The sequence below is a fragment of the Copadichromis virginalis genome, linkage group LG3 (assembly GCF_057382275.1).
Source record: "Copadichromis virginalis isolate Kocher_CV1m ecotype Utaka linkage group LG3, C_Virginalis_male_GT1.1, whole genome shotgun sequence".
Classification (NCBI taxonomy): domain Eukaryota; kingdom Metazoa; phylum Chordata; class Actinopteri; order Cichliformes; family Cichlidae; genus Copadichromis; species Copadichromis virginalis.
In genome coordinates, this window is record NC_140620.1 from 12,507,848 (window position 1) to 12,625,163 (window position 117,316).

Sequence of the window (117,316 nt, forward strand, 5' to 3'; positions counted from 1 at the left end):
TCTTGAGTCTGTATGTAAAACATGAAAAACTCCATAGCAGTGATACTTGTTCTTAGGTGCACTTATTCTTTGCTATGGCACGTTACTGCTCCAATAAAACAAGAAAATCTCATATTAAAGGACATTTTTTGGCCATCCTGTGTTCTCATTTGCTGTATTCTCTTAATATATTAGAGCTATTTTCGGGGACAATAATACTTATGTTTTCAATGAGGTTGTGATCTTAAAGTCAGTCTCATGATTTTAGAGTAATGTGCAACAATTGTAATGTCATTTAAGTTGTTCTTGTGTGTGACTGCACACTGCCGTGAGAGGACCTCTTAGTAAGCTGCACAGCAGAAGTTTCAGTTCAGGTTTATCTATACATTACCAAATTACAACAATAGGCACCTGGAAGTGAGACTGTTAGTCTCACAAATGGTGCAAACTGCAGAGAAAAGCATCAGTGTGGGAGTCAAAAAAGGGGCAGCTTGACCAGTGAGGAACAACATATAATTGTTTGTAGTGATGTGTCGGTCGCAAACGAAATGGCTTTTAGAGCCGGCTCTTTGAAGTGAACGACACGAGCCGGCTCCTTATTGCGAGCCGTTGGGTTTTCTTTTTTCCTTTCTCTCACCCTCTCTTGCACTTTTTTCCCGCTTCACTCCGCATGCGAGCCTTGTGCTTTACGCTGGGCAGAGGGGGGAGGGGCGGTAGTTACACTCGCAGTAGCACAGGAACAGAGCGGGAGGGAGAGAGAAAGAGCCAGGGACAACAACGTCACATTAGAAAGGTATAGTAATCATCCACAACTATTTTCAGTTGCAGATGATAAAGGATTCAGAAAGTTTATTCATGCAGGCCCATATGACAGAGAATGTGCATGTTCTTTTTGTTTTCATATTTTAATTTATATTTAATTGTGTTGTGGTTTGCAGTGTTTTGTGTTGTTTCACTTAAAATTTCCTTAAAAGAAAAAAGCTGAAAATTTAAATAGTTAAAAGTTGAAATGTGACTAGTTGGTTTTAGTATTATATGATTTATTTATTACATTTTATGTGGAGTGAATAAATAAAAGTATATTTATGGTGGCCCCTAGAGACAAAGCACATACAAACTTCAAAACACGTACAAAACACAACAGAAGTGCTCCAGGATGCTAGGGGCAGTGTTGAGCTTTTGTTACTTAGTGGCTACACAAGCCAGGAAGTACCAACGACCGGATTTGGTGTGTGGTAGTAACAGGTAAATGAACTTTTTTTTTTTTAATTATTTGAATGTATATGAGTGTTTGTGTATAAATACACAAACAATACACACATGCTTTCAATTGAGTAATTTAAGTGATCTAGGTAGCTCTGTTAAGAAAGTTCAGTTAACGCCGGTTCGGAGCCGAAAGTGCCGGCTCTCTAAAAACAGCCGGAAATCCCATCACTAATTGTTTGAAACAACCAAAAAAACATTAAAACATTATTTATTTACTTATTTTTTAGCTCCAGTGCCGAACAAACATGTGAAAACATCTGTGTTGAAAAACAGTAAAGAAGCAAACCAGCCTGGAAATCTTAGATATTTTCTTTATAAGCAAAAGCAGTAAATTCATTTCCAAGCCTTTTAGAGTTTAAGATTTTTATTATCAAATGTACAGATTACTGCCGAGAGATAAAAAGCTCTTCTGGATACGTGTGAATGTTAAAAACTGTTTCCAGAGACAGATATTTAATATGCATTTTTTCTTTGAATCTGCCCACACACTGGTTCACTTCATTCATGCTAAAGCTAAATGCTAGCAACACTGACACCTGTGTGTTTGTGCTGAGTTCAGCCTCATGTTGATATCTGAGCACAGAAGAAGTCCTGCGGTTCATGAGGACGGGGATCCATGATACTGGTTTCACTAATCGGACTCTCAAAACAAAAGCAAATCTCGTCATTTTATAAAATGCTGTACGTTGCCTTACATCACTGGTGTTGATGTAGTGATGTCCAGCTGCTCCCTGCTGCTCTCGCTCTCCTCATTTGCTTGTTGGATGTTGGTCCTCCTGGACGCCTTTCTCACCTGAGCTCGAAAAGTCTTACAGAGGAAAAAGTAAACAACAGGGTCCAGACAGACGTTGAAAACTGACACCATGGCGGCCGCCTCCTGCAGGTAGTACAAAACTCGACCCACAGAGCAGCTGTTCGAAAGAAACACAAAGGGAAGACGAACCAGGTGATACGGGACAAAGCAAACGCAGAAGATGCTGACCAGCACCAACATGTTCCTGCGAGACTTCACCAGCTTCTCAGAGCCAGAGGAGGCCAGCTGCCTCTGCTGTGCCTGCAACACCTTGCGGGAGATGCTGTAGTAGAAGAAGACCAGGGATATGAAGACCAAGAGGACAATGATTGCAGAGAAGGTGTGGAGGATTTTGTACAGCAGGCTGACTGATGAACTAAAGGAATCAACACAGTAATTAGAGGTCAAAGGTTCCTTGGAGCTGATAAAAAAGCTGATAAAAGTGATTGTTGGAGCCAGGAGAATAACCCAGGTGATGACAGAGATGATTCTCGCAGTTCGTACTGTTCGTACAGTTCCTGAAGGATGTACGATTTTCCGATACCTGCAGACAGAAGAGGAAGGAGGCAGAATACAACTTCACTAATCACAACAGTGCCAAAACTGCAAAAGTAAATACTGAGCCAGAAAAAGGTACATTCATGCTTTTGTCAGGAGCACAGGGTGTGTACTTAACCACTTAATCTAGTTTTTACGTTAAAGGTTTCTTTTTCTTTCTTTTTTTCCCTTTTTTTCTCTCTTTTTTTTTTCTTTGTCTCTTCTCTTCTTTCTTTTTCTCTTTGCCCTCATCTTCACCAAAGGAAAAGCAGGGGTCAGTTTAAAGCCCTGGTAGCTTTCAACCTCTGGACCTCCACAGCGATTAAATAGGAAGCCATTACTTCAAACAAATTATAAGCTTCATAAGCCAAGAAAAGGTTAAATTAGAGGCCCCTCTAATTTAACGTTAAAGGTTTCTTACCTATTGGCAGCGATGTACGCCATAAATATGATGCTGGCGTACATGTTGAGGAAAAAAGCAGAAGCTCCAACTGTGCAGTGAAGCAGCTGAACCATGGCAGAGCTGCTGATGTAGTGGGCGATGCGCAGTGGCAGAGAGAGGCAGAGCATGAAGTCAGCAGCTGTCAGGTTCTTCAGGTAGACCATCAAGCTGCTGGATGCCTGCTGCCGAGCCCGACAACAGTAAAACTTCATGATGAAGCCATTGAGGGGTAAACCCACCTGTAGAGACACAGAGAGGACGAGAGAAGAGGACGTTTGTAGATGCACAGAGAACCTTGAACCAGTTCCTTAAAAAAAACCACAATCTGATTATTTGAAACTTACCAGAAACACCAGACTGTAGACCAGCATAAAGAAGGGGTTGGCTGATGTGTCGACATTACCACAGTTCTCGTCCAAAGACAGTGTTTCATTTTTGGGGTGAACCATGTTTCTGGTGCTGGAAAAAAAAACACTTTAAAAAAACAGTCTTTTAAACTGAATTTATAGGTTCATTTTTTTAAATGATTCACTCTTAATTTGTTGTGTTAAATTAATGTTGGAACAATTTTAGATATTGTGCTACAGGTTACAGTCTGCAGTTGTGGAAGGAAGCATACAATAGCTTTAAACCAGACTGTTCTGTTCTATTAAAATGCGAGATTTCACACCTTTAAATGTTCATTTCAGATATGATCAATTGCAAGTTTCTGTTTTTAGAGTTTAGCAAGATGCTTCTGCTTTTTGAGCATAGCTCATACACACACGTTAAGTTCATTGAAAGGTCGTATGTCTATGTATGGTATGGCTGGAAACGCACAGACACACATGCACCTACACACATTCTGTACATTAGTACCTTAGTTGTGGAAGGAAGCATTCATTAGTAAAGATAAGTCAACACTCTCATGAATCTTATGACAATCCATTAAGCACAAGCTGAAGCAGTGAGCTGTAGGCAGAACCTGGACTCATCGCTGAACATAACGTTTCTCTATATGTTCACGTTCCAGTGCACATGGTACTGACACCAGGCCTGACGGTGAAGGGCAGTCATGGCAGGCCTCCTGGACTCCAATGAGCTTGGATATCAAGTTAAAGGAATTTACTCGAATTGCCTGCAAGTTTATATATTTCAATGTTTTGTTTTGCTGTTTTAATTCCTTTAAAGAATGAAATGTGCAATATAAGTAAAATTGACTTTGACATTGAAATTATCACGATGACTGTGTGGCAGGCAGAGCTAGGCCCCAATAGCAGGACTTGGAAACAAAGGGAGTGAACTAAAAGAGGCAGCTTTAATTACTCTAATACTGAACGCTAAAGCACAAACATACAAAGCTAAAAAAAAATAGAAACTAGAAACACTTAACTTAAATACAGGCAGGATAATGAGAGGGTGGGAAACGAGAGGGTACACACTGGGACCAGAGAGAAACTAATTACTTGGAACAGATGAACTTTGAGGTTGCATGCTCAGTTAACTAAAAGTATTTTTTATCATGATGCTGGATTGACATCTCTTGAACGCTGAACTCAGCTGTGTTATTAATCATTGATTGTTTTTGCTCCACATGTCAGGAACTATTAAAAATGATAATTGTCATTTTTTTAAATCAGCAGAAGCACAAAAGATGTGAGTCTGAGAATCCAGCTGGACCTGTATTTAACGTATCCCTCTGCAGTTTTTTGTGATGATGAAAAGTTACTTCTGTTGTTATGTCTTCCAGGTTAAATTGTAAACCATATCCAAGATGGCGCCGCGTATGGATGCCCTGGTGCTTCAGTGCATTACTTCTGTCTTGTTTTTGTGCATAACTTCTGTGTCTGGGCACTCCTCTGGATATTCTTACACCAGAGAAGAGCTTCTTAACTACAGGACTACAACACCTGGGGATTTACTTCCAATATTTGTCGCATCTGCGGCAGATTTACTGCAGACTCTGATCAGGAAAGTGAGACGCCGAAAGAGAGGTAAGCGAGCCGGCGCACTCGTGCGTCTGAGGAAACGCGGACTGTGAACTGCTCTTCCTGGGATCTTCCTTTCCAATGTACGCTCACTCAGGAATAAGATAGACGAACTGGCCCTGATGAGAAGCATGAACAGAGACTTTGCCTCCTCCTGTGTCTTATGTTTTACGGAGTCGTGGCTCTGTGAGGACATCCCGGACTGCGCGCTCAAGCTGGAGGGCTTTCATCTGCTACGCGCGGACCGGCAAGCCTCTCTCTCTGGTAAGACCAAAGGTGGAGGTGTCTGCTTCTACATTAATAGTGGCTGGTGCACAGACGTAACAATGATTGCTCAGCACTGCTCTTCCTCTCTGGAATACCTTTTTATTCACTGCAAACCGTTTTATTCTCCGCGGGAGTTTGCTTCATTCATCCTGGCCGCTGTTTACATCCCGCCAGATGCGGATGCGCAGGCAGCTCAGTGCGCACTCGCGGAGCAGATACTGCACATGGAGCGGACATTCCTGGACTCCCTCATTATTGCTCTTGGGGACTTTAACAAAGCCAATCTGAGCCATGAGCTTCCCAAATACAAGCAGTATATTAAATGCCCGACCAGAGAGGAGAGGACATTAGACCACTGTTACAGCACGATCAGCGGGGCCTATCGTGCGGTGCCCCGCGCTTCACTCGGACTTTCTGACCACGTCATGATCCACCTGATCCCCGTGTACAGACAGAGGCTGAAGCTCTCCAAACCTGTCGTGAGGACCAAAAAACTGTGGAGCAACGAGGCTGTGGAGGAGCTTCGCACGTGTTTGGAGACCACAGACTGGGACACATTAAAGGCTGCTTCTAACAGCTTGGACGAGTTTACGGACACTGTCATCTCATATATCCACTTCTGTGAGGACAGCATTGTGCCATTACGCACCAGGGTGAGTTATAACAATGACAAACCCTGGTTTACTCCTAAACTCAAAAAGCTGTGGCTGGAAAAGAGAAAGGCGTTCAGAAGCGGAGACAGGGACTGCTACAGAGAGGCCAAGTACAGGTTCACTAAAGAAGTGGACATTGCTAAACATCAGCACTCTGAGAAGATGCAGCAGCAGATCTCAGAGAATGACTCGGCCTCTGTGTGGAAAGGTTTTAGGAATATCACAAACTACAAGCCTAAAACCCCCCACTCCACTGATGACTTGCTCTTAGCCAACACCCTAAACGACTTTTACTGCCGTTTTGACGAGCCATCAGGCAGCCTTCACACCTCCAACGGCCCCAACAATAGAGGCACTTTGGACACTAATTCCCCCACCTCTCCCCCCTCCATAGAGCCATCACCACCTTCAAACTGTTCACCTACAACACCCCCCTCCTCACCCCACACAAAAGAGGATTTCACACCACCTCCTCCCACCACAACTCTTCATATTCATGAAGCAGATGTGAGGAAGCAGTTTAAGAGTCTGAATGCTCGAAAAGCTCCTGGCCCAGACGGTGTGTCTCCTGCCACCCTCAGACACTGTGCAAACGAGCTGGCCCCAGTATTTTCTGGCATTTTCAACTCCTCACTGCAGGCATGTCATGTGCCTACCTGCTTCAAGTCCTCTACCATAATCCCTGTCCCCAAGAAACCTAGGATCACTGGACTAAATGACTACAGACCCGTGGCTCTGACATCTGTGGTCATGAAGTCATTTGAGCGCCTAGTTCTCTCCCATCTCAAGACCCTCACGGCCCCCCTCCTGGACCCCCTGCAGTTTGCATACAGAGCCAACAGGTCTGTAGATGACGCCATCAACATGGCCCTACACTTCATCCTGCAGCATCTGGACTCCCCAGGGACCTACGCCAGGATCCTGTTTGTGGACTTCAGCTCTGCCTTCAACACCATCCTTCCAGACCATCTCCGAGGCAAGCTTTCCCAGATGAATGTGCCTGATCCCATCTGCCGGTGGATCACTGACTTCCTGACGGACAGGAAGCAGCACGTGAGGCTGGGAAAGAATGTCTCGGACTCCCGGACCATCAGCACCGGCTCCCCTCAGGGCTGTGTTCTTTCTCCTCTGCTCTTCTCCCTGTACACCAACTGCTGCACCTCCACCCACCAGTCTGTCAAGCTAATCAAGTTTGCAGATGACACTACCGTTATTGGACTCATCTCGGACGGGGATGAGTCTGCCTACAGGAGGGAGGTTGAACGTCTGGTGTCCTGGTGCAGCCACAACAACCTGGTGCTGAATGCCCAGAAGACAGTGGAGATTATTGTGGACTTCAGGACGCACACAGCTCCACTCCCCCCCATCATCCTGACTGACACCCCCATCACCTCTGTGGACTCATTCCGCTTCCTGGGTACCACCATCACCCAGGACCTGAAGTGGGAGCCCACCATCACCTCCGTCATTAAGAAAGCCCAGCAGAGGATGTACTTCCTGAGGCAGCTGAAGAAATTCAACCTGCCAACACGGACGATGATGCAATTCTACACTGCAATCATCGAGTCCATCCTCACCTCCTCCATCACTGTGTGGTACGCTGGAGCCACTATCAGGGACAAACAGAGACTGCAGCGTGTTGTGCGCTCTGCTGAGAAGGTGATTGGCTGCAGACTCCCATCTCTGCAGGACCTGTACACCTCCAGGACACTGGGGCGTGCAGCTCGGATCTCAGCTGACCCTTCTCACCCTGGACACAGTCTGTTTGACCTGCTCCCCTCAGGCAGGAGGCTCCGGTCCATTCGCACCAGAACCTCTCGCCATAAGAACAGTTTCTTCCCCTCTGCTGTTGGACACATGAACAATAACCATATGACTGTTCCCACCACTAACACATGACCCTACGCTGTGTTCACTGCATCATTCCATGTTTGGCTCTGATCACCACCTGCACTCATGTATATATCATGTACATATCTATCTATCTATCTATCTATCTATCTATCTATCTATCTATCTATCTATCTATCTATCTATCTATCTATCTATCTATCTATCTATCTATCTATCTATCTATCTATCTATCTATCTATCTACTTAGCACTTTTAATTCTTATTAGCACTTTTAATTCTTATTCTTATTTTTATTTTCATGTCTATTTAAGTGTAATTTATAACAGTATGTTTGCACTGAAGCACCGCAGCAATTTCCTAATGTTGTAAACCCACTCAACATTTGGCAATAAAACCCTTTCTGATTCTGATTCTGATTCTGATAAAAGACACAGCGCAGCTCTAACCTCAACCCTGTTGTCTTTCCTGTTTATGACCACTGAAACTGCTGCACAGAAAACTCAGACACGTAACTTCCTGATTAGTTGTTAAAAGTTAGTTAGAATTTAAATTTTTGTAAGTCATAAAGCCTTGGTGGTTTAATGGCATCACTGTAAATCAGAAAACACACAATGATCGATCGTCTCTTGTAACCTGACTTGCTGATAACTTGTGTTAAACAGGTTTTATATTGTGCTGAAAAAGTATTTGACCCCTTCCTGATTTTTTTCTAAATATAATGATGTGTTAGTCACAGTATGTTCTAAACAACATTATCATGTTTGAGCGTAAGGTTGTTTGTCCATGCATCTGGCACCAGGACACCACGAACCTTAGTCAATAAGAGACTTGTAATCGTATGTCCAGATTAGCTTCCAAAACACTAACCCAATTACTTTTGTTCCTTAAATCAGGACTGGTTTAAAATGATCTTATTTAGTTTTTCTGTCAGTATTAAATGTGAGAATCAGACACCATCAGGACTCACCTCTGGTTCTGCTGCGAGGAGGAAAAGTTGCTTCAGCCGTTCTCAGTGTGATGGTACCACTGTAACTAAGGAAATGCACAGTGACATCACTGCTGCCCTGCACACTGGCCTATTTCCTCTTTGTCTTCACTGTTAAACTGACACGACACGTGTCCAAAAGAGTCGAGTCATTCTCTGATCAGCTGCTGCTACACTTCTTATTTTAGCACTGACTCACTTTATTGACACTGATTGATTTTTTACTAATGTCCTTCACCTCTTCATCACTACAGCTAACATGAGACAGCACCTGAAGCCAATTTAGATTGCATCTGAAACAAGTGTCATGGATCCCAAGACTTTCTGAACAACTCAAATATTTCCTCAGCTCAAAGGTCAATCGATTGATGGTGCTGGCCAATGGATGCAATGAGGCTGATGTAAATCTGGGTTCAGTTTTTAAAGAAACTCCAGTGTACAATGTGGATCAATAAGGATCAAACCACTGACCTTTTGATTGGTAGATGACACACTCTGCTTCGTGAGCCACAGCTGCCTTGAATGCTGATCCAAAAACTATGAACGCACTGGAGAAAACCATTTCCCATCATTAACCAACGACCATTTCCCCTCCTCATCCAAATCCATTAATTCAGAAAAAAAAACATTTATAGATATCAGTGTCTAAAATATGCATCAACTGATTTTTATATTTAAAATGTATAAAACAGGAATCTTGTTAGGTTTTTTTTCATGAGAGAAGACTAATTTCCTCCAATTAAACGTTTTCACGAATCATTATCAAATTGTTACAATTTAAAATTACTGTTACACAGCACCAGGGACCTTCTGTATTGTAACTGTATTGCGGGTCACAGAAACAGAATGTTAGCATGATTGGTGGAATCAGTTGAAGGTGTCTTAGGTCTGATACATGCTCACGTTTCTTCTTCTGCAGCTTTCTGGGCATCTTCTTATATAGAGATTTAACCTTCTGCTAGCAACGCTCCCATTACCATGGCAACCACCTCTTGCCCTCCAGTCAGGCCTGTAGAGTTAAAGAAGTGGACAAAGTGCATATCATAACAGCAGATTCATGATTGAGGCCACATTCCTGTGAGGGAGTTGTGAGAAAGTGTTGTGTCTGCTTGTATCAGAGTGGGCACAACTGCTCTACAATATACTGTGTGCAGTAAAGAATAAAATACAAATACTGTATGTGATGCAAATTATGAGATATTAGCCTTACAGATAAAAATTAATTCCAACAGTCTCCAGCTCCAGTCCTTGAGAGCTACTGTCCTGTATAGGGATGGGTATCGTTTAGGTTTTATCCGATACCGGTGCCAAATCGGTACTTTTGAAACGGTGCCGGTGCTCAAACGGTGCTCAAACCGGTGCTTAAAGAATGGAGAACACAAAATTGGTTCAAAAACCTCTCATATTCAGCTGATTTTTTGTAAAAAGATAACAATGTTAGCCTTTTCTGCAGCTATGGGGCATATATGGCATCACTCTTAGCTGGAAGCAGTGCTTAAACAATGGAAAAAAAACAAACTTTGTCCAAAAACCTCTCATGTTTAGCTGTTTCCCTCTTTTTCTTTGGTCATTTTAGCCTTTTTGGCCAGGGTGAAGGGAGTATCTGCCATCAAACAAGAAGACAGCCGCATGTAGCTACAGTGTTGGGAAGGTTACTTTTGAAATGTATTCCATTACAGAATACAGAATACATGCCCTAAAATGTATTCTGTAACGTATTCCGTTACGTTACTCAATGAGAGTAATGTATTCTGAATACTTTGGATTACTTAATATATTATCATGCATTTTACAACTACGTGAATGTACTATTGCTGTGTGATTTATTACTATTACTGAAGGTCCGCGGCTCCGAACCGTATTAAAGGGACCTCTGACTAATACGGGTTCCTTGTTGGGCTTGTAGCCGAAAAATGGCTTTACTTTGTTGTCTGGGTCAACTCTGCTTGCGAGAGACAGAGAGAAGCGTTGAAAGGTTGCTCCAACAGAACTTATTGTTTCGGAGGAAAACACAAACACAGCGTAAAGTCGAGTCTTAATAGATGACTTACAACTGGGCTCATCAGGCTCTCTTCTTGGCTGCAGTGGTTATTATTATATTTACATGCTTCCAGCTCCCGTTTTTGCTCGATGACAACTCGTACTTTTCGACTCTCCTTTTTCTTCCACCTTGCGCTCACAGACACATAACGAGTATGGCAGTCCATTCTCCCTGCAGCACGGACTACACTGCCCATGAGGCTACATTCTTTAGGGCTATGCCTGTAGCATTCTGCCTATTAGCTTAGCACAACAACAAAAAGGCCTCTCACCCAGGAAACACGCAGAGCGTCCCCCTGTAACCATGGCAACCGCAACGCTGCCGCCTGGAACTACAGAATGTAGCTGTCAAACAAAATCGAAACAGTCCTGACCTGCGACAATATGAAACAGGAAAGTACCGCCGTGTAATCCATTTATTTCAACAAAGTAACTGTATTCTAAATACCACCTTTTTAAACGGTAACTGTAACGGAATACAGTTACTCATATTTTGTATTTTAAATACGTAACGGCGGTACATGTATTCCGTTACTCCCCAACACTGTGTAGCTATGATGATGTTTGCTAGTTCACCTTACGTGCATTAATGTAATAACGTGGTTAGCCTACTCAACGTAAATTACACACGAACAACATTAAGCTACTCACGCAGAGAAGAACGGCTGCTGCTGCCATCAAATATGGCGCATTTCTCGGTGTTTCATCGGATTCGAGGTGTTACCTCCTTTGACAGTATCACAGTATCAGCTTAAAGCACTTGTTGCAGGCTGCTGAGTTTGCATATTTTGCTGTGAAGTACAGCCAGACTTTCGACCGCTTCGCCTTGGGCATTTTTAATCTGTAGCTCTGCATAAAAGAACGTACGTACCCGGACCCGCCTACTATCCTCGGAAACGTAAAATGATTGGCTAGAAGTGTATCACAGCTCAGGAAAAAAAAGCACCGAAATAAAGCACCGAAATGTGCGCTGCTTTTCGGTCTGGTTACTACCGTTTATGTCAGAACCGGTGCCATCATGGCACCAGACACCGGTACCCATCCCTAGTCCTGTATGGGCTCAAAATGTGGTCATAAATATTTTGTACTTGTAAATCAGGATTTGTATGTGTAAAAAAAATTTGTGTGTGTGTAAAAAAGATTTGTATGTGTAAAAAAAATTTGTGTGTGCGTAAAAAAGATTTGTATGTGTAAAAAAATTTGTGCGTGCGTAAAAAGATTTGTGTGTGTACTTAGCCAAAACAAACCCCTGCAAGTTAGAAGTACAAATTTTGACCCTATTTTTCTTCCTTTCATCTGATTGGTCAATGTCATGTCAATCACAAATGTAACAATCCAATCAGAGAACAGATGGGTTTGGCTGTCGGAGGGGCGCTTTTTTTGAACTTGAACTTTTTTTTACACACACACAAATTTTTTTAACACATACAAATCCTGATTTACAAGTACAAAACCGATTTACAAGTACAAAATATTTATGTCCACATTTTGAGCCCATACTGTCCTGCAGCTTTTAGATGCATCCCTACTCCAACACAGCTGAATCAGAATCAGAATCAGAATCAGAATGGGGTTTATTGCCAAATGTTGAGCAGGTTTACAACATTAGGAAATTGCTGCGGTGCTTCAGTGCAAACATAGTGTCATAAATAGCACTTAAATAGACATGGAAAAAAAATAAAATAAAATAAAAGTAGGGATAAGAATTAAAAGTGCTACGTGGAAAGATATGTGCATGAGATATACATGAGATATATACATGAGAATAAGAATTAAGAGTGCTACGTTGAAAGATATATACATGAGTGCAGGTGGTGATCAGTGCCAAACATGGAATGATGCAGTGACACAGCGTAGGGTCATGTGTTAGTGGCGGGTACAGTCATATGGTTATTGTTCATGTCTCAGCAGAGCGCACAACACGCTGCAGTCTCTGTTTGTCCCTGATAGTGGCTCCAGCGTACCACACGGTGATGGAGGAGGTGAGGATGGACTCGATGATTGCAGTGTAGAACTGCATCATCGTCCGTGTTGGCAGGTTGAATTACACTGGGGCCAGCTCGGTTCAATATCGATACATTCAATCAGATGGTTGAATTACCTCTTCAGTGTGCCATCAAATGTGGAACCAAGCCTTTCATTTGATTCAGGTGTGTTGGAACAAGAATGCATCTAAAAGCTGCAGGACATACTCTTAAATGTATATAATTTGTTATTCAACCAAGAAACCCTTGTGTGAAATAGTTTTTAACTTTATTAATGAGAATTTAATTAATGAAGTTATCTTTGTCCTCTTTACTTTTTTCGGGCTTTTGCGGTGCTCATTTTATCCAGTTGTCAGGAACTATAGCCTCCCCCACATAGCAAAATTGGTATGGCCCGGACCTGGCCTACACAATGTGCTTACACGTGGCCCACATACCGCAAAGAATGACGGCCCTTTGGTGGCCCAGATCTGGTTTGCCAGACCTGGCCCACATCAGGATGACATACCACTTACGATGCCAGAAATCAGCCAGCAGTTTGACACCAGCTCTGATACCGGGCCAGACCTGTCTGCTATGTGGGCTTCTGACACTAAACAGTGTACACTATATTACTATGTTTGTGCCAGGGAACCCGATCTACAACAATTTTGGTCACAGTGTGGTTATAAGGTTGGGGAAACCACCTGAGACTGAAGAAGTCACTTGAATAAATGATGATGTTTCTTCAGCTGAAAACAGCACGTCGAGATGAACAGAATCAACTTTTTTTGCAATCCTTTAACTTGTTGAAGGTGCCATCAATCCGGTACCTTCACTAGAGAATATCATAGGGAGCAGATCCCAGATTTTGTCTGAGTTAACTCTGTCACCTACCCCTTTAATCACTTCACTGGCCCTCACCTTCACCCTCACAAGTCAAACAACTGAAAACCACTGAGCTAAAAGGTGACAGGAGCTCAGATGAATGAAGAATCAGAATCAAAAATACTTTATTAATCCCAAATGAAATTATGGGTTAAAGTACCACATTACATGTATCGATATTGAACCGTTCGATACAATGCTTTCGGTTCGGTACGCATATGAACCGAACAATACAAATTTTTTTATTTATTTTATCAACTTTTCTTCTGACGATGCTGTCTGTGTTGAGCGCTCAGTGGATCTGCATTCGACTACTCCGCCTAGGCTGCACTGTTGAGTGCAGAGCCACTGAGCGCAACGCAAGCTAGCAAGACAGCTCGTTGTAACATGGCAAATTGAACCTCCCCCACCCTCATTCAGATCTGGCGTTTGGAACTATTTTGGTTTTCATGTGAAGCATGACCCTGAAGGTAAGTGCGTCATGGACAAAAGTAAAACAGTATGTCGGATGTGCCACGCAGTGCTCAATTGGTGGGAACTAGTGCGTTAGCGCAGTTAGCTTGTTAACGTGTTGACGCCGTCCAGCCCCACGCACGGGCCGATCCGCGGTAACTCGTTAACTAAGATTGGCTGTGTTATGGCGTTAATGTCATTTTAACTAGATTAACACTGACAGCACTAGTGGGAACACAACGAATATGACTGCACATTTACGCCGACATCATCCTAGTGCAAAGACAAGTGGAAGCAGACAAAAACAACAAGCACGCAGGCTACAAACTTTACCCGAGTCATTTAGACAGCCGTTAGCACATGATTCTCCTTATGGGGACCTGATGTCACAGTCCTGGGTCTCCTGATCCAGCGTTTTTAGTTCTTTGTGATGTTTGTATTATTGTACTTGTGTGAGTTATTCTATGGTTTCTAGTTTCGATCCCTTGCCCTTCATGTTTCTCTGTGTCCCCTCTGTTCTGTGTAGTCTGTGTCTGCATGTTTGAGTTCGCTTCTGTGTCTCTCGGTTCTTAGAGTCCTCTGCCTTATGGTTTATGTCTCTGTGTTTCTTAGTTGCTGTCTCCACTGTGTCGAGTTCGCGTCTCTGTGTGAAACTTCCTGTTTTACTTTGATGGTCCGTGTCTTATGTGAATGCGTCCTGCTTTGCTTGTCTCGTCAGTCCTGATTTCTCCCAGCTGTGCCCTCCTTCTTTGTCTCATTCCCCTTGTTACTTCCCAGTGTATTTAAACCCTGTGTTTCTCTGAGTCAGTGTCGCGTCGTCTCTCGTGCTGTGTGGATCTCCCTGTGTCTCCTTGTGAGTTTTAGTTTGTTGTTCCCAGTTTAGATTAGTTTAGTTTGTATGTCTTTTCCTTGCCAGCAAATAAAACTGTGTTTTGAGTTCACCCCCCCCCCCGAGTCTGTGAGTCCTGCATTTTGGGTCCAACTCCTGCCTGCCGCACAGCGATTCATGACAGTACGACGCGACCACAATATGGACCCAGCAGACTTACCCGGGGAGAGCGATCTGATACGCTAGCACAGCCATTAACTCCACCACAAGCTCCATTTTCACCTCTACCATCGCTTCAGTTATCAGTTCGGTCTGCCACTCAGTCACCCTTAGCTCCATCTTCCACACTACCACCTGTTTCTCTTCCGCCACAACCATCACTACACTCAGCCATTCAGGCTGCTACTCAGCGAGTCATTCAACCTATAGCCCTGCCATTAAGACACTGAGCCATTAGCCATCCGACCCGCAGCCAATTCAGCTGCTCCTCCACCCATTACACCTCCACCACAACCGTCACTGCAGTCTCCTGCATCTCAGCTTTCCCCAGTGCAGTCTCCAGTGTCCCCAGTGCAGTCTCCATTGTCCCCAGTGCAGCCTCCCTTAGCACAGTCATCCACTCAATCACCAGCTCCACTTTCCCCCCAACTATCACTACTACCTCTAGCTCAGTCTCCTGTGCACTCACCTCTAGCTCAGTCTCCTGTGCACTCACCTCTGGTTCAGTCTCCTGTGAAGTCATCAACTCCACCGCCTACTCCACTCTCACCACCACCGTTACAACAGACATCAGTTCAGTCCCCTGTGCCAGTGCAGACGCCCTCAGTTCAGTCTTCCGTGCAGTTATCTACTTCACCACCATTAGTAGCTCAGGTCCCCGTGTCTCCACAGTACCCCCCCTCAAGGGCTGGCTCCAGACAGCCCAGCAGAACCACAAAAATGGACCAAAACCAAAACAGAAAACTACCCGACCAGGGCGGGCGGAGGGGGCCCAGGACGGAGGGACAGAGTCCAAAAAAGGCCCAGATGGCCAAGTTCAGGGGGCCGACAGCGCAGGAAGCCAAAACAGTTCAGTTCCGGAGGCCGACCATGCGAATGGCAGCGGCAGTGGGGCAGGTCCGGAGGCCGGCCACGCAGTAGGCAGTGGCATGGAAACAGTTCCGGAGGGCGACCGTGCGGATGGCAACGGCGGCGCGGAAACTGTTCCGGGGGCCGACCATGCGGACGGCAATGGCGGCGCGAATGCAGGTCCGGGGGCCGACTGTGCGGACGGCAACGGCGGCGCGAATGCAGGTCTGGAGGCCAGCCACGCGAAAGGCAGTGGCGGCGTGTAGTCCACGCAGAAGGCGGGGGTGGCAACAGAAGTCCGGAGGGCGGCCACGGTGGTGATGATGCCCAACAAGCGGCCTGACAAATGTTTGATGATGTTGAGGCGGTAGTTTGGGAGCTGAAGGTGGCGTGATCCCTGCGGCACCAGGCGAGGCGGCGGCTGGACCAGACGAGGCAGAAGCCGAGGCGGAGGCTGGACCAGACGAGGCAGAAGCCGAGGCGGAGGCTGGGCCAAACGAAACTGGTGACGCTGAAGAGGAGGCCACTGCAGGCGATGCTGGAGCTGATGCGGGGGCTGGACCAGACGAGGATGAAGACACGGAGGCCGGACCAGGCGAGGCAGACGAGGATGAAGCTGAAGCAGAGGCTGGGCCAGGCGAGGATGAAGCTGCGGAGGCCGGACCAGGCGAGGCAGATGAGGATGAAGCTGAAGCAGAGGCTGGGCCAGGCGAGGATGAAGCTGCAGAGGCTGGACCAGGCGAGGATGAAGCTGCGGAGGCTGGACCAGGCCACGTTGATGAGGATGCCGAAGAGGATGCTGAAGCCGGACCAGGTGACGCTGATGAGGATGCCGAAGAGGATGCTGAAGCCGGACCCGGCGACGGCGTGGGTGGAGCTGAAGCCGGACCAGGTGACGGCGTGGGGGGACCTGAAGCTGGACGAGGCGACGGCATGGGTGGAGCTGAAGCTGGACCAGGCGACGGCGTGGGTGGAGCTGAAGTTGGACCAGGCGAAGATGATGAAGCTGCGGGGGCTGGACCAGGCGAAGATGATGAGGATGCGGCTGGCGACTGGACGGGCTCCTCGGGCCCTCCAGCTGCTGAACAGGAGGCTGAACTGAGGGTGACTGACATAATGGTTGTGATGACAATGGTGGTGGAGTGGGAGACTGAGCTTCTGGCCGGGCGGCTAACTGAGCTTCTGGCCGGGCGGCTAACTGAGCTTCTGGCCGGGCGGCTAACTGAGCTTCTGGCTGGGCGACTAACTGAGCTTCTGGCCAGGCGGCTAACTGGGCTTCTGGCCGGGCAGCTAACTGAGCTTCTGGCCGGGCGGCTAACTGACCTTCTGGCCGGGCGGCTAACTGAGCTTCCAGTAGATAGTGTTCCTTATTTTCAGCTTTCAGATTAAAAGCCCTGGGTAGTATAACACAGGACTCGGGAGAGGCAGAATGAAAGCAGTCCTTTAAATCCTCAGAGCAGGTGTTAACGGACCTTGGAGTATCTGACAAAGAATTAACCATTTCTGAATTACTCTTTTCACATTTGAATAACCCAGAGTTAACTGGCATTGAATTACTAGACTCAGGAATAACTGACAGAGTGTTCATGAATGCACGCTCAGATGGAGCAGAAAAAACACTGCGTTCCTGACTCACAGAATCTGCCGGTAACTGACGGCCGCGTGGACGTCGCTTTCGCCTGGGAGAAGGGGCAAGAGTGGCAGGGGAAGCTGGGGTGGGTATTCTAATATCCCCTCGGCTTGCTGCCGGTACGTTGGGGTTTTTCCCGGTGGATGAGAGGGTTTGTTCCCTGCGCCTTAGGGTCGGGGAACGGGTCCTGACTGTCATCTGCGCTTATGTGCCGAGTGGCAGTTTGGAGTACCTAGCCTTCTTAGAGTTCCGGGGGGGGGGGGGGGGGAACTCAATGCTCACGTGGGTAACGACAGTGAGACCTGGAGGGGCGTGATTCGGAGGAACGGCCTCCCTGATCTGAACCCGAGCGGTGCTTTGTTATTGGACTTCTGTGCTAATCACAGTTTGGCCATAACGAACACCCTGTTCGAACATAAGAGTGTCCATAAGTGCACGTGGCACCAGGACGCTCTAGGCCGTAGGTCAATGATCGATTTTGTAATCGTATCACCAGACCTGCGACCGTATGTTCTGGACACTCGGGTAAAGAGAGGGGCTGAGCTGTCAACTGATCACCACCTGGTGGTGAGTTGGATCAGGTGGCGGGGGAGGACGCTGGACGGACCCGGTGCACCTAAACACGTAGTGAGGGTGTGCTGGAAATGTCTAGCAGAGGCCCCAGTTCGCGAGATCTTCAACGCACACCTCCGGCAGAGCTTCAACAGCATTCCGAGGGAGACTGGGGACATTGAGTCCGAATGGACAATGTTCAGCGGCTCCATTGCCGAAGCTGCTGCATTGAGCTGCGGCCGCAAGGTGGTTGGTGCCTGCCAAGGTGATAATCCCCAAACCAAACGGTGGACACCAGAGGTGAAGGGAGCCACCAGGCTGAAGAAGGAGTCCTATTGGGCTTGGTTAGCCTGTGGGACTCCGGAGGCAGCCGACAGGTATTAACAGGCCAAGCGGAATGTGGCTCGGGCAGTGGCTGAAGCAAAAACTCGGGTGTGGGAGGAGTTCTGAGAGGCCATGGAAAAAGACTTTCGGACTGCCTCGAAGAGATTCTGGCAAACCGTCAGGCGTCTCAGGAAGGGAAAGCGGTGCTCTACCTGCACTGTGTATAGTGCTGGCGGAGCGCTGCTGACGTCGACTGAGAAAATTGTCAAGTGGTGGAAGGAATACTTCGAGGACCTCCTTAATCCCACTGACATGTCTTCCGAGGAGGAAGCAGAGTCTGGGGATGAGGGGAATGACCCGCCAATTTCCGGGGGCGAGGTCACTGAGGCAGTTAAACAACTCCTTGGTGGCAGAGCCCCTGGTGTTGATGAGGTCCGCCCCGAGTTCCTGAAGGCTCTGGACGTTGTATGGCTGTCCTGGTTGACACGCCTCTGCAATGTTGCGTGGAGATCAGGGGCAGTAACTGTGGACTGGCAGACCGGGGTGGTGGTCCCCATCTTTAAGAAAGGGGACCGGAGGGTGTGTTCCAACTACAGGGGGATCACACTCCTCAGCCTCCCTGGGAAAGTCTATGCCAGGGTGCTGGAAAGGAGAGTTCGTCCGCTAGTCGAACCTCGGATACAGGAGGAACAATGCGGTTTTCGTCCTGGTCGCGGAACACTGGACCAGCTCTTAATCCTCTCGAGAATACTTGAGGGTGCATGGGAGTTTGCCCAACCAGTCTACATGTGTTTTGTGGACTTGGAGAAGGCATTCGACCGTGTCCCTCGGGGTATCCTGTGGGAGGTGTTGCGGGAGTATGGGGTGTCTGGCCCATTGCTACGGGCCATTAAATCCCTATACAACCGTTGTAAGAGCTTGGTTCGCAAAGTCGGACTCGTTCCCGGTGGGTGATGGGCTCCGCCAGGGCTGCCCTTTGTCTCCGGTTCTGTTCATAATTTTTATGGACAGGATTTCTGACCCAGGACACGCTGGAGAGATTATGTCTCTCGGCTGGCCTGGGAACGCCTTGGTGTTCCCCCAGATAAGCTGGAGGAGGTGGCTGGGGAGAGGGAGGTCTGGGCCTCTTTGCTTAGGCTGCTGCCCCCGCGACCCGGCCTCGGATAAAGCGGATGAAGATGGATGGATGGATTTTCTTCTGCACTTTACACACTGTTAAAATAAATACAGCTTCCATTAACAGTTACTATTAGTGGTAAAGATCTTATCACCAATGAAGTTTGTTTTGTATGATCTGTTTCCTCAAAGTCACTACACAGTCTCTAATCACTACACACTTTCACTGTGTGCTGTAACATACGAATTAAGGCATGTTGCATAACTTGTTGTTTCTTTTCAGTTGTATCTCTCGGTGCTGTCCACTGATTTTATTGAGCTAACTAAACAGCAAATGGCTGTCATTTCTATTGTCAAAACAAATATTTAACCTACACATCTGAGTCTAAAATAGAAGGTTGGAAAGAAGATACAGCAGTCCCCTTTAAGTCTTCGTCATCACCTGATTGCTATTTCAGTACTTCCCCCTCAGTATTTATGTAGAAAGATGAGCTGTGGCTAGAAACCACAAAGTAGAAACTGCAAAACACTCACTGAAGATAAGATACTGCACTGAAAAAAAGGGACTGGCCATCTCTTGGATTTATGTAAGCATCTTGCATGTATTTAACACAATTGCCTCATGTTTTAAAGTTAAATGTAACTATATAGTGTAAAAACTACATGATATGCAGAAAGGGTGTATTAAATTGTTCATATCATGTTCAGGTGAAGTAAGTTAATAAGATAGCAACGTTAAATCTCGTGAAACCACGCGTGATTTCATCTCGCGGGCTTTGGATCGTGGTTTAAAAAAGGCATCCATCTCAGTCAAGTCGAGCAGCCAACTCTACGTTTTTGGTATGTCTTGATTTTTTGAATTAATTTTTACCATATTTCAGCCAAATGTAGTTAAACGTCTAGAGTGTCGCCATGTAACATGCTAAAAAAGAGCCGTTAGCTTATTTGCTGTTTTATCTGTTGTCAAAGAATTGGCGCTTTTTCATTTGAATTTGTCTTTGGCACAAGAGCCGTAATATCACATTAAACCTAATTACGAGGCACTCATAACATAATTTGGTTTTCTGTGTGAATAGATTTGACAACTGACTCTTCAGTTACATTGTGTATTTACTGCACCGTGGTGTTAGTGAGATTTTGGACATTGAACAGCTTTAGCTAATATCATCAGCGGCATTATGCTAGCTTACATCCCTACCCCTCCTGCCCTCACCTGCTGTCCTTTTCTTTTTGTTTTTGTTTTTTTTGCTGCACATTGAGAGACCACATCTATTCTGCATTTCACCAGGATGTTGATGGATTGTGGGTTCAAGGTGTTATGGTAAGAAAGTATATTCTATTTTCGTTTCTGTAACTTAATTATAATAGGTTTTTTATAATTATTAGGTGCATGCATACTCACCCTATTAATACAACTGAGAAATCCAAAATCTGCCATAGGTTTAACTTATACCTGTATGTATTGCCAGAAAGGTGATTACTGGACTCGCATTAATGCACACTTGAACTGAAATGAGGTTGTAACTTGTGGGTTGTTGGGTTGCAAATCAGAAACAAACATCTTTGGATTTTTTTAATCCCATAAGATCTGGAAACACAGTTTTTATTCAACAAAACATTACTGATTAACCAAGCACAGTGCCTGCTGTTATTTCAAAATAATTTTATGTCATTTCAGATGAAATGCAGCATTCCAGTGCATCCCAACCATGCATACAGTCAAGGTTTCTGACGGAGCTGAGTTTTTCTCTGACAGTCTGCTGAAAGTGTTTGCAAAGTGATCGGGGGAACAGGGCACAAAGCTAATGGATGTAGCTGCCATTATGACAGTAAGAACTTTAAAATTCTTTAACTACAAAGTGTATATGTATTGCATTAGGTCAGTAAAAGATTTTTATGCTACATCCATTGAAACCGTCAACTATTACCTGTGAGTACTGATTCCACTAAAAGGATGCCATAATTTTCGTCATGCATTTACTGGCCCACTGAGAAAAATTTATCTTTTTAAAAAAATAAATGTTCTGGAAACGATATATCCATAAAGTTGATGTCAAACAGGAACTTTTGATATTGCTTTGTAGATGCTGGTGTTGCATGTTGACTGGTTTAAAAAGTCAAGAGTTTTTGTCTGGGATCATTTTCTTCTGTGCTACTGAAAAGTTCACAAATCTCTGTTTTCTTTGTTATAATACTTTAGGATGACATTAATGCTCGGAGTCCCTCATCAAAGTGCTCCGCATCTGTGTGAAAGACAATTGCAACATCTTGGTGCAGGAGTTCATGGTGAGTGTTTTATGAGTAGATTGTGGCTTTGCAACATTTAAAAATGCATTTAGTTATCCACTTGATCCTCATTGGACTGGTTAGGACCAGTAGTCCGCTTTAATAATTTGAAGTTCACATGAGGCCTGGTAGTGAACTCGGCCGCCGGCCCTTGAGGCCCCACCCCCACCCCTGTATTAGGGGTCACATCAGTGTGAAAAAACTTTAAATTTGTCATTCTAGTGAACAAAGAAAAATCCCCCCCATATTTACATTAGCTTTTGTTTGAAAAAAAAAAAAAAAAAGACCAACTGACCAACAGCTAACCAAATTGTGGGGCTGAAAGTCTAAATTCTAACATCTTCTGAGTGACATAACCTGGATTTCTGATGGGCCAGTGTCTTTCTAACAAAAACTAATGTAAAGCATTTGAAATTATTATGTTTTTCACCCTCTCTTAGAAACTCTGTTAGACCATGAATGGCAGCATGGCAGGCCACTCTTTGGCTATAGCTATTTACTATGTTGCTTGCATTGGTTTAAATTACTCTAACATTAGAACTGGTAGATTCAAAAGAGATGAGTTTAAAAAGGAATCTTAAAGAAATGTTTTGTGTTTAACCAGGACTTGACTGAGGCCACTGCACAGATTGAGAAAACCACAATGAACATCTGTCTCCAGAGGATGCGCCAGGCAATGACTTTTCTGATGTTGTTCTTCAAGATCTGGATAACGTGACCTTTGCAGTAGCCATGCTGTTTGGACCTTTTTTATTCCTTCAACATGAGTTACCCATCACAACTCTGCTACACTTTTGAGGTGATTCAAAGGGTGGTAATGGAGTTGGATGCAACTCAGCTCTCAAGAAAAGCTCACAACTAAGACAAAACTGCTCCTGCAACGAAGCTCACTGTTATGCATGTGAGGTGACCAGCTCTAGGTGAGAGGACATTTAAATCTCACACTTGTTCTGCTGCATTTTTGAAGCTCAATTCCAGGAACGGATCGCAGGGTTCATTTTTATATACTCTGCAACTGCCATGAGGACAAGCCGTTTTTTTTGTTGTTTGTTTTTCCTTTTGCTCTGTACAAGTTCTGTTTGTCTGTTTGGCAGCATTTTTAAATTTGTCTTTGTATTTTTTCTTTCTTTTACTAGTGAAGAGATGTAGCGTGAACAGTTATACAGTCTAAATATCCCATATGGGTCGTGTGAAATGGTATTTTCAATTTCATTCAGTTGAAGTAAAGAACGTTGAATATTTCTAAGTGTGCTGTTTTGAACCAAGATGTCACAGTATGATCAGTGCTGTAATTTTTGACAGTCACTGTATCAATGTTATTTTTGCGTCTCTTGAATAAAGGTTTTGACCTGCAAGTGCTAATTTCTTTAGTTATTGGGGTAAAATGGGAGGTGTTAATAGGAAGGTGTTTGCCAATTCAGTAACCTAATTTAATGTTAATGGAAACTAACACTACCTCAAATTGTTTAGTTATAATTGTTGTTTAACTGAATCTTGACGTCAGAGGCCTTAAATAGAATGTTTTGATTTGTTCTTTCCCAACATTTTTCAAAAGAAACAGTCTAATTTCTTTACTGTGATTGATTCCAGAGAACACGGAAGAACTGACATTATTTAACTGTTGATTTATATAGATTCAGTGGAGGAGTAATGTCAGTTTAATTCTTTACCTACTGTCAATGCAGTGAAATTAGACATTTTGTTTTGAAAGGTTACTGGTGGATGCCAGCAACCATCTTGGAAGAGAACAATACAATCTGTTATAAGGCCTCCATTTGAAAATTGTGTATTTGATACTAGAATATAATAGCAAAATGTAATTTGAAGATAACATGTAGTATTTAAGTGACCAAGTAGTATTGGGTAAAAGTTATTGAATCGTGTTGGGATAACGTGAGAAAATTGTGAAGGATTAAAATATTCCAAGAGCTCAAATTACTTCATCAAAACATGTTTAAGTCACATTTTATCAACACAAATTGCACAGGTTTATTGAACATGAATAAATTGTGTTAATTTAACTCAATTGTTTAAGTTGCTGCCGAAGCAAAACATCTGTGTGCAACAAATGTCCACCATTGAATTAAGTAAATCCAACAACATATTTTTTTCAGTGTGTTATCACTTTGAGACACAAATAGAGACGCTCACTTATTTTCTCTTTGAGCCTCTTTTTGACGGAGGTGTTTATTTTATTTCATGAAACAGGCAGGCAGGAGGAAAGACCTAAATGCACAACTCAAAACACGTGGATGAACTGAAGGAGGCTGTTTTATTGCACAGATTACACAAAAAGCAGTTACAAAACTGAACCAAAATCTAGAAACTGGAAACTAATAACAAAACACTGGGAAACTACGGATGGCGATTTTAGGGAGCACAACAGAAGAAATCGACACAGCATGAGTCTGTGAAGGTTCTCAGTCATCCAGGTCATCGTAGATCAAGGAGCTTGGAAAGAAAAGTGTCTGGACTTCTTTAAGTTGCTTTAAGACGTTTCACCTCTCATCCGAGAAGCTTCTTCAGTTCTAAGTGTCAAATGGTGGCGAGTCCCAGATTAACACCCTGTGGGAGTTTCCCCCCAAAGAGCTCAACTCTTTCTGTACACCATTATATTTGTGCCACAAAACCAGCCAATCACAGAATTGAATGCGAAAAAATCTGATTGGCTGTTTTGGTCTCCAATCAGCTCGAAATGACGAAATGGAATATCCCAGAATGCATTTCGTCCAAAACCCAAACAAGGCAGTGGCGGAGTTTGAAATATTACTCTTTCTGGGTCACAAAATAAACTTTTAAGATGTTTTCATGCGAAAATGGTGCTGTGTAAACTTCAATTATCTGCTCGATTTATCAAGACATCACATATTATGAACAATGCTGGGCATCCTCTGCACACGGCCATAAACAACCAGAAGAGTCTGTTCAGTGAAAGGTTGCTTCTCCCTAAGACAAGAACTAACAGACTTAAAAACTCCTTTGTCCCACACGCCATCAAACTGTTTAACTCCTCTCTGGAGGGGAGAGGGAGGGGAAACAGGTGGATAAAGGAGGGGGGAACAACTAAGCTGTAGTGCCTCTTCACTTCACTGTGCAATACTTTTGTTAATGGTCAATGGTGCAATAGACCTCAATACCTGAAATGTGCAATTCACTATTTTTATTCCTATTTATCCTATTGATCCCCTTCGTATATTTTATTTATATTTGTCTCTGTATTTATATGTGTGTGTGTGTGTGTGTGTGTGTGTGTGTGTGTGTGTGTGTGTGTGTGTGTGTGTGTGTGTGTGTATAATATTCTGTAACTCTGTAACTTCTGTCGGTGCTGTGCTTTTGGAAACCGAATTTCCCAGAGGAACCCACCCGAGGGATTAATAAAGTTTTATCTTATCTTATCTCTTACCTTATCTCTTATCTTATCTTATCTTACATTTGCAAAAGTGCTCTAATGTTTTTGGAGATGCCTGGAACTTTTTACTCTGTGTTTCTCACTTCATAAAGGAATTATTCTTAAAATTAACCATCTAACACAGCAACAATGAGCAGATGAAAAAGACAAAAAATCCCAAATCAATTCACAGGTTGGACTTAGAACCTCTTAGAGATAATCTTCTAAACTGCTCATCTCACAGAAGACAAATCAGGACCCTCACTGGATGTCAAATCTTCATACTAGGGCTATCCAGTCAAGTTGATCTTTAATCATATGATGTTCACCGCCATCTTATCTATCCTCCTTAATGTCCAGCTGCTACTCACTCTCCTCATTTGCTTGTTGGATGTTGGTCCCCCTGAATGCCATTCTCACCTGAGCATGAAAAGTCTTACAGAGGAAAAAGTAAACAAGAGGATCCAGACAGACATTGAAAGTTGCAACCATGGTGGTCACCTCCTGCAGGTAGTACAACACTGGACCTACAGAGCAGCTGCTCCACAGAAAAACTGAGGGTAGTCGAACCAGGTAAAACGGGACAAAACAAACACAGAAGATGCTGACCAGCACCAACATGTTCCTGCGAGACTTCAAGAGCTTCTCGGAGCCAGAGGAGGCCAGCTGCCTCTGCTGTGCCTGCAACACCCTGCGGGAGGTGCTGTAGTAGAAGAAGACCAAGGATATGAAGACCACGAGGAAAGTAACGACACACAAAGCCTGAATGATTTTGAAGGACACAGTGACCAGTGGACTAAAGATGAGAACACAGCGGCTGATACTAGAAGGCAGAGATTTATGAGTGATGAAAAACAGGATAATGAAAATAATTCCTGTAGTCACAAGAAAAGTCCAGGTGATCATCGAGATGATGCGGGCAGTCCGTACTGTCTGCAGGACACGAGTTCGTGAAGGATGAACAATCTTCAGATACCTGAGAAAGAAGAGGAAGGAGGGGAGTAGACAACTTCACTGATCAGTCACAGTGCTGTCACACCTTCAGAAATCATTCATGCTTTCATCAGGAGTGCATGGTTTGCAGTCAACAACACCATCATGAACTGCAGTCTGAAATCAGTAAAAGTTTCTTACCTGTTGGCAGCGATGTACCCCATGAATATGATGCTGGCACACATGTTGAGGTAGAAGGCAGAGGCTCCAAAGCTGCAGTAGAGCTGCCAAATTATTATAGATCCGCTATTATAGTGGCCGATGCGCAGTGGCAGAGAGAGACAGAGCAGAAAGTCGGCAGCTGTCAGGTTTTTCAGGAAGACCTTCAAGCTGCTCGATGCCTGCTGCTGAGCTTGACAACAGTAGAACTTTATGACGAAGCCATTGAGAGGTAGACCCACCTGAACATGACACAGAGATGATGGAAAGAAGACTTTGGTACATGCACCTTCAGACTCAACATGAACAGTTTATGAAAACTTCAACCAGTGTATAACAGAGCACAGTCTGAAGATTTGACACTTACCACAAACAGCAGACTGTAGACCACCATAAAGAAAGTGCTGGCAGATGTGTCGACAGCATCACAGGTCTGGTTGGAAGGTGAAGTCTCATATTTTGGGTCAACCATGCTTCCAGATCTGAAAAATAAACCTACTTCAGAGATCTACCTCTTTGCAACAAACTGTTTATAAATGCTAGTTTAATCTTTGAAAGGATCAACCTTCATGGTCCCTTAGTTCGAGATAAATCAAAGTCAAACCAATTTTAAACATTGTGTTGAGATCAACTACATGTGTCTTTGAGACAGTAATTTTGACCCCCAGTAAGAAACCTTGGAGTCACTCATGATCAGTGTTGGGCAAGTTACTTTTAAAAAGTAATTCATTATAACTGAGTTACAAGATTCTAAAAGTAATTACTTGGAAAGTAACTGGCCCTGGGTGAGGGACCAGACAAAGAGCGATTCATAAGACCCTTATGAAAAGGACACCGAGGGAACAGTTTACCCTGCCCGGGATAGGGTTACCGGGGCCTCGCCCTGGAGCCAGGCCCGGGGAGGGTGCCCGAGGGCGAGCGTCTGGTGGCCGGGCCTTAGTCCATGGGATCCGGCCGGGCACAGCCCGAAGAGGAGACATGGGCCCATCCTCCCGCAGGCCCACCACCCGCAGGAGGCGCCATAGGGGTCGGGTGCATTGTGTGCCGGGTGGCGGCCAGGAGCGGAGGCCCTGGCGGACTGACCCCCGGCTGCCAAGACTGACCGAAAGAACGAGATCGCGGATACAAGCGGCAGAAATGAGCTTCCTCCGAAGGGTGGCTGGCCTCTCCCTCAGAGATAGGGTGAGAAGTTCGGCCATCCGGGAGGGGCTCAGAGTAGAGCAGCTGCTGCTCCACATCGAAAGGAGCCAGCTGAGGTGGTTCGGGCATCTGACAAGGATGCCCCCTGGGCGCCTCCTGGGTGAGGTGTTCCAGGCATGTCCCACTGGGAGGAGGCCCTGGGGCAGACCCAGGACACGCTGGAGAGATTATATATCTCGGCTGGCCTGGGAACGCCTTGGTGTTCCCCCGGATAAGCTGGAGGAGGTGGCTGGGGAGAGGGAGGTCTGGGCCTCTTTGCTTAGGCTGCTGCCCCCGCGACCCGGCCCCGGACAAAGCGGATGAAGATGGATGGATGGATGGATGGATGGAAAGTAACTATTGCATTACTTTAAAAAAAATGTTTAACCCTCTCGGGCCCAGGGTATAATTGGCCATTTTTTAACTACTTTTGATTTTCCCTCCATATTTCACCTTTAAAAACTATTTACTTTGCCTTGTTTGGTATCATTCATTTCAGCACAACCTCACGTGTCTGAATTTACAGTTATGTTTTCATTTTGACATACTGTATTAACACAATTGATCTAAAATCAGACAAAAAACAAAAAACAAAAAAAGTTACAATTTTACTGTAACAACCACAAACATGTTTAATAAATCATATTTCAAAACTTTAAATGCAAAAATAAATTGTCGATTTTAAAATCCTATGCACAAGTTTTGCAAACAACAAAGTTATTTGCATCCATTTACCTTTTACCCCTTTTTAAATAACCATTTCAAACTATTTTAGGAGAACGTAAAGGAGAACATCACAGCCTGATACCTGCAGGTCTGACAGCAGCAGGTGTATCACTCCTGTTTCTACCTGGAGACAGCAGTTGCCTCATTGTTCTGACACACAACACAAAACTACCCACAACACTACACACTAACTAAACAAGACCAAATACGCTAAATGTCACAAATCTCTCATATCTCAAAACTCGCTCTTTCTCTCTCTCACTCTCTTTCTCCATCACTCCTAAAATGTCCCCCTTTTCCTAAACAACCAAATGTCATGTTGCCATATCATTTTTTGATTGGTCTAAGTGGTGCATTTTTCCACCTACATGTTCCTTCTTTTTTCCTTCAGGCTTAGAGGGATGTTCCCTCTAAGCCTGAAGGAAAACAGAAGGAACACACACATGTAAAGGAAGCACTCAAAACGTGCGGCTATCCTAAATGGGCGTTCTTAAAGTCAGCAAAGAGGCACAGAAAAGAAGACCAGACAACAGCGAGGGAGGATAAGAAGGACAGACGCAACAACATTGTCATCCCCTATGTAGCCGGTGTATCAGAGAAACTCAGGAGAGTTTTCTCCAAGCATGACATCCCGGTGCATTTCAGACCCAGCAACACGCTCAGACAGAAACTGGTTCACCCGAAAGACAAAACGCCAAAACACAGACTTAACAATGTGGTGTATGCTGTACAGTGCAGCGAGGAATGCCCAGACCTCTACATTGGAGAGACCAAACAGCCACTTCACAAGCGCATGGCACAACACAGAAGAGCCACCTCCACAGGACAAGACTCAGCAGTCCATCTGCATCTTAAGGATAAAGGACACTCTTTCGAGGATGCCAATGTTCACATTTTGGACAGAGAGCCCACTCACATCCTGGGCCATCTGACCTCAGGAATTTACATGATAAGGTGGGGCCAGGTTTCACAATGAACTCACCCGAAACTCTGGCTGATTGGGACCCACACCCAGTTTCACACCTTGGCTCAGGCGATTAGAGGATCATCAGGATCATTGTAAGAATTTATTTAATATTACTTTCTAGTATCAGTTGATGTTTGCTGGAGCCACAGCTGTAAAAGCTGCTGGTCATGATATCGGTTTGGTTATCTGGTGAGAAGGAAACATGAAGATGAAACCAGGAGACGTCCTTACTGAATCATCAGAGCTGAACAGGTGATGGAGAAACAGGTTTACCTTTTAGGTGACATGAATGAGTTGAAGGGAAGTTATGAACTGTTTCTGAGAGACAAATAACACCAGGATCCTTTTCTAAGTAGCTGACAGCTGGTAACTGTGCAGGGGCGTGTCTAGCAAAGTTTAGCCAAGGGGGGAAGGTGGGGCATTAACAGGGAGAGGGGGGCACAAAGAAATACTTTCTTATTCTCATTTAAAATATCTCGCTTTTATTAAATAATTATCTGAATATTACAACCAAAGGTTTTATCTGACAAAAAATGTATAGAAAACATACATATAACAACAAGACTGTACATCACTGTCACAACAGCATCTGTTTTCATTCAAAGGCTCTATGGCTGTAATACCTGGTGGGCCGGTCCGATTGCCCGGGCCGATTTTGTGTCCCAGTCCAGCCCTGGGCACAACACGCAGTGAATTAATCTGAGAGGGTGCATTAAAAAGTAAATGGCCGCGCCAGCGGTGCACATTGCAAATTAGCTCGCATAGACACATTAGTTGTGCCGCTTCTTAATGACAGTATCTTAGTTAACAACCCCAACTACCAGATTCAACTTATAATTGGCTAAAAATAACTTAGCCTACTGGTAAGAGGGACGTTATTAGCTTTCCACATTCCGACACTTCAAAAGCTTCAGGAGCTTTCCGCTCAGCACAGCATCAGCACCATGGAGATACACGGATACATCCGTAGACTCGAGACACAATGTATTTTTGGGACTTTCAGGTGTATGGACCAATGTTTTATTTTCTGATCAAACCAGAGATCTTTAGTAAGCAGCTGGATTTGTCTCACATTAACTGGCTGAGTTAATACCAGTTAATGTAACGTCGAAGCAGCTGGAATCCACAGCTGTGTGTGTTCATGGAGCTGCATTTTCACCTGCTGGACATCACTACCTGACAAGTTTAACTGTCTTCAGAACATTGCAGAGGCCTTATTGACAGGATTTGGCTCTAAATATCTGTGTGAGCAGATTTTCTCTCACATGAGTGTCCTCAGGTAGCCGTCTGAATGCTGGACACTCGGAGACCTGTGTCTCTGAGTGGGAGACCAGAGATCATATTAGCATGTGTGTCTCTGTATTAACAGACATGCCATATTGGCCTAGTTTATTTTTCTTATCATTGTTGTGAGGAGACCATAAATAGCATTTGCATTTTCTGTTGTACAATCCATTTGCACTTATGGAGTTCTTGTTATGGATAAAAAGTGTCTTTTTTTTTGTTTCAAAATAGCTGATAACTATTCGCTGATAGCTGCCAACATCTGCGAACAAATATAATTCTATGAAGTGGTTCTATATAGTGTGTAACTGTTAACATAGAGCGTTATTAAATTTAATAATAATAATAATAATGGATTCCATTTATATAGCGCTTTTCAAGGCACTCAAAGCGCTTTACAAATACACTATTCATTCACTCGCACATTCACACACTGGTGGAGGCAAGCTGCAGTTGTAGCCACAGACTGACAGAAGTGAGGCTGCCATATCGCGCCATCGGCCCCTCTGGCCAGCACCAGCAGGCGGTAGGGTAAAGTGTCTTGCCTAAGAACACAACGACCAGGACAAAGAAAATTTATTGCTAATGCAGTCATATGGCACATTGACTTCTGAGGAAATTTTAAATGGCACTCGTCATCAGAAAGGTTGCCTACCCCTGATGAATACATGAGACTGGATTTGAACCCAGAACCTTCTTTTTGTGCAGTGTTAACCCCTGCATGCGGTCCTCCTTCACTATATTCTACATTGCAAACAATCTTTAACTTTTTATTTCTCCATATTTTTCTGAATTAATAATTTGGACTTCTACATCTTGTCTCCTCTCACAGTTGCTCTGAATAAAATGATTTGATTGCTGAGTGACATCATGCGGGATGTGTTACAACACACACAGTCAGTTTGCGTGTTTTTCTGTAAATCTGAGAAACCAGCTGGACTCACCTGTATTTGAAGTATCTCTCTGTACTTTTCTGAGAGCATGAAAAGTGTCTTCAGTCGTTATGTCTTTGTGGTTTTATGGTATCAATTTAAATCAGAAAACACACTGTGACTGCAGCGCTACTATGAACTCTGATGCATTTCCTGTTTGCTATCACTGACATTGGCGCACAGAAAAGTCACACATAGCTTGCTGATTAGTTCCGATAAACAGGTTGTATGCTTTGAAAAGCTATGTAGACAGCAATTTTGAATAACCTACTGAGTGTTTTGTTGAGTTCAATTAAATTAATTTCACAACAAAAGTTGTCTAATGATGTTTTCTATGTAATGCACCGTACAGTCTTGCTGCTGAATATAATGCTTAGAAAAAGGTATTTGACGCCTTCCTGATAATATTTTCTGAATATAATGATGTGCTAATCACAGTATATTTTCTAATATATCATCATGTTTGAGCACAAGGTTTTTCATCAGTTCACCTGATGCCAGGACACCATGGGCCTCAGCCAGTAAGACATCTGTCAGCATGTATTCAGATTAACTTAATGCTCACTCACAGAATCCACCTTAATATTTTGTCCTTTCAGTCAAGACTGGTTAAAAGTGGTTTTATTCAGTGTCTGTTGTATCACGAGAATTACAAAAGATTTGAGGATGAAAAATGAACAAGACTCACCTCTGATTTTGTAGCTTTTTGTGAGAAGGAAAAGTTGCTTTAGTCGTTCTCGTGGTGTGATGGTATCACTGTAGATCAGGAAATAAACAATGACCACACTGTTGCTCTCCCCATTGACGTATTTCCTGTTTCTCGTCAATGTTAAACTGTCACAAGTTATTTCCGAGATAGATATGTGTTTGCTACACTTATTCTTTGAACTTTGACTCAGTTACTTTACTAGGTTTCAGGTTTTCATTTGAAAATAAAATAAAAATAATAAAAAATAAATAGAAAAAATAGTAAGAGCAAAATATTAATAAGATGTAGTAAAAGAAAAAAGAGATTTGCAGGCAGCCTTGGGGGGTGGGGGGGTTTGAACAGCCGGTTCCGCTGTCTTAATTCTCCGATAAGCCTGGGCCAAGCCAGCTCAGATCAGCAAGAACCCTGTTATCATGGTTCCGAATAGGTAGATATCTTCAGCGTCCTCGATCGACAGTCCCGCAAGGCACACGATCCTCTGTTTCTGCCACCCGTCCATCGTGTATCCGGCAGGGAAAGTCCCTCCAGGGCACTTGGGCTCTCCCAAGCCCAGACTTCTCATTGAGAAAAGGGTGTCAATAGCATTCAGAGACCAGTTGATCAAATCCATAATTCTCTTTAGGTTTTAAAAACAGACTGTGAGAGTGTATTCCAGGGAATATGTCTGTGAAGGTTCTCAGTCATCCAGGTCATCGTTGTCAAAGGAGCTTGCAAAGAAAAGCGTCTGGACTTCTTTAAGTTACTTGAAGACGTTTCACCTCTCATCCGAGAAGCTTCTTCAGTTCTAAGGTCAAATGGTGGAGATATCTGTAATGGTGGATATCATTACAGGGAAGTTTTTAGGAGTGACACCCGCAACGGAAAGCGGGCGAGAGAAAGACAGAGAGAGAGAGCGAGTTTTCATATGTGAGACATTAGTGACGTTTAGCGTGTTTGGAGGCTGTAGTTAGTATGTTGTGTAGTTATTGTTGTGTGTTGTGTGTCAGTTAGACGGCTGAATTTCACATTTGCTCTGAAAAAGCCGTCAAAGGCAGATTCCAGTGTAAACGCTGTTCCCACATGGAAAACTGGACTGATGCACCTCCTGTTGTCAGACCTGCAGGGTTTAGGCCTGTGCTGTTCTCCTCTGTCTTATACTGAACACAAACTACATTTTTTGGACTGGCACAGATAATTTGTGTGCCTTCTTATTTGATGCAGCACACCTGATTGTTCTGGAAATAGATTTAAATGGTTACATAAAAAACGCCCGAGGCCTTGGCTGCATTTTTAGGTAAATAGTACCATATAACTTTGTTGTTTGCAAAACTTGTGCATAATTTTTAGAAATGTACAATTTCTATTTGCATTTCAAGTTATGAAAATGATTCGTTAAACATGTTTGTGGGTTTTACAGTAAAAAATATAACTTTTTCTACTCGGATATTCAATTTTTTGTCTGAATTTAGATCACCTGTGCAAATATAGTAAACCAAAATGAAAAAATAACTCTCATTTCAGATATTTGAGGTTGTGCTGAAAATAATGATACCAAACAAGGCAAGAAAAAGATATTTTAAAAGTGAAATATAGACGTAAAATAAAAAGTAGTCAAAAACGGCCAATTATACCCTGGACCCCAGAGGGTTAAGCCAAAAAAAAAATGAAGCACACACTTATTTTTACATTACATAACACACCTTTTACATATTTGTGGAAAAACTCTAAAGTAGGAAAATGGGTTATAAATGTTTTTTTTGTTTTATTTATTTATAAGCAAAAGGAATTCGGTCATTGTCTTTTGTTTAATTTTCATTATGAACTGTACAAATTACTGCTGAACAGGATAAAAGTTCCTCTTTACATTGAAATTGGGGGAAGGGAGGGAAATGGAAACAGATGGGGAACACAAGCAGTAGACTAGACAGAGGGAAGCAAAACTGAACCCGCTGAGCACAGGGTGCAAAATAAAACAGGAAACACACTGAGCCGCAGACTAAGACACACAGCTTGACACTGGGTTCGTTGAAGAAACAGACATGGATTCACATGACATAGAGGGGAGAAGAGGAATGAAACACAAGGAGGGGAAGCATGGTAACAAAAGAGGGAGACAGAAAGACAGGACACGACTAAGAGCTGAAGGGCAAAGAAGACACACAGATAGAGAGGGAGCGAAGGACACATAGATGAAGACAAAGGCACAAAGGTAACCTAATAAACAAAAGCACATAAACTAGAAATTCGCAAACATACTCAGCAACGTAAAATGCAATACTAAATTGTATCTAAATCTAAAAATATTAAATCATTAAATCATCAATCAATCAGTGTTTATTTATAAAGCACTTTTCATACAAAAAATGTAGCACAAAGTGCTTTACATAGTTAAAAGCAGCCCACCCCACCCTCCAACTCACTCCCCACACTCTCATTAACATAAATGATGTGAATACACACATATCCCCCACCCCCCCACACACATACACACACGCACACACTTAAAGAGTAAAAATTGGGCTGGGTTCGCATGAGCCAAGTGAGGAAACACTATAACAGGGAGCCGTCTGCACCGGGAGCCAGTCACAGACTGGGCACACAGCAGGAGGGAGGCCAAGGAGCCCCCCAGCCAGGCTGAGAGGACCCCCAGAGACCCAGCAGCCATGTTCGATCACAGCCCCGGTGCAGAGAGCGCCCTCCGAGGAAACACTGGAGATATGACACAATAGGATATATACAGGGTAAAATGATAAAATAAATAAGAACAGGATACAATATACATATAAATATAAATAGAGTAAGAAGATTAAAAAATGAATAAGAATAAAATCAATAAATATTAGGTAAAGCCTAAATTAATAATAGAATAACAGGATAGAATAAATAAGCATAAAATAAATAAACGTTAGCTGAAAGCTAAATTAAAAAGGTGGGTCTTGAGCCTGTTCTTAAAAACATGTACGTTCTCTGCGGCCCTGAGCTCCTCCGGCAGGCTGTTCCACAGACGAGGACCATACCACTGAAAAGCTGCCTCTCGGTGAGTATGTGTCCTGACTTTAGGGACAATCAAAAGGCCAGTACCAGAGGACCTCAGGGTCCGCGAGGGTTCGTATGGTAAAAGCAGATCTGAGAGATAAGAAGGCCCAAGACCATTAAGACATTTAAAAACCAATAAAAGAACTTTAAAATCGATCCTGAAACACACGGGGAGCCAGTGCAGCGATTCTAAAACCGGTGTAATGTGGGCCCGCCCTCTGGTCTTCGTCAGCACACGAGCTGCTGAGTTTTGCAAAAGTTGTAAAGTTGAAATATTCTTCTTAGGAAGACCAGAGAGCAGGGCATTACAGTAATCAATGTGACTGGTAATAAAAGCATGCATCAGCATCTCTGTGTTGGCCCGAGAGAGAATTGGGCGGACTCTGGCTATATTTTTTAGATGATAAAATCCAATTTTGGTTACATGTTTTTAACATGTGGGATAAAACCAAGCTCAGAGTCAAAAATAACACACAGGTTTTTCACTTGTAGCGAAGGACATAGTGAAAATGCCTCTAATTTAGACAAGAGTTTCTCTCTCTGAGCCTCGGGACCGACGATTAAAACTTCAGTCTTGTCCTGGTTAAGCTGTAAAAAGTTTTCTGCCATCCAAGATCGTATATCTAAAATACAGTTAAAAAGGGCATCCATTGGTCATGTGAGCCAAATCATGTGAGCCAAAGAGCCAGAACCATATGAACAACATTTGAATTTGACCACAGAATGGTTCAGTTCATACTAAATCAGCCTTTGAGCTCATTCCTGAAAACTAGAAACATAAACACTGATGCGTCTCTGTGGAAATGTTTCTGTGTTGATTCTAGCTCTGTTTTGATTTCTGACTTGTGGTTTGTGAGGATAAAGGTCCATGACACTGGTTTTATCAACTTGTAAAACAAAATTGAAATATAAAATGTACATTTTCACAACTAACTGGTTGAAGTCACTGGTTCTCATGTAATGATGTCCAGCTTGTCCCTCCTGCTCTCATTCTCCTCGTTTCTAGTCGGATATTTGGCTCTCCAGGATGCCTTTCTCACCTTGTCCCAAAAAGTCTTACTGAGGAAAAAGTAAACAAGAGGGTCGAGGCAGATGTTGAAAACTGACACCATGGTGGTCACCTCCTTCAGGTAGAACAATACTGGACCTACTGAGTCATCGCTCCACAGAAACGTAAAGGGAAGACGAACCAGGTAAAATGGGACAAAGCAAACACAGAAGATGCTGACCAGCACCAACATGTTTCTGCGAGACTTCACCAGCTTCTGAGAGCCAGAGGAGGCCAGCTGCTTCTGCTGTGCCTCCAGCACTCTGCGGGAGATGCTGTAGTAGAAGAAGACCATGGATATGAAGACTAAGAGGAAGATGAAGGCAGAGAAGGTGTTGATTATTCTGAACAACAGGCTGACTGATGGACTAAACAGGTGAACGCAGCGGCTAGGATTAAAGGTCAGAGGTTCCTGGGAACTGAAAAAAATTATGATATATACAATTGTTGGAGCCAGGAGAAAAACCCAGGTGATGACAGAGATGATTCGTGCAGTCTGCAGTGTCTGCAGCATGTGAGTTCCTGAAGGATGGATGATCCTTAGATACCTGGAGAGAGACGAGAAATAGGCAGAATACAACTTCACTAAAGGTGCCTAATCTGAAGAAGTCAGTTAAGTCAAAAGGATACATTCATGCTTTTGTCAGGAGCACAGGGTAGTGGTTAACCACTTAATCTAGTTTTTACATTATCGGTAACTACAGCCTTAAATAATAAAGGTTCCTTACCTGTTGGCAGCGATGTACCCCATGAATAATATACTGGCACACATGTTGATGAAGAAGGCAGAAGCTCCAAAGCTGCAGTAAAGCCTACGAATGATGGGAGAGCTGCTGGCATAGTAGGTAATGCGGAGTGGCAGACAGAGGCAGAGCAGGAAGTCAGCAGCTGTCAGGTTCTTCAAGTAGACCATCAAGCTGTTGGATACCTCAGGCCAATCTCGACAAAGATAGACCTTCAATGTAAAGCCATTGAGGAGTAAACCCACCTGAAAATAAACAGAGTGGAAGGAAAAGAAAAGGATTGGTGCATACACCGGCACATAAACCAATTTCTAACAGAGCACAATTGGATAATTTGAAACTTACGAGGAACACCAGACTGTAGACCACCATAAAGTAAGGGTTCATGGATGTATCGTCAACGTCATAGGTCTGGTTCAAAGATGAAGTCAAATTTTTTTGGACAACCATGGTTCTTGTGCTGAAAAATAAATCCACTTTACTCAGTTAAACTGTGTAAAAATCCTAGGTTCATCTTTGAAATGATTCACCTCCACGGTCTCTTGGTTTGTTGTGTTAAACCAATGTTGGACCAATTTTAAATATTGTGCTACATGTTATGTACACTCTGTAGTTGTAGAAGGAAGCATTCATGAGTGAAGATGAGTCAACCGTCTCATGAATCTTATAACAATCCATTAAGCACAATGGATTGTTTTTATAAAGCTGAAGTGGTGAACTGTAGGCAGAATCTGCACTCATCGCCAAAATTGTGTTGTTGTTAGCCAAGAAACTTTTGCTTACCCCAATTAGCAGATTTTTATCTCAAAACAAGACAATTTTGTCAGATGTAAGAATATCTGGCTTATTTCAAGTAGAGCTTATTTGCAGTGTAACAATTTAGCAGGTGGTCACAGACCGTTTCTCTCTGTGTTTCCCTCCTGACTGATCTCTGGTTTGTTTGTATTTGGTTTCCTTATCATTTTTTGCTTGAAACAGTAAATGTCGACTATACAGGTGCTTTTTTTTCTCTTGAGAGATGAAACCAGCAAAATTAGTGTTCTCAAACATTTTCAGCATATTTAAGTGTGAGGTAGTTTGTCAGTGCACTTGGCACCAGGAAATGCTGAGCCTTAGTCAAAAGAAGATTTGTATTCATATATTCAGATTACCTTCCTGAACACTAGCAGAAGCCTTACCTACTTTTTTCCTTTAGTCAGGACTGGTTTAAAATGGCTTTTATGTTCTATCAGAAGTATGAAAGATGTGAGAATGAGAAATATCAGGACTCACTCTGGTTCTGCAGCTTTCTGAGAGGAGGAAAAGTTGCTTCAGCTGTTCTGAGTGTGACGGTACGATGTAGATCAGGAAATACACAGTCGGATCACACTGCCCTGCCCACTACCATATTCCCTCTTTGTCTTTGCTGTTAATCGGGCGACCGTGGCTCAGGGGGTTGGGAAGCGCATCAGTATCCGGAAGGTTGCCGGTTCGATCCCTGGGCTCTCTGTCCTGGTCGTTGTATCCTTAGGCAAGACACTTCACCTCCCGCCTACTGGTGTTGGCCAGAGGGGCCGATGGCGCGATATGGCAGCCTCGCCTCTGTCAGTCTGCCCCAGGGCAGCTGTTACTACAACTGTAGCTTGCCTCCACCAGTGTGTGAATGAATAGTGGCACTACAAGCTCCCTTGACACCACCTGCAGCTGTACCTCTGGGCCTGTGGGGTCTGACTGTTCTCACTGTGGAGCAGCATTAAGAAAGGATTTCCTCAGCAGGTTTCAGCAGCTCTGATTTCTCACAGTATGCGTAAGTTTTAACCAGACCTGTGTTGAGAAATGACAGCGTCACTCACCAGTTCAGTGGAAAAAGCCAAAGGAAGTAGCTGGTGTGGTGCAACATAGAAACATGCAAAAACCTGCGAGACATAAAACTGTTTTTAAAGGACGAGCTGACACACAGAAAATCACAGGCTTCAGCAAAGCTCTGATTCTAGAGTCTAATACTTAAAATAAACCTTTGAATTGTTCAGCTGCTTTCTAATGTAGAATGTAAACATGGACTTATTTAAACAGTTTACTGTCCTCTTTTTGTCTCTTTCTCTTTCTAACTTGTGTCTCAGTCCTTTGCTGTGAGCTTACAGAGCTGACAGCCCCTGTTATGTGATTTCCTTCTGATGTTTTTGTTCTGTTTGTGAGACTAACAAATAAAAGGCATCTTCTTTTCTCCACTTGTCCATTGAGTGTCTCAGCTTCACATTTGAGCATTTGGCACCAGGACACCCTAACCCTTTGTCAATTACAACTTTATGATAGTATCATTAGATCTGCATCTTGGATACAGGCAGAAGACAGCTGTGGTTCTGATGCAGATGTGTGGAGGGAATATTTCAGTGCTAAAAGTCATCTTTTAAGCTGTTGATCTTTAGGCCCAAAGAATCCCTGATGCAGGAAGTTGATTTTGGCTCTCTGATTGAAAAGTCCTAATCTCTGATCTTGTGAGTCTTACCCAGTAGATCATGTAGGGTTCAGCTGGAGCTGATGTGGGTGAGGGGACTCGCCCACTACTATCTCAGTATGGTCCAGGTAACCTGCTAAGCCTGCAGGTCGAATCCTATCAGTCCCACCTGATGACGGAAGTGCGCTCCTATTGATTCTGTTATTTCTGGGATGATTTTAATAGCCTGGACAGCAGACTCCAAGGAAAAAAAATTGTAATCAAATTTAAAGAATAACACTCAGACTTTTTTCTTTACAATTTGGAAAAAAGGTTAAAAGGCCAAAGTCCACAATTTAGAATTTAATTGCAGGAAATTTTAATTTTCCAAAGCAAAATCAAAATCAAATAATAAAAATCACAAAACAATAAGAAAATCACTTAAACCATACTTATCTAATTTTACTACTCTGAGTTAATGCTGATCTTGTTCTTATCTGTAGTGAGGAGAGGCTGGAGGAGGGATGAGCAGTGTCAGATCTGAAGGTGCTCTTATTCTTATTGTTCTGTGTAGATGATAATCACCCAACAAGAAAGCAGCTGGGCATCCAGTGGAAGTATGCTGTAGATCAAAATCCTTCTGAATTAGCCATCAAACACCTTAAAACTCAGGAGATGATTTTGGAATTTTTGGCTTATCAATTCACAGGTTGACTGCTGTTAGCGTCTCTGCTGGAACTTTTAACTGTGAACCTCTTAGATCCAGTATTCAGAATTGGTCATCTTGCAGAAGATAAAAGGGAAGACCCCATCTTCTCCTCACTTTTATACTGACCCCACCCCCACATTCATTTAGGTTGTTGACATTTAATCATCCAAAGCCAGCCGCCCGCCTCTCTCTCTCTCTATCTTTCCAAGATGGCGGCGCGTGAACAACGCGAGGCTCAGTGTCTCTCCAGAATCTGCTATTTAGCGGTTTTTTATCTACTTTTAACCGGATTATTCGTCCAGAATTGCTGTGCGTTGCTGACCTACAGCAGACAAGAGCTTCTGGACATCTGGACTCACAACTCCAACAGTTTTATCGCCGATCTCCGACTCATCCCAGAGATCTCCAGAACACCGGAGGCTGCCCACTCTCCCCGGCTGGGCGGAAGTGCACGCAGACGGCGCCGAGATCGTAAACAAAGGCGAGGTAGGCGCGGAGGGCTACGGGCTAAGCTAAAGCTAACACCACACCGGCTGCCTTTACCCAGTATTTTTCTCGCCAATGTCCGTTCTCTGGCAAACAAAATGGATGAGATACGGCTCTCCATCACTAACAACAGACGGATTATGGACTCAAATGTCATGTTTTTCACCGAAACATGGCTGAACAACAGCTGCCCGGACAATGCTATCGAGTTAGCAGGACGCCACACACACCGAGCCGACAGGCTAGCAGATGACTCCGGCAAGACCAGAGGTGGAGGTTTGTGCATTTATATTAACAATGCTTGGTGCATGAACTCCACTACTACTGAGAGTCACTGCTCACCTAATGCGGAGTTTTTAATGGTCAAATGCAGACCTTATTATCTCCCCAGAGAATTCACTTCGATCATACTCACTGCCGTGTATATACCCCCCGACGCTAATACTAGGTTGGCCATGAAAGAACTTTCTGCAGCCATTAACAAACACCAGAATAAACACCCCGAGGCTGCTTTTATTGTTGCTGGCAACTTCAACCACACCAACTTAAAGACAGTCCTCCCCAGATTCCACCAACATGTCTCCTGCCACACCAGAGGAGACAAGACTTTAGACCATGTGTATTCCAACCTGGCTGGAGCCTACAAAGCCACATCCCTCCCCCACATTGGACAATCGGACCATCTCTCCCTGTTCCTCACACCTCGGTATTCACCACTCATCCAACATGTGAAACCTGCTGTGAGGACAATTAAAGTGTGGCCAGAGGGGACAGACGCAGTGCTCCAGGACAGATTTAAAAACACAGACTGGAATATGTTCACCCACACAGACCTGGACCAGTACGCCTCATCTGTACTGGATTACATCTCCAAAACCACAGACAGTGTCACCACCCAGAAACGGATCACCATGTACCCCAACCAGAAGCCTTGGATGAACCGGGATGTTCGTCTCCTCCTGAAGGCCCGCAACACTGCCTTTAGGTCAGGAGATGCACACGCCTACAGTACAGCCAGGGCTAATCTAAAGAAGGGCATCAAAAAAGCCAAACACCATTACAAAAAGAAGGTAGAAGAACACTTCTCCAACTCCAACCCCCGACGCATGTGGCAAGGACTCCAGACCATCACAGACTACAGGACCACCAAACCCTCCCCCGCATCCTCTGATGTCTCCTTCCTCAACGAGCTCAACAACTTTTATGCTCGTTTTGAGCGAGGGAACCCCACAACCACAACCAAAGCAGACATGACGCCAGACCACCAACCTATGACTCTCTCCCCCACCGATGTAGGAGCGGTGCTGAGCAGGATCAATGTCCACAAGGCTGCAGGCCCTGATGGCATCCCCGGGCGTGTTCTCAGAGCGTGTTCTGGGGAGCTTGCAGGAGTGCTCACAGACATATTCAATCTGTCCTTGGCCCACGCTGTGGTACCGGCCTGCTTCAAATCCACCTCCATCGTCCCGATACCCAAAAACTCCAACCCATCTTGCCTCAATGATTACCGCCCAGTAGCACTCACCCCCATCATCACTAAGTGCTTAGAGCGACTGGTCCTAGCACACTTCAAATCCTGTCTCCCCCCCCACCCTGGACCCCCAGCAATTCGCATACCGCCGGAACAGGAGCACAGAGGATGCAGTCTCCATCGCAATGCACTCTGTCCTCTCACACCTGGACAACAACAACACCTACGCCAGAATGCTGTTTATAGACTTCAGTTCAGCATTCAATACAATCCACCCCTCACAACTCATCAGGAAACTGACAGACCTGGGTATCAGTTCCCTCATCTGCAAATGGTTACTGGACTTCCTGACCAACCGCCCCCAACATGTCCGGCTGGATAACCGCTGCTCATCTACCATCACAATGAACACCGGTGTACCACAAGGCTGTGTGATGAGCCCTTTCCTCTACTCCCTCTTCACCCACGACTGCAGACCTGCTGATGGTTCCAACACCATCATTAAGTTTGCAGATGACACCACGGTGATTGGCCTCATCAGTGACAACGATGAGGCCGCCTACAGGGAGGAGGTGGATTGTCTGGCTGAGTGGTGCGACAGAAACAACCTGCTGCTTAACACCGAGAAGACCAAGGAGCTCATCGTGGACTACAGGAGGAATGCTGACCCACATCCACCCATCCACATTAAGGGGACGGCTGTGGAGCGTGTGAGCAGCTTCAAGTTCCTGGGAGTCCACATCTCCGAGGATCTCACCTGGACGACCAACTGCTCCAAGCTGGTCAAGAAGGCTCACCAGCGCCTCTTCTTCTTGAGGACTCTGAGGAAGAACCACCTGTCCTCAGACATCCTGGTGAACTTCTATCGCTGCACCATCGAGAGCATCCTGACCAACTGTATAACAGTCTGGTACGGGAACTGCTCTGCCTCGGACCGGAAGGCGTTGCAGAGGGTCGTGAAAACTGCCCAGCGCATCGCCGGAGCACCACTTCCTGCCATAAAAGACATCTACAGGAAGCGGTGTCTGAAAAGGGCTGGGAAAATCATCAAAGACCCCAGTCACCCATCACATGGACTCTTCACCCTCCTGCCCTCTGGGAGGCGCCACAGGAGCCTCCGGACTAAGACCACCAGGTACCGGAACAGCTTCTTCCCCACAGCTGTCAGACTCCTGAACTCTGCCTCCTGACATCTGACCCACGTTAAACTCATGGACTGAACATACACACACCCACAATGGACAACTGTACCCTCAAACACAATAATAACATGGACTGAACCACCACTCACAACCACTAGCACTTTATATAGCCTCTGTAGAAACTATCTACACCCTCACTTATCTTAACTGCACTACTGTATAGCTCTGTGTAAATAATCATTCTGTACATTCGATAATCTTTAATCCTACAACTGTTTACAACTTGCATAGTTCCCATTTCTGTATAGCTGTATATCCCAGATTCTGTAAAGTTATTTATTTCATATTCTGTATAGTTTTTCATATTTATATCCTGTTCATATCCTGTACATAGCTTGTACTCACTACAGCCTGTACATACTTATAGTTATAGAATATTCACAACATACTTCATACCGTGTACATTATAACATACCATAATAGACCCATTTCTGTAATATACTCACATATCTATATTATTGCTAATATATATTGTAATATATCTATATCACTAAAGCACTTCTGGATGGATGCAAACTGCATTTCGTTGCCCTGTACCTGTGCATGTGCAATGACAATAAAGTTGAATTCTATTCTATTCTATCCTATCATCATATATAAACATTGAATCACACATGGAGAGATAGATAGATATATCGATATAGATATATCTATATCGATCTATATCTATATCGATCTATATATATAATTCATGTTACAATCAGTTTATGTGATTCTACTTCAATTAGATTTGGGGAGAGGGGTTCACATGAAGATTCATTTTAACATTAATCCCTTATCAATTCAATTACAGAGATAGAAATGCTTGGAACACCTGCATATTTCTGGAGCTAAAAAAATAAGTCTGGATTGATATTTCCTCTTAAATCAGCACTGTCAGTGACTGATTGTAACATCCTGAAGCAACAATTATTCTTTCATTAAACTTTATTAAAACACATCTGGCTCACTGCAGATTTCCTGTCGAGGTCATTACATTTTGATGATCTTGATTTCATGTTGGTTGAAGCTGTACAGCTCAAGAAAACAGCTAAGAGTTTAACAGAAGGAAGATTTAAAACAGAAAGCAGTGAAATATTAACCTGTATGTGTCACCACCACCATTGAACATCATCCTCATCTTTTAGTGCAGCTTCTTCAGTTATGCTGAAGAAGCATTTACCCAGAAAACAACACGAACCCTGAGGACGCGTTCCCAGTGGTTACCACCTCATCAGCTGTTATTTGGTTCATTGTAGCTCAAGCTACACACACACACACACACACACACACACACACACACACGGAATCTACCTGTAGTCACGTGTCTCGGTTACTCTTCTCTTAAATGTTCCTCTCCAACAGAAGCTGTAATGTCTCCAGTCAAAGTCTTGTCAGAGTGTGGAAACCTGCTCTGCTCACCCTCAGTCGGTTTCTTTCAGTGTTTATTAAAACGCTCAGAACATCATCTTACATAAATGTGTCCATTCCTCTGACCTGTGACTGCGGCTGCTGAGCAGATATTGGAATGATGCTCATAACGTTATTGGTTATTGCTCCATGCTGATATTTCTGCATTTAGTCAGCAGCAACATGAATACTGACTCAGCAACATAAACATCAGCACACTGACCAAAGTGTTGTTCTCTTTGCAGCCTTAAAGATAAAAGTCAAGAGGAAACTGAAATAAAAAAGTCATTATTTCTCCATCAGTTATGATACATGAAGCTTCAGTGAAAGCTTGAGTAACAACTCTGATAGACGTCACCTTCATCTCTCCAGACTCCGCCCTGTTCTCTCAGGAGTACCTGATAGTTTTGTTTCTGCCACCTGCATGAGCCAGTATGGTCGTGTCCAAATTCATGGGCTGCATCCTCCTGAGGACCCGGCCTTCGCGGTCTACGTGGGCCGGGTCCTCAGAAGGTCGGGTAGGCCGGAAGTAAACGGCCGTGAAATTGGACAGTCTAGCCTTCTGATTAGCGTCACCGCTGTCTCGGTGGAGTTTAATAAACTCAGCCGTCTGCTCCTTGCTGTCTAAAATATAACAGGACACTGGCATAAATTCTCAACCGTCTCTCACTTCTGTTTAATCAGTTTTTTGTTTGACGTTTATTCAGCTGTGCGAAAATCCCGGAGGAACCCACCCGGGGGATTAATAAAGTTTTATTTTATCTAATCTAATCTAATAACTTTAATCTCAGCCAAACCGATTTACTCACGAACAAATAAAACACTGAAAAAAGCCCAACAATAACATTTTTAGGTTGTCTAAGTTACTTATATATTACGTTTAACCGGAGTAGCGAAAGTCCGCGGTGATCTGAAAATGATGTGCAGGGAGTTGGGCCGTTCTCGGCGGCTTCAGTGACCCTCGAGCTCCCGACTAGCTATCGAGCTGGTGGGTAGCAGATGCTCCGAAAACGTCGAAGCACTTTTGCAAATATGCGTTATCTTGATAAACCGAGCAGATATTTAATGTTTACACAGCTACTTTCTCGCCTGAAAATGTTAAAAGTTTATTTTGTGACCCAGAAAGAATAATCAGAGTAATAATAAAACTTAGTAGCGGCCGCCATTGTTGGAAACTGGAGTTTGGCTGGGCCGCGCTATGAATTCTGGGATATGGTGGACCACACAGGACACACCCGACCCATCCTTCAAATTCGGGGAAAAGGAGGATGCATTTGTCGGCTGCATTCGGAGGAGTCTACGAATTTGGACAGCCTTCGGCGCGTCGCTGTGACGGAATCGGTCTATCAGAATCAGAATCAGAATACTTTATTGATCCCTGGGGGAAATTACTACAAATGCGGCCTCAGGAGGATGCAGCCCATGAATTTGGACACGACCTATGACTGTGGAACACTGCATAAAAGAAACAGGAAGGATTCAAAAAGAAAACCTTTATTTAGAGAGGATATCTTAATCCAGGTGCAAATACAAAGCATAAAAGCTCACCTTTAAAGACTCTGTATAGACCTAAATTAAACAAATCAGAAGAGGGAACATGAAGAAAAGAACACAAGAAAATAATCAGCAATAAAAGACTTAAAAGTAAATCCCTAAACAACAAAATAAAATCAAAAACGGTTAAAGCAGCAAAAACGATTAGAACAATAAGCTTCAACTAAGAAAAGGAGTAAAATGAAATCAGTTAAGATCAACATCAGTCCACTAAACAGGCCCCACAAGTGTTTCAGTCATTTCTTTATCAAGCTGACAAAACTTAGTTTGAAATCAGAAGCATTAAAAAGGAATTTTAATCATTTGTCAAATAAAAAACTCCATACCCTTCATCCGTTTTCCTGCTTGGGCTGGACTGAGGTCAGTTTTGTCATCAGACGGTGAGTCTGAAGGTCGTGCCCACAAGTCAGTTCTTATTGCCCCTGCTACAGAAGCAAAAGCTGAAACCTCTACACAGGCTGTTGATTCCCAGCCTCAGCTTTCTTTTGCATTGCTCTCTTGACCAGTTTATCTCTCCACCTGTGACCAAGGTTGTGATTGTACAGAAGGCTTCGATCAGGGAACACGTCCCCACAGCGACTGCACGGGTACCCGGTGTGAGAGAGTTGATGCTCCTTCAGGCTGTTTTGCCAAACAAACGTTTCCCCGCATGTTTCGCACCAGAACGGTCTCTCTCCAGTGTGCACACGCCTGTGGAGGTTTAGACTGGACCGCTGAGTGAAGGTTTTGTTGCACTTGTCGCACCAGTATGGCTTCTCTCCAGTGTGCCTACGGCGATGGGTCTTTAGGGCCCCCAGGTATGCAAAGGTTTTGTCACACAGGTCACAGCTATATGGTTTCTCTCCAGTGTGCAAACGTTGATGGCCCCTGAGGGAGCCGGACTCTGTAAACCGTTTGCCACATTCGTCACAAACATAGGGTTTCTCTCCAGTGTGGACACGGAGATGCTTTTTCAGGGTATCTGAAAGTGCAAAGACTGCGCCGCACTCTTCACAGCTGTAGGGTTTCTCTCCTGTGTGGATGCGCTGGTGGACTTGTAGAGTGATTAAAGTGTTGAAAGCTGCTCCACACTCATCACAGCTGTGTGGTCTCTCTCCGGTGTGAATTCTCTGGTGAAGCTTTAAATTGTGTTTTGACTTAAAGGTCTTGTTGCAGTCCTGGCACTGGTGCACACCACATCCAGTCTTCTTCTGTTTCTGAATAAACAGCAGACAGAAAGAGAGAGCAGTGATGCTGGAGTCAATGAAGGAACAAAAAAAGTAAAACAAAAGCACTCAGAGAGATCTATACTAAAACTGTGATGTTTTATGGTGTTTTTATTAAACATGCTGAGGTCAGCAGTGTTAACATGGAAATTCTTTGTGTAATATCTTAATCTTTGTGTGTCAGTGTGAAGTCCTACTTCTGTTTCGAAAAATAATGTTTTAAATACCCCAAACAAAAAAAGTGCCTGTAGTGTTTTCAACAAGGATGTCGGTGACCCCAAGTTAAACCACAAATGAAGACCCTGGAGTTTAGTTGCAGCTTATTTAATTGTCTCCATGAACATTTGGTGAAAACTGAAATGACAGAAAATAAACTCCATCTCAACAGGTAGAATCGTGTTTACATCAATAAAGAGCATTAATCTCACTAAAACATTCATGTTAGCAAAATATGCAATAATATCCAAAGCTATCTGTATAAACTGTCATATAAGGTAACTTACACTTCACAAATTTGCGTGTCATCCTTGCGCAGGGGCCATGCTAATCTTCTCTGTATCGTATCCAATATAGCGTACGCACTTGCTGAAGCAAGCACTGTTGTTTCGCTTGTTTCGGCAAGCGCGTACACTAAATTGGATACGATACAGAGAATATTAGCATGGCCCCTGCGTAAGGTAACTTACAGCGTTCCAGCCTGATAATTCAGAGTAGATGGCATCTGATTACATCTCCATATTGCCTTTAGCATGTGAAGTAGTGATGCGCGAATCATGAACGAATCGTTCAATACTCGAGAATCACTTTACTGACTCCTGAATCATGATTCACAAGCCCAACTGACTCACTGACTCATCCCTGTTGCTGTTAGCAGCAATGTATCTAGCTTATAATTAAAATTGTGGAGAAAAACACAACATCCAGTATCTTAACAAAAAAATTTCTGCTCTGAACTGGAAGAAAAAACCCTGAAGCTCACATCAAGACAATAGCTCCTCGGTTCACAGTAGCATCGCTCTGTTAACATAGAACAGCACATTTGAGCTACTCACCCCCTCCCCCCTGTGTTGAATCGTAGAGCAAACGAATCACTCACTCACCCCCTCCCTCATTCTTCTTCTTGGTTGGCAACCAATGTTAAGGCGCATTACCGCCCCCTGGCTCACAGCTCAGTGGACATTTAAATGAGAAAATATATATTTGACATATTTAAGGAAAATACTAATAAAATAAAAATAAACAAAATAAATGTTTATTAAGCAATTTTGATAGGAAATTGCTTAATTTTAGAAATGTTTTTGCTCTTTTTTGCTCGATAAAATAGTTGTTTTCTTTTAGAATCATTCATCTTAGCAGTAGGATTTACATGCAAAGAGAAACAAATTAAGTTTGAGTGAAAATGTACATTTTTTGCACTCTCTGGTCAACTGACTCAGTGACTCAAAAAACGCGATTCACTTTGGTGAGTGACTCATTAAAACTCGATTCAGTAAAAAGAATCAAATTTACCATCACTAGCATGGAGCCTGTTTCTCAGCAAAAACTGAGTGCTTGACCAAAATCGGAAGTGTGCCGTCAGAAAAGGAAATACATTTTAGCGATATTTTCCTTTTATCTAAAACGTATGTAAAGAATGAATTATTCATTTTAACAACACATTAATTTTTTTATGAAAAATCCTTTCATAATTATTACCATAGTTATAATTTCATAATAATTATATTATTAAACTTAACTTATTTATTCAGAAAACTGTATTAAGGGCAACAGTACCTATTATGAATATTATAATATTAAACATACAAAGTTGGCAGGTGATCCTTTATCCTAATCAGTGTGACGCTGACTTTACATGCTAAAATGGTGTGTGTGTATATATATGTATATATATATATATATATATATATATATATATATATATATATATATATATATAATTTTTTTTATCTTTACACATATGACTGGGGCAGAATTCTTTGAAATCTTTGGCTTCAAAAAGCTGCAGTGTCTAACTTTATGGGTCACTGTGTGTCAATGATAAATTGTATTTAGTAGTCAGTATAATCTTTTAGTGATACAAGTTTGCATATGGTAGAATACTGCATGTAGTTATTTGTATTAGGAAATATTCAACCATGTATACTTAGAGGCATATAATCAATTGTGTAGTGATAGGATGTGTGATCTTTAGCAGGCTACAAAGGCTTGGTGTGGAATGCACACCTACATCCTGGGAGTATGGGAAGAGGTCGTACCTTGTCTTATTGTTTTACAGTAGGATTAACGTAGCTATATCTGTTTTAGTCTAAGTGCTTTTTGTTTTGATGAACTGCTGGACTTCGAGACCAACACACACACACACACACACACACACACACACACACACACACACACAGTTTCTCAGTCTGGAGGCTGCCCTTGCTAGCAAGAAGTTCTGTGTGTTTCTCTTCTCTGAGTCTTTACTGAAGAAGTGTTTTAGAATATATTTCTTAACACTGTGACATCGTAATGTGTTGTAATGGAAAACTAAAAGGTGTGTAGCACAGCTCTCTCCATGCCCTTTCATATCATGTATTACTCGATATGGTTGTTTGAAATTATATTTCAAGGTTAACTTTGACCTTGCTCACTAACAGTGAAGGCCAAGGTCAAATGCTTAGCTAACCTTGGTACTTGTGTCCTTTAAGGTCTAGTATATTGCTGTGACATTTGACTATCATTCATAAAAATTTGTACATGATATAAAGCTTTTTTTTTCTATTTCCTGGCTGTAAACAACAGTGAACACTGAGCTGAAATGAGATGAACGTCCTGGTCCTGTTGTCAATTATTATTTTACTAATGAACGTCAATACATTAACTTTGTTTTCTCTCATATATCCATTTGTCACATGTTCTATCACAAAGTAGGAAATCTGTTGAAGTCAAGCCTGCTTTGGTTCTGTACACAAACACTGTTACCTTGTCCTCACAGCTACTGGCAGAGAGCGAGTACCAGAAATGGAAAACAATCTAAGCTCCCCGTGAGCCGGGGCCTCCGTGGATTCCCTCTCACGGTTCATAAAGAGCTTAATGTGTACAGAATAAAGCCGTAGCTGATGTTTACAAAAGTAATTTTTACAGAAAGCTGGGCTGCAGCCGAGTGGATTCCAGTGCTTCAGAGCACCACACAAAGGCCAAAGGTGGAGGCATCTGCTTTCTTCTTCACTCAGTGTTTACACATCTCTGCATTTAATCATTACTAGACACTCCCCCGGTGAGTATTAGCTCTTTTCCATTAGTACCCACTCGGTTTGGGTTGGCACGGCTTGCCATGGTTTTCAGTGTTTTCCATTAGGTGGCAATCTGAAAATATCACATCAACAGATTAACCAATCGATGTCGTCCAGTCATTGGTGTCACCTGATGATTCATGAGAGCGCCTCCTTCAATGATGGAAATGACTACACACAAAAACAACAATGTGTTCCCAGAGTCTTGTGGTCAGAGATATTTTGCACAAAATTATTTACAAAAATCTTTTGGTTTGAAAAGTTACAAAACTCATTTCAGAACTACGCAACATATTTATGACGACTGGACTGAAGACCTCGGTGTTCCTCTGTCTGAGGACCAATATCAAAACTGTTTGTCCAATATTCAGAAAGGCTCAATAAATGCCAGATATAAACTAATCTAGTTTAAAGTCATTCACAGATTACATTTTTCTAAACTTAACCGGATCTATAATTCTGTATCCCTCTCATGTGACACATGTAATATCGGTGAAGGTTCCCTTGCACATCTATTTTGGCATTGCCCTGTCTTGAAAGCTTTTTGGAGTCAGCTTTTTACGTGGTTTTCAAACCAATTTAGGAAAAAAGTACCACTTGATGGTACACTGGCTATACTTGGATCCTTTGCATCAATCAAATCTTTTTCCTTTTCACAACAGATAATTACAATGGGTATGCTGGCTGCAAAGAAACTTATTCTTTTACAGTGGCGGTCTTCTTTGGCCCCGTGTTTAAAAGGTGGCTTAATAAGATGGTGTCTGTGGCCAGGGAACAGATAAGATTTGATAGAAAAGGGAAACTGGCAAGTACGATTTGGCAGCCATTTCTAGAATTCCTAAAAACTAACTAATCATAATTCATGCCTCACACTCCACGTGAATTTTCTTATTTTATTTTATTTTACTTTTTATTTAGTTAACATTGTTATAATTTTCTCTTCTTATCGCTCCTTTTTCTTTTTTTCATGCTAATAAGTTCACAAATGTCAAATGTAGTAATTGTCCTCAACTGAATCTGTATAAGCATGCTGTGTTTAACTTAAAAGCAAATAATAATAATATTTATGACTCCAATTTGAGCCCATACTCTGTTATCTGCACACCTGCTGAGCCCTGCACGATGACCCCGCGGGGCTTATCTGGATCATTAACATCATTATCACTGTCATTACTTTCCCTCGTGTTTAAGGCTGCATCACCTCGACACAAGCTACCGTAAAGAAAGCACAGAACAAATCTAATAACTCCCACGGCAGCCAGGGTGCGTGTCTGCGATGCCTGTTGCAAGTTAGCTGTTCAGAGTCAACTGTACACGGTGTTTCTGCCGTGTATTCTTCCACCCACACCGAGAAGGGTCAGATATAAACCCCCGCGTCCTGCTTACTGACCTGGGCTCCTGAGGAGGTGGCGGAGGCTCCAGCAGTCTGCTGCTCTGGCTCCTGGCTCTCCTGCATCATTCAGGTCCTACAGTGTGAATCCAGCAGCGGCGCACTCGGTCTATGGCAGGAAAGCACACCGGACAGCTGATATCTCCAGCGCGTTCTCGCGAACTCACCAAAAAGCGCGTGCCGGAGAATTAAGAGCCGCCCTCCAATTCCCGTTAATGTGATAAAGACGCAGATCCCGCGGTGTTTGCTAACCGACACAAAGGCATTTTCATGACAGGAGCGCTGTACTCAAGGTTTTTAAGGTTTCACAGACTCGAGGTTCAGAATTAGAGTTTAAAGAAACAACTTCAAATAAAACTTTTAAAGTGAGAAGTTTCTTTATTTAAATAATAAAAAAAAAATCCGAGCAAAGCTCAAAATCTGTGTACATGTCCAGAAAAGACAAAGAATCACTACAGTAAGAGCACATCTGCTCTCAGAGATAATGAGATCATAAAATCAGGTAACAGTTAAAAGGCAAAAATACAAACTTTATTCTAATTTAATCAGAAGGAAAACCAGTGCAGAAAATTATCAGACAAGATTAGATTCTTCAGACTCATGTGCAGCTCTTTGTTCTCATGCAGATTATTAGTGTAGCTAATCATAAAGGTATAATTCTACCCCCCCCTTAGCTCACTAGTGCAAGATGTATGATTAAAATATATTTAAATACATCTAAAGAATAATACACTTCTTATGTGGACTGGAGAAGTAAATGCTCCAGAAAAAAGCATCAGTGTGGGAGTCACAAAAGGGTGCAGCTTGATCAACGTGGACATATTATTGTTTGAAAGAACCAAAAAAAACATTAAAACATTAAATTGGATTTTAGCTTCAGTGCAGAACAAACCTGTGAAAGCATCTGTGGAAAAACAGTAAAGAAGCAGAACAAACTGGAAATCTTAGATATTTTCTTTATAAGCATAAGCAGTTTTACATTTTACAAGCTTGGATTTTCATAATGAAATATACAGATTACTGCTGAAAGATAAAAAGCACATCTGGATATGTGTAAATGTTAAAACTGTTTCCAGAGACAGATATTTAATGATGTGCTTTGTTTGTATGAATCTGACCACACACTCGTTCACTTTGTTCATGCTAAAGCTGAATGCTAGCAACATAAACACTGACACTATGTGTTTGTGCTGAGTTCAGCCTCATGTTGATATCTGAGCACAGAAGAAGTCCTGTGGTTCATGAGGACGGGGATCCATGATACTGGTTTCACTAATCGGACTCTCAAATGCTGTATGTTGCCTTACATCACTGGTGTTGATGTAGTGATGTCCAGCTGCTCCCTGCTGCTCTCGCTCTCCTCATTTGCTTGTTGGATGTTGGTCCTCCTGGACGCCTTTCTCACCTGAGCTCGAAAAGTCTTACAGAGGTAAAAGTAAACAACAGGGTCCAGACAGACGTTGAAAACTGACACCATGGCGGCCGCCTCCTGCAGGTAGTACAAAACTCGACCCACAGAGCAGCTGTTCGAAAGAAACACAAAGGGAAGACGAACCAGGTGATACGGGACAAAGCAAACGCAGAAGATGCTGACCAGCACCAACATGTTCCTGCGAGACTTCACCAGCTTCTCAGAACCAGAGGAGGCCAGCTGCCTCTGCTGTGACTGCAACACCTTGCGGGAGATGCTGTAGTAGAAGAAGACCATGGATATGAAGACCAAGAGGACAATGATTGCAGAGAAGGTGTGGAGGATTTTGTACAGCAGGCTGACTGATGAACTAAAGGAATCAACACAGTAATTAGAGGTCAAAGGTTCCTTGGAGCTGATAAAAAAGCTGATAAAAGTGATTGTTGGAGCCAGGAGAATAACCCAGGTGATGACAGAGATGATTCTCGCAGTTCGTACTGTTCGTACAGTTCCTGAAGGATGTACGATTTTCCGATACCTGCAGACAGAAGAGGAAGGAGGCAGAATACAACTTCACTAATCACAACAGTGCCAAAACTGCAAAAGTAAATACTGAGCCAGAAAAAGGTACATTCATGCTTTTGTGAGGAGCACAGGGTGTACAGTCTGAAATCAGTAAAGATTCTTACCTATTGGCAGCGATGTACGCCATAAATATGATGCTGGCGTACATGTTGAGGAAAAAAGCAGAAGCTCCAACTGTGCAGTGGAGCAGCTGAACCATGGCAGAGCTGCTGATGGCATAGTGGGCGATGCGCAGTGACAGAGAGAGGCAGAGCAGGAAGTCAGCAGCTGTCAGGTTCTTCAGGTAGACCATCAAGCTGCTGGATGCCTGCTGCCGAGCCCGACAACAGTAAAACTTCATGATGAAGCCATTGAGGGGTAAACCCACCTGTAGAGACACAGAGAGGACGAGAGAACAGGACGTTTGTAGATGCACAGAGAACCTTAAACCAGTTCCTTAAAAAACCCACAATCTGATTATTTGAAACTTACCAGAAACACCAGACTGTAGACCAGCATAAAGAAAGGGTTGGCTGATGTGTCGACATTACCACAGTTCTGGTCCGAAGCCGATATCTCGTTTTTTGAGTAAATCATGTTTCTGGACATGAAATAAAAACACTTAATAAAACACTCTTTTAAACTGTATATAAATGCTAGGTTTCTCTTTGAAACAATATTTATTCATAGCATTTTAGTTATCTGTTAAATCAGTGTCAGACAAACTTTAAATATTATGCTACATCTCTCTTTGAGACAGTGGTTTTGAAATATGACCTCTTCTGGTGAAGGTTTAGACAGTTAATTAAATTTAGTTTCTATGTGATGCACCCATATGTTCTTGTAGTGTTGAAAGTAAAATTGAGACACTTAAATGCAAATACAGAAATCACTGACACCATCTTTTGTGTACAGTCTGTAGTTGTGGAAGGAAGCATTGATTAGTAAAGATGAGTCAACCCTCTCATGAATCTTATAAGAATCCATTAAGCACAAGCTGAAGCAGTGAGCTGTAGGCAGAACCTGGACTCATCGCTGAACATAACGTTCCTCTATATGTTCACGTTCCAGTGCACATGGTACTGACACCAGGCCTGGCGGTGGCAGGCTTCCTGGGACCCTATGAGCTGGAAATTTAGACACATGAACCAACCTGTTCATGTGTCTAACTCTTTTCCCCCACACGGTAACACACCCGCCGTAGGTCAAACTCTGGTAATTGGTGATTCTCTTCTGAGATATGTGAAGCTAGAGACACCGGCAACCATAGTCAATTGTCTTCCAGGGGCCAGAGCAGGCGACATTGGGGGAATTTTAAAACTGCTGGCTAAGGGTAAACGTAAATTCAGTAAAATCATTCACGTCGGCAGTAATGACACCTGGTCACGCCAAGGTCACTAAAATCAATATTGAATCGGTGTGCAACTTTGCCAAAACAATGTGGGACTCTGTAGTTTTCTCTGGTCCCCTCCCCAATCAGACCAGGAGTGACATGTTTAGCCGCATGTTCTCCTTAAATTGCTGGCTGTCTGAGTGGTGTCCCAGAAACGATGTGGGCTTCATAGATAATTGGCAAACCTTCTGGAGGAAACCTGGACTTGTTAGGAGAGACGGCATCCATCCCACTTTGGATGGAGCAGCTCTCATTTCCAGAAATATGGCAACAATTGCATGAGTGCTGCTGATTGGCAGATGAAGAATAAAGTAGTTGTGGTAAACCAATCACATGAACAATTTAAGATGACATTTTAAATTGGTATATAGGAGGCCACATAAAACCAGAGTAAAAAAAAAGCAAAAAGCAAAAAAAGTTTGGAAACCACACACACACACACACACACACACACACACACACACACACACACACACACACACACACACACACACACACACACACACACACACACACACACACCCTGAAGACAAAAAAGAAGGAACACACACATGTAAAGGAAGCTCTTAAAACATGTGGTTATCCTAATTGGGCTTTCATCAAGTCAGCAAGGAGGCACAGAAGAGAAGATCAGACACCAGATCAGACTAGGGAGGATAAGAAAGACAAACACAACAACACTCCCCTATGTAGCCGGTGAAAAGCTCAAGAGAGTCTGCAGAGAGTGAGGAACGCTCAGACCTCTACATTGGAGAGACCGAGCAGCCACTTCATAAACACATTGCACAACATAGAAGAGCCACCTTTTGTTCCACCTCCACCTGCATCTAAAGGTCAAAGGTCACTCTTTCGAGGATGCCAGTGTTCACATTTTGGTCTTCTCTGACCAAAGTGTGAGTAAAAGAAGCCATTTATGTCCACTGTGAACAACCATCTTAGTTATGCTGCAATAGGTGTAGACTGCTGGGGGGATTCCCATGATGCATTGAGTTTTTCCTTTCCAGTCACCTTTCTCACTCACTATGTGTTAATAGACCTCTCTGCATTAAATCATACTTGTTATTAACCTCTGTCTCTCTTCCACAGCATGTCTTTTATCCTGTCTTCCTTCTCTCACCCCAACCGGTCGCAGCAGATGGCCCCGCCCCTCCCTGAGCCTGGTTCTGCCGGAGGTTTCTTCCTGTTAAAAGGGAGTTTTTCCTTCCCACTGTCGCCAAAGAGCTTGCTCATTGGGGTCATATGATTGTTGGGTTTTTCTCTGTATGTATTATTGTAGGGTCTACCTTACAATATAAAGTGCCTTGAGGTGACTGTTGTTGTGATTTGGTGCTATATAAATAAAACTGAGTTGAATTGAATGAAGAGGCTTTCCAGAAGATTTATTGCCAAGAAGCAAAGAAATAGTCAACCAAATACAAAATTTTCCACGTTATGTGTAACCTTTATATATATTTATATGTTTTCTTTGGTTTTTTTTTGCTGTTTTCATTTCTTTAAAGAAATGTAAAGTTGTTTCTTATGTTTTTGTCTCTTTTGACAAGTGACTTAAGTTTACATGTAATGAAATGTGCTATATAAATAAAGTTGTGTTTGATATTACAGGCTCTTGGGAAGAAACCAGAGCAGTATGAGTGATTTTCTTAGGAAATGTCATATACTCAGTTTTCAGAAGTTTTATTTCCACAACTTTAAACTAGTTCATAATACTGCAGCTCAACTACTAAAAACTTTTGTTTACTTCTTCCCAATGTCTTTCTGTTTTTACATATTTGTCACACTTAAATATTTCAGATCCTCAACCCCATGTAATATTAGACAAAGACATCCTGAGTAAATACAAAACACAGTTTTTAAATGATGATTTAAAAACACAGTGCTGTATGTACATGGATCATCACTACTGTGTATCACAGTGCAACACAAAGCCAGTTAAACCTCAGGGATATCATTCCCTCCAAGTAGGAAGAATTAATCAGAGGCAACATCACGAATAGGAAGTTTAGCAGGTGGTCACAGACCTGTTCTCTCTGTAATTCCCTCCTGACTGATTTTTTTCTGGTTTCCTTATCACTTGTAGCTTGAGCCAGTACATATGGACCATAGGTTTTTTGTTCTCTTGACGGATGAAACCAATAAAATTAGTGCCATGGATCATAATGACTGTCTTCAAACATTATCAACATATTTAAGTATAAGGTAGTTCATCAGTGCACTCGGCACCAGGACATCCTCAGCCTTAGTCACAAAAAGACTTGTAATCATATATTCATATTAGTTTCATGAACACTGGCAGAAGAAAGCTGATTATTTTTGTTCCTTAAGTGAGGATGGGTTGAAAATATCTCTTCCCCCCCCCCCCCCCCTAAAAAAGTATTAAAGATGTGAGAATGAGAAACTATCAGGACTCACCTCTGGTTCTGCAGCTTTCTGTAAGGAAGTAAAGTTGCTTTGGCTGTTCTCAGAGTGATGGTATGACTGTAGATCAGGAAATATACAGTGACATCACACTGCACACTGACATGGTTCCTCTTTGTCTTCACTGTTAAACTGTCAGAACATATTTCCACTACAGATGAGTCATCTTCTGATCAGCTATTGCTACACTTCTTATTTTAGCGCTGACTCACTTTATTACCACTGATGGATTTTTTACTAATGTCCTTCACCACTTCATCACTACATCTAACATGAGACAGCACCTGCAGCCAATTCAAATTGCATGTGAAACCAGTGTCATGAATCCCAAGACTTTGTGAACAACTCAAATATTTCCTCAGCTTACAGATCGGTCAATTGATGATGCTGGGCGAGGGATGCAACGAGGATGATGTAAATCAGGGTTCAATATTACAGTTTTTCTCGATTGCTAAAAAACATTTCTTGAAACTACGCCTCATATCCTCACAACAGTAAACACAAATCCATAACATCTCACTCAATTTCCCAAACATCCTATTTCCAGGTCAAAATGAAGCTCTACACCCAAAACTATTCACTCCTGCTGAAAAACCAAACTTTGCCCTCAGACATCAAACACAAGCCCTCAAAAACACACACACTACAACAGAGTTTTGCACACTGGTACAATTAATTCAAAACAATAGCTCCAAAACAAATAGGTTGCTTATGGTTCTCCCCTTCAAAACCCTTGTCACATGATAAACACAAAAGACGCAACCAATGTATGTACAGTGGCACATTGTCATTCATGTACTATACAGTACAACACACACCAGAAACATTATCCCACCTCAGCATCTTGTCTTTGGTCTGGGTCAGGCCAGAGAATCTCATCCACATCACAGGCTATATTGGCCCCAGCCAGGCAGTGGGGGTAAAATCCTCTTGCATGCCTGATCCACCCCTGGCATGCATCTACTGATATGTCTAGGCAGGCCTCTTCCATGGCCTGAAGGAGGTGAACACGGACATAAGGTTCTCGGTCATACACTTTCCACCGCCATGCCGAAAATAACTCCTCTATCGGGTTTAGAAAGGGAGAGTATGCAGGCAGAAAGATATTAGAAAACCTTGGGTTATTGGTAAACCAGTCACGAACCAGAGCAGCGCGATGGAAGCTGACGTTATCCCACACAACAACGTAGTGAGGCTGCTCTGGCTGTGCTGGTTCCCTGTAGTCCAGCTGGAACATATGTTGTCTTAAACCATCAAGAAAAGCAAGGAGAAGCATAGTGTTATAGGGTCCTAGTACGGCATGGCGGTGGAGTACCCCTCGTTGGCTGATGGCTGCGCACATAGTGACATTCCCCCCACGCTGACCAGGGACATTTACAATAGCCTGATGGCCAATTATGTTCCTCCCCCTTTTCCTTCTTTTGGTCAGGTTAAAACCTGCCTCATCCACAAAGATTATTTCATGGGGAACAGGCCGTCCTTCAATCTCAAAGATTCTCTGCAAAACACATAACACAGTAGAGTCAATCGGTACCCTGAACCACAGTTCAAGAGTGCTGAAATGGCAGCATAAACTGCCATGCTGTGATGGTACACAATACTTCATACAGTATCAAAACTCATACCTGAACATATTCCACACGTTGGTTTTTCACTCTGTCAGAGTTTCGTTCGAAAGGGACTCGGTATGCCTGTTTCATCCGGAATTGATTCTTTCGGAGGATGCAGTCAATTGTGGAGAGGCTGATGGCATTTATGCCTCGAAAAAGATGATCATCCTCAATCACTCTCCTTTGAATCTCTTGCAGGCGGATTACATTATTTGCAATTACCATGTTTACAAGTTCCCTCTCTTGCTCCTCTGACAAAAGCCTTAACCTGCCTCCACCAGGTGGTCGTCTCTGTGTCCTACAAAAATAGAAGCACTCATTACTGTAACTGTCACACATTCATTTTACAGGCAAATAATGGAAACATACTGAAACTCAAGACACATAAGTTCAGTAACTTAAACGTTACTGTACAAAGCAGTCTTACTGCAAGTACACCTACCTGTTTTCCTCCCTGAAGGTTCTGATGATGGAGGCAACAGTGAAGCGACTCAAATTTGGTTGTACTCGTTGCCCAGCCTCCCTCATAGTCATCCCATGGACAAGGACATGGTCAACTAAAGTGGCTCGAATTTCATCCGAGACTGACTGTCTTCTTGCCCTTGCTCTTCCCCTTCCTTGTCGCCGTCGTTCTCCACCTCCACCTCCTTCACCACGTCCTCCTCCACCTCTCCCTCCTCCTCCACCACCTTCCTGTTGTCCTAGACCACCTCCTCCTCGTCTTCCACCACGTCCTCCTCTTTCACCACGTCCTCCTCTTTCACCATGTCCTCTTCCTCCACCACGTCCTCCTCCTTCAACACGTCCTCTTTCTCCACCACGTCCTCTTCCTTTGCATCTCTTTGGATCCATTGTTTCAAACCTGAATGAGCTGACTTTGGCCCTTTTATCTATCCATCGCAGGTTCTGATTGGTGTGTGCTAAATTTTGACTCCTAGTGTTTCCACCTGGTTAATTGTGTGCTAATTGAGCTCAAGCTATGCTGACTTAAGTTAACATTATTGCATGCTAGTACTTTCTAAATGACTACATGGTGTAAGCACTGTAAAATGTAGGGATTTGTGTGTAGAGTTTTGCAGTAACAGTTCACCAAATTTGAGTCATGTGTCAAAGCAGGGAATAGTGTTTATAGTTCAGGGAAATGGGTGAGCTTTTTGAACAATAGCGTTACGGTTTTGAAATTTTAGTTTAGAGGCCTGGTTATAGTGTTTAGGCAATCGAGAAAAACTGTAAAGACCAACTCGAGCTACAGCTCCCCCAATGTTCCAAGAGAACGAAAGATAAATCTTGTGAACATTCATTCTTGTTAACTTTAAATTTGATGTCATCATATACTTGAGAAAAAAAATGCAGATGTTTTAGCATTATGGATAATGCTATTAACTGACATATGTTAGTATCTTGTCATTTTAGGTTTTCTTGTTTTCTTTAACAGGCAACAGACGGACTGAAAAGGACCACAATATTGTTTTGCCCTCCAGGTGGGCACGTCTCAGTAGCTCTGACATTACATGAAAATTATGAATATCAGTGAGTCTGTGGGTTTGGTGGGATTGGATAGACATGTTGCGGGAGCAGGTGGTAATGGTCAGAAATTACATTGGAGTGGTATTTAAATGAATAGTTCTGAGCAGGGCTCTTATTGCTCTTCCTGACAAGCTACAAGCTCCCCTGACACCACTTACAGTCTCCTTACTCTTTCAGGTAGTCACCCTGTGTTCCTCCCTCTTCTTTAGGCAAAATCCAAAAATGTCCTTCCACATTCCTCTTCTTAACACTGCACCTACCGAACACCTCTTCAGCTGCAATCCTCAAAATCTAAAGTCATCTTCAGTACAATAAGTGTGAGCCCTGGTACAGGAGTAGAAGTGGAAACAGGAGGGAAAGAAGTCACCAACACCTGTGATGTTGCAATGAGCTTGACAGAGTGGCAAAGTGGAAGCGATCTAAATCTTGGATTAGTCACCAACACTTGGGAAGCATACATATGTGCAGTAAATGCATTATTTTCTTTCTTTTTTATTTTAGAGGGTTGATTGTTACTGATAATGTCTTGTAAATGATACTATTTGATAATGTGTCATTTGTTTCTGCTGGGACAGTCATTTGTCAATGACTGACGTCTTCTGTTCTCACCGTGGAGCAGCATTATGAAAAGATTTCCGTGTTGAGAAATCTCACTGTAGTTTCACACATCAGTTCAGTGGAAACAGCAGGAGGAAGTAGCTGGTGTGGTGCAACATATGCAACATACAACATAGAAACAAAAACACGCAAGACATAAAACTGTTTTTAAAGGACGAGCTGACACAGAAAAACTAAAAAGACATGTCATTAAAATCAACTCTGAGTTTGATTCAAAAGTCTGTGTGATTAAGAGCAGTTAAGGGGTCATGTTTTCTTGTGTACAGACACTGACCATCCAGTGGTGACTGAGTTGCTGAAGACTTTATAAGGATTTAGTGAGTAAACTAACCACACTCAATATCTATAAGTTCTAAAAAGCCCTTAAAAGGCGATAAGTGCACACATGTAGAGGTCACATTGGTCACTGCAGCGGTCATGTTGTTCAAGGCGAGCTGCACCTCCCAGTGCATGTATGTTGGTGGGACCAGAGCTTTATACAGATTAGAAAACAGTTTGGTTAGTTGCAACCTTGGAACTGCATTTAGAACATTTAGTGTTTAAAATACAAGTTTTTAAACCATTTAAATAAATGTAGATAATAATTCTAATGGCTGATTCTAGAGTCTAATACTTAAAATAAACCTTAGAATTGCTCAGATGCTTTCTAGTGTAGAACGTAAGTTAAGCATGTTTCTGAATTTTTGTTAGGTTAGCAGGATATAACCTAACATATATGTAAGGTTATATCCTGCTAACCTAACACTTACGCTCTCAGTTTAATGACATAACTGTAGATTGACACAGACTTGTCATTTTCCAATCAGTCGGTTGCTGCTAATTCACGAGTTAAAAACAATACAACAATACAACAATACAACAGTGCAACATGTACCAGAAACTATGTTTGAGTCATGATGTGAGTGCTTAGTGCTCTGGAATACAAATCAGCGTAGTACAACTCTTTGATCAGATGTCATTTAGAATAAGCTGTCGATCTTTAGGCCCACAGAAACGCTGATGCAGGAAGTTTGGCTCTCTGAAAGCAGCTGGGCATCTAGTGGAAGTATGTTGTGGATCCAAATCCTTTTGAATTAGCCATTAAACACAGTAAAACTGTGAACCTCTTAGATCCAATCTTCTCAATTGCTCATCTCGCAGAAGATAAAAGGGAAGACCTCTTCACTGGAAAAAAAGGCCATGTTGGAATTTCCTTGATTCAATAATGGACATTTGTTGCACACAAATGTTTTGGCAGAAAATTAAACAACTGAGTTAAATCAACACAACTTTTTCATATTCAATAAACCTGTGCATTTTGTGTTCCTAAAACACAATTGAAACATGTTCAGATGGAGTAAGTTGAGCTCTTGGAATGTTTTAATCCTTCACGATTTTGTCATTTTATTTCAACACTATTCAATAACTTTTACCCCAATACTACTTGCTCACTTAAATACTACATGTTGTCTTCATATTACATAATGTTCAACAAAGTCTAGATCCTGGTTACCATAAAAATTGAATGGATTTACAATGACTACCATCCTCCGGGTTGCAGGAGGGCTGGGAAATAACCCTGAAATGATAGGTTATGAGGCAGGGTACACCCTGGACACCTCACCAGTCTTTCACATAGAAACAAACAACCATTTCACAGGTAATTTAGAATCACCAGTTAACCCTAACTGCTTGACTTTTAACTGTGGGAAGAAACCAGAATACCCAGAGAGAAGCCACTGCAAACTAGCCAGAATGTGGATTTGAACCCAGGACCTTCTTACTGTGAAGCAACAGCACTAACCACCATGCCAACAATCTAGGAAACACACAAAAGCTATGATTTCTTGTATTTGATGCAGAATTTTTTTGTTTTTGTCCTTGACAGGTTAATCCACAATAAATAGCAACAGCATGCACGTAGTGTGTGTAGTTCTCTGCCTCTTATAACTCCACTGATTTACCTGCAGTTTGAAATCTTGTGCGATCTTGTGAATTTCATGAGTTCAGCAACTAACCACTCTTACTAGATTGTATCAGGTCGTCTCAACAAGAACAAATTAAGTTTTTGAATTCCATGCAAATCCTACATGATTTAATTACATTCATAGAAACATGAAATTATTGTGTTCAAATTACAAGTTAGACTTTTTTAATGTAACAACCACCCAACTTACTTTTTTTGGTATACCAAAAAAAGTAGAGGCGGCTGCTCGACTTGACTGAGATGGATGCCTTCCTGAAACCACGATCTAAAGAGCGTGAGTCTGAAACCCGTGCAGTGTCACAGGATTTAACATTGCTATATTATTGACTTACTTCACTTGAACATGATATGAACAATTTAATCTACACTCTCTGCATATCATGTAGTTTCTACACTATATAGTTACACTTAACTTTAAAGCATGAGGCAATTGTGTTAAATACACGCAAGATGCTTACATAAATCCAAGAGCTGGCCAATCCACACACACACACACACACACGCGCACACACACACACACACACACACACACCACATTCCTTCAAGTTGTTTAATCATATAAAATCCCCTCAAAACTTAACTCTCTCTCTCTGACTTACATGACTTAACAAAGTTTAAACTTTTAAATGTTAAAATCACTTCATTACATTTTCTTTGTTATTCTCAGCATATTAAGCAAATTTAAATATTGTTATAAGGTCCACTCCATCTGTCTTTTAATTAAAGTAATTTTGACATACAACCTATTCTGGTGGAGGTTACTGAAAATTATTCTGACATGATGAGGAAACTTTGGTATTTCCACACACACAGCATCAAGGGAATAACATTTTGTAAATGTTTGTGTGCGGTTTGTCACACAGTGTTTTTTGTGTTTTTAAATGTACAGCTGCTGTATCTCTCAGACATAGACAAAGATGTAAGACAGACAGGAGTGGAGAGGAAGAAGAGACGTTATATTTAAAGGTAAGGAAACCGTTCACTTCTCACTGGTTTTTGATAAACTGCAGATTTAAAGACTACATGTAGTGTCATCATTGTTTTTGGTTTTTTTTGTTTTTTTTTTAACTTTTTATTTTCATTTTTTAAATTGAAAACGAACAACAAACAAACAGAAACAAACAATAAAAGACATTTACAGTTATGGGACAGAGTAGGTATCATCAACTAGCCAAAGCTTGACTGGCCATTATGACCAAAAAAAAAAAAAAAAATTCTCAGGAACACACTCTAGTGTCTTTATCTTTCAAACATAGCCTCAACCCTCTGAGGACCGAACACAGAAAATACGGGCGTATTAATAATAATAATAATAAAAAATAATAATTATAATAGTAACAGTATTGGTAATTACAGAAATTTAAAACAAAACAAAAAAACAAAAACAAAAAAAACAGAAAAAGAAAAAAAAAAGAAAAACATATCGTGTGAACCCCTCCCACCAACCCCCCACCCCTTTACCCCTGTATGGCTCTCAACTTCATCACATTCGTGTATCCAAACAGCCCATATTTACACCCGTCTATACGCAAGAATCAGCACAACATTCAAGAATTCTGATCAGAAGGGCCTAACCAAGGATCAATTCAGGGTAAACCCAGAGGAATTTACATCATCTCTATATTCTGTCAAGTCCAAAGACGGTAATACTGAAAGAAATGGTCCCCAAATTTTTTTAAAGGTTCCGTATTTCCCTTTTACACTATGCGATATCTTCTCAGGTGTACAGTAGGATGCTAACTCATTAATCCAATATCTCAGTGTTGGAGAATTTTCAGATTTCCAATGTGTCAGAATACATTTTTTAACTGCAGTACTCGCAAGTAAAATAAAATATTTCTTGTGGTAATCCACATTTATAGAATCTATGTCACCTAAAATCCATAGTTTTGGGTCCATTTCGACTTGGATCCCAATCACCCTTGAAATTATTTCAGTAGTCCGTCTCCAGAACTCCTCTATTACTGGGCAATTCCACAGCATATGAAGGAGATCACCATCTATCACCTTACATCTCAAACATTTGGGAGAGTAATTAATATCAATTTTATGTAATCTGTAAGGTGTATAATATGTCCTGTGGAATATATTAAATTGCATTTGTCTATGATTTGTAGAAATTAACATGGTCTGTGCCTGTTCCATTAGATGGTACCATTCTACCTCTTCATAAACATAGCCCAGATCTGCCTCCCATTTTCTTTTCAGAGACGTTTTGTTGTAGTCAGGTAATTTTTCATTAATAATAGTGTATATTGAAGATGCTATTCCTTTTATTGACTTCCATGGTTTGGTGCAAAGATGCGTTTCAAAAGGACTTTCTTTAGGAATCTCAGGGAATGTTCCTTTGGTTTTTTCTTTGATCCAGTCTCTTATTTGTAGAAATTTAAAAAAAATTTGGTCTGGAAGTTTAAATTTTTCCTTTAGTTGTTGGAAGTCAATAAATGTATCATTATTATATAGATCGGCAACAGTTCGAATATTTCTATCCTTCCATCCCCGCAATATGGAGTCGGAAATATGATGGGAGAGATCAGGATTGTCCCATAGGGGTGTCCTTCTAAGAAAAGAAATATTTATTTTTAGAAGTGAGTGGGATTCCTGCCAGGCACGGAAGGTGTTTAATATTATCGAATTATTTGTGAGCTTAGATAAACATTTTTTCGTACCTAGAAATGGGACGTCTTTTAATGATATGGGATTCACCTCATATTGTTCTATTGGAACCCATCGAACCTCACTCCTCTCTGCATATAACCAGATCAAAATTGATCGGTATTGGGAGGTATCGGTCATCATTGTTAATAGAATATTGGATCTGTGTATGAATGGGCGAATCAGGGATGCTGTGTAAAATGTTTTGTCTGTTGACATTTATATTTTCAAATGTCAAGAAGTCAAACAAAGGAAGAACACACAATGACACATTTTTAATTTTATTCATCAAAATTATTTATTAATCAAACAGACATAACATTGTTGTTTTTCATCCCCTCAAAGAAATTCATCTTCAAAACACCATCACATCATATCACATAGAAATGATATCTCAGCTCTGTGGAGGAGGGAATCACAATAAAGCAGTTTATTTCAAGTTGTAGATTCAAGCTGCTCTTCATACTTTGAGCCACAAGATGTCACCAAAGAGCACTGTGCTGAAAGGGTTCGAGTAATGAAACCTTTTTCAATACTAGCTTCAGAAGTTCTGTTCTGTTCCTCATATCAAAAGCTGCTAAAAGGCATCTTTTAAGTTAAGCATCACTTTAGATAAGGAAACACACGGTGACCACTCTGCTACTGTTACGGTCGCTGACCTCTAGGCTCTCCCCATGTGAGAGAGCTCTTTGTCCTCCTTCTGTGTTGCTGCTATGCCTCGTAAGCACAGCTGAGATGTCTTGCAGCTTGTAGGCCACTGAATAAAGACTGCCATCTCAAAACACCATGCCCTTTTTCTTTCCATTTTCCTGGGCGTTGAGTTGCGGTGATTTGGATGGGCTGTGGTTGTGTGAAACTTTTAACAGTTGGTGTGACTGTTTCTTTTGTTCTTTTAAAGGTGTGTCTTTATATGAGTAACTGTAATCAGTCAGAAAACAGTTGTATTGGGCAGAGTGCACCTTAGGAAAAAAGGTTTCTTCCTCACTTGGTTTCTTGTCTTTTTAAATAATGTATCCTTTTTATTGGAAGGATGACTGCATATTAACCAAATTCACTTTTGCTCTATTAGGCAAAATTGCTTAATAATACTTACAGTTCAAATACAGTCTCCATCACTGGTTACTACAACAGAGTGTTAGGGCCACATTGAGGAGAGAAAATATTCATCGTTTTGACAATAATGTTGAAATTTTAACATTAAGGTCAAAAATCTATTTTGGAAAAAAAGCCAAAATTCGGCTTTTTTCAAGAAAAAGTAAATGTGGAGATTAAAGTTGTGTCAAGTCAAACTGCTACAGTTGCTATAGCCTCTGAGTTAGTGAAATCATACTTCAGAGTCTGTTTTAGCAACAAGGAAATGACTTCCGTTTAGCACATAAACACGGCGTGATGAAAAGATGGCGTAGAAAGCTGCATTTTTACGCACAAGTGCGGAAGAGTTGGCTGGATTTGTACCAAAGGAAATGTCTGGCAGTGCACAGATGCGAGGTTATCATTGGTTACATCCTCGTGCATTAAAGACGATGTATGTTGTATCACAAGGCAGCTGATTCAAATTGTTTCATTAACTCAAGTACAAAAGGCATTTTGTAGAGGCTTTAGCATCCATGGCAGTTTGCCACGAAACTGTTATCCTCCCATTTAAACTGAATTTTGACTTTATTTTCAAAATGATAAACAATATATTTTTTTCCTTGATGTGATCCTAATGCTCATCGGTAAGTTACTGTCAGGTAACAGTAAAAATCTTAATGATGACAGCAGTAATTTTTTATATCTAATCTCTAGAGTCTCTTCAGAGTCTATCACTACACACCCACTGAGTGTTGTAACATAAGCAACACTCAACACTTTCCTGTTGCAACTCAAAGGGTTGTTTTCAGAATTTAATGCACCAACTAAACAGCCAACAACTGTCCTTTCTGTCAAAATGAATATATAATGTACAAGCGTGAGTGTCTATGTTGAATCATCTAGGTAAGGAAATCTTAAAAAGTTGATTCTGTTCATCTGGACGTACTGTTTTTAGTCTGAGAAATATTTTGTCACTCATCCAATTGACTTCTTCAGGTAGGTGCACGGTTTTCTTAAACCAGAACGACTTAACATGGGAATTGCTGTTACTACTCAGTGACAATATTTTGAGAAGATCAGAGATTTTATTATGGAGGCAGATGAAACAATGGTCTTGTATGATGTTACATCTCTCTTCACTTGTGTGCAAGTCATTGAAGCATTGGTTGTAGTTTGTAAGAGATTACAGGATGACCCCAACCTCAGCAACAGGACCACTCTCAGCACTGACCAAGTGTGTTTGTTCTTGAAACTGTCTTCATTCCTCATATTTCAGGGTAAGTACTGCAGGTACAAAAAAAAGTGAGAGAGAGGGTGACAGAAAGAAATATAAACAAGCAAGGTTCCGGTTGTTCACTTCAAAGATCTGGCTCCAAGGCTACGTTCACACTGCAGGCGAAAGTGCATCAAATCCGATTATTTTTGACCCTATGCAACACATATCCGATCATGGTATGACAGTGTGAACGGCACAAATCCGATATTTTCAAATCTGATCTGGGTCACTTTCGTATGTGGTACTGAATCCGATACATATCCGATGTTTTAGAAAGCGACTGCTGTTTGATGGTCATGTCGCATTAAATCCGTCTTTTACGTCGCCCACACAAGACAGACGCCAATTATCAGCGCCGTTGAAGACAAACAAGAAAGCATGGCGGCGGAAACTGGAGGCAGAGCGAGTTAATGGACAGAAGCTGAGGTTTTGGACTTGATTAGCATATGGGGAGACAATTCTAAAGAAATTGACAGTCTACTGCAACAACACCTACTACTACTAGCTCTGTAGCCCCATTTTTACTTCCGTAAACAGAGCACATTGTGTGTGACATCTTCTTTTGCACATGCAGGCCGCTTTTAGAGCTATGAACGTTCACACTAGAGCGCATTTGCGGTCACATTTCATTTGTAGTGTGAACAACCAGACAAAAAATATCGGATGTGATGAAAAAATCGGAATTGAGCATTAAGACCTGCAGTGTGAAAATAGCCTTAGAGCCGACACATCACTAGTTACCATGACAATGTACCAGGATAGTACCATGTGATTGCCAAACCCATGGCCACACTTTAAAGTTTGTAACACTTGTATTTTCATTCCTTTTTTGAACACAATAACACACTTTAGTTTCCAATAAGTTTATTGATTAGTTTGGATACATGTGTTCTTTACTTATGTATTCATATCAGTTCATTACTTTGATTTTGGCTAACTTTTGTTTCTTTTACTTCTAACCTGCCATGATCCAGGGAGTTGCCAGACAAAGGTGGAGGCTAGGGTTTGAAACCATTAAATGCAAAGAGGGATAATTGGACGGCACCACCACTTCCTGCTGAAGGGGAGAATGTGTGTTTTCTTTAATTAAATACAAAGTATTTGTATTTAATTAAATATTGAGTTTGGGGTTTATTAGTTTTGATTTTCTTCTTTGGTGTTTATTATCAAACCAGACTGTACTGCACTGTTTGTTGTTTACAATTTTGTTTTGTTTAGTTACCCCGCTTGTGTCATAGTGGTCTGATCAGCCATTATATATACCTCTGTGTGTCATTTCATGTTTAAATCAGTTATGTTTGTTTGGGCTGTTGCTTGGTTTGCTAAGTTTGCAGGCTTTGCAGGCTTTGCCTGAGTTTAGTTTTGTTTCATTGACCTCTTTCATTAGCTCAATATTTATTACTTTTGTAAACATAATTTTTGGGTTAAATGGCAACCCTATTTTTCAAATCATTCCTGTGACTCCTCCTGTTTTCAACTCAGTCCATCACATACCAACAAAATGAAGATGTATACAGAATTAATGGAAAGCCACAGAAAACGAAAGTCGTCCTCTTCTACAGAGCCACCTATGAAGAATGCAGATTCTTTCACTGGCTCAAGGCGGGTAACGCAAGCAACGTTTGAGAAGCTTCTGCTTATATCAATAGTTGATGCCACTGCTGCAGAAGCTACCAATGTTCAATACAAGAGGCTGTCTTGGTCTGCTTTTGCAAAATGTCAAGCTCTGTGGAATAAAACCAGTAGGTCAATCATGGCTTATGAAAGAGTGGAACGTGAGTGCAAGTTGCAGTTTCTTCGACCCAACCAGACTCATTGGAGCTCCCTGTTGTATGCATTCATAAAGAGCAAGGAGAGAAAGCAATCTGCAATGTTTCCACTCCATAAAGATGTAAGTTGATGAAACTTGTTTTTAACCTCCTAGGACCTGGTGTCCACATATGTGGACATCACATTTTGGGACGTCTAGACCAAAATACTTAATTTTTCTCTACAAGGGCCTGATATCCACTTATGAGGACATTATGCTGCCACTGTTCTATCAAAATTTGAAACAAATGCCCTCATGTGGGTCTCGTTTTTCTCAAAAACAAAAATTAGGTCAAAACAAAACAGGTAATTATTTGTTTTTACATTCTTTAGGTCCCAATCAACGCAAATAGCAAAGAAAAATTAAAAATGCATGCCATGAAAGAGTTCGGGTCTTAGGAGGTTAAATAATATTGTGTGAATTTTTGGATACTCGACCCACCTCTGGTCATAACTTACCTGTTAGCTCGGGGTGCAAATGAGGAGACATGGCATTATCATGGCATTATCATCATCTGAGTGGACAGAATCAGATTGATTGTAAATATCTGTGTATCTGAAACTGTAATGTTTTCTTAATATTTCAATAAATCAGATCTGATTTCAAACAAAGTCTACTGATCCAGGACTGGAAATATCGGCTATTCGATCTACTGCACCCATTTGTAATCCTGTTTCTGAGCCGCTCACATCACTTGACATTTTCTAAGTACAGGTCATTTCACATAAATTTATCAAACACCTCCCATCTGACCAACCCTTAGTTACAGGAAATAACACCACTGTCTGTAACAAAGTGAATCCACCTTAACACCACCTGTGTTTGTGTGACTACACTCCCACTGTTGGGAACCTGACAAATAACCAGAACAAAGTCTGGAATAAAAGCTGACAGACAGGTGCACCACCGAGTCACACTTTATTTTCTGAGCTTAATGCTGTGACCTGTTTTACAATTGGTGGCACCTAAACGACTTAACTCTGGAATTAAACACACCCTCGTTTATGGGTGAAGCAACAGCCTTTGTAAAGTGAAGGTGAATGAAGTTCCGCCCCTCACATCACTTACCTGAGACAAACAAGGAAACAGATTATTTTTCTTCTTCAGTAAAGAGAGACGCACAGACGATCAGACTGAGCTCAGACCAAACTAGCAGCTTCCTCTGAGTGAGTCCAGCTACAGGAGAGAAAAGTGGAAAACTCCAACACTGCTGCTTCAAGCTGCTGACGCTCCACACACTGAATGTGAGTTTGAGCAAAAACACGACTCAAAGGAAGTTTCAGTGAAGGTGGTAGAGGAGGGAGGGGAGCCAGGACTGACTGTACTTCCTGTCTGCTGTTTTCAGCTTCACTCACAGACTCAATGGCTTCCAGATCAGAGGAGGATCTCTGCTGTCCGGTCTGTCAGGAGGTCTTCAGAGATCCTGTTCTTCTGTCATGTAGCCACAGCTTCTGTAAAGATTGTCTGAAGAGATGGTGGAGAGAGAGACTAATACACGAGTGTCCAATTTGTAAGGAAATATCAGTGTATGATCCACCTTTAAACCTGGCTTTAAAGAACCTGTGTGAGTCGTTCTTACAGGAGAGAGATCAGAGAGCTTCAGAGGCTCTCTGCAGTCTGCACTCTGAGAAACTCAAACTCTTCTGTCTGGACCATCAGCAGCCAGTGTGTGTCGTCTGCTGTGGCTCAGAAAAACACACCAATCACAGATTCAGACCCATCGATGAAGCTGCACAACAACACAAGAAGGAACTTCAGGAAACTCTGGAGCCCTTAAAGAAGAAGTTAAAGGTTTGTGAAGAAGTTCAAGTGAAGTTTGATCAAACAGCAGAACACATTAAGGTCCAGGCCCGATACACAGAGAGGCAGATTAAGGAGCAGTTTAAGAAGCTTCACCAGTTTCTAGCAGAGGAAGAGGAGGCCAGGCTGGCTGCACTGAGGGAGGAAGAGGAGCAGAAGAGTGGGATGATGAAGGAGAAGATGGAGGCTCTGAGCAGAGAGATAGCAGCTCTTTCAGACACAGTCAGAGCCACAGAAGAGGAGCTGAGAGCTGAAGACGTCTCATTCCTGCACAACTACAAGGCTGCAGTGGAAAGAGTCCAGCGCTGCCCCCTGCTGGATGATCCACAGCTGCCCTCAGGAGCTCTGATAGACCAGGCCAAACACCTGGGCAACCTGACCTTCAACATCTGGAACAACATGAAGGACATGGTCTCCTACACTCCTCTCATTCTGGACCCAAACACTGCTGGTCCACAACTCATCCTGTCTGAAGATCTGACCAGTGTGAGACGAGGAGGAGAGAAGCAGCAGCTTCCTGATAATCCAGAGAGGATTGAGAGTTATGGCTCTGTCCTGGGCTCTGAGGGCTTTAACTCAGGGACTCACAGCTGGGATGTTGATGTTGGAGACAGTACAGGGTGGTTACTGGGTGTATCAGCAGAGTCTGTGCAGAGGAAGGGACACATACAATCTGGATTATGGGAGATATTGTTTGATGGAAGTAAATACTACAAACACTCACCACCAGCTCCTGTCACTGCTCTCTCAGTACGGAAGAAGTTCCAGAGGATCAGAATGAATCTGAACTGGAACAGAGGAAAGCTGTCGTTCTCTGATCCTGATACTAACACACACATACACACCTTCACACACACTTTCACTCACAGGATGTTTCCATACATTAACACTTATGATAAACTGAAGGTGTGTCCGTTGAAGGTGTCAGTGTCAGTGCAGCAGATGAGTTGAGGATGATGATGTTTCTAATGTTGTTTCCTGTCAGTGAGTTGAAGCTGTTAAACTGCAGCTGTCCTCCTGCTGCCTCGTTGTTCCAAAGCTCTTTGTTTCTCTTTTAGTTTCACTCTTTCTTTCTGTTTCTGCTGTCCACCTTTTCACATGGAAAATCATTTCACTGTTTCTCACTGAATGACTCCCCAAACTAGATTTGAAATTCTATCAAGTTTCTAATCATTACAAGTGATTCATGTTTCTATTTGATGTGTAAATGGAGATGATTTAGTTTGCTGGGATATGGACTGACATGTGTTGAATGGGAGGAGCAGTTTGTTGTTGTCTTCTTGTCTGTTTATGACAACAATAAATATGTTGTTGAAACAATGATTCATGTTTAACTCCATATATGAAATGTTTCTGATCTTTGAATTCTGTTTGATTAAAGACTTTCTTCATGACACAAATGAGATTTCAGTGTATTAATAGAACTAAATAAGCTCAGAGTTGAAAGGCTGGAGTATTATGTACGTGCTTCACTGTCAGGATCTTCAGGGGGATTCAAAGGGAAACATCAAACTGCTGTAATGAGATAAACTAGTGTAGATAAAAATATCTGAGCTTTATTTATTTATTTATTTTTTAGAAAGAGGGGCAATACATATTAATGAACATTTTAACAAATGTAAATATGCCAGATTATAGCCTTGGGCTAATTTCCATCTGCAGACCCTCTGGCAGGTTGGTGTTAAACACAAGTTAGTAAAAACATACAGAGACACTATTTACAGGTCATGTGACAAGGACAAAAACAGTGATCACATTATACTAGAACAAACAATGACAAGGAGAGTGGACACCGAGGACAGTATAGATAACAATAACGGAAACACATCAATTATATTGCACAAACCCCAGTATTGTACATGCCCTGACCGTCGTGATATTGCGTTCACCCATTGCACTAACAGTTGTTTCCCTTTTTGTAATACACTAACTCTTTTTTCCGTCCAATATAAAACATGATTACATGTTTGTGTGTCCCTCAGCTGCCCTTTTAAGTGAATCTTAAAGATGGGTAGACTTGTACTTTCCCTCACTGACAGTGGAAGACTATTCCAGAAGTTCACTCCCTGATATGACAGAGCATTCTGTGAAAAGGTGGTCCGCCTGAGTGCCAGTTCACAATCACCTCTAACAGTGGCTCGAGTCAGTCGAGACCCGGCAACACTGCTAGACTTTTGTTTAATAAAATCACTCATTGGTGGAGGCGCCAGACCATGTATAACTTTGTATATTAGACAGGCAGATTTAAATAATTTGAAATTAGTAAAATTTAAAAACTTGTATTTTTCTAAAATTTGACAATGGTGATATGAAAAAGGTTTTTTTATCTAATATTTTCAATGCTCTTTTGTAGCATACTTCAATTGGCCCAATAGCAGCAGAGCTCGTATAGGACCAACTTGTAATACAATATTCAATATGAGCCAGTATCATAGAGTGCAGGAATGTAATCGCTGCGGTCTGTTAATGATTGTCTAAAGTTCTGTATATTAACATTTACAGTTTTCACTACTTTTTTAATGTGTTTTTTAAAGGATAATTTAGAGTCTAGTAGCACTCCCAAATACTTAAATTCCTCAACATTAATTAATTCTTGTGCACCCAAGCAGACTTTTACTGCAGCCACGGTTGTTTTAGGTTTACTAAAAAACATTGATACGGTATTTTTAAAATTAAGGCACAAGCATGAGTCATTCAGCCATTTTTGTAAATCATGTAATGCCAGTGAAAGCTGATGGGCTGCATCATCTTGCGTAAAAATTACCGTATCATCCGCATACATAATCGTGTCCACATTTTTGCACACATTAGGCAAGTCATTTACATAAAGTGAAAATAACAGGGGGCCTAGAATTGAACCCTGGGGGACACCTTGCGTACAGTAAAGATAGGGTGACTTGCTATTCTTTATTTGCACGCATTGTTTTCTATCTGATAGATAAGACTGTACCCATTTAACAGTGTGATTACTAAAGTTAAATGTCGACAGTCTAGACAAGAGCTTAAGATGATTCACAGTGTCAAACGCACGCTTGAAATCAAGAAAAACAGCCGCAACATAACTGCTCTTGTCTAAGTAAGATTTCACTATCTCAACAAAAACACAGACAGCCGTTTCAGTTGAATGAAGAGTGCGAAATCCGAATTGCATACGGTGCAAACCCGGATTGGAGTCATTAAGATGTTTGATGATAGAGTTAGCAACCCACTTTTCTGCTATCTTTGAAAAGATAGGGAGTATGCTAATAGGTCGATAATTAGCAGGGTCTGTTTTATCACCCGATTTATAAATTGGTGTAACTTTTGCCACCTTCCAACTCAGAGGAACGACTGCCTGTGTGATTGATAAATTAATAAGATGGGTCACAGGCACCAAAAAACAAGATTTATAATGCTTTAGTATCAAAGCAGAGCGTGTCGTCCAGCCGGAGGAATATCTCCGACTGCTTCACATGGAAACATCAGCAGGAAGTTTGTAATGACGGAGCTCGTTTAATCAGCTAGTTTTTCCTTTATTTACAGCAGAAGAAGAACTGAAAGTGTGTGTGGATTCAGAGCGCTCGCTGTCAGTACAAATAAAGGAGGGGAAGAGATTTAAAGGGGCAAAGCGCAGTTTTTAGAGCCTTAAAGAGAAATCACATTTCCAGTCTGAATCCTGAAAACTTCACATGATGATCCAACATGAACGGGCATTCACAATCACTTCCTGTGTGCTTTAATAAAGCATCTGAGGATAAAATCAATCTCATTTTCACTTCTTTTCACCCTGCTGTCAGTCTCATTCTCAACACTCAAACACACAAAAAGATTGACGTCTTTATGTCTTTCATTTGTGAACGAGCACATAAATATTTGCTAAAAATAAAAAGAGTCATCCAATAACTGAATGAAGAACAAATCAATCTATTTTAAAGTGTCATTAAAACAAACAGTTCAAAGCAGGAAATAAAGTGTCTGTTCACAGCACCAACAAAGCAAGTCTTCACGAATAAAGTTGCTCCACCATTTTCCTTCATGCTGTCCAACCACTGCCAGAAGATTTAGACCCCACTGTGTCATTTTCAGCTGTGAACACGTTATCACCACATAGACGTTCAAAGTGATTTGATAGAAACCTCAATCCTCAATGAAATCCTAGCCACAGAATCTCAGTTTCTGGGAAAACCATCAAGCTCTACATTACACTCTGCATTTTTCAGGGTAAAGTCCTCCACTGATATTGGTGCAAAACTAACACACTGCTGACTGTTTTATCACTACATCCACTTTGACATTTGACCTACTTCAGTTTTTTTGTGTGGAAAGTATCATCATCGTCATCGTTATTTTGACCTTTGGCTTATTCCATTTGACATATTATGTGTGAAGAGTATCATTATTGACTCTACAATCTTCAGTTATTCAGTGTGTTTATTAAAATCAAAGGTGTGTGAGCAGCTCAGTTATACCAAATGAACATCATCTCTTTGTGTGTGTGTGTAATGATTACATTACTATTAATGTAACTACTATAATTAATAATTATTACATAGTTGTTTACTTTGACTATTATTGTTTTCTAAAGAAAACAACTTTGTCTAAAAAATTAACTACAAATTGATCTAGCTGAAATTTTAACTTTATTAAGGGGTGGTGATTGCTCAATTTATGCAAAAAGATTTTGAAATATTTTAATCCATGTGTCCAAATCCCAAAAACATTGTCCGAATACCGTAAAATAAATTAGTGCACAACCTGAGATTTGGAGAAAAAAGGAATCCTCAAATTGAAAATCATTTCTAGTCAAAGTTCATTTTAATAATTTTAAAATATTATCATCAGAACGTGTAAAATCATATTTTATTTAAATATTTTATCAACTGCCAATAAGCCCAACCTTGTGTCTATGTTGGTACAGAGGAACTCCACATCCACACTGTAAAACCTGACAAGTTAAGTTAACTCAAATGATTTGGGGAAACCGATTGCACCAATTGATTCAAGTTTTATAACTTAAACAGTTTGGGGTTATTTAAGTACTTTATTAGAGTCCCAAGAACCCAAAGCAAATATGATAATGTAACTCAAATGCATTATGTTTATTTACTCATTGTATTTAGTATGTTTCAACTTAAACCATTAAATTTCTTGTACTAAGATGCTGTATTTATTCAAACTTATTTAAAGTGTTACATGCTCATATTCAAATTAAGTTAAATTAACTTAAATAGTTGTATTTAAACAACTTAATCCAATTGGGGAAACCGATTGCACCAAATGGTTCAAGTACTATTAACACAAAACCAAGCTATTGTTCTTTCCATTCAGTTTTTATTAACTTTAACTGCAGAGAAAATACAGAATGAATACAACCATACTTTCAGTCATAACCTATGACTGCTAAAGCCATTATCAAATAACAAATAATTAGGCATTTTAAAACTTGCACTTTTAGGGAATTTTGAATGTTTTTTGTAGCATTTTGAAAATCGATTAAATGTACAAAACACAAATTTAGTCATGTAGACCTGATACATAGGTGTACATCATAAAAAAACAATAGTCTAGAGGCAATTAGAGCCATAACAATCACAATTTTAAGTAACATTTAGTATAATAATGAAATCACATGCACTACAGCAATGCAACTATAGAAAACAGCTGAACTAAGGATGTCACTAACAAAAAGTATTCTCAAAGGTATTTGTGGCTTCGCAACAGTTTTGCCCAGACCTCGAGTGAACTGGCACTCATCACACAATTAAAAAATAAAGCATGAAAGTATACTGTACATATTGACTAATTATCAGTTATCTCGCAAAAGATTTCCATGTAACTAAAATATGTTTTTAGAAATAAGCTTAAGATTACACACTATGTGAAGATTTTTTTCAATCACAAACAAAACGTCAAATATGGATTTTCTCCTTATTCTTAGCTTTCTCCACATTGCCTTTTAGAAAGCTAATTACCCAGAACAAATAAAACTATTGAAGCCATTCACAGATAACTGAAAAAGCACGAATATAGTGACCAGTGAAAAACAAACATCATCTGCACAAGCTCATTTTTTAGTGTCTGCAATTTTGGTTTTAGTTGCTTTCTCTCATCGTCTAGCTTCAGCAACACTACTTGAATGAACTCAAAAAAGCCAGTATACTTCATAGGATAGCTCAGATGCAGAGCATAGATTAGCCCAAACAAAGACACCAGGGCATCAGTCCATGAGTGATGAGTCATAACAAACCGATCTTCAAGTTCTATGAACACTTGGCGTGGTGAGAAAGGAACTCCTCCAGGCACCTCCTCTTCATCGACATCAGCAACCAGAGCAATTCTATGGCTTCATAGAACTCAATTTCACCCTAAGATATAATACAGAGTGCACAATTATTCATCTGTAATATCTCTGTTAAAAGCATAAATACAAATGTTCAGGCACCTTTCTTCAGTTTTTCAAATTCTATATATCATAACATGTTTTAAGTTGACAGTGAAGGTTCATTTTTCATTCATCCAGGTAGTCAAATCAAGGATGAAAGAAGTTTATAAGTCATTCAACTTCACGTCTTCAACTTTCAACCCAAGTCCAGATGACTTATAAACTCCTTTCAACCTTTTCTAAATTCAAATGTGCAAATTATTGTAATACCAAAGTACCTTGCATGTTTTGAAAATCTCTGAGGTACATTGGTAGGCCGGCCAGAACTGCTGTTCTAGTTGCATAGATGTCGTTTGTGTCCTTATATATATATATATATATATATATATATATATATATATATATATATATATATATATATATATATATATATATATATACATATATATATATATACATATATAAATAAATAAACAAACACATAACAATGGCAACTGCCAAGCAAGCAGAATAATAATTAGTATCTTTTAAATACCTGTTTTCCATATGCCGACAAAAGCTGCTCCATCCTTTCACCGACCCGTCCAGTTTTCCTCTTTTTGTAAAGTCCAGTCAGCTGAGGAGCATAATCATCCAGCGCAGCATAAAACACATGTGGCAGATTCTGATTGGTGATCCGATGAAATTCAAAGTAGAGCTGAAGAGAATTCCAAAAATATTATAAGCAAAACACAGCATACTATATGAGCAGCAAGTGTTATATACATAGTTGTACTTACCTGTGTCTCATGAAAGAGTGCTGGCCATGGTCCCTCAACTGGCAAAATTTGAGGTTATTGGATGAGGGCGATTAACTTTGTCAGAATGTTGGTATGGAAAGTGCAGAATTGCTCTGTTTAAGTCTTCTAAGTTAAAATATCTCTTAGAAATCAAACCTTTAAACAATGTGCCAACTCCACTGAAATGACACCTTCAAACAGGTCGTGTAGGAAGTCAGATGGGAAGCCTGTGACAGGATGAAAGAAAGAGAGATGGTCAGAAGGAACACAGGTGTTTTTAACACCATAGTTTTCCTTAATGTCATCATTCTGAAGCTCTTGCACAATAATTATCATGAGCATCTTTTGTTCTCATTACATAATTCCCTGTAACAGCATTTTCTGTTTGCATTTCTGTTTGGGTGGCATGACAAAACCTACAGAAATATGTAGACCTGAAACTCTCATTGAAACCAGCAAGTCCATGGGCAGAAGGTTGTCTGCCACAACAGAGTAGACAGTGCCTTTAAGACATTCACCAAGAGTCTCAATGTAGGCACCTACTTCTTCAAGAGTTTTCAGATCATTTAAGAGTGGTGACAGCATTTCCTTACACCCAAACTGGCGTACATCATTGGAATTGCACAGCAGAGCAAGCTGGGTGCAGTGTAGAGCAGAACAAGATTTAACTGGAAAGTTTTCCAGTGTCCAATAAACTGCAAAGACTTTATGTATTTTCTTTGAGGTACCAAGTGGGTTTGTGATCAAAATCATCCACATAAAGTATCATTGACAATTTCTGTCCCTCTTGTGACAGTAGAACATTTTCCTGGTAGTAGGATCCATCACAAAATGACATGAAATGTCCAGGAATCTGTGTGGGTGCTTGTTTAATTTCTTCAAGCACATCGTTTTTTTTCAACAACAATTGCAAAGATGTGAGAATAGGCACATACATATAAGTGTGCTTTGACGATTCAATTAAATACTCCACAGGTTTGACATATGGAAAATTTTCTTCATAATATGATTTCCTCCTCTTTGCTGTAGATAGTGGTCCTTCAGATGTGACACGTTTATGTAAAACATTACTATCAGAAACTGCCTGACAAATCTCATCCACCAGTTTGTCCGTATATGTACAGTTGTGCTTTTTCAGTATATCTACAACTGATTTTCTAACCAAAGGTTGTGATAACAAAAACAACTGATCAATATGCTCAATAATCTCCTGTGTTGCTCTCTGGGACACATGGAGAAGGGTCTGCATTTTCAAGAAAAATCCAGCCAGATTGTATTGCAACTGCTCTTCTAAACCCTCAATTCCACTGATTTCACTGGTGGATGCCACTTGATTGTCATCTGATGACTCTATTGAATCAAGCTGCATGTCATCTTTTTGTTCTACATTTATAACACTTTGCACAATGCCTTCATCATAACTTGTTGAATTTTGGTGGTCTCTGCATTTGTGGGCATTGAAGGTTGAGTAGACATTGGTTTTAAAATTGCAGTTCTTGAAAGGACATGGAACAGTTTCTTTTCGTTTTAAATGCCCCCTCCGATGGATAAACATTTGGCTTTCAATAAATGGCTGCTTAAAATTACACATAGAGCAACAAAATCCATAATTATTCAAATCTGGATAAGAACCGTCTTTTCTTTGCGTGGGAGTGTGCATTGTTGACATGTGTATCTTTAATGAATTAAATGTATTAAATGTACACATGCATGTGTTGTAGAGACAGGGTAAGGGTGAAATTGTGGAGTACTGACCATGGTTGAGCCGATAATGCTTCAACAACATGACTTTTATGGCAGTAGAAAAACTAGACAAACTACACAACTTGCAATTCCACATTTTGATACCAAATCGTTTTAAAATCACCTTTACTGGTTGTCTTTAGTGCAGTGCTGGATGATCTCTCGGCATGCTACTGCTCCTTCAATCGTCAGACTGTAATAACACAAAAGCCATGAGGACAGAAAGCTAGCAGAACAGTTTTTACTTTTACTTCACTTAAAAACAGTCAATCTGAATAACACAAGCTTGGAAAACAGTAAGATTTATTCTTGCACTACAGTTCATTTTCAATTCAGGTTGGTCAACTACTCTATACGTTATAAAATAATAAAGCAATTTTACACAAGTGAAGTACACAATAGGCTAACCCTTGGAAAGTACAGAGTCAGAAACGTTTAGGTTTGGTGCAGTGCAGCTTTGAAAAGGTAAATTATTTCGCGACTAAAATGCCACTAACCATCATATTCAAAATTTGTGAAGGCGAACTTGTCCGTTAAACTCTTAGAATGAACACTAAATAAATCTTCTACCATTTTCACTGTGTCAAAAGTAGGCTACATTTGAACTTGATAAAGGTCAGAGTCAGAAAAGCGTAAACACTGATTTTACCAAAGGTTTTGTGGCATGCAGTTTGCAAAAATCAGACTACTTACCAACTATTGATTGAAACAAGCAACCAACCGTTAATTTTTTAAATTGTGAAGGCAGACTCCATACAGCGCTAGGCGGGAATTGTGTGCTGGCAAGCTAAGTTACGAGCTATTACAACAAAGTAGTCTGATAAATTACAACGAAGTACAACTAAAACAAAGCAGTCTGATAAATGTACGTTTTGTATGCTAGAAGTAAGCATTAACAAAAAAACATAAAAATAACTTTATCTTGTACTTTCCACTCTCTTGACGAGGCTCCTGTCTCATGGCCGACAAGTCCAGGCAAAACACTGGGGGCGGGGCTGTGGATGATGACTAATACAAATGAATTAGCACAACTTAAACAGTTTAAAGCAACAGTACTTAAAACGTTACAAAAACATAATGTGTACTTATTACAATAAAGTTATTATATCATATGTATACTTTTGGGTCTACCTAACACACTTCATGAAAGTTATTTTAACTATTTTTCAGAACTGAGTAAGAACAACTTACTTCTTTTAGTAAGATGCACTGTTGGGTTTTACAGTGCATCGTAAAAAGTAAGGCGTCACATGGATCATTCACATCTTTCAATTTGTCAATAAAGTCATATGTATCTTTCACATAACTAGGGTGCATTAAACGGATGAGACAAGGAATTTAGAAAAGACTCTATATGCTGTAATCCTGAATGATTCAGAGTCACAATCACTAACAACAGGGATCTTAAATGGAACAGACAAGGTTTCTGGAGGTTTATGAATCTTAGGTGAAAGATAAAACCGGCGAGGATGAGGAAAAATCGGAGCAGACAGATATTTTTCCCGAGACTTGGAAATATAACCCTCTTCTTTCAACTCCCTCACAATACTTCTGACAAGACTCTGAGTCTCTTTCACCTTCTTTTCAACACAACAGGTGCAGTTTAGTGTATTACTGCCTCCTGCTGGAACACGTATGTCATTGTTAGTGAATCACTTGAACTATTGCCTACATCCCAGCTAAGTGGTCAAAGGTCTTAATATCTCGCCTCATGTGAGTAAAAACTATAAGAGTGGTAAAACAGAGCTTTTCTCTATTTCCTAAAAAATAATTTATTTGTAATCAAAAATAAACCCCAAAAGAAGTAGTGGTGTAGTCGGTTAATCACCGATCAAAACATAACCCAAGGTAAACATGAATATATACCAGTTAACATAACTATATGAGAGTTAGTTATGCTCAATACTGACATGTTGAATGTAAATAAAATAAAGTAAATATGTTCAAGTTAACCAGTATTGTAACTACAGGGTCCAACAAACAGTGGCCACACCTACTGATGTCTTCTGAAGTTTATTTCTCTCTCTTATTTTCTTCAGACACCGTGAAAACTAAAGAAAACACAAAGTTTACAACTTAAATATCTCTGACCTTATAAAAGTCTCACATGTTAGGGTCCATAAACAGTCTTGAGCTGCAGAACAGAAAAAAAAAAGATTGAGCTTTGCTGTGACGCCGAGACAAATCCCGCTAGTGGATCACAATCAAGTGTGTTTGTTTTTGGAACTGTGTCCACCTACTTCACATACAAGGGTCAGTTCTACAGGCAGAAACATGGGTGTGCAATGGGCTCCCCAGTTTCACCCATCATGGCCAATTTGTACAATGGCCAATTTTTTTTTCTGCTCTTGCTCTTGACAAAGGCGGTCACACTCCTCCTCCTCTCCCTTAGCTTCCCTGCTTAGCCTCTTATGTCCTTGTCTAGTCTCGTGTATTTTGTATTACTTTTCCCTGGAACAATCTCTCACAGTCTGTTCTCTAAAACCTAAAAGAGGAATTATGGATTGGATCAACTGGTCCCTAAATGCAATTGACACCCCTTTCTCAACGAGAAGTCTGGGCTTGGGTGAGCCTGAGTGCTGAAGATATCTACCTATTTGGAACCATGGTAACAGGGTTCTGGCTGATTGGAGCTGGCTTGGCCCTGGCTTATCGAAGACTTAAGGCTGCCTGCTGGGATTGAAACGATGGGAGAGGCGTGAGTTTCTCAAAATGGGCTCATTGAGTCGGCACGGATAAGATCTTGGAAAGGCTACGGCTGCTGTGAATACTCAGAATAACACCTCTGAGCGCAAATTGGATCACATCTTGGAGAAGCTCACTGTGGTCGTGAGTTCCCAGAATTGGCTCTTTGAGCACAAGAATGACAACATCACAGAACCCAAGTATGGCGAAGCTCGCGGCTCTCCAACGGGAGATTGAGAGACCAGTGTTAGAACTGCTTTGAAATTCATATGAGCTGTTGGCACTAAAGTAAAAAGTTAAAACCACCATCACTTCTTGTGGATACCCTTTCGGCGCCAGCTGCGGTTGCAAGACTGGAGCCGAACAACAACACCCTGATAACAACTGTGTTTAGTCTGTTCCTTCCCATTCCATGCAAGGCCACTTGGGTTGGCTGGAAGACTGTTTACTTAGCCTAGCAGGGCGAAGGACACTGTCTCAGCTGAACTATGGACACGCACACACACACATATACACTGATATGCACACACTCATCCCCCCTCCCTTTCCAAACGCCTTCGATGCTTGTTCCCTCCTGGGAACACGAGACGGGTCTGAGCCCGCGCTGGAATGGTAGCGCTGGACAGGATGGCTGCTGTGTTTGCTTCGGATTATTCCTCACCCCCCACCCGACCCTGTGGCTTGTCACGTGTTCCATAATGTTGTGCTGTGGACATTTATGTGCTTTTTGTGCAGAGGAGTTTTTTTGTTTCCTGTGCTCATGCTATCCTCCCAGGAGCCCAGCATGAGTAGAGGTCACTTTTTTTCCTCTTGTACTTTCCCATTGTAGTGTATATTTCAGTGTTTTTTTTCTGTAACGCTACCGATCTCCGACCTGTATCCCCATGTGATGTCTGTGTTGTGTGTGTAAGATCGGGGGAGGGGGGGGGGGGGGTGTCCTATTTCACTGCAGGGCAACTTGCACATAGCAAATGAAGCCTTGATTGATTGATTGATTGATTGATTGATTGATTGATTGATTGATTGATTGATTGAAGAAGTGGAAAAGAGGGCTTTGCTATCCTACCCTGGAACACCACAAAGCCATTGGTTCAGATATTTGGATGACACCTGGGTGAAAATCAAATCTCAGGACGTCCTACATTTCACAGATCACATTAACTCAGTGGACCAATACATCAAATTCACCAGGGAGGATATGGAGACTGCAGGTTAGCCTTCTTAGACTGTGAGATTACCAAATCCAAAGCATTAGCTAAAATGCCTTGAGATAACTTCTGTTATGAATTAGAGCTATATGACCCTATAGATGCATATAGGTCCTTTTGACTAAAACGGTGTGGAACAACTGATTCATGAGTTAAAAAAAGAAGTCAGTACAACAATGCTATTTATAATCAAGTATATTTGAATCATGATGTGACTGAATGTGCTCACGAATATAAATCATGATGATGTGCACATGCCAACCTCAAAACATTGTCGCTTTATTCAGTGTATTTCCTACAATACACATCAAAATGAAATGAAACATTTCTGGAAAACAGCCAAGTAGAAAAAAAACCTGAGATGTCTTTTTTTTTAAGCAACACCAATTATCTATGCTTTAATTTTTGTTATGAATAAAATAATAAAAAAAAACATATTGCAGAAAGGTAAAAAGTTCTTCTTGATATGTTTAAATAAGCTTAGCAGAAACTATATTTTTTGTAAAGATTTGGGGTGGATAAGCATGATTTCACAGAACTCACGTGACAAAAAAAGAGAAAGAAAAAAACACACACACACACAAAACAAGGCTGTACATAAAATATGGAAGTTTTCCTACAGTTCATTGGTTTGAGACGTTGCTGTTGATGTAACGATGCCAAACTGCTCCTTGCTGCTCTCACTCCCCTCACTCACTTGTTGAATGTTGGCTCTCCTGGACAACTTTCTCACCCTGGCCCGAAAAGCCTTACAGAGGTAAAAGTAAACAACTGGGTCCAGGCAGATGTTGAAAACTGAGACCATGGTGGACACCTCCTTCAGGTAGTACAACACTGGACCTACTGTGCAGTTTCCCGACAGAAAAGTAAAGGGAAGTCGAACCAGGTGATAGGGGACAAAGCAAACACAGAAGATGCTGACAAGCAGCAACATGTTCCTGCGAGACTTCAAGAGCTTCTCAGAGGAGGCCAGCTGCCTCTGCTGTGCCTGCAACACCCTGCGGGAGGTGCTGTAGTAGAAGAAGACCAGGGATATGAAGACTAAGAGGAAGATGATGGCAGACAGAACCTGGATGATTTTAAAGAACAACTTGACTGATTCACTAAAGAGGGGATCACAGCGGCTGGAGTTAGAGGTCAGAGATTCCTGAGTCATCAAATACAGATTGCTGTAAGAAATTGCTGTAGCCAGAAGAAAAACCCAGGTGACCGCAGAGATTATGTGGGCAGTTCGTACTGTCTGCAGGACGCGAGTTCCTGAAGGATTGACGATCTTCAGATACCTGAAGAGAGAAGCAAAAGCAGGCAATAGACAAATTCACTAATCAGCCACAGTACTGCCAAAATCATTAAGTTAAAAAATGCATTCATGCTTTAATTAGGACTGCAGGATTTAAATGGTAAATGGTAAATGGCCTGTATTTATATAGCGCTTTACTAGTCCCTAAGGACCCCAAAGCGCTTTACATATCCAGTCATCCACCCATTCACACACACATTCACACACTGGTGATGGCAAGCTACATTTACTGATGTAACACCCAGTGTTGTACTTAACAACACTGTAAAGGTTTTTTTTTTTACCTGTTGGCAGCAATGTACCCCATAAATATGATGCTGGCATACATGTTGAGGAAAAAGGCAGAAGCTCCAAAGCTGCAGTAGAGACTCGGGATTATTCCAGAGCTTCTGGCATAGTAAGTGATGCGCAGTGGCAGACAGAGGCAGAATAGGAAGTCAGCAGCTGTCAGGTTCTTCAGGAAGACTTTCAAGCTGCTGGACGCCTGCTTTCGACCTCGACAACAGTAGAACTTCATGATGAAGCCATTGAGAGGTAAACCTACCTAAAGAAACACAGAAAGGATGGAGAGAACAGACTTTGGTACATGCACTGGGAACCTCAAACCAATTTCTGACAGAGCACAATTTGATGATTTGAAACTTACCAGGAAGACCAAACTGTGGACCAGTATAAAGAAAGGTTTGGCTGAAATATCCTTAACCTCACAGGTCTCATTGGAAGGTGAAGTCATGGTATTTTGGTCAGTGATGTTTCTGGAGCGGAAACAAAAATCCACCTCACATATACATCATTTTGCAACAAATTATGTATAATTGCTATTTTAATCTTTGAAATTATCTTCATGGTGTCTTTGTTTGATGTAGTAACTCAAAGTGAAACCATCCATCCATTTGCTTATCCTTTTCAGGGTCGCGGGGGCGCTGGAGCCTATCCCAGCTGTCATAGGGCGAGAGGCAGGGTACACCCTGGACAGGTCACCAGTCTGTCACAGGGCCAACACACAGGGACAGACAACCATTCACACTCACATTCACTCCCACACCTATGGGCAACTTGGATTAATCAATTAACCTATCCCCACAAGCTGCATGTCTTTGGACAGTGGGAGGAAGCCAGAGTACCGGAGGGAACCCACGCGAACACGGGGAGAACATGCAAACTACACACAGAAAGACCCCGGCCTGATGGTAGAATTGAACTCAGGACCTTCGTGCTGTGCGGCAACAGTGCTAACCACCGTGCCACCATGTGATGATGGTCAAACTAAGTAAGTTCACCCTAAGGTCAGATGGTGCAATGTTCAGAAAAACTGTGAAAAAATCCCAAGAGATATATCTCAGACTCCACCGGCCACTGTGAACATGATAAATGTTAAAGTTCGTGACAAACAATCTAAAGAAGACCGAACAACTATGGTTTGTTTGAAAGTGCCCGCCAGGAGAACGCCTCTTCTCCTTATAAAGAATATGGCAACATGGCTTAGGCTTGGGAAGTTACTTCTAAACAAACCACAAGACTTCTGTACAGAGCAGCCAGAAGTGCAGATATTTGGCAGCACCATGTTTGGCATTCCCAGCATTTCAGCAAAAGGTATCATTAACTATTAGAACAGTGGTGGAGGAGTGATGATTAGGGTTTGATTTGCAGCCACGGGACCTGGGCACCTTAAAGTCACAGAGTCGACCATAAACTCCTCTGCATACCAAAGTATTATACAGTGGAGTCAAATGTGAGACCGTCAATAAGACAAAGATCCTAAGCACAGCAGCAAATCAACATCAGAATGATTGAGAGACGGCAAACCTCAAAGAAGCATGAAAAGAAAGCCAATAGAGCTCCACAACAATGTGAGAGTCTGACAAAGCCATGCAGAAACCCATTACTTCACATTACTGCTAAAAGTGATTCTAAAAGCTACTGAATCATACAGCCTGGTTCTGCTGAGTTAAAAGGAAGTCCTGTTAAAAGGGAGTTTTTCCTTCCAACTGTCGCCAAAGTGCTTACGCAAAGGGGGCACACGATTATTGGTGGTTTCTCTGTATAATTGTACCTGAAGATATAAAGCTAAGGAAACTGTTCTTGTGATTTGTTGCTTTAAATATGACTAAAATTGGATGAAACAACAGATGTGTGGTATATTAGGAAGATGGCCACTACTGACCATGTGCTCAGTGAATGTCAGGCAGCAGAAACTCAAGAAAGAAGAGGAGCAAGAAGAAAAATCGCCATGGAAAGACAGGTCTTTGCATGGCATGTACTGCCAGCAGACAAAAGACATGACTCACACTGAGAAATCTTACTAATGGCTGGAGAAAGCTGGGCTGAAAGAAAGCACGTGCCAGCTCAGGAATGAGCCTTAAGCACAAGATCAATAGAGACTGAGGTCTACTACAACAAGGAAGGCCAAGGTGGTGAACTCTCTCTACTCTCACGGTCAATGTAGAATCAGTGGTTAATCTAACCTCAGTCTTTAGACTGTGGTATGAAGCCAGAGTAACCAGAGAAACAAACACCAGGAAACTGGACAAAAAAAGGCCCCAGATTTGATTCAAACCCAGGACCATCTTGCAGCGAGATGACAGTGATAATTACTGCATGGCATCCTTCTTCCCTCTATTTAACATTGAAACAATCTCATCTTTAACCGTTATCTCTCATGATTTGCCAGACTTACTACTTGAACTTTGACCTGAATTTCTACATCTCATCTCCTTGCAGAGTTGTGTTTTCACCCATGCTCTGAATAGGTTATTTAATTGCTGAGTAACATCATGTGGTATCAGTTACAATGCACACGACTAATTTGTGAGTTTCCTGTGTACGTGCATTGACTTCCATAAAGACAAACAAATTAGGCTGCATAGATTAAAAACAATCCTACCGTAAATATGAGAAAAGCTGTGCAGAGTTAACTAGAAATGGCCTCAGACTTATTCTAAAGATAGGTCTGAGTCCAGATCTGGATCATGGTTAACTATTGGTAGTTTTGGCCCAGGCCTTAGTCAAATTTAGAATCATGAGATCAGATTGGTCTCTTGAACACGGATGTTAGTTGTGGGTGCTGATCATTGACTGTTTTTGCTCCACATGTTAAAGATAATCATTTTTCAGTTTTTTTGTTTTTTTAATCAGCAGAAGTACAAATAAATGTGAGTCTGAGAAACCAGCGGGACTCACCTGTATTTGATGTATCCCTCTGCAGTTTTCTGTCAGCACGAAACGCTACTTCAGTCAATATGTCTTCGTGGTTTAATGGTATCATTGTAAATCAGAAAACACACAGTAACTGCAGCTCTACCCTGATCTCTGACGTGTTTCCTGTTTGAAACCACTGAAATTGCTGCACAGAAAGCTGACACTTCATTTATGATTAGTTGTGATAAACAGGCCATATACAATGCTGGGAATCATTCTGTGCCTCCTTTGTAATGTCTTTTTAATTTTTTTAAATATATTTTCACGCTTAAGTGTTTCGCATCATCAACACAATTTTAATATTTGACACAGATAACTCGAATAGATATAAAACGCAGTTTTTAAATGATGATTTAAAACAAAGTACTGTTTATACACTTATCATCAGTATGTGTATCACAGTGCAACAAAAAGTCACATCAAGGGTATCAGTCTCTCCAAGTAAGTTGTGAATTCATTTCACCTGCTTTGGTGAAGATGAAAGTGACAACAACTACACTAGAGACGAAACAACAGGTCAATCTTCAAAATAAATAGTTTAGCAGGTGATAGTCAGAGACTATAACTACAGATTTTTCTCTAGTTAAGTTTTTTGCTGGTGGCCTTAACTGGTAGATTAGGACAGTACCTTTAGGCTATTGAGGTTTTGTGTTCTCGCCGCAGATGAATTCAGTGAAACCAGTGTCATAGATCCCACTTAAAAAAGTGTTTCCCCGCCCTGGTTCCCAAAGCCACACACCTAGTAGCCAATTCACAGATAAAGGTGAAGTGTATTGCTACTGCGAACGTACCAAAACTGAACCAAAACCCCAGGGTGAACCAAGTTCAAAATAACAAACAAAAAATCTATTCCAAAAAAGTGCTACCTGAACAATAAGCAGAGCTATTTTCCAATACTATATATAAACGTGTGTCAGAACACACGCACAAGAAAAAACACTATGAATTTGGCGGTGGAAGACGGGCCTGCTGCTGCTTGATGCTGCCAGAGTTTCTGAGGTGGCTAAGTTGGCAGTGGGGTCCAATCAGCAGATGCCATGTTCAAGCCAACCCCAAACAGCCCACTTAATCAGAAAAAGGACTCTTAAAGGTACAGAACACACATGTAAACTACAGTCCAGACATATGGATTTAGTGGTCATAATTCATATTTATAGGATTTATGACCGAAATACTGCCAGGGCCATTACACCAGGGCTTCTGCTGAGCTCAAAGGTCAATACGAGGCTGAACTCAATACAAACACACTGCCACACACACAGAGTGGCCACTTTGCAGATTTCTCAGGTTTGCCAAAATGTATTATTTTACTGACACCTATAATAACATTGCAGGCCTTCCTCATTCCCCTCATCAGTTGGAAAATTGAAAACCAAGTAATATTGGCTAGCTATCACACAGTTAAAATAAATACAACCTCCATCCCCACTGTCAGATAATGGTGATGGTGATGATAATGGCACTGAGCACTACAGAAGTAAGGTTTATATCTTTTGTTTCTGCGGAGTCTCGTGTCTCTCCACTTCACTCACTGGGTGCTGTAATGTATGCATTAAGGCGTGTTGTATCACTTCCTGTTGCTTTTCTGTTGCAACTCACAGTGCTGTCGTCTGCACTTCCACCATGTTCTGCCCAAACAGGGAACAGTTCAAAGGTCAAGCCCATAATATTCTAAGAATGTGACAACATCGCACACTCTGAATGTAAGGCGTGAACCAGCAGACAAATCAGCAAACCAACCCGGAAATACTGTTCACAAAAAAACAAAGATAAAATCAGTGAACACTACACATTTAAAGGCTAACTCCAAAAATTATCATCTGTTTAACTCTGTGTGTAAAGTTGGATTTTAAAAATACATGTTAAAACTTTAATTTTTTAAAACATGTTTAGTACCATCTAGTGCCAGTACAGAATGTGATGTCACCAGACTGGTTGGTTGTGGCTAACAGACTTACACTAGTTTATGTTAGGCAACTAATTATATCATGTGCAAAGGAAAGACTGATATGCAATAGACAAACAATAAGAACCACTGAAACAGACAGTTAAAGTAGACACCTTATTCTTGATTTCTTGATTAACATAAAGCTCATTGTTGCACTCAGGGACAGAACAAAAACCAACCTCTCAGACTCATTTTTAGTTTCAGCGTCCTTGTTTTCTAGTGAGTTATTGGTTCTGTCATTAGTTACATTACTTTATGTTAGCGAAGTCTATATGCCCCAACCAACCAACCTGGTGACGTCACACTATACTGGCTAAAGATGGTACTCTAAAATCTTATATTTCTGAAAACCAGCTTTACAGACAGAGTAAAACCTATGACACTTTATGAGAGCAGGCCTCAATGGTGGTAAATGGTGTAAATTAGCCTTGGGGTTTTTTCTCTATTTTTGTTGGGCCTTTGCCCTGGAATACAAAGCCCCTTCAAGCTTATGATTTGGCACTATAGAAATAATACTGAACTGAATTTAAAAAATAAATAAAAGTAATTTAAAACATCCATCCATCCATTCGCTTCTGCTTCTGCTTTTCAGGGTCGCGGGGGGCGCTGGAGCTTATCCCAGATGTCATAGGGCGAGAGGCGGGGTACACCCTGGACAGGTCGCCAGCCTGTCGAAGGGCTAACACATAGAGACATAGACAACCATTCGCGCTCACATTCACACACAGATTCACACCTATGGGCAATTTAGATTAATCAATTAACCTATCCCCACTAACTGCTAGTCAAAATTTACAACAGTGCATATTGGACTGTGCATACTGGACTTCCTGACCAACCGCCCCCAACATGTCCGGCTGGATAACCGCTGCTCATCTACCATCACAATGAACACCGGTGTACCACAAGGCTGTGTGATGAGCCCTTTCCTCTACTCCCTCTTCACCCACGACTGCAGACCTGCTGATGGTTCCAACACCATCATTAAGTTTGCAGATGACACCACGGTGATTGGCCTCATCAGTGACAACGATGAGGCCGCCTACAGGGAGGAGGTGGATCGTCTGGCTGAGTGGTGCGACAGAAACAACCTGCTGCTTAACACCGAGAAGACCAAGGAGCTCATCGTGGACTACAGGAGGAATGCTGACCCACATCCACTCATCCACATTAAGGGGACGGCTGTGGAGCGTGTGAGCAGCTTCAAGTTCCTGGGAGTCCACATCTCCTAGGATCTCATCTGGACGACCAACTGCTCCAAGCTGGTCAAGAAGGCTCACCAGCGCCTCTTCTTCTTGAGGACTCTGAGGAAGAACCACCTGTCCTCAGACATCCTGGTGAACTTCTATCGTTGCACCATCGAGAGCATCCTGACCAACTGTATAACAGTCTGGTACGGGAACTGCTCTGCCTCGGACCGGAAGGCGTTGCAGAGGGTCGTGAAAACTGCCCAGCGCATCGCCGGAGCACCACTTCCTGCCATAAAGGACATCTACAGGAAGCGGTGTCTGAAAAGGGCTGGGAAAATCATCAAAGACCCCAGTCACCCATCACATGGACTCTTCACCCTCCTGCCCTCTGGGAGGTGCTACAGGAGCCTCCGGACTAAGACCACCAGGTACCGGAACAGCTTCTTCCCCACAGCTGTCAGACTCCTGAACTCTGCCTCCTAACATCTGACCCACGTTAAACTCATGGACTGAACATACACACACCCACAATGGACAACTGTACCCTCAAACACACAATAATAACATGGACTGAACCACCACTCACAACCACTGGCACTTTATATAGCCTCTGTAGGAATTATCCACATATCTCACTTATCTTAACTGCACTACCGTATAGCTCTGTGTAAATAATCATTCTGTACATACGATAATTTTTAATCCTACAACTGTTTATAACTTGCATAGTTCACATTTCTGTATAACTGTACTTCATACAACTCGTATGTTAGACTCGTATATTTCTAAATTCCTTTGGAAAGATAAACCCCCACATATCAGCTTAAAAACATGACAAAAGACCAAGGATATAGGACGATTAGATCTGCCTAACTTTAATCACTAGTTTTTAGCCAACAGGCTTCAGTTCATCTCCAGATTGTTTAAACACACCCTCTTAGATGAACCTTGGATAGATGTAGAACAGGCACTATGTAATAACATAGAAATTTCAGACCTACCATTTATCAGCTCAAACATCAAATGACATGAATGTTTTAAAAGCATCAATAGCAGCTCTTCTCTGACAGCATGGTGGGAGTTTCTAAAAATGACATGCAAACGTACACCTATCTGGAACAACCCTGACATATTACAAAACAATAATATGATAAACTTTCCAGATTGGAGTTGCAAAGGAATTAAATACTTGGAACATATATTGGAAGGAACAGACTTTATTTTGTTTGACAGACTAGTTACACAATACGGGATCAACAAGAAACGATTTTTGGAATATCAACAAATTAAATCCATAGTAAAAAAAGAAATTCAATCCCAGTGAAGCTGAATTACAAACACCACCAAGTGTGGTACAATTTTTTAGTCTAAAACCCCCCAAATTATTGCCTAAAATATACAGAACACGTTCTAAAATGGATGAATCAATATCCCTTCCTATTGCAAAATGGGAAGCAGATTTATCGATCAGCTTAGACCCAAACCTTTGGTCTCAGATATACTTAAAAACCTTTCAGTGGATCAGAAATCCCAGTTTGCAATTAATACAATGCAAAATATTACACAGAGTGCACTATACTGGTCATAGGATGTCCAAGATGGGCTATACGCCTTCCAACAACTGCTCACATTGCACAGCAAATACACTGGACAATTACATCCACGCTCTTTGGTTCCGTCCACCAGTTCAAAAGTTTTGGCGTGAGATATGTGAAGACTTATCAAAGTGTCTGAAATTTAACAGTCCTCTGGCCTCTGGGCCTGAAGCTCAGTCCTCTCTGGCACAGCTGGCTGCCGGCAGAGCCCGCGGGCACGCCACTGCAACCCCCTCTGGCCTCTGCTCCGTAGGTGCTGGGTGACCTCTCGTTTGGGGCTCTACTCAGCTCTTCCCAGGAGGGTGGCACGGTTCCCCCCCTTTTGGTGGTCCTCCTCGGTCCTCGTACTCTGGGGCCTCTGGATGTCTGGGGCCTGGATCTCCTCCATACCTGCTTCATGCCCTGGAGGACGGGGCTGTGGCTCCCCACACTCCCTAGCAGATCGTTACATGGAGAAACCTTTGGAATACAAGTGTGCTGATCCACACAGGTGTGCACACAGGTGTACACACGGGTGTTCACAGACGCGGACTACACCTTTGTTGGCTGCTGCCTCAAAGCACATTGTGCGCTGTCTATCTTGCGTGCTGCACAATATCGTTTAGTATTTAGTATCTACTGTTATCTACTGCTAGCTAGTTTATTGTGATGGTGCTGTTTTTATTATGTTGCTCTTTTTTTGGTTTTGCTTTCTTCTTCTTCTTTCTTCTGTTTTTTTTCTCCATACAGGTGATCCAGGTGTTTTGTTTGTTTTTCTTTCTTTCCTCCCCCCTTTCTCACCATCTCTTCTTCCCTCTGGTTTTCTTTCTCTCCCTCTCTTTCTTTCATTCTTTCTCTCTGTCCTATCCCCCAGTCATGTCTGTCCCATTTGTAAAATAAATACATAATTATAATAAAGGTCAATCAAATGGACCAATATGGCAAGGCCATGATGAAAATAAATAAATCCACTTCGCATCTTTCTTGGCCTTAAGACAACAATTCTGATGGCAAAAGATCCAAACAGGACACACAAAAAAAATGATTTGGCATGTTCTTAACAGCGTTTGACTTCGTTTTTTGCATTTACTTGCGGACAGAGATATTTTTTCAATACTGCACATGTGGACAGGATGAAAACACCCATGTAATTTATTCTAGCTAAAACAGCCATTGTACTAATAGCCATAAGATAGAAATATAAACATCAATGATGTCTGTGTAGGTGTCTGTTTTAATTTTGAAAAATGTTGAACTTTTCCTCACAGCTCACTGGTTTGACTCGTTGCTGTTGATTGGAGGATGATAAGCTGTTGCTCAGTGTTTTCATTCTCCTCCTTTGATTGTTGAATATTGACATGTGCTCTCAGCGATGCAGTCTTCTGGCTCAACTGGGCCCGAAAAGCCTTACAGAGAAAAAAGTAAACAACAGGATCCACGCAGATGTTGAAAACTGACACTAAGGTAGCCACCTCCTTCAAGTAGTATAACACCTGACCAACAAAGCCCTTGCTGCATAGAAAAGTAAAAGGAAGGCGAACCAGGTGATGGGGAACAAAACAAATACAGAAGATGCTGACCAGCACTAACATGTTCCTGCGAGACTTCAGGAGCTTCTCGCAGCCAGAGGAGGCCAGCTCCCTCTGCTGTACCAGCAACACCCTGCGGGAGATGCTGTAGTAGAAGAAGACCAGGGATATGAAGACCAACAGGAAGATGCTAATGCAGCCAGCATGGAGTGTTTTGTGGAGCACACTGCCGAATTCACTAAAGAAGGCACTGCAGCAACCAGGACCTGCAGATACATGTGGCTGAGTGATCAAAAGCAGGATGTTGTAGATAACTGTGGGAGCCAGCAGAATCAACCAGGTGATTAGGGAAATCTTGCGGGCTGCTTGTATTGTTTGGAGGAAGTGAGTCCTATAAGGATGGACAATCTTCAGATACCTGAGGAAAGAAGAGAAAGGAAGCAGTACTTCACTAAGCAGTAATAGTTCTGCTAAATCTACAAAAGTCATTGAGACTAAAAGACACCACCATTCTCTATTCAGGAGTGCAGGATTTGTAGTCGACCCATTAATATAGTTTTGAAATTGACATCAACTGCATTCGGAAATCCTTACCTGTTAACAGCGATGTACCCCATGAATATGATGCTGGCGTACATGTTAAGGAAGATGGCAGAAGCTCCAAAGGTGCAGTAGAGTCTCTGAATGGGAACAGAATTCCTGGCATAGTGGACGATACGGAGCGGTAGAAAGAGGCAGAGCAGGAAGTCAGCAGCTGTCAGGTTCTTCAGGTAGACCATTAAGCTACTAGATGCTTGCTGTTGAAAGTATAACTTCATGATGAAGCAATTGAGAAGTAAACCCACCTAAGCAGGACATAGACAATGGAAGAAACATTACCTTGGTACATGCACTGTGATCCTTAAACCCATTTCTAACAGAGCATAGTCTGAAGATTTGAAACTTACCAGAAAGACCATGCTGTAGACCAGTATAAAGAAAGTGCTGACTGATGTATCGATCATAACACAGGTCTGGTTTGAAGTGATGTTGTTTGAGTCGGCCATGTTTCTGAAGGTAAAAATAAATACAAATTCAAAGTTAGCTTTATTGTCAAAGACCATATTTACAGTCATACACAGGAATTTGAAATTGCAATGCTCCCATGGCCCTCGGTGTACAGTAAAACAATAAATAGATATAAAGATTAAGATTAAATAGCAGTCTTAAATACACCATCTTCATTAAAATACTTCATAATTTCTTAGTTTGTTTTGTTAAATCAGAGTTAAACCAATGTTATTAAATTCTGATAAATGCTAAAATCCACCATATTTGTCTTTTTAAACAGCACTTTCCCTTCTGGTGGAGTTTACTGACAGTTTACCTAAATTCAATTCAATGCACAACAGTTATATTTGTTTTTTACATGATGAACAAGCCTTAAAGACAAAATTAACGCAAATGCAAATACTGTATAGGAAATTGCTAGTGACATCATCTGTTATGCAAACTCTATTTGTGGAAAGAAAACAACATCAATCAAATGTAATTAAACATCTCAATAGTGGCAGCAGTCTTTTAATACAATTTGGTCAACCACTGCCTCCAGTGCTGTTGACCAACAGGGTGCTTGGTGGAAACTGTGGGGCAAAGACAAAGGAAAAGCAGGGAGGACATATGTTAGGAGGCAGCAGGAGAGAAGGAAAGGCAGGAGTGAGGAGGTGAGAGTACAGACATTAAATATGGGGGCATTACTACAGAGAGCTGGCTGCTATGATGGAGAGAAAAGGTTGATTTACACACATGGTTTTTATCGAGATTTGTGTATAAATGGTGTCGGCCAGCATCCTTTGAACAGGTGAGACTAAAGTGTAAATGTGTGCCCATAATCTACAGCAGCACAGTTAGTAAAAAACAAACAAATATCAGCACTAACATCTCGTACCCATTACCAAGTACAATCATTTCTCTATAGTAATGCAAGACTCATATAATCCTACAGAAATGCTTGCTTCAAATTATTGCTGCTAGAAGTGGTTCTGTCAGCTATTAAATCACAGGGTGTGCTGGCTGTAAACCCACTCTGTCTATTAATCACAATTTCAGTCTTCTTCTTTAGACTCCAGTACTACTGTGAGAAACCTTAGAGTCACTTACGACCAGCAAAAGTCTTTTCATTTGAACAAATATGTAGGACCGCCTTTTTTCATCCAATGAGAGTTGAGCACTTGCTACTTACAAAAAAACTTTCACACTGGGTTAAATCTCCATTCTTTACATTGAAAAGTGAGAAAACCTTGGAGATTTTACAAGGAAGTGTAAACACAAGTTACATCAAAATATTTATGTTGATGGTCAAAAAATAAATAAAGAGAATAGTGGATGTTGAGTATTTCTGTGTTATCCCAGATCCAAGTAATTCAGAAAGCAAGTCAAAAAAGTTCTTAAATTAAACCACAGCAGTCGCTCTTTGCTTTTGTGATCTCCATGGGAAATACCAAATATTCACTTTTCAGCTATCTTTAATGAACAACCCTGAAGTTGTTGATAGTACTGCACCTGCACTGTTAAAAGCAAAGCTTAAAGCTTTACTACTCAGATAACCTCACACTGTCACAGCAGAAAAATGAAGTGGGATTATTGAATATCTAGCACTGGCTATAATGATGTGCCAATCACAGTTCGTCCATTATTAACCACGTGTTTGAGCATAACGTTTTTCATCAGTGCAGCTGGCACAAAGACACCCAGGATGTAGACAGATTAGCCTTTTGAACAGTAGAAAAGACAGCTAAGTATTTTTGTTCCCTATGTAATGACTGATTCCAAATCTTCTTATTTATTTAGTTTTCTATTAGTAGAAATACAGCAGATTTGAGAATGAGAAACAAACAGGACTCTCCTCGGGTTAGAGGTCGTCTGTAAGCAGGAAAAGTTACTTTGGTTGTTCTCGGATGTAATAATGTCACTACAGATAAGAAAACACGTGGTTGCTGCACTTCTTCTTTGAACTCTGACTTATTTCCTGTTTGCTGTGACTGAAAGGGGTACACAGAAAATGCAGACCCATCATGTGATTAAAGCTGCTATAAATAGTTTGCAATCACGCTGCTAAAAAACAAGCGATCATCACGTTCAATCACAAAGTTGCCACAGGCCGCTTTTATCTCTTTATCTTTGCTGACTGATATTTCACTGTTTTCACTTTTTGCTAGTGTCCGTATCACTACAGCTTTCATGAGGCAGTACCTGCAGCTGATACAGGTTGTGTTTTCTTCATAGACACAAGCACACTCTCTTACAGTGCCTGTGGTGAAAAGGTTGGTTAACTACTCGGATAAATGCACATGCAGTATTTGTAAGAAAAGAGCTCTTATTTGAATGATATGACTGAATATAATGGTGCGGTAAAGATTTTTCATCATTGTACTTGGCTTAGTCAGTAACAGATTTATAAACGTATAATCAGATAAGCTTTTTGAATTTGTCGGAAGTTAGCTGAGTATTTTTGTTTCCTAAATTGGGAGTAATTTAAAAATGGTCTTATTCATTCATGCCTTTATCAGTAGAAGTAAAAAATAAATGTGAGGGTGAGAAACTAACGGGACTCACCTCTGTTTCTGCAGCTTTCTGTGTGGACGAATAGTTGCTTTGGTTCTTCTAAGAAGGAATGGTGTCAGTGTAAATCAGGAAACACAACTGCTAGACATCTTGCTACACTACACTTGTTTCCTGTTTGTTACCACTGACTTATTGTTCTTTGGTTTTAGTGTCCTTATCACTACATCTAGCAGAAGACAGTACCTGCAGCCAATGTACGTTGCATGTTCTCTTCACAAATAAGACCAGAAAAACCAGTGTCACGGATCCTGAGTGTTCATTAACAATACAAGTTTATGTTAAACTACGCCAGTCTCCGCCACAGGTCACAGTGTCACTCCGGACACTTTTGGGTTGGTCTCCCATGCTTATTATTCACTCCTTTGCCATTTGAAGTTTGGATGTTCCTTCTTTCAAATCAAATCACTGTTATTGTCACATTGTGTGCAAGCTTCACAAGCCAAACGTGGTGTGCAAAATACAAGAACCATAAGAATAAGTGACAGTGATGTGTCTGTGAAGTGTTCAGCAGTCTGATGGCCTGATGGAAAAAGCTGTCTCTCAGTCTGCTGGTTCAGGACCGGATACTGCAGAACCTCTGCCTGACAAAAGTAGTCTGAACAGTTTGTGACTGGAGTCCATGATGATCCTCCCCGCTATCCTCAGGCACCGCTTCCTGTAGATTTCCTGGAAGGAAGCTCTCCTCCAGTGATCCTTTCAGCGCACCACTCTCTGGAGAGTTTTGCGGTTGTAGGCGGTGCTATTGCCGTACCAAGTAGTGATGCAGTAGTGTTCTTCTTTCTGGAAGAATTGCTGTCTTATCAACTTTTCTCTTCATCTTTATTTATGAAATCAAACATCTGTAGTTATGACAGTAGAGAAAAAATTAAAATTGAAAAATAGAGAAATTGAATTTTTCTTATAATCAAAAGAATTAAGACATTATCTATGTTTTCATTTGTATTATGTCATGTAACAGTTCCTGGTGAAAAGTTCATCTTGATAGGTGTAAATGTTAATATATTTTTTCAGACATCAAAATTCAGATATCATGCTTTTGTATAAATTTGATCACAGGCTAGTTCAGTTTATTCATGTTAAATAAGATGTTGTGCTAATAGCTGAAAGCTAGCAACAGAAACCCTCATGTTGTTTGTGTGGGAGTGTGATAGTGTTCATTTCAGCCCCTTATTGATCAGTGAGCTCTGCAGAAACTGGAAATGTGGGCATTTTATAAAATGTTAAAGTTTTATATACCGTTAACTAGTTTGAGCTGCCCCTTGTCCTCATAGAGAAAATCCCCAGCCTCCATTGGGTCCAAAAAGCATTACAAAGGAAAAGCTAAACAAAAAGGCCAGATAGACATTGGAAACTACCACCATAGTGGTCAGACTTCAAAATCTTCTCAGAGCCATAGGAGGCCAGCAGCCTCTGCTGTGACAGTAACACTCCGTGGGAGTTCCTGTAGTAGAAGAAGACGGACGATATGAAGAACGACAGGGAGATGATGGTGTAACTGGTGTAGAGTGATTTGTGGTAAATAGAGAAGTTCATGGTTTGATCAGCAGCAAATTAAAGCTGTCTTAATATTACCTTGAGCTGCCACATGAAAACATTAAAGGTTTTATACCTGTTGGAAGTGATGTACTCCATTAAGAGAAGCATGCATGCATAATGAGGGGCAGGGCAGAAGCACCAAAGCTGCAGCAGAGCTTTGGAAAAATAAATGACTTGCTGACATAGTGGGTGATGCAGAGAAGTGCAGCTGTCAGGTTCTTCAGATAGACCTTTTAGTTGCTGGATGCTGCTGAGCTCGACAAAAGTAAAGTTTCATAATGAAGCTGTTCAGGGGTAAACATTAAGAGGACACAAAGCAGGATAAGCAAAGGAAATTAATAATTAGGATGTCTTGTAAATGCCTTCTAAGTCAGGTGGTTCAGGCCTTTACAAAAGAGAGGAGGCGCCCAGACAGAACTCTGAAATGATGAGGAAATTATATGTCTTATGCAAAGTGTGTAGGACGTCAGATGGAATAACGTAGCAGCTAAATCTGGTGTAAGGCATGTTTTCTCTGACACTGACAAAGTATAGATCTAAAATCTAAAAACTAAAATGTCTAACAGGGTCTAAAAAGCTAGATCCTCATATTCTACTGCCTCGTGTTGGAGCCAGTTTTACACATTCTCGTGTACAAAGCCCTTTATGGTTATCGGCCCAGTAAAAATACTTTGCCTTCATTTTCATTGTTTACTATATTGTTCGCTCATTCTGTACTCCTGTTTCCTTTACTCCCCCCCCCCCCTTGTTGGGAACAACAAGCCAGAAAATGTCTTCCTCTTTGTTCCACAGTTGGTTTGAGGTTAATCTGCTGAAAATCAGCCTCGTGTTTGATCAATAAATGAATAAGTACCAAGTGGAAGTTTTCTACCATTCAGCACTAATTTGTCATGACATGAATGAAATCTTGTGATTTAAAGACTTCAGGGTGATTCTCTTTGGACAACATGTGGTGAACGTGCAGGGATAAAATGGTTAGAAAACCTGGGGCGGAATGAGGCTCGGGGGGGTTGTTCATTTAAAATGGTTGACTGCTCTCCAGCTGTGCCTCTAAAGCGACAGAGCACCTAAACACCAGTGAGTGTTTTGTGGTTTCTTCTCTTATTAGCAGCTCATCTTCCTGTATAAATGCTTGGGGGGGGGGGGGGGGGGGGGGGGGATGCTGAAAAGCAGCAGACATGGTAGCAGACTTACAGGAGGCTGCTCTCTCGTCTGTCTAACGTTCTGTTCGAGACCCAAATGTGCGGTTTATATTTTCACTTTGACAGCGTAAACAGCAGCTGTTCAGTGGTGCGGTAAAAGAAGAAGACAATACTGTGTGTTACAACAGGAAACAGAACAGGAAGTGATGTACACCGTGTACATGAGTGAGAACCAAGTGACAAGACATATAAGGAGAAAAGATGTCTTTAAAAAACTGACAAAATACGTCTGAAGTGAGAATGAAAAGTTCTTCTGTCAGCTGACGTTCACTAGCGATCGATGTATTTATTTTAACAAAGTTAGTTAATGATCCCTCTTTCCAACAAAAATCTACATTACTAAATTAAACCTCCACCACCACCAAACAAAGAGAAAACAAACAAACAAGGAAACAAAAAAGAGGAAGAAGAAGAATATAAACGGAGCAAACCTGGACAGGATAAAACTATCATCCTTTGCTCGATACAAGTGAGTTTGCAAATGTTAAACAGCTCCTTGTGTGCAATCCATCTTCTTCTTTCCTTCCTTCCTTCCTTCCTTCCTTCCTCCCTTCCTTCCTGTCTTCCTTCCTTCCTCCTGTCCTTCCTTCCAAAATATTTTTGTTCATTTGTTCATTGTTTTCTTACTTGGTGCATTCAGTTTCCTCTTTCTCGTCCCATATCACTCCATAGAATTGCACAAAAACCCACACGAGTTAACTTCCTCTAACATAAAATTGCACATAGCTGAGCTACAGTGAAGTCTGCACTCCCACAGAGTGTGGTTTGCCTCTCTCACACACACACACACACACACACACACACACACACACACACACACACACACACACACACACACACATCACAAATAAACCCACGTAGTGTGCGTGTGGGGGCAGATTGCCTCAGATACTGCCCTGTGTGCCACAGTTTGTAACTGAATCTGACGCGTCTGCTTACCGTGGATCATATTGAAGGATCCCACACAAACTGAATAAGCTTCTAGAAAACACTCTGAAGCTTTCGTGATCTTAGTGAGGAGGAGGCGGGTGCTGTTGGTCAGAGGTGTGTGACAGTTTTGGATGTTCCTAATTCTGAGTCGTAGTTTGTGTCTGTGAGATCTGGTTTTACATTTTGGTTGTTCTAATGACGACCGTCAGTTCTGTAATCTACTGTTTTAATTAGTGTGAGTGGAAATTTTAGCTCTCGGTACTTTGCCTTCTACTCCCTCTGCCTCGTATCACTTCCTGTTCCACCGTCACTGTCACGTCATCGTTGAATCTTCTTGTGTCTGTATTTAGTATTTGCATTTTCTCATTTTCTTTCTTTCCTCAGAGTATAAATAGTCCCACGTCTCGCTTCGTTTCCTATGATTCTCAATGTAATGTTGGAGTCTTATCTTGAAGACTTTCTCAACCAACCAATAAACAGCTTGCTCTCTTTTGACATCATCATTATTTGTGTCCTGAATGTAATAACGGATTCAAAATAACAACAATAATATTAATAACATATCCAGACATCATCATTGATGCTAAAAGGACACTTTAAGTTGGTTATAAACTTCAAACACCAACCCAGGGTTTACTAAAAGAGTGCGTTCACGTATCTGATCAATAACAAACATGGATAGGCTAACAGCAGCAGAGCGACGGATCTCACAAAGGAAGATAAAACTATAATATTAGAAGAACATGTTGAGTTTACAGGAGGCTAAAGTAGAATAAATACAGTAAAGTTGTTTTTATATTTCTGACTGATACCCATGAGATAAACTTTGAAGCCCTTTTCTGTCTGCGCTGATCGTCCAGGAATGATGACGCTTCAAACAACACAAAGCTGTAACTGTACCTGCTTTAGAAGGCGGCTGAGTGTGGATGGTTCTAGTGAACACACTGACCACTGTGCGATTAAAATGACACTGAATTAAAATGAAACAGCCACAAAGCCCAAACGAGGTCACTTGCACTGCATGGTTTTGAACTGCTTGGAGAGATTTTTTCAAACAGAATAAAACGTTTTCTCTTTTATTAATGATCCAGCGCTACAGCAAATATTAGACTCAAGCTGTTCACGCTCAGTCTCTCCTGCTCTGCTTCAGTGAAAGGAATATTTGGTGTCATCTGTTTGTGAGCTAAAAGAAAAGGTTATTCAGAAAATAAACCCCTCCCCTTTCACGTCTCCCTGAGTGTGTGATGTGTGCTTCAGTACTTCCCCCTCAGCATTCACAAAGAAAAGCTGCTGATGCAAACTGTTAATAAGATTGATGAGTTTTAACACGTCATTTCACTTCACAGACGCACCGGAAGATGCTTGGATGATCACGTTTTCCAAGTCCTCTGTTTTGGATGAACACACTGCTCGAGCCTCAGTCTGACCAATGATATGTCTGTGTTGTCTGTGCAAACATTTTGTCACCGCTGTTTGCAGTGAAGACACACAGGAAGCAGAGGAAAGCCTGCAGGTTAGCAGTGTCGTCACTGTGTTGTCTGATCTACAGTGATGCGGCAGGGGATCGCTTCAGAGGCATACATCGAAGACAGGTGAGTCCTGCTGGTTCTTAATCTTAACTTAACATTTAACTTTTACTTCTGCTGATTTCATGCTGTACTCTCAAAAAAGGGGAGCCTTCAGCAGTTCCTAACATTGGACACCACACTTCTGCTGTATTACAAATTAATAAAATGTATTTGCAGTGTACTATATATACTGAGCACAAAAGCTTTAAGGTACTTGATCTCAAGGTGCTTTATATTAAAACATACCCACAATGTTAAGAAAAAAACAGCCATCTGCTTGTGTACAGCTGAGAGAAAGCATGCCTTGTAACAGATTTAGCTTCTGGCTAATTTCCATCTGCTGCTGCACATCAAATATATTATAGAATAATAATCAAATATGGATACAAAGCCTAAAAACACCAGAGGTGAACCTACTGCTACAGTCCAAGCCACCAAGTTCATTGGCTGAACATTCTTGGTGATAAACTGCCTGCAAATATAAATGAACACAATATTTCAGCCTGTGTTCTTGCAGACACAGTGCAAACACAGCCAGTGCAAAATAGGAGCGAGAGGTTTTTTTTGGTTTTTTTTAGGTTTTCATGTTTAAAAAGATCACAAAACAAGAATCCAGAAATCAAAATGTGAAAAAAACCAAGAGGAAGAGGAGCAAAAAGAATAATCAGGAGACTCACAAGAGGAGCAGACATGTGTGATTCACTCACTGATTGGAAGATGTGGGTTTCTAACTAAAAAGAAAGATGTTCAAAATCAAAGTATGGAAATGAAACTGTAAAAAAATAAAACAAAACAAAAATATCTAAAACATACACCAAAAAATTAAGCTTCAAACTGTTTTTGTGGTATTTGACTGTAGGAAGGAATCTGCAGAATAATACTTTTGTCTTTGAAACGTAGTTAATTAACTGACTTATACAAATCGTATTTAACAATACTTGTACATGTAGAATACATATAGGTTCCCTTACCACTCATTGTCAGGTAACGCTCACAACAGAATAATTATTTAAAATCTATTTTAAATCTCTTACATAGTCACTTGGTGCTAATTTGGCCTTGGTGCCCAGGCATGTGTGGTGAAGTCCATTGCATCACTTCCTGTTGTAGTTCCTGCTGTAATGCACATGGATGTCTTCTATTTTATTGAGCAAACAACAGCTGATCCTTCTGTTGTCAAAAAATGAGTATATAAAGAACACATTGTGCTTTAAAAAGACCAAATCCCAACAATAGTTGGCTCAGGGCGTTTATCTTCACACAGCGCAGAGCTGCAGACATTATAAATAAGTTTATTCAGATAATCAATAAAAGGCTTTAGTTACACAGCTGGAGACACTTAAATGATTCATCTCTTTACATCACCTTCAGTCTGACACAGAATTTTGTTTTTACATCAGCACCTCTATCACGTCCTACCCAAAGTTAATCATCCTAAATTTTTACCGAGTAAATATGACTTATGTTATACATTTGAGCTACATGAGCCTTTAGATGCAGATTTGCTCCCACTGAGACACTCCAGCAGAGCTCTGTCACATCGCTGATTCATGAGTCAGTACAACAGTTCTGAATGTACATCTCTTCATTTAATCATTAGCAACTACTAATTTCTGGCTCTCTTCCACAGCACGTCTTTTCTCCTGTCTTCAGTTTGCCTTACAATATAAAGCCCCTGAGGTGACTGTTGTGATTAGTGCTTTATAAATAAAACTGAAATAAAGTACATTTGAATTTGATTGTCTTCAATCAAATTTCATTTATGGAAAACATGATGAAGCTGTTTTTTTAAACTTACTGGTTTATTCAATAATTTATTGTTGGTTTGAATGAGAAAAGTTATAGTTTCCTTTTGTGTGACATCAGCAGGAGAGTGTCTCACAAACTGAGAAGGTAACAGTCAAAGGTTTGAACACACCAACATGAAAACTTTGTCTTTAATGAAGACAGAATAAAACTGTGGAATCAGACATCTCTAGTTATGCAGCGAGAGAAACATTATAAAGCACAGAAATGTTAGAGCTTTCCTTAATAAGCAGAAGCTGTGAAAACATTTATTCATTTGTGCACTGAAATATAAAAATTACTGCTGAGAGGCAGAAAGAATCATTTTAATTTGTGAAAATGTTGAAATCATTTTTCAGGCATATTAACAATATGAATTGTTGGAATGAATGTGACCACTTGTTCAGTTTATTTAAATCAGACACTGTAACTTGCAAACTCTTGTAAACACTATCTTTTCTGTCCTCCTATTTTAGATTTTTTACATTACATTTTTAATTGGAGAGGATTTATCTCAACTGGGATCAAAGGAGCTCGGAAAGAAAAGCATCTGGACTTCTTTAAGTTGCTTAAAGACATTTCACTTCTCATCCGAGAAGCTTCTTCAGTTCTAGGGTCCAGATTTAGTATCTGGGAGTATCTGGTATCATTTGACCCTAGAACTGAAGAAGCTTCTGGGAGACCATGATGACCTGGATGACTGAGAACCTTCACAGACTGAATTGGGATCCATGGCCTGGTTTCAAGTAAATCTGGATATTTTAAACTGTTTACATTTTTCTTACAGCTCACTGGTTTGACTTGCTGCTGTTGTAACAACTGTCTGCTGCTCCTCACTCCACTCACTCCCCTTGTTTGGTTGTCGGCTCTTGGTCTTCTTGGATGGAATCTTCAGATTCACCTGAGCTCGGACACTCTTACAAAGGAAAAAGTAAACAAGAGGGTCCAAACAGACATTGAAAACTGACAGTATTGTGGTTGCATCCATTAAATAGTAGAACACCTGACGCACAGATCTGCCGCCCAACTTAAATGCCAAGGGAAGCCGAACCAAGTAATACGGGATGAAGCAAACACAGAAAATGCTGACAAGCACCAATATGTTCCTGCGAGACTTCACAAGCTTCTCAGAGTGGCGGGAGGCCAGCTGCTTCTTCTGTTCCTGTAACACCCTGCGGGAGGTGCTGTAGTAGAAGAAGACCAGGGATATGAGGACCAACAGGAAGAGTATGAAAGAGGAGGCCTGGAAGACTTTGTAGATCGGTCTAATTGATGCACTAATGAGGGCTTCACAGCAACCAGGGTCAGAGGTCAGAGGTTGTTGAGTAATGAAAAATAGTATGGTATAGGTGATTATTGGAGCCAGGACACTAACCCAGGTGATCATGGAGATGATGTATGCAGCTCGTACTGTCTGGAGGAAGTGGGGCCCTGAAGAATGGACCACCTTCAGATACCTGGAGAGAGAAGAGAAAGGAGGCAGTAGACAAACTCACGAATCAGTGCAGACGTCACTTTTACAATAAATGATAAATTATTAGTTCCTTACCTGTTGGCAGCGATGTACCCCATGAATAGGATACTGGCTTGCATGTTGAGGAAGAAGGCAGAAGTTCCAAAGCTACAGTAGAGCCTCCGAATGGTGAGAGAGCTGGTGGCGTACTTGGTGATGCGGAGTGGCAGACAGAGGCAGAGCAGGAAGTCAGCAGCTGTCAGGTTCTTCAGGTAGACCATCAAGCTGCTTGATGCCTGCTGCCGAGCTCCACAACAGTAAAACCGCACGATGATGCCATTGAGAAACAAACCCACCTTAAGAGGACACAGAAGGGATCGAGAGAACAGGACTTCAGTAATAACTACATTTCAAACAGAGCGTAATCTTAAATTTTGAAACTTACCAGAAACACCAGACTGTAGGCAACCATAAAGACAGGGCTGACTGACGGGACAGCCAGATCACAGGTCGGATTGTAAGATGAAGTTATGTTTGTTGGGTCAGCCATGTTTCTGGAGATTAAAAATAAACCCCCCTCTTTGAAACAAACCGTGCATAGATATCATCTTCATCTTTAAAAGAAACCCCTTTTATGGTTTTTAATCTTTAATGTTCACTCTGTAGTAATATGTCTTTCTAAATGAATCAAACGTCTCATTAATCTGATTTAAGCCCTTGACTAAAGTGGGAATGATCTCTTTGAATGTGAGTAAGCTCACCTAGTTTTTTAATCACGTTCAATATTGTTCTGACAGAGGGCAGGAACACATTCATCTCTACAAATCTTAGCAACGTGGTGTCTAACCAGACCTGGTTTACTTTGGGCCCTGCTAACACTTAGTTATTTATAATCAGCAAGTGTCCTTTAAGTGCCTGGAATGATCAAAATAGCTCCTGCTGTGTCAGCAGTAGTAATATCACATCATTTAAATGTATATGACTCTAGAAACTTGGCAGGTCTAAAGTTAACACACAGATTATTTAAGTAACTAGGACTGCCTTCTTTCATCTAGTCATAACTGAGGGTCGAGTATTGAAATTCTTTAATATCAGAAAAGCATTCACTTGATCCAAAAGCGAGTGAGGGTACATCTCAGTATTCAGTTTATTGCTGTGCCTGTGACAGCGTTAGACGACCTGCTCTACCTCCTGGTCATCTGTTGCCTTCAACTACAACATGTATGCAGCATATTATTGATCGCAGGGCACAAATAAAGAATCTTTGGCTTAACTACAAACCCTGCGCTCCTAATTAAACCATGAATGTTGTTCATTATCATTGGATCCAGGTATAGAAATAAAAATGACTTACCTTTGTTTGACGCTGTTTTTAATGAGCAGCAGAAGCTTAGGTTGTTATGTACTGTCTGTCTAACTGTGTCACTCTAGTTTAAAGCAGATCAGTAAACACACAGTAACCACACAGCTACCTGCAATCGTTGTTGTACTTCCTGTTTTTCTTCAGGCCAACAACATGCTAATACTGAAAATCTAGATCTATCTATTTATATTATATTTTTTAATTTATCCTTCTGCAGTTTTAAGTGCAAGAAAAGCTGATTAATAGTGTGTGTGAAGCATTTTTTTAAAGAATAAATTGAATATATCTGGGTAAAACTTTTTCTTACCAGTATATCAATCTATTAATATTTTTGAAATGCCTGCACATGTGTTGCAAACCCAACACTGTGGTAAACAGCATTTCAGTCAATTAATACTTTGAGGTCATTTCAAACACCTGCACATTCCACACAAACCACTCATCTAAGTAAACACTTTAGCCAACAGAATGTCAGGTTATTATATTAATTTATGAAGAGCTTCACAATAAAAATGATAGAAAAGCAAAAAGTTTCCTTAAAACAAGGTTTAAAAACATTAGTTTTCACTTTTAAAAAAGAGATCCATGAGTGCACAGACCTCAGATTCAGAGGGGTGAGTTCCAGAGTCTTGGGGGAACGATGGCTATGATGCACATCCAACCAAAATGTGTCACTACAAACTATGTGAGAATGTTTAGTCTGCTCATTGGCTTCTTCTGTAGGGGAGGAGCAATAAAATAAAAGCAATAAAATAAAAAAAATGTGGTGCTTTGTTTTGGACCTTTGGAGAACAGAAGTACTCTGGCATGTGCAGAACCTTGTACATACATAGCAACTTCTTGCATCCCACAATACGAAGCATACGTGATCATGGGATGTTTTTTTTTTTTTTGCTCAAACTTGGAACGTAAACCCGATAATGGGTTCAGATGGTAGGATTACATTCTCACCACGAATGATCCTCTCCGGAGTTTGTTTCGAATAAGACCACCTCTCCAAAGGGTACGTTGTTTTTCTCTCTGCTCCTGAGTACGATCACTGTGTTCAAACCTGTGCAAATGAACCACACAAACCACTCATACTGAGTTTCTGTCAGTGTACTCTGAATCTGTTTCTTGTGTGCTTATGTCCGCTAGTTTTAAGACTGTTTGAAAGTCCACAACCACTGAGTTAGAGTCTACTAATGTTTGCCTGCCTGGCTGTTCTGAGACCAGTGTTTATTCATCCAAGTTGATCTGCCTGAAGACTGTCTGTGAATCTCATCTGAACACCTCAAGAGCTGTTTATGGTTCCTCACCTTTTGATACTGTTAAAAATACTCACTCATCAAATCTATCGAAAACTTCATGCCACATTTCTGCGATGGATGCTCCTGAGACTGTGGTGCTGTTCGGGGAGCTCACTAAGATTATTATTATCACGGTCTGCTGATTAACCCTTTCATGCATGAATTATGACAATCTCAAGCAGGATTTTTTTTCTGCAGTATTTTTATTCATCTTTAGGCATGAAAAAAAGACTTTTGAACCTTATTTTTTTTAAACATGTACTTTTCAAAGAGTTTTGTTACACGTCCATTTAGGTGGACAACTAGTGACCACTATGCGTGAAAGGGTTAATAAGATGCGGTTTTTAGGCACCCCTGTGCCTAAATCTTCATCTGATCCTGTTCCCAGGGATGCCTGGGCCCAGCATATCCCTGCACCCATACCAGTGCCTCGGGTGAGGGTGGTCGGGACTCAGTTGGTCCCTACTCAAGTTCCCTGGCCCGCTAAGGCTTTGCTAGTCCCTGCAGCTGTATCTATTCTTCGGGTGGGGTCAGCTGGTGCCAGCCATTCGCTGTGCTGGTACCAACTCCCAGGGTGAGATTGGCATTGATCCAGCCTATACTCTTGCACCGGTATCTACTGCTAAGGTGGGAGTGACTGGTTTCTGGCAGGTGCCTGCACTCATTTCTTTGTCTGTGTCTCAGGCAAGCCCATACAGCATCCTCCTATGTCAGCTAGGGGCTCAGGTGAAACCAACCAGCCACCTTCATCACCTGCTGGAGCCTCGGGAGAGCCCATCTAGGCAACTCCATTGCCAGCTGTGGGCTCTGGAGAGCAGGGACCAGTGGCTGTCCCCTATACCTTCGTCACCTGTACCATTGGCCCTGCAGTTGGCCTCTAGACCTGCTCCATCGCTGGCACTACTGGCCCTGCTGGCCCTGCAGTCGAGCCCCAGAGCTTATTTTTTCTTGTGTTTTGAACTTCTGTTCCTTAGTTCAGACTCATTTCTGGACTAATGTTCTTCCTCCTGAATTATTTGAGTTTTAAACTCGGTTTGTTTTTTTGTTTCTGGACTCTCATCCCTTGCTCTCTCCTCTCTTTGTTTCCTAGGTTTTGTCAGTCTGTGTCTCAGTGTGTTCCTCATGTTTTTACTTTGATAGTCTACTGTCTCATGTGCATCCTGTTCTGTTTTGCTTCATCCTGCCTGTTCTGTTACATTTTTGCCAGGTGTTTCCTCTTTGCCCTCATTTCCTCTTGTATTTAGGGTCTGCATCTCTCAGTAAAAAAATTTAGGGATTAGTGTCAGGTTGCAATTCTAAGACCAATATGACAAAGTTATCCAGCCCATCACCATCCAATATCTAAACACTCCATTAAGATTATATAATGTACACAAATACATATGATATCAGAGTATGAATGTCTCAATGTCCACCACATGAGCAACCAGCATGACTGACGTGTGTCAGGAAACACAGTGACCACACTGCTAACCTGCACTCTGACTTATTTCCTGTTTGACGTCACTGCTAAACTGGATCAACATATTTTTTTGTACAGAAAAAACAGATTTCATGTTCTGATTAGTTGTGATGGACAGGTTGCTTATATACTCTAATAGTCAACGGTTTTATTCATCTTTATTTTTACTACTTTCTACTTGTAGACACATACTGGAGAGGTCAAATATATGAAGCAAGATTAATTTTGTAGCAAAGACAAAAATTGATAAATAACTCTAAATATATCTTATATTTTTGATTCCTGAATGTAGCCACCCTTTGCTTTATTGACAGCACTGCAAACCCTTGGTCTTCTCTCACTGAGTTTCATAACGTAGTCAGCTGAAATGGTTTTCCAACAGTCCTGTTTTCACTATACCAAAGACCAAAAACTATCAAGTTCTATGACAAAGCTGGGTTACATTAGGACGCCCCAGGAAAGGAAGACCAAGAGTCACCTCTGTTGCTGAGGATAAATTCACCCGAGTCACCAGCCTCACAAATGGCAAAAGTTAAGAGCACCTCAGAATCTCTACATCAACTATTAGGAGGAGACTGCACAAATAAGGCCTTTATGGTCAAACACCTGCTAAAAACCGGCACTGCTGATCAGTTGACAGCTGAGCCCCTCTCTGTACATGAGTGTCCAGAACATATGGCTGCAAGTCTAGTGATACATTTACAAAATCAATCCTCGACCTGAGGCCTAGAGTGTCCATGTACTTATGGACACTCTTATGTTCGAACATGGTGTTTGTTATGGCCAAACCATGGTTTGCACAGAAGTCCAACAATAAAACACCGCTCGGGTTCAGATCCAGGAGGCCATTCCGCCCATCAAGATCCTCCAAGTCTCACTGTCGTTGCTCACATGACCATTGAAGTCGCCCAGTAGGACAACAGAGTCCCCAGGCAGAGCACCCTCCAGCACCCGGCCAAGGGACTCCAAGGAGGCTGGGTATTGTGATGCATGAGCGCAGACGACAGTCCGGACCTGTGCCTCAACCTGAGGGCGCAGGGAACAAACCCTCTCGTCCACTGGGAGAAACTCCAACGTACAGGCAGCAAGCCGAAGGGATACCAGAATACCCACCCCAGCCAACCGCCACTCACCAGGGGCAACTCCAGACTGAGTCCAACCCACTTTCCAGAAGACTCGTTCCAGAGCCCAAGCGTACGGTGTGGTTAGCCTGACTATATCTAGCCAGTACCTCTCAACCTCACGCACTAACTTGGGCTCCTTCCCCACCAGAGAGGTGACATTCATGTCCCAATTGCAAGTCTTGATAAGCAGGGATCAGTCTGCCAGGGCCTCTGCTCCTAGCCACCACCCAGCTCACAATGCACCCAACCCCTACAGGCCCTCCTGTGGGTGGTAGCCCTGCAGGAAGATGGACCCATGTCCCTTTTTCGGGCTGTACCTGGCTGGCCCCATGGACTAAGGCCTCTGGCTCTGGCTCCGGAGTGGGGCCCCAGTAACCCTATCCCAGGCTGGGTGAACTGTTCCCTAGGTGTTCTTCTCATAGAGGTCTTCTGAATCACTCCTTGTCTGGTCCCTCACCCAGGACCAATTTGACATGGGAGACCCTACCAGGCAGGAGGAGCCCCCGGACAACATAGCCCCTGGGATCCATGGGACATACAAACACCTCCACCATGATAAGGTAATGATTTGTGGAGGGGAATGGGACCATCATTTATTTTTCAACAGGGCAATGATGCCAAACACACCTCTATGTTGTGTAAGGGCTATTTGACCAAGAAGGAGAATGATGGAGTACTGCGCCAGATGGCCTGGCCTCCACAGTCACAATTGAGATGGTTTGGGATGAGATGGATCGCAGAGTTAAGACAAAAGGGCCAACAAGTGCTCAGCATCTCTGTGAACTCCTTCCAGACTGCTAGAAAACCATTTCAGGTGACTAAATAATGAAGGTCATGGAGAGAATGTGCAAAGCAGTAATCAAAGCAAATGGTGGCTATTTTGAAGAATCTAAAATAGAAAACATGTTTTATTTGAGTTATTTCACACTTATATGTTTACTACATGATTCCATATATGTTCGTTGATAGTTTTGATGCCTTCATTGAGGATTTTCAGTGTAAATGGTCATGAAAATACAGAAAACCAGAAACCAAACAAAAAACAAGGAGCACAAGAGTCCAAAAACGCAAGCAAACAATTCAAGCACACTGGAAAACAGATCAAAAACAAAACCAAACTAGAGCTCAAGAGTCCGAGAAAAGTTCAGGGGTCGACCCGGGGGTCGACAACACAAAGACCAAGACAGTTCTGGAGGCCGGCCGTGCACACAGCAACGGCGGCGACGGGCAAACAGTTCTGGAGGCCGACCGTGCACACGGCAACGGCAGCGACGGGCAAACAGTTCTGGAGGCTGACCACTTGGAAGGCTGGACCAGGCGGCAGCGGGACGGCTGCGGAACCTGACGGCAGCGGGACGGCTGCGGAACCTGACAGTGGTGATGCTGCAGGAGGTGATGTGGATGCAGGCAACAGTGTAGAAGTCATAGGGGATGATTCAGCAGGTGGTGGCTTAACAAACTTCCCCAGACCGTAAGCAGACGAGGAGTGGTGCTGGGTCGGCTCCTCGGACCCACCAGCTGACTCGGCTTGAGGCTGGACGGGCTCCTCGGACCCACCAGCTGACTTGGCTTGAGGCTGGACGGGCTCCTCGGACCCACCAGCTGACTCTGCTTGAGGCTTGACGGGCGACTCGGGCCCTCCAGCAGACGACACTTGAGGCTGGACGGGCGACTCGGGCCCTCCAGCCGACGAGGCAGGACGCTGGCTGGGTTCACCTGAACCACCAGCTAACATGGCTTGAGACTGGACGGGCCCCTCTGGCCCTCCAGTGGAAACAGACACTGAAGCAGCAGGCACGGAGACCTCTGCCAGTGTGGACACTGGCTGGGACTGAGCAGCACAGTGGCTAGACTCAGGCAGCAACAGCGGGATGCAGTCCTCAGAGGGCTGGAAGTGTTCCCCAATACACTCAGCAGAGGACGGAGACGGACGGGTGAACTCACTTGAACTCTCAGGGGGTGCTGAGAGCTGAGACTGTTCTGGTGAGTTCTCCGGTGAGGCTGCTGGCGCTGGCGTCTTGACCTCTAGGGGTCCAGAGTTGGCTGGTGACTGACACCCAGCCTCTGGGGAGGCCCTAGAGGGAGCAACTGTCTCTGACATGGCCAGCTTAAGAGAACCAGCAGATGTTGTGGTGAAGTGTGTTCCCTGCTTAGAATGAGACAGTGAGGATGGTGGCTGAATGAACGAGTGGGTAGGCTGCTGAACTGGTGGCAGCTGGGCTGTTGGCTGAACTGAGGGCAGCTGGGCTGCTGGCTGAACTGCTAACTGTACTGCTAACTGTGTTACAGGCCCCACATTGAATTGTGGTGAAGGTGTGGATATGGTCAGGAAAAACTGTTTCGGGGAAGTTTATTGCTTTACCTGAAGAAACCGAGGCGGACGAAAAGGCTCCCCTAACATAGTCATTCCCTAAACTCGTGGTGCTTGACTCAGTAACTTCAGGTTTAGAAACAACAGCGTGAACACAGTCATTAACCCTGAATGTGGGCTCAGCAAAGGCAGTCTTTGGAGCAGTGGCCATGGGTGAGACGGAAAAATTATTGTTATATTCAGAAGACACACAAAAAATAGCTCCAGAAAACACAGTCACAGAGTCTGACGCAGCATAAAAACTGTCCCTTTCACTCACCACAGCCGACTGCTTACATGTCCCTACATCCGGTTGTGGGGTGCCGCGCCGGTGGCGCGAACGTCGCTGTCATCTCGGAGACGGCTCCGATGGACCGGGTAATTCCTTGTCCGGCCGGTCGGACAGCACGTCCTCCATTGAAGCGAGTGGGCGAGCGGTAGCGGTGGGAGGGTGAAGGTGAAGCTCGTGAAGAACAAAATTCTGTACGAGCAGATGCAGTGAGTCCAATAACCAGGGGTAACTGGAAATAAGGTGTTGTAGGTTGGCTTCCACAGTGTAAAGAGACACTTCTCCCTCATGCTCTAACCACTGGTTGATTAATTTAGAAGCAGAGTCGATAACGGCCTCCTGAAGCTCCCTGGGTGGGCTGAATGCCGCTGGATCCATATCTGGCTGGTCCGTACCGTCACGGTGAGTGAGATGAGCCGTGTGGAAAATAAAGGAGGATCCAAACGCAGGCACTTGTACAGGTGCGAGGGTGGTTTATTAAACACAAAAAGGAAATGGACAAACTAAACTAAACTAAACTGGGAACAAACTAACTACAGAACACGAACCTGGACATGAATGAGAGCGGGCGGAAACAGATGATGCAGCTGATGCAGCTGATGCAGCTGAGCAGCTGATGCAAAAAATATAGCCCCAGAATAAATAGTCCCATGGCCCGAAAAAAAAGAAAAAGTGTCCTTTTTGCTCACCACAGCCGGTTGTTTTGACATCCCGGGGTCCAGCTGTGGGGTGACACGCCGGTGATGCGGCCGCCGCTTCCTCCTCGGTGATGGCTCCAATGGGCCGGGCAACTCCAAGTCCGGCGAGCTGGGCAGCACATCTTTCTCCGAGTTGGGTAGGTGAGCGGTAGCAACAGGGGGATGCAGATCAAGCTCATTAAGGAAAAACTCCTGTATGAGTGGGTGAAGTGAGTCCAAAAGCCAGGGGAGACCAGAAACCAGTCGCTGTAGCCGGTTCGCTACAGCACGCTGAAATTCCTCCCCAGAATGATTCAGCCACAGGTCACATAATTTATCCACTGAATAAATTATATCCTCCCGGAGCTCTTCAGACGGGGCGAGTGCTGCTGGGTCCATGTTCTGGTCGCGATCTTCTGTTAGGTGTCGCTGTGTGCAGACAGGAATAGGACCCAAGGTGCAGACTCCGGAGACAGTCGTGAACTCAAAAAGGCTTTAATTTGGTACTCAAAATATAACATAATGACAGAGGAATGACAGAACACACAGCTAGGAAAACGGTAGATCGCGACACGGACACAGAGAAACACTGGGCTTAAATACACAGAGGGAGCAATCAGGGAATGGGTAACAGGAGGGAAACAAGGCTGGGACAAATCAGAACTGACGAGACCAAAGAAGCGTAAACTGAACACACTGAGATAAGACACAGACCTTCAAAGTAAAACAGGAAACGCATAACACAGACTGAACAAAGACACAGGCTCATAAGCAGGCACTACAAAGGGAACAGAGACGTGGGAACAGGGCAGACACAAAACACTGACTGAACACGGGGATATAGGAACTTAAGATACACATAGACGCGAACTAGACAAGGGGATGCAGGTGATAGGGGAGACAGAGCAACTAAAGACAGAGACA

The 117,316-nt window shown here is 41.9% G+C and overlaps 9 protein-coding genes, 2 long non-coding RNA genes, 1 other non-coding gene and 1 pseudogene across 13 annotated transcripts; 3 read left to right on the plus strand and 10 right to left on the minus strand.

The window, feature by feature from the left end:
- Positions 1–1,477: 1,477 nt before the first annotated feature.
- Positions 1,478–8,804, minus strand: LOC146712838 (P2Y purinoceptor 14-like). Its single transcript, XM_085444728.1, has 4 exons — positions 8,726–8,804; positions 3,362–3,476; positions 2,997–3,256; positions 1,478–2,582 (listed from the first exon to the last, which is right to left on the minus strand). The coding sequence occupies exons 2-4, from the start codon at positions 3,464–3,466 to the stop codon at positions 1,937–1,939; spliced, it is 1,011 nt and encodes a 336-aa protein (XP_085300854.1). The 5' UTR covers positions 3,467–3,476; positions 8,726–8,804; the 3' UTR covers positions 1,478–1,936.
- A 12,096-nt stretch (positions 8,805–20,900) lies between these two features.
- LOC146712839 (uncharacterized) lies at positions 20,901–23,248 on the plus strand. Its single transcript, XR_014917315.1, has 4 exons — positions 20,901–20,928; positions 21,286–21,436; positions 21,808–21,893; positions 22,498–23,248. It is a non-coding gene; the product is annotated as an uncharacterized LOC146712839 (long non-coding RNA).
- A 1,861-nt stretch (positions 23,249–25,109) lies between these two features.
- LOC146712840 (P2Y purinoceptor 14-like) lies at positions 25,110–32,265 on the minus strand. Its single transcript, XM_085444749.1, has 4 exons — positions 32,210–32,265; positions 26,801–26,915; positions 26,416–26,675; positions 25,110–26,257 (listed from the first exon to the last, which is right to left on the minus strand). Exons 2-4 carry the CDS (start codon positions 26,903–26,905, stop codon positions 25,645–25,647), a joined length of 978 nt encoding a protein of 325 aa, XP_085300875.1. The 5' UTR covers positions 26,906–26,915; positions 32,210–32,265; the 3' UTR covers positions 25,110–25,644.
- A 3,534-nt stretch (positions 32,266–35,799) lies between these two features.
- On the minus strand, positions 35,800–38,771 carry LOC146712841 (P2Y purinoceptor 13-like). The gene is made up of 4 exons (XM_085444738.1): positions 38,309–38,771; positions 37,382–37,496; positions 37,022–37,281; positions 35,800–36,841 (listed from the first exon to the last, which is right to left on the minus strand). Exons 2-4 carry the CDS (start codon positions 37,484–37,486, stop codon positions 36,199–36,201), a joined length of 1,008 nt encoding a protein of 335 aa, XP_085300864.1. The 5' UTR covers positions 37,487–37,496; positions 38,309–38,771; the 3' UTR covers positions 35,800–36,198.
- Positions 38,772–46,217: 7,446 nt separating this feature from the next.
- Positions 46,218–52,246, minus strand: LOC146712842 (uncharacterized). Its single transcript, XM_085444763.1, has 2 exons — positions 52,128–52,246; positions 46,218–47,456 (listed from the first exon to the last, which is right to left on the minus strand). Exons 1-2 carry the CDS (start codon positions 52,194–52,196, stop codon positions 46,710–46,712), a joined length of 816 nt encoding a protein of 271 aa, XP_085300889.1. The 5' UTR covers positions 52,197–52,246; the 3' UTR covers positions 46,218–46,709.
- Positions 47,956–48,063, minus strand: LOC146712843 (U6 spliceosomal RNA). The gene has a single exon (XR_014919470.1). It is a non-coding gene; the product is annotated as a U6 spliceosomal RNA (small nuclear RNA).
- LOC146712844 (U6 spliceosomal RNA) lies at positions 48,071–48,143 on the plus strand (annotated as a pseudogene).
- Positions 52,247–52,634: 388 nt separating the features above from the next.
- On the minus strand, positions 52,635–54,699 carry LOC146712845 (P2Y purinoceptor 14-like). Its single transcript, XM_085452649.1, has 3 exons — positions 54,595–54,699; positions 54,228–54,490; positions 52,635–54,076 (listed from the first exon to the last, which is right to left on the minus strand). Exons 1-3 carry the CDS (start codon positions 54,697–54,699, stop codon positions 53,431–53,433), a joined length of 1,014 nt encoding a protein of 337 aa, XP_085308775.1. The 3' UTR covers positions 52,635–53,430.
- Positions 54,700–71,796: 17,097 nt separating this feature from the next.
- LOC146712846 (nuclear factor 7, ovary-like) lies at positions 71,797–73,578 on the plus strand. The gene has a single exon (XM_085452650.1). The coding sequence runs from the start codon at positions 71,809–71,811 to the stop codon at positions 73,195–73,197; it is 1,389 nt and encodes a 462-aa protein (XP_085308776.1). The 5' UTR covers positions 71,797–71,808; the 3' UTR covers positions 73,198–73,578.
- Positions 73,579–78,193: 4,615 nt separating this feature from the next.
- On the minus strand, positions 78,194–79,594 carry LOC146712847 (uncharacterized). The gene is made up of 4 exons (XR_014917316.1): positions 79,543–79,594; positions 79,387–79,424; positions 79,143–79,304; positions 78,194–78,590 (listed from the first exon to the last, which is right to left on the minus strand). It is a non-coding gene; the product is annotated as an uncharacterized LOC146712847 (long non-coding RNA).
- A 5,610-nt stretch (positions 79,595–85,204) lies between these two features.
- On the minus strand, positions 85,205–89,566 carry LOC146712848 (P2Y purinoceptor 14-like). Its single transcript, XM_085452651.1, has 4 exons — positions 89,503–89,566; positions 86,969–87,077; positions 86,607–86,866; positions 85,205–86,305 (listed from the first exon to the last, which is right to left on the minus strand). Exons 2-4 carry the CDS (start codon positions 87,053–87,055, stop codon positions 85,639–85,641), a joined length of 1,014 nt encoding a protein of 337 aa, XP_085308777.1. The 5' UTR covers positions 87,056–87,077; positions 89,503–89,566; the 3' UTR covers positions 85,205–85,638.
- A 4,326-nt stretch (positions 89,567–93,892) lies between these two features.
- LOC146712849 (P2Y purinoceptor 14-like) lies at positions 93,893–102,786 on the minus strand. 2 transcript variants are annotated; one of them, XM_085444799.1, is made up of 5 exons: positions 102,534–102,786; positions 99,356–100,203; positions 96,709–96,811; positions 96,356–96,606; positions 93,893–96,179 (listed from the first exon to the last, which is right to left on the minus strand). In XM_085444799.1, exons 3-5 carry the CDS (start codon positions 96,805–96,807, stop codon positions 95,495–95,497), a joined length of 1,035 nt encoding a protein of 344 aa, XP_085300925.1. In that variant the 5' UTR covers positions 96,808–96,811; positions 99,356–100,203; positions 102,534–102,786; the 3' UTR covers positions 93,893–95,494. The 2 variants fall into 2 exon arrangements, with proteins under 2 accessions (XP_085300925.1, XP_085300917.1); XM_085444791.1 differs by lacking the exons at positions 99,356–100,203; positions 102,534–102,786 and having other exon boundaries at positions 96,709–96,983.
- Positions 102,787–107,136: 4,350 nt separating this feature from the next.
- Positions 107,137–108,140, minus strand: LOC146712850 (G protein-coupled receptor 87-like). Its single transcript, XM_085452652.1, has 2 exons — positions 107,935–108,140; positions 107,137–107,842 (listed from the first exon to the last, which is right to left on the minus strand). The coding sequence occupies exons 1-2, from the start codon at positions 108,117–108,119 to the stop codon at positions 107,167–107,169; spliced, it is 861 nt and encodes a 286-aa protein (XP_085308778.1). The 5' UTR covers positions 108,120–108,140; the 3' UTR covers positions 107,137–107,166.
- Positions 108,141–117,316: the final 9,176 nt, after the last annotated feature.

Excerpts from the sequence above, each read along its gene's own strand:
- LOC146712842 (XM_085444763.1), bottom strand. The coding sequence starts at position 52,196 with ATGATGCAGGAGAGCCAGGAGCCAGAGCAGCAGACTGCTGGAGCCTCC. Across the intron at positions 47,457-52,127 it reads CCACCTCCTCAGGAGCCCAG|AAACAGAAGAAGACTGGATG; the intron begins GTCAGTAAGCAG and ends CTGTTTATTCAG.
- LOC146712848 (XM_085452651.1), bottom strand. The coding sequence starts at position 87,055 with ATGACTTCACCTTCCAATGAGACCTGTGAGGTTAAGGATATTTCAGCC. Across the intron at positions 86,867-86,968 it reads TCCACAGTTTGGTCTTCCTG|GTAGGTTTACCTCTCAATGG; the intron begins GTAAGTTTCAAA and ends GTGTTTCTTTAG. Across the intron at positions 86,306-86,606 it reads GGGTACATTGCTGCCAACAG|GTATCTGAAGATCGTCAATC; the intron begins GTAAAAAAAAAA and ends TTCTCTCTTCAG.
- LOC146712849 (XM_085444791.1), bottom strand. The coding sequence starts at position 96,876 with ATGACTGTAAATATGGTCTTTGACAATAAAGCTAACTTTGAATTTGTA. Across the intron at positions 96,607-96,708 it reads TCTACAGCATGGTCTTTCTG|GTGGGTTTACTTCTCAATTG; the intron begins GTAAGTTTCAAA and ends TGTCCTGCTTAG. Across the intron at positions 96,180-96,355 it reads GGGTACATCGCTGTTAACAG|GTATCTGAAGATTGTCCATC; the intron begins GTAAGGATTTCC and ends TTCTTTCCTCAG.
- LOC146712846 (XM_085452650.1), top strand. The coding sequence starts at position 71,809 with ATGGCTTCCAGATCAGAGGAGGATCTCTGCTGTCCGGTCTGTCAGGAG.
- LOC146712845 (XM_085452649.1), bottom strand. The coding sequence starts at position 54,699 with ATGATTTACTCAAAAAACGAGATATCGGCTTCGGACCAGAACTGTGGT. Across the intron at positions 54,491-54,594 it reads TCTACAGTCTGGTGTTTCTG|GTGGGTTTACCCCTCAATGG; the intron begins GTAAGTTTCAAA and ends GTGTCTCTACAG. Across the intron at positions 54,077-54,227 it reads GCGTACATCGCTGCCAATAG|GTATCGGAAAATCGTACATC; the intron begins GTAAGAATCTTT and ends TTCTGTCTGCAG.
- LOC146712838 (XM_085444728.1), bottom strand. The coding sequence starts at position 3,466 with ATGGTTCACCCCAAAAATGAAACACTGTCTTTGGACGAGAACTGTGGT. Across the intron at positions 3,257-3,361 it reads TCTACAGTCTGGTGTTTCTG|GTGGGTTTACCCCTCAATGG; the intron begins GTAAGTTTCAAA and ends GTGTCTCTACAG. Across the intron at positions 2,583-2,996 it reads GCGTACATCGCTGCCAATAG|GTATCGGAAAATCGTACATC; the intron begins GTAAGAAACCTT and ends TTCTGTCTGCAG.
- LOC146712850 (XM_085452652.1), bottom strand. The coding sequence starts at position 108,119 with ATGGTCTACCTGAAGAACCTGACAGCTGCTGACTTCCTGCTCTGCCTC. Across the intron at positions 107,843-107,934 it reads GGGTACATCGCTGCCAACAG|GTATCTGAAGGTGGTCCATT; the intron begins GTAAGGAACTAA and ends TTCTCTCTCCAG.
- LOC146712840 (XM_085444749.1), bottom strand. The coding sequence starts at position 26,905 with ATGGTTGACCCAAAATATGAGACTTCACCTTCCAACCAGACCTGTGAT. Across the intron at positions 26,676-26,800 it reads TCTACAGTCTGCTGTTTGTG|GTGGGTCTACCTCTCAATGG; the intron begins GTAAGTGTCAAA and ends TGTCATGTTCAG. Across the intron at positions 26,258-26,415 it reads GGGTACATCGCTGCCAACAG|GTATCTGAAGATTGTTCATC; the intron begins GTAAGAAACTTT and ends CTTCTTTCTCAG.
- LOC146712841 (XM_085444738.1), bottom strand. The coding sequence starts at position 37,486 with ATGGTTGTCCAAAAAAATTTGACTTCATCTTTGAACCAGACCTATGAC. Across the intron at positions 37,282-37,381 it reads TCTACAGTCTGGTGTTCCTC|GTGGGTTTACTCCTCAATGG; the intron begins GTAAGTTTCAAA and ends GTTTATTTTCAG. Across the intron at positions 36,842-37,021 it reads GGGTACATCGCTGCCAACAG|GTATCTAAGGATCATCCATC; the intron begins GTAAGGAACCTT and ends GTCTCTCTCCAG.